Source organism: Diadema setosum, chromosome 20, assembly GCF_964275005.1.
Source record: "Diadema setosum chromosome 20, eeDiaSeto1, whole genome shotgun sequence".
Taxonomy (NCBI): Eukaryota; Metazoa; Echinodermata; class Echinoidea; order Diadematoida; family Diadematidae; genus Diadema; species Diadema setosum.
In genome coordinates, this window is record NC_092704.1 from 24693741 (window position 1) to 24837919 (window position 144179).

The following is a 144179-nucleotide window of genomic DNA, read 5'->3' on the forward strand; positions in this document are numbered from 1 at the left end:
AGCGCAATACAGATCAACGCACTAAAGTTTCGTTTCATTTCGTTTGTCGAGAGTCTTCAGCTTTATTTGTTTTTGTTTTTCTCAAATTATGATTACGTATTGAATGTAATCCATTCCTTAACAGGACAACGAAATTTAAGACAGGTTAGATATAATATAGGCCCTGATTTATGAAGAGTTATAATTGATTATATAGTTGATTTCTATGGTAAGTCTATGGCAGCCTGTATGGCAAGGATATTTATAATCGATTATATCTTTTAATAAAAATTGATCTATAATTATTGCGGGGATGACTATATTTGTGAAGCAGTTACTGTGTATTGTATAGTAGAATAATCAGAAATTGACACAATGACAGTCCTAAGAATCATTTTGTAATATTTTGATATATGTTTGAAATGTCACGCAGCAAGCAACAACTAAATGTTGAATTGTAATCAAGGATGGATGATGGAATCGAAATAAAATATTGTTTGAAACAAAAAATAAAACGTGGCCCGATTATGGCCGTGGCCGGATTATCATAATCATCATTTTTTTTTTTCTGGTGCAGTAAGCCTATCTCTTCAAGAAACGACACGGGTTTTGTTATTCTATTCTTGATAGATGAGGAGATACAACAGTTCATGCTCACTTTTTTTTTCTCACGTTTTGGTTTCATTTGGCGGATATAACTGAAGTGCAAAAAATAAACATACAAACAAAACAAAGCGAAATGAAGAAAATGGCTTGTACACTGTATGATCGTTCGTGATGACATCAGGTAATTGTCCCGAGAAATACAAAAATAGAGGTCAACATATGAAAAACGTGAAAAGAGAAATAGATTTAAATCGTTAAGGCACGTGAGAGATCTAAAATTTCAACCATCGTGCTTCCATTTCATATTTCATAAATATTCACATAATGTTCAGGCGTGTTTTCTGTGATTATGTGTGCTGTTATTATTATTTTTTTCACCTGGCGTGTTTCCCATGGGAGAGCGGAAACGCCCCTACTGAGAAAACCCTCCATCGAAGTATTTCGTAGAGCTAATATTTCGAATTTACGAGACGCCTATAAGCACTTCCTTATTGCTTGTCTTAAATATTAAGAAAAGTTGTGTTTTTTTCCTAATTCATAAGGAGCGATCAGATATATTATCACAGAGAACGTAAACACAGATTTCATAAGTTTCGACACTTTCGCGGGATGGACGTCACTGTTTTTTGGGAATTAGGCGAACAAGATTTCCTGTTATAAAGCAATAGAGCTAATGCAGGTAAGAGATTATCTTGATTATTCATATTCCATTAGTTTTGTAAATCAGAAACCAGGGTAATTCTTTACGTTGTTTTATTTCTCTTTTCTTTCTCTTGTCGTTCAATAATCAGTGAAATAACCATTTCATTACACCTTGTGACACTTTTAACGAGACTGTATACATCAATTACCAGTATCGGACAACCCAAGTTGTCAAATTTTGATGCTAATAAGGAAGCATAATCAATATTACACAAATTGGGGAAAAATATGTAAATTTTGACGCTTTAGCTTTTTACCTCATTTCGGCACTTTTGAAATATTGCTAATTATCTTTCTGTCGATTAAAGGACCCGATGATTAATTTATTTGTTCTTTCAGACCTCCAACGATCCATGCTTCAGATTCTGAAAAAAAAAAGTGATTAATAAAGGCTCTTAGTGAGAGCAATGGGGCTTTCTTAAAAAAAAAAAAATCACTCTTGCAAATAATGTCACACATTCCCATATCAACTGCGTCTGTGGAAAGACACATCTACTATAAGTATCAACTGCTGAAATAAAGTCTTTTTTGTATGCTAATAACCCGCCATTTACAAGGTCATAATGAATACTATAGCCTTAGGTTTTCCCGGCCAATTTCGTAAAAATGTCATTTACTTTTATTTTATGTGCATTCAAATTCGTACCCTTGAAGCGGTGCAAGTGACTTTGGTTAAACGATTTCACTTCTCGTGCTTTCAAATTCGTTTTTAGGCACCCAAATTAGTGGTCCCAAGTTCAAATTCGGATGTGAGCCTTCACTTTCGTGTCTGGGCATGGATTTCCAAGTTTGTGCATTCAAATTAGTGCGATTGGCCCGATAAGCACTTAAAAGCACTTTCGATTCTTTTAAAGCGAGCGATTTTCACAACTGAGCATTCAATTTCGTAATGCACGTATACTTCTAAACAGGCGAGAGGGATCATGTCGAGCTAGTAATCAAATGTGACTTTTACGTTTTATGTTACACTTCATCATCATGATCAGCATCTTGTTTATTTGAACATCCAGATTGTTTTCTTTTGCTGAAAGTGTTATGTAAACTTCAATATAAAATCCTTGATTTGTCATGTCATCTCATGGGTGTTTTTATTTCTTATTTACATCTTTATTTTAATCAAGAACATCACATTGTGTTTACGATCTTCATGAGACGTCTTTATCATAATTATGACCATCATGCATACAGCTTTCTGATCTTCATCTTATATGCATTATCATGTGTAATCTATACGTGTAGACATTTTCAACATTCAATTTAAAACGCAGTACATAATGTACTTTTTAATGGACGTTGTACAAGTTTTATTTAAATGCTCCTTTTATGAACTTCTTTGCCCATACCCGAACTTGAATACTCCTAAAGAGCTGGCGACATGTGGAGATGAAGCTGAATAATCATTGCCGAAATATATTTATGCGCATCCAATGAATTAGATTGGTTGCCAAATTAGTCAATTTGAACGAACAAAAACGATTTTGAATGACTGCCTGAGCAAATTAGACGAAAATGAATGTTTGTAATATAAAATTGTATGACAAAACAATGAAATTGGTCGGGAAAACCGATATTTTCCTCTTCATGACCTCACTCTCATTCAGACTGTTAGTGGTCTGGAGAAATTTTGTGGTTACATTATTTTTTGTTTTTTAATTCTGGTGTGTTTTAAATGGGCTTGTAATAAGGGCTCCTTTACTTTTAAATACACAGACATCTTTCTGGGGGGTTCGGAGACTGCATGTCATCAAGTGTCAGTGTTAAAGAAACTATGCATTTTTTGACAGTCATAGACCGATGAATTTCAGTTCAGTTCAATTTATTTCATATTTCCGCTTTCTCAAAGAAATTATGAAATAATTGACAGTAATACAAGTAAGAATACAAAATGTATATAACCATGCCTTTTGATTGAAGAAAAAAAAACCAGAACATACTAAACACAATGTTGATGGTCATATCATGATAAAGGTGTCACTAGGAAATACACAAAATATGATGGGGCCTACATAAAACTAGCTTATAAAACTGTTGTATAGGTCCCAAAATTCATAGGCGTGGAATTATTACGGATAACGGATAGGCATATGTTTATCTTGACAAACTAAAATTATTTCAGTACAAAAATAAATATAAAGAATGAACTAGTAGACCGCATTGCTTCGACCAGTCTGTACAGATTTCGTCGTGTTTGAAAAAAAAGAAAAAGAACGCTATGTCATGTCGTTATTCAGAAATCAGTGCATATAAAACAGAGTAATATTGATTTTAAAAGATGTATAAGAAAACCATAAATTATAAAGTAATAATGACACATTATGTGTATAATACAAGGTGGGATCACTCAATACTCATATGGAAGGCAAAGATCGATTGCCAAATTGCTTTGTTCTACTACGACAAGGCACGTGTATAGAATGCATACTGTGTATTATACTATTGTCTTTCTAAGAACTCGTTTGTTGTTGCACACCATCGATGGGGACATGAGAGAAATTCGTATAACAATTATTATTGGCAGCTATTCATCCAGCGTACGCACGCTACAGCACATGACATGGCACAACAGTGGTGCTTCTCAGAATTTGAGTCTGAAAAATAAAATATGATTAACATTTTGAAGTGTTTATCATTTGAATTCAAAAGATTACCTATCGAATAGACTACCGTCATCACTTGACACTCATACAGTTACGATTATCCGGCCTCCTTTTATACGGAAATCTCTATTATCCGGACGCGTTCACGCATTGAAGGACTTTTCTTTTTTCATCCAAAAAATTGAGAAAAAACAGTGACTTTCATGGATCTATTTCACTAATTTCATAAGATGTGCATGATAGGTTTCTCAATATCTAATGAGGTAAAACATGTATGATTTTCACATAAAGATAAACTTTATTTTTGTGAAGAAGGGACTACAATTTTGCGCACGCTAGCATAGATTACACCACCGTTGCGGGGTACGCTACCTGCCTAGCTGCCAGTGCACTGGGACGGCAGCTTGGACGGCAGCTATATACATTAACATTGCGTCTCCCATATCCGGCCAATTCGCTTATCCGGATGAGCGCCGGTCCCGACATGGCCGGATAATCGAGGTCGAACTGTATTTGCTTTTAGTCTCTCCAAGTGGAAAATGCTTTCATTTTAATTTTGGCGTCATCCTTTAATGGCGATGTCAAATCAAAAGCTCGGTTTATAAGAATTTAGCAATGCCATCCTTCACACTTGTTAATTATTGTCAATTTATCAATTTTTGATGATGTAAAAAGCGAATCCTACACTTGTACCTAATCTTGAAACTGTCATTGTTTATCCGAGCAAAGCGTAATTGATTTCGATATAACTTGTTTAAGTAGGGAGGCGAGAACGTGGTGGTGCTTGTGGGAACGTCGCAGTGCTGTGAGCGGGCATTCTGCGCTACGGTAACATCTCAATGTTTTTTCTTCCTTCTCGGATTTTAGCGCCCTGGTGAGATCGGAAGTGACGCGATATCAGTTTGAACATGAGATGCATCGCGCTGTTGTCGATCGGCCTGTACTACTTGGTACAGTGCCTTCTGGCCGAGACGTGGGCATGTAACCGGTGCCCCGTCTGCAAGAGGACCGAGTCTTTGTCAGCGGAAGCTCTACCACAGATGCAAGAGGACCAGCTCAATAAAGTATCCCATTTTCAATTATTATTTTCTCTTTTTATAAGGATGGTAGAGCTAAATCTCCTTCATGAATGTGATATAACAGGGGCGGATTCAGGAATTCCGTGAAGGGAGCGCAAAGCAGTTTATTTACCACTTTCAGGTTAAAAAAAAAAAAAAAAAAAAACCCCGAAGAAACATACAAACAAAACCAAAAAGGCTTAAGCGCAATACAAAGCGCCTGACAAGGACGGTTTCTTTAAAAAAAAAAATATATAAAAAATTAAAGGGGATGCATTCGCCCCTTTTATTTTTCTTCTTTTTATGCCTTATATGTTAAAAAAAAAAAAATAAATAAAGGGGGAGCGCCCGGTTCGCCCCTCCTGGATTCGCCACTGTATAATCATCATATAGGCCTATAAAACTATGTGAGGCGATATAATCCAATGTACATCAGAATCTCACCCGGCCTATGAATGGCAGATTACATGACTTCATGAAGACAAAGAGTGCGGGAATAATAATTGTAATAATTAAAGATTCATTGTGTATTACAATACAGACACGAATCCTCTCCGGGGTCATACCACGAGCTCGACACCCATGAGTCATACAGCCCGTGAGTTAGACATTGAAAAAAAGGCCCACTTTTGAGTCACACAGCCCATGAGTCATACAGCCCATGAGCTAGACACCAACTAATAGAGGCCCATTAATTAGACACCAAGTAGAACAAACCCATGAGAAAGACTGGTGACACTATAGGCAAATAAGGCCCAGGAGTTCGACACTAGGCAAATAAGGCCCACGAGCTCGACACTAAGTAAATCAAGCGCCGTTATGTAATATCGAGCTCTTGTTGTTGTTGTGGGGTTTTTTTTGCCTTATGTCGAGGACCTTGTTCGCCTAAATTGTGGAGCTAATGGGCCTTATTTATATGTGTCTAGCTCGTGGGCCGTATGGACTAGTGAGCTGAGTAAAGCGTGGGCTGCATGACTCGTGGACTGTATGACTCGTGGGTGTTGAGCTGTTGTGCCATGCCCCCTTCTCTCCACACCTCCCATCTCAACCAACCCTCTCCCGACCCTTCCACACTCCTTTATCTTTCTTTCACTGTCTTTTGTTTTCTATTTCCCACCACGATTCTGATCTATAGACACGTATGCTGTTTACAAAATTAGAGTAAAGTGTAACAAAATGAAGGCTGGTAAAGAAATGAAGGTACATGCCTCTTTAGCTATCCTATGCCCCGTGGATGTTTTTTTTTTTTTGTCGAAAAATTAAACAAAGATTACGACTTATATTCCCCCCTCCCAAAAAAAAAAAAAGAGAAATGCACATGCTACGACTTCATGAGGTACTGTTTAACAAATAAAAATGATTTATCGGTAGAGTTAACGGATTTCTACGTCACACTCCGAGAATATAACATCGAAGCTGCTTTTTGCTTTGTAAGTGTGAAAACACTCTAAAGGCATATAATACAGGAGCACGTTTCAGATAATTATAAACAGGAAGCAAGATGTACTTCTCTCTCCCCTCCCATCATGTCACCTCCCTCTCTCTCCTTTATCAAAGCCTCTCTCCACAACTCTCTCATAGGCCTTTCCCCACTTCTTCCCTCCACCTCTCTACCCCCTACCCCTGCCCACCCCTTTCTCTACTCCCTACCCCTACCCACCCCTTTTCCTATCCCTACCCCACACAACCCTTTCCCTACCCCACTTACCCCTTTCTCTACTTCCTACCCCTATACCCACCCCTTTTCCTATCCCTACCCCACCCAACCCTTTCCCTACCCCACTTACCACTTTCTCTACTCCCTACCCCTACCCACCCCATTCCCCATCCCTACCCCACCCAACCCTTTCCCTACCCCACTTACCCCTTTCTCTACTTCCTACCCCTACCCACCCCTTTTCCTATCCCTACCCCACCCAACCCTTTCCCTACCCCACTTACCACTTTCTCTACTCCCTACCCCTACCCACCCCTTTTCCTATCCCTACCCCACCCAACCCTTTCCCTACCCCACTTACCACTTTCTCTACTCCCTACCCCTACCCACCCCTTTTCCTATCCCTACCCCCACCCACCCACCCTTTTCTCTACTCGATCCCTACCCCACCCACCCCTTTCCCTACCCTACCCAGCACCCCTTTCTCTACCCCTGCCCTTACCCACCCCTTTCCCTACCCACCCCGTTCCCTACCCCACCCCTACCCACTCCTTTCCCCATATCCACCACCGCTATCATAATATATACCCACCCCTTTCCCCGTACCCCCTACCCCTACCCATCCCTTTCCCCACCCCTACTCCTACCCCTCCCTTCTCTATACCCTCTGCCCCTACCCAACCTTCTTTCCCTACCCCTACACCTACCCAACCCTTTCCCTACCCCTCTATTCCTTCCTCTCTAAGCATTCAAACAACAACTGATAACGTACCTTGTCTATACTTTTCGTGACCAAATTATTTGTCCTTTTACGATATGTGACAAGGGGAAACTTATATTCCCTGGATGCCTCTAATAAAAACGTTGTATCAGCAATAGATCTCCTGCATCTCACATAACCATGTCAACCTTGATTCAAAGTTGAGTCAAAGAAACCTTTTTTTTTTTTTCATTTCAGTGACAAACTCTCCGCAGTACAGAAAATCCGCAAATCAAATCACTGCATCAAAGACGCTAATGTGACGTCATTAGGTTGCACATAACTCGCTACATTTCAATATCTCTGCTTGCTTCATCATGGGAGTTCATTCCATGCACAAGAAAAGATACACCAACCCATGATTTAATAATGGTGGCTTGTATAACAAGCGGCTCGTAAACACGTAACTATACATTTTTCTCTTCCAATGAAATCAGTATCGTTGTGAACAATAGTGAAGCTGTATTACGAAATATTGGATGTGCGCCAATATCACATGGCGCATTATTATTGATAAAAAAAAGAGAAGAAAAGAAGAAAGCATATTTTCATCCCTTCTTCCTCAACCTCCCAAAGTTTATGAAACCAAAGAAAAAGGAAGAACATACAAAAGAAAGAAGAAATAATCCGTCAAAATCGAAGCCTGCTTCAGAAACGTGCGGGTTTGTTATAACGTGTTATATATATAGCGTCCTTTGACACAATGTACATACGGTGTACATTGCCGAGAAATTCGTTAAAGGCGAGATGAATAATATGTATCGATAAGGGCAGAATGATTCTGCCCTTGCCACAAAGATTTTTTTTTTTATTGAAGATGACAACAATAACGCGTTGCATATTTCTCTGCTATAACTCTTTCGTGTTATAGGGAGAACCTTGTCATTAAATCATCTTGGATGAGAATGATTCCAGTTGAAAAAAAAGAAAGAAAGAAAAAAGAATGAAGGGGCTTGCAAAAGAGAACTGCGACAAAATATAACAACGATACCTTCGCTTCTGTGTGTATAAGAAAGTTTTATTGTGCTTCTTCTTCGTCTTCTTCTTCTTCTTCTTCTTCTTCTTCTTCTTCTTCTTCTTCTTCTTCTTCGTCTTCTTACAAGTATGTACGCCCCTACTGCACAATATTAGTGAGCTTTAGATCCACAATTAATCTTATTGGACGCGTCTATCGAGTAGGTAAAAATATTGCTCTACACATGCGCGAGACAGCTGTTCTTAGTTGTTGTTGTTTTGGTTTTTTTTTTTTACTAACTCGGAGCCACGTCATAAATATTAGCGTTGCAGATCAATAAAGCTCGCTATTACCAGCCATTCGCACGAAGAGAACGTCACTCCAAGACGAAGGTCACCTTGTCGACTAGTCTCAAGGGGAGGAGATGTGACCATAGAGAAATATTCCTTAAAAAATGGGGGGGGGGGGTATCTGTATGACAATTCGAAAAATATGCCTCTAACGTGGAATGAGTGCGTCCTACCGGATGATGTTGTAGTTGTTGTTATTGTTTTCTGCAATGTGTCCCTTCTCATCTCATGAATTTGTATTCGGATCTAGCTTAACTTAGTTAAGCCTAATGATGTACATGAACATCACACAAGGCTAATAGACAGTAGAAGTCTGCATGTGCCAAGATTTTGCTCTAATTGTCACAAGTGTATAGCCCAATCGTATCTTCTCTACTTGAATGGAACAAGCTAGATCATACAATCACATCAGCTTCTTCCACATATCCATAAGAGATTATTTAAGCAAAGTTGTTATTTTGTAAGTATCACACCAAATTCATTCTGTGCTAGCTAATCATTCCTGCACAATAGCGATTTTATTGATATAAATCAGCATTCTGGTGAACTCTTATTGTGGCGTAATCAACACGTGAATAGAAATTGTATTCTTTACGTTACTTTGCAAGGTACAGTATTAATACATCTATGTTTTCTTCTGTATACATTTTTCTTTATATTCATCAATACTATTCATATTTCATATCACACAAATCTTGATTATGCATAATACAATCATAGTAATCTTGTATTTATATTCCGATAAGTGACCTAAGTAATAATCAAGATTATATTGTTTAACTGTATAGGAAAAAGAGAAATACACACACACACACACACACACACACACACACACACAAACAAACAAACAAACAAAGCTTGTGAATTTTATGAATAAAAGACGATACTCTAGAATACTCTAGAAGATGATAAAGGACACCTCAAGATCAGTCAAGGACTCTATGAATGAAAATCTCGATATCATGACGTCAAACAAAAAAGACTATAACAAAGACAAGAACAAAAACAAGGACGGTTCACATGACACATAATATGCCCTATAATAGTTTTCAGAGCGTTACACCTTCTCCAATTTGTCCATCACAGGTCCGGGAAAAATCATCCACACTAGGCAGACTGCGATCCTCTCCCGATCTTCTCGTTAGTCCGAAGTACCAGTCCCCGGTGGTCAACTTTACTTCCGGTCAGCGACAGTACATCCTAAAACATTTCGGCGAATTCTTCTGCTCAACCTCTTCATCGTCAGTGTCGACTCCACGGTCGAGACTGTCTAGGAGTGTGAGGCGGAAAGTTCGAGTTTGTCCGGCGTATGAAAACCTGCAGGCACTCAATCTCGCGCTCAGCTCAGATGGGGTCCTTGTCCAAATTGCCCAGGTTTGCGGGGGTTTTTTTTCTGTATATAATGGTTTCGCTTCTTATAATAATAACAAAACTTATAGAAAGATTGTTTCCATTCAGACGTAGTATAATTACCAGCATTTGATATCCCTGTCCTTTGTAATTGACTCTCAAATCCAAATCCACCATATAAGGTTTCAATCTTTTCTTCTTCTTTTTCTTTGAGCTTTGGTATGAGTTTGCAGTCCACCTTGGAGACTTTTTATTTCCCGGAACGAGTGTTGATCGTGTAAAGAAGGTTTTTTAATGTGCATGTAGAGTGAGTATTTGTCCTAAAACGACTTTGCTGCCAATATAGAATGAGTAGGTTTCTTTGGGAATCAATACTAGTCGGAGAAAGAAAATGTGATCAATGTGGATTTCAAATCAAATGAGTCGAATTCTCCCAACAAAGTATGAGAAAGAATCCGACAGTCTGATTTGATAACATGGTAACGTGATGACGTGTTAGCAGAGCTTTCAGATGATTAGCTGATAGGAATATCATCGTAAGGCATCATGCCATAATCACATGTTGATGAAAGTGACATTCATGTTGCATTTCCCTTGAAGAGCAAGATCCTAATTCTCAGTCAGATTTGAGTTATGTCATACCCGACGTGCCCAGTTTTCCTATTACGAATCACCACTACTTCCACTTTCAAGGAGATGTTCATCAAAACCTGTGAAACAATAAGCAGTACAGGTTAGGATAAAGCTGAAACCTATCTTTAGTCGTATTTACGCGGCGTAACATAAGACTGTGTAATGTTAAGTATATCATACGAAGTCAATTATTTTCAGTTTAAACTTGTAACTGATTGGTCAGTTTGAAGAATATAAAATGACGGATGTAAGATTGAAGCTATAGTCGACTGCTGTATAGGGTGTTTTATGAGGGACCTGTATTTTCTGGTTTGTTTATCTGAACTCACAGATATAAACTATGACAGGAATAGATAATTAATAACAATATGAAATGAAATGAAATGAAATTTATTCATATTCCACATAGTGGACATTATATGATAAAATATACAGGGTATAACACATAGTGGATATAATATCAATACTATACAGAGTATATAACATGTATATACAAAATATCGTGATATTCTGGGATAAAATCACACCATGTACAAATGTGGAGGGGACTACTTAGAAGCACTGCTTGTTAAATGTAGTCCCCCTACAGATTATAGACAAAATAGTATCAAACATAAGGCTGAGTGGAATAACAAAAACACCATATATACACTATTTACAAGGGCACAATTATGAACCGTACTATGGATATACAATAAGTCATGTATATGTTACAAAGCACAGGTTTATGTATAAAGTGTTTACAGTGTACATTATATACCATTAGAATAATGAATGAAACAGAAGATAACCTTCCGAGTATACTTAATGAAAGTACTTCTAGAAAACATTGATTGAAGTATACATACGTTTTATTACCATAAAACTGTTTATCAATACTTATCAAGAAACAAAGTTTTGAGCTTATACTTAAAGCTATTCAAGCTCTGAGCTTGTTTTAGTGAACGATCAAAGGAATTCCAAAGCTTAGGACCAGTAAACATGAAATTTCTGTTACCAAAACTAGTTCTATTTGTAGGAAGATGATAATCATTCGCATTCCTTGTTGAGTAGTTATGTATAACATTATTTTTTCGAAACATTTCCTTAAATACAGCAGGGGTAGCGTTAATTTCTACATTGTACATAAAACAACCCAGCTGAAGACGATATAAATCAGTAATCTTAAGAATACGGTTTTCTTTAAACAAGACATCAGTGTGTGATCTATAAGCGGTATTGCATATCAAACGCATCGCTCTTTTCTGCAAGAGAAGTACCCTGTCCATTTTTGTTTGTATTGCATTTCCCCATGCCATTACGCCATAATTAAGGTAAGGAAGAATAAGAGTTGAATATAACATAAGAAGCACTGACTTGGGGAGAATCCATTTAACGTGATTAATAATGCCAATATTTCTTGACACTATCTTACAAATATTATCAATATGACAATTCCAAGTTAGCTTATTGTCAATTGTAATACCGAGAAATTTTGTAGTCTTGACTTCTTTAATGACAGAATTATCAAATATCACTTGGTCAGGAAGTTGTTTAACAGAGTTACTAAATAACATGTAATTGGTTTTTTGTTTATTTAAAGATAATTTATTTGCTTTTATCCAATTTGTTACATGTGTAAGTTCTACATTTAAAACTTCTACTAACTTATTAGGATCACTGTGAGTATAGAATATGTTTGAATCATCAGCAAAAAGGATAAAAGAGAGAACACTCGAAGAACATCGAATGTCATTTACATAAATAGAGAATAACAGTGGACCAAGAAGGCTTCCTTGGGGAACTCCACACGTGATTGGTACCGTAGACGAATTATATCCATCAATGGTAACAAATTGCTTTCTTCCAGAAAGATAACTTTCGAACCATTCCAGAGCCTTACCTCTAATACCATAGTGCGCAAGTTTGTATAACAGAATGTCATGATTTATAGTATCGAATGCTTTAGAAAAATCTAAGAACAAACCGATAGTATGACAGGATTTTTCGATTGAAGCTGAAATGGTATTTATTAAACTTAGAATGGCATGAGTTGTGTTATGTTTTTCTCTAAAGCCAAATTGGGAGTCAGATATGATGTTGTGAGATTCAAGGAAGGTAGTAGTCCTTGAATGAACAATTTTCTCTAAGATTTTTGATAACGAAGTTAACAAAGATATTGGGCGATAGTTGCTGATACATAATTTGTCTCCTTTCTTGAATATTGGAGTCACCTTTGCGAGTTTCATTTTAGATGGTACTTGACCAGATTGTAGTGAAAGGTTATATAAAAACAATAAAGGATCTGCTATACAATGTATAATGTCTTTGATAAGGACATTGCCAATGTCATCATAGCCAGGGGCTTTGTTTGCTTTGAGCTGAAGTACAATTTTGATTAATTCTTGCCTGTCAATTGGCTTGAAAAAAATTGAGTAGTCGTTTGGTGAGGAAAGAAATTCGTAAAATGATTTATCACTTGGAGTGATAGTTTGTGCTAATTTTGAACCTATTTTTGAAAAGTATGAGTTAAAAATCTCGGCAATTTCAGACTTGTCTTCAATGATAGTATTATCAACTTGAACTTTAGAAATGAGATTTACAGCCTTCCCTCTATTCAAAACGGTATTTATTACTTTCCAAGTGTTCTTGATATCACATTTGAATTGACTCACTTGGTCCGCAAAATATTTCTTTTTAGCTAATCTGACTGTATTGGTAAGAATATTTTTGTATGAAATATATTTCATTCGAGAGGTTTCGTCACGGTTTTTGATAAAATTAACATATAAAGTACTCTTGCGATTTATTGAGCGTAAGAGTGTTTTGGAAACCCATGGTTGCTTGGGGATTCGTTTGTAATCCTGTGTACGACATTTCCTTAATGGAATGCATGCATCTAGGCAATTATTCAAAAGATAAAGAAAATTATCATATGCTTGGTCAATATTTTCATTTGCGTCATACACAATTGACCAGTCCACAGATTGAAGTTTTTCTTGAACTAGAGCGATATTTTCAGGGGTGAATTTACGACGAAATACATGCCTTTGAATTGTACTTTGTCTCCTTGGTCCAATATCAAAGTGACAAAATATCATAAAATGGTCTGATATATCGCTCACCACTATGCCAGATTTTGGAAAAGGTTTAAGGTTAGCAAAAATGTTATCAATAAGAGTAGCAGAATGACCAGTAATTCTTGTTGGTTTAGAAATAAGAGGCAGAAATGAGGCTTGTAAAATGTTATCAAGGAAGTTATCACAGGCAGCATTACTGCTTGACAAAAGATTTATATTGAAATCACCCATGATGATGCAATCCTTGTTGTGGAATGCACCGTTTCGACAAATATCGTTCATAATATTCATAAAATCATCATAATTAGATTGAGGAGGTCTGTATATAACTCCAAGCAGAATGTTTTTGCCCTTACAGACTGAAATTTCAATAAATAATGATTCTATTACATCATTCATATATTTCAGTTCTTCCTTTATAGCGTAATCATATATTCGGGGAACATATATAGCTACTCCACCACCTGGTCTATTTGATCTGTTGTTAATGACAATATCATAATCAGCAAGAACATTAATTGGACCTGACGCTGGAGTTTCAGCAGACCACGTTTCAGAGAGGCCTATGATAGGTAACATGGGCAAATCAATATTATCAAGAAATAAACGAAGCTTTTCAAAGTTTCGATTAGCACTTCTTATATTCAAATGGAAACAAAATAATTCGTCTCGTTCTAGCATTCGTAGATATTCTCTAAGGGTAGCTTCTGTAAAGTATGGCGATTGAGCAAGTTGACACGCTTCATCGTGGCTGTTAAACTCAATGTTAAGTTCGTCTAGATTGTCGGCTAAGATTCTAGTTGCAGTCCTATCAAACTTGGTGTTTCTAGCAGGTACATTTCGGTCTTTTTGAAATAAAGTAACAAAGTCATCATCTGTTAAGAGATTAAAAGGAAAAATATTGTTATCCAGCATTTAGCGGAAGGATCATAGTGGTAGACAACAAACAGAGGTATAATTCGTATATTTACTGTAGCTTTGACAGGTCCTCTTTCCTGTTGATGACACTGATTGCGCTGATGACACTGATTACAATAAGTAGGACTGTCAAAATTATTCTTTGATTAAAAAAGAATACATGATAAGATGATAACAGATGTTTGCTGTTCGATGTTTATCTCCGACACCCATAACAGTTTCCCGAAGTGAAAATGCACCAGTGGTTCGTACAGGAAATATGTCGTGACGATCGCAGTAGTTTCTTCCTCAACGTGCGGTGCGAGGTGACGACGCGGGAGGTGCGAGCCCTCGTTCTCAACCTCAGCTCCATGACCACCAACACGTCCTGGATTCGACTTAATGTCTGTACGGCTTTCAACGTCATAGATGCAGCGGGATGACGTCATTATAACAGACAAAGTAAAAAAAAAGTGTTTTGAAAAGTTTAAAGAAAACATATCAGGAAAATGCCATCATATCAATTCAATCTAATTCACTTCAAATTTTACTTCATTTTTCTTCAAAAACATACAAATCACTTATAAAATAATGATAACTTTAATGAATTTGATATCCAGTTTTGTGGTAATGTATTGTTGGTGTTTTTCATACCCTGAATTGAAAATGACTGTAGTTCGACTTTAATTACAAGATTATTTAATTTTCAACAAAAAAAAATCAAATGAAATAATTTGGTGCTATCGGATGTATTTTTCGTTTTCATAATGTTGTTCTGAAACATTAATTTGAAATTATGATGTCTTTATTATTCGTGATTTTATCTTTAATTTTTCCCTTCGAAAACAGCTGTAGGCTGAAAGGGCTAGCCATTCCATGCAAGACTAATAAAGACATATAAACAAACATAAAATGCATACCTGAGTAAAACGTAACAAAGTTGGGAATTACAAGTCATGCTATATCAACGAGATTACCCAGGCATGATAATAGAGGAAGAGGTTCCCGGCTCTTTGACGCGAGACCAAGTTCGAAACCTGGTCAGCGCGTATACACTCAATAATAGATAATACAATAAAACATAGGAATACACTTTAAAAAGACAATAAACATGTGGTAAGTTAGACTGCTAGCATAACAACGCTAAAACAAGCATGTCACTATGAATAATCATACATTTACTTTCTGCAAATTGTTCTAAGAGGAAACATTATAAATTGAATAAGTTTGGAGGCAAACTGTTCCAAAGTTGAGGGGCATAACAGAGAAGGCACGCGATTGCCATACAAGATATTAGTGTAGCGCGGGATCCAGGAGTGTATATTTGGAGAGGGGCATCCTTATACTCGACCATGATCTACAGGATGGAATCATTGCTTGGAGGGGAGCACTGCGATAAGTTGGGAAAGAGCCATATCTAATTCTGTCTATTATAATCTACACTATTATGCGCATTTAGAGCATTAATTTTGATGGCTTATTATGATGCAGGTAATATAAAGTCATACTCGGTACTTGTTTAAAGGTACAGAGGAAAAACAAATGTATAAATCCTATAATCCTAATCCTAATCCTGAACCTGATCCTAACCCTAAACCAAATTCTAATCCTTAACCTAACCCTTATCTTAATCTTTACTCTAACTTCATTAGTAATCAGTATTTAGCCGGGGGTAATTGTCGGGGGGGGGGGGGGGGGTGTTAATTGCCCTGATATGGCGCTCATGTTTCCGGGATTTGGTAGCAGATTTGCCTTACTCGCGATGTTTCTATACAATATTCTCCAATGTATAATGAAAACATGATAGGACAACCAAATCTACTAGTAGATGTTACTGGAAAAAAAAAACTCCACCCAAATACTATTTCATGTTATTCAATTTGTAGTGTTTATGAAGGCGTTCTGATGTAAGTGTTTGTAAAGTGTTCTGATGATGTGTTTGTGAAGTGTTTCAGTGTTTATGAAAGGCGCGTATGTGTTTATGTATGTTACAAAAATGTTTAGGAAAGTGCTTGAATCCTTAACACTTCATTTTACAGTGTTCTGTTTTAGTCTTCTTTAAATAGTTTTGTTGCATGTAATTTGATTTTTTAATTGGAAAAACTATAAATGAATTCAGTCAGGCAGCAACATCCAACCTAATAATTTCATTTTCCAGAATTCGTTCACACCATTCCAAGCATTCTGGTCAATCTTAAATCAAAACAAAACTTTTATAAAGAATAGGGAACCATCAATTTCCAAACAAGTGGCACTGGCACGGGTTACATCACAACAAATCAATGACGGGTCAGGGACAACATTGACAGGCCAGGGAGAACATCGAAAATATCGTAGTCTTGTTTTGTCTGACGACGCTTGCATGTCACACATGTTTCTTGGACTCGTCAGCCGAGAGCATTGCTCGTTTTATTCGCTGACAGAGTGCTTTCGATTATTCTTTCTTTTTCTCAACTGTTTTTGGAAAGATGACAAATCCACGTTTTCAGAGTTGATGAAAGCCACTGGCAAAGCATTTCATTATACTAATGCATGTTTATGGTGAGAGCTTATACAAAGCGTGTGCTATTAAAACTGTGTATTCTGCGTTTTGAAAACTATGCATTGATTTTGTGTCTTTTTATTCACCTGTTCCAGTCACGTGACACCGTGTACACGGTTAAAGAACGTGACACTGACTGAAAATATTTTTGCCTCTGTCGTTGCTTTTGTTTGTTTGTTTGTTTGTTGTTGTTTTTGTTTTCATGTCATTTTTTAACAAGTCCGCTTGGCCAGCCAACTATTATTGCTTTCTTTTGTGGTTTGTGTCTAAACTAAACGGAAATTCAAACAGACAAACAGTCTAAGCGTATGAAAAAAAAAATCAGATTGATTTACAGACGTGTTTAGTATAATGGTGTCTGTTAATGAATGACATTGCGCCTGTCTTGCACACTTGTTTTTATACCCCTCAAAATAAGTTCTGTAATAAAGGTTTGATATAGACCTATATTATTTCTCTTATTTCATTCAATTCATTTCATTTCCGACAAAAATATAGAGTACAATATGACATTTGCATATGAAGGGTTTGTTTGCAAAAACCGATAAGTCCATTTTTGCAGATTTTGAAGTATGATCTCTGTCATAAAGTACAAAATAATACATTTTAAATGATGTATTGGTCACTACATATAAAGGCATATTTTTGAAGTTATGGTCAAAAGAAGCAAAAATTTTCTTATTATTCTCTTTATTTTTCATGACCTTCAATCGCAAATATCTCCATTTGGCAAATATGGACTTATCGGTTTTTGCAAACAAACTCTTCATATATACAAACATTTAGAGTACGATATGACCTTTGCATGTTCAAGCAAAATCAATGCAGCTCATGTTTTTTTTTAACACTATCTTATGTTATGTCTTATCTTATTAACTTCATGAAATATGACATCATAAGAAAGCCTGATAAATTATATTTAAAATGACGCCTAGTTTGTTATTACTGGGTGTTCCTGGAATGCAAAACAGCCCTGAGTATGGAAACATATCAAAAGTGTAAAGTCACTATTGTATCATATACCTAATGTAATATTTTTTGCAGCCTTAATGCTTTGGTCGACTTAATCACACAATTATTTTATTATCAAAATTCTATAAGAATTAACGGTTGGTTTTATGCAATGCTTTGATAAACGTTTCAGAACAATTAATTGCAATTGCAAGAAACGTAAAAGATCTATATGTATTTATGTTTGTATTTGCATATAATTGACTGCTTTAAGAACGGTCCTATAGTCCTCATTGTTTTTGACCCAATAATTTTTGAAAACCCTTGCGAAGTACATAATCCTGAAATCATTCAAATGTGAGGACCTTTTTAACATAAATTAGGACAGATAACGTTGTTACAACTAAAACGCTTGGAATATTAAGACATTGCCTGTCATTTTTTTTTTCATCGAATCCTCTTTGATGGACTCGGGCATTTCTTATATTATACCCTACTCGTATATGTAGAAATTTCCATCTTCCGAATCCCAAATTATAAGTGACACACAAATTTATATCTATCAGACATTTGGGTCCGGATATTTGGAACAGTCGTCCGAACAACACGAAGTCTTGCTCAACTATTTATTCTTTACAGTCATATTGCTCCCCACTTAAGTTAAGATAACATATATTTCAGTTTCAGTTTTAGTAGGTTTTATTTCTCCATTTGTATATAAAAGAAAATAAGTATAACAATATCAAACATAATCAACAAGTCATGAAGATACAAACAACAGTTCATATTACAAGCATATTATCATGTGAAATAATACAATACATAAATTTCATTGCAAATCTTTAAATATACAGGTGGGGGAGACCGTTATCAATGAGCAAATCGCTTGACTTGCACAACGGCCTCTGAACATCATGCCTTGTAACAATTTCATTTAACTAAAGGAACTATTCTTGGTTAATGATTGTTAATTTTCAATCTTTTTTTTTTTCTTCATTCAACTGCATTCTGCACCCACACCTGCAACTGCATTGCACTTACCTGATTACTTAATTTCCTCCAAGAGAATTGTGGATAGTCTTTTTATGAGGCCCCATCTGTTTCAAGCTTAATCGCTCACGACGGCCGTATCCTGTATTCAGTTATCTCTGTTATTTACCGAAAACTGATCTCATTGCTTTTTTTTTTTGTATACTAGTATGTATACTGCTGAATGCATTTGCTTATGTTTATCTATTTGTGCAATGTTATATTATCATTTCAAATCACTGCACTTGCTATTCTTTGTTTTTTGTGCTTTTGAAATTCGTATTCAAATAGAATAAAAATCCAGGTATCATATACTGTACTTAATAAGGTTAGCTAGAATTGCTGTGACTTCTAAAGACATTATTCAGTGTGGTTCCTATTGCATAACGCACATCTTGTCAGCCTATATAGTGTAAGTTACAATAGTTCCCGTCGCTTGAATCGGCCCCACTAGTAATACGTAGTACATTAATCAATAACCTGTACGCATGCCCCTGTTGCCACGGCAACTGAGTTATTGTAAGTTTAGTGTAGAGTCTTTTTCTGGGACGAAGAGACCCTGGGCACACGCCACAATCAGCCATTGAGTTAAAGCTCAGGCGCGTGACGTAACAATACAAACGCGTGCTGTCTTGAGACGCGCGCGCAAATGCCATGACGACAAACTTTAGCAGCTGAGGTCCCATGAGTGTCCGCAGCACGCATTATCAGAGCTACTTGAATCTAGCTCGCTCGCCGAGCTTGCATGCTATGACCACACTCAGTCGAACATCAGAACCCAGAAACAGCGGCTGGGAATGAAAGTACGCCTAGCCGCTTTCACGATAATTCCGTTTCTGTAACAAAGCGATCTAAACTAGGACACGGCATCCCTCTCGAATCACGTATAACAAGGTCAGTTAACAATCGACGCGCAAAACAAACGCGTCATCAAAATCCACTTTCGGCACTTTATACTGCAACAAATGAGCGACGATTTTCGTACGGGAGGAGGACAGTAAATGAAGTAAGGAGTAATAAACAGGAGAAAAACCATGGCCAACAAAGTCGAACCAAATAACACGGATCCGATTTCCAGGATGAATGCAATTCGTCAGGAAATGGAAGCACAAAAATTGAAGGAAAGAAGTACGGGTAAGTTGATTACCCCAATGTGACGTTTTGTTCTCATCAGCTCAAGTTACCTGTGATTTTTTTTTTTTTTTTTGATCCTGCTGCTTTAAGGAAACTTCTAATCGGCGTCAAATAGAGTCAGAACTCGGATTATACATGCATTCAGTTCTCTGTGCTTTTACTATGCACAATGTTTCCTTGAGGAATGCTCGTTATATGATGCGCCATATCTTTTTAGGAATAGAATGAGTGCTTTATAAGATTATCTGTTCTTGTTGTTACTAGACCCTATTACTACTACAATTACTATTACTATTACTACTACAATTACTATTACTATTACTATTACTACTATTATTATCATCATCATCAGTATTGTTATACGCCAATACAATTTGCAAGAATGGTTAGAGGCAACACCTACAAAGAGATATCATGACCAGATAATGATATACATGCAAAGGTAACGTTTCCCGGTATAATTCGAAGTATATCGTGAAATGATGCCATATCCCCACATTTTGTTGTTGTTTTATGCACGTGGTCAAATAAGATAGAGAACTACAACTGAACCAAAGCTCGTAGAAAATAATCGAATTCCTATATCAAATCCTGATTTATAGTTAGATACTGCTTTTCCACTTTTGTGGAAGAAATCAAAGACATTGAAAGACGGGCAAATATTAGTTGTTTGTTGGTTAATGTGTTCCTTATTTATGATCGTGACTTATCAACGTCATGACGTATATTATACTCTGAAAGCATTTAATTACTCTCCCTGAACTTATCCTCATTTAATATGTATATAACTCTTCATCATGTAAGATTAAAAGCCCGGTCACAGATCATATCGAGTCAACTATAATGCTCAACGAATTCGAAATTTTTAGGATACGCTCGCATCCATCGCTAATTACTAGAATATAATATCTTATTGTTTGCAATTTGTTTGACGTTCTTTGTATCCATTAGCTCTTCGTAGGGATTCGCGGAGAGACGCTGCAGCGAATTTTTTTTTTTGGACATATTTAAATTAATAATCAAAGAAAATCGGTTCCAGCGTATCTCTGCGAATCCTTGCGAACGTATCTTCAAATTGTTGAATTCGTTGGGTATTCCTTGGTTCTATGCACGCTCTATAGTGGGACGTCCAAGGTTGCCCGTGGGGGGAGGGACGCGAGGGAGGATTGTGATTCAGGAGAGGGAAAGCGAGAGAGATTGTTATTGTCACATTTCAAGGTTATAGATCAGTTTTCTTAGCTGACGTTTATTCAAATATCAAGTAAAATGCAACGAAGACTAGTTAGGGACACACACACACACATGCACACATATCATGTATATAATATATACATATATATATATATATATATATATATATATATATATAATTATATATAATTTATATACGTACATACATGAATGTATACTTTAAAACTCCACCTACCGATACGTCTTTCATATCATTTCTTTTCAAAACACAAAATCTGAGAGTCCAGTAATATCAATGTTCCACTCCTTGATGTAACTGATCATTTGTCATTTCGCGTCATTGATAACAAAATCGCTTTGTCATGTTTTTAACAGCTGAAACAGATTGAAATTTACCAACGTAACGAGAAAATGCGTAAGAAGAAAAAAAAAGGCATGTGTTGCGCACGGTAGTGACAGAAAAAATGTACTGAGTATCCGTATGATACAACTGTGCAGTGCTTGTTCATGTATTTGGTTCCATGTCATTGTTTGTTCCTGCGACAATGGATTGCTCCCATGAAATATCTGCACGTAAACTAAACATAATTTCTACCCACACACGCAACCCTAACTCTAATCCTACTCCTCACATCAAACTAAACCTACAACCGCAGCAAAACCCTATCCCTAACCCTTACCTTATAGTCCTTTCTATGGAGACGATTGGAGCAATATTATTGTGGCAGGAGCGGTTTTATTTACCTCGCATTCATACCAGACCATTCAAAGAACCGAGGGTAAGATGATATGTAGCCTACATTGTTGTAGTCACCACAGACTTTGATTAAACTCTTGCGCAGTTTCCGAATTTACTCTTCACCCTTCATAACTTGGTTGAAATGATTCCTAAAAGTGCTTAAAGTCACGACCTCTGAGTGCTTCGTTTCCGGACATTGGTCTTGACATCGCACTGAGGGAAAAATAAAAGGCATCCGCACGCCGACCGGTTAAAAATGATGTCACAAAGGGCCAGGGACTCAGCGAGATTCAGGGAAGAGAAAAGAAATAGACAGAGGGAGAGAAAGAGAGGAAGAGAGAATGACAGACTGCATAGAGTCAACACATTAAAGAGATTACACATCCGCCAAAAGTCAAACACAACGATATCAGGTGTTAGCTATCGCGATCACGCCATTCCAGGGACAACCGTCTGCTCCGCAATGCGGCCGAGTCCAAGGCTTCATAGTAGCGCGTGTTATCTGCGCCGCAGGCTCGAAGTTGGTTACCCCCATATGCGAGCTCTACACCCCCCCCCCCCACGCATACACACACACACACACACACACACACATACAGAAACACAAAGAAAAATGAGGAAAAATAAGAGAAGAAAGAAGAGCTATTCAAGAACTTAGGCTTATTCTTATTTGTATAGGCCATTATTGCCGCATTTTTTTGTGCATCGCAATTTCAAAGAGGAGTGCAAACTTTCCCTGAAAAAAAAAAATTCAGATTTGACATTGTAATGATTCTAATTCTAATGTAAACTGTTTGAGATACAAAGATGCATTCTATAGTCTTCCTTTCTATGTAGTTGTCTATCGTTGGAGTTAATTCTCGTGAGCATGCTGTAACTGAAATGTTGGCTGCTCACCAACAATCCTTATTTAACAACACCGTTGTTGTCACTTCCGACATATTTCATAACATTGGATGTGACGCTCAGGACAAGCTGGTAGGAAATTTTTCATTTCACTGGAAATGATATTACAGATACGAGACAAACACTCGTCACATCTAATTCTTCGCATTTTTCCTGAATGTTATTAGTATAATTAAGCATAAACATATTTCACGAATGTCCTTTTATTTTTTGGGAGTTAAGTATGTAGTCTTGCGTCACTTTCAATTTCACTGATTTGCTGCTCATGCACGATATATAATATCAGTTGCAGGTAATGAAACAACCACAAGTCTTAGCGATATGCTTGCCAAATAGCGTGTAACCAACAAAAAAAAGAAAAAAGAAAAAGAAATTTTGAATAACTATGTCGCAGCAATTTTGCGAGAGAGTACCCACTGGTGGGAACTGGTGGAGAAAAGACAAAACAAATGTACATGTTTTCACGAACTATCAGACACACACACACACACACATGAGGTAATCTGTGTGAGGACACAAAACACCTACACTCAAACACACACGGTCACACATACACACTAATGAAAATATACTCCACAAGACCATGATGTGATATAGCAACACACACACACACACACACGCACACACACATGAGGTAATCTGTGTCAAGACACGAAACTTCTACACTCAAACACACACGGACACACACAGACTAATAAAATAACTCCACAAGACCATAATGTAATATAGCAATACACACACACATACATACACACACGCACACACACATGAGGTAAACTGTGTGAGGACACAAAACTTCTACACTCAAACACACACGGACACGCACACACTAATGAAATAACTCCACAAGGGGTTATAGCAATATACCCAATTTGCCCCCTCCTCTATCCCTCTTTCTTATTTTGAAGTTGATAGAGATGACAATAATTCGCCACATCACCATTCGTGTTGGTTTATCGTCAGTAGATGTGAAACAATAGTCTGCATGCATGAAATCTGACGCAGGCGTCGCATCAGTTTACTCTTACTTCAAAGCTCCAAATAAACCTTGTGCGAAACTTGGATTCCTTCTGGAAGAAAGTGATGTGGTATACAGACAAATGAAGCTGGAACATATAGAATCATATCAAGTCGTTTTAGTTAATATTTCCTTTCTCTTGCGCTTGATTTGGTTTCAAGCAGGTTAGCAAACGGGCAATTGAACTCGATAGTGAAGCATTAATGTTATCACTTTTAAGCAAAAAAAAAAAAAACAACAACAACAACAATATGACCATAATTTATCAGCTTTCGGCAGTTATACCACTGTCCAATTAACGTCTGATGTGGGAGGGGAAGGGGTGGGAACGGGTGGTGGGCATACACAATCCGCCTTTGGCAGTGAGAGAAGATAATATTTCCCTTCCTTCTTCTTTTTCTCCTCTTCCTCTTCCTCCTCTTCCTTCTTCTTCTTCTTTCCTTCCCGCTTTGGGCTTCTTCTTGATCAACTGAAACAGCAGGGGTGAATTTGTCAAAGATGTTTTTAAAGTTACGCCTTTAGATGGGTATTGAGGTAAAATGTTTACAACGTGAGTGTGAGCCCAGGAAAAGTCAATTTTACATATTCTCGTGATTTTGAAATAACCAGCACTGCGTGTGTGAAGTGAAACAAGGGCTGCAATATTACAACTTTAGAGCATCACCACTGTCCTAAAAGACAAATATATACGCTTGTTTACTTATGTGTTGCTTGAAGGTTTGCATAGTGAAGTACACCGCAAATCTTCCTCCCTTGTTTGCTTTTGTTGTTATTATTATTGTTGTTCTCGGGTCATACTAGGTGTTGATACCATTACCTGGGACAAACATTATTTTCTTTGTCATGTTAATGATGCTGACTTCTCCTGGTTTTCATTTATATAGACAATGATAGAGGGCTGTTATCTTTAACCTCCATTTTTTCCAAGTGAGAATCTCAGTGTCCGGCTGAGTGCGGCGTCTTTCCAGGTTGCTTGCTTTTTGGATGAAATCAGTGTAGGCACTGTCTCGGTCAGTAGGAATGTGGTTGTTCCCTCTAAATTGCTGACACGAATCACTGATTTGCGCGTAAATTTATTGGGCGCGCAGAGCAATTTCACAAATTTCCGAAACGCTGAATTAAGTATACTTTATTGCGTTGTTTCCGTATCAAAGATGTTACGGCGTTCAGAATTAATAAATGTTCAGATTATGTCTACATTCCTCACAGGTTATTTTGATCTAACATCTGAGAACTCGCAAGTAGAGCGCAATTCCGACGACGCAGAAATCGCATCAGTGAACAGGAATATCAGTTCGCTTCTTTTGTCATGATTTTGTTCCATTTTAACGTACAAATTCATGTCAAGGTAAATGGCAATGCAGTATGCTCGGCTAGCGCAGAAACCACTCACTTCTGTCTGGGTGGAATATATCGTGAATCACATAGAGATAAAGTTGCTATCGATGTTCACAGGATTTTTTTTTTTTTTTTGGGGGGGGGGGGGTTGTTTCAAACATGAAATTTGTTTCAAACAGTCAAAGGGCCGTTTTCGAAGCCCCCTCGTGATAGTGTGCTCTCTGATTGGCTGAAGTATACTGAAAAATTCTTATACTTTGTAATAATTATATATTCTTCAAAAGTTCCAGTAATACATGCTTCAATGCATCGGTCATTCATTGCAGTGCAATGAAACATCAAAACGCAGGACCCATCACCTCGCAAGAATAACCGGCTATCAATTTTTGCCTTGTCCACAAATGTAGTGTTGCAGCACAAACCTCATTAAAACCAACTATTTTAACGTTAACGGCAAAACATAAGTAGAATTCAAATCAAGTAGGAAGGTATAACACAAGCAAGAAGATTTGGGCCGTTTGAAGGAACGCTGTCTTATTATGTAACAGCGACAAGTCGCTCAGATCACTGAAAGTTCCAAGTTTATCTGACAGGAACCTTGGAAAACTATCCGCTGTGAATGCGGTTTTTCATAACTATCCATCATGGTTTGCACTATGCGGCGCCTCGCATTTGACGTCAGCCGCTACAAGGCGACGAAATGACATCAGAACAAGACAAAACAAAATGAATGAAATAAACTCACGATATAACATGAATCAGAATCAAATGAACTCGGAGCTGCAGTGTAGAATCTATGTGCTCGGAACAACTCGAGACAAACAGCGTTGCAGGATGTATAGTGACTTTGTAAAACAAACAGACAAACAAACAAAAAACAAACAAACAGAAGACTTGGCTTCCGACACAGCTGGGTGTAAGATTACCCGGGATTCGCATTGTCCCAAGATGACTCAGGTTTTGATACATGGTTACTATATTTGACGGGTGAGCGATTGCGCAGTGCACCATTGTGGAATTCGGGCGTGATTGCCGCCAAATCTAGTCGACGTGACAAAATGAGATATTGCGCCTTGTGCTTGGGAGCCTGTGCGTCTCCGGACAGTGCTCTCACCTTTTGGCAACTCGGGCTCATTCATACTGGCGATCGAGATGAAACACTCCGTGTGAAATGCGCCTAATAAGACGACCTGATCCCACTCGGGCGTAGATAATAGTATAAAGCTACCATTCACACGTGTCTGTGTTCAAGGGTGTAAGAAGCCAAAACAACCTCATATCTCCCAGGTGCGTGCAGAACAGATCACGACAGAAATAGCACAAGTGCCCCACTTTCTCGTATTCTGAAAATCAAATCGCAGCGACGTTAGGTCGCTGTTATTGCCGGACGTATCACTGCTCAGTGTTTGGAATTGTATCGAGAGTGGCGATGTAGAACTCGGTTGGTTGATTGCCAACTGAAAACTTGAAGGATTGTGAATAACGAGTGGATATTTAGTGACATCTTGAGGATAAAGGAGACATGCAAATGACTCGCAAGCCGATGGTGACTTGCTGTCAACATTTATCAACTTGAGATATCTGAAACTAAAGCTGCTTGAAAAAAAGAATAACACATCTAAATCATAAAATGCTGATACTTACAATAATATATTATCTACAAAAATATTTCTTGTTTTGTAACGAGTGCAGTATCATCGAAAAGTTTACTTTTTTTCTATGTGATGATGACCTTTAACAAAAATTGAGAATGGTGTTTATCTTTTTTTTTTTTCATTCAAGCTCGTCATATATATATAATATATAAATTATATATTATATAACGCCTGAAGATATCCTTGTCATTTGATTGGTTGTGTGACATCGGTCATTCGGCCCATTTCACTGTGACGTCATCATCCGTGCAATTGTGGCTTCATTTACTGTGCAATTTTGGATCCACACGTTTTGCTCCATTGCACGCTCGCTGAGAGCCCGACGATCTCAGATTCTCTCTTGTTTCTAAATTACTAAAACATCAAATGACAATTAAGGATCTATATATAAAACAAATAATAAATGTTTTTCATTTGTGCGCCTCGTTGAATGGATCATTTCATCTTTCACCTCATGAAATATTCTGTCCATTGCACTCTTAAACATTCATTATTTGTATACTGTATATGAGATTATATATATATATATATATATATATATATATATATACATACATTTATATATATATAAGAGAGAGAGGGGGGAGAGGGAGATATGTATCAATAGATAGATTATATACATCAATAGATGAATATATTAAAGATTTTATTCCATGGGTTGATTCTAGAACACAAAAATTGAGAGATAGAGATAGGTAATGCACCATTAATGTCCGTTGTATTGTAATGGTTGCACCAATGTTGTCTGGGATCCCCGAAGGAGACGCATGACGCGTTGAAAATCTGGTGCACCAACACGACCAAAATACGTTGGACATTAATAATGCATTACGGCTTAGGCCTACTTTCCATTCATTTGTTGGAGATGAATATAGATGATATTGTATATAAAGTATATCTATGTGTGTATGTGTGTGTGCGCGCGCGGGCATGTGTTTGTTGTGTGTGTGAGTGTGTGTTTGTATGTATGTGTGTGTGTGTGATTGTGTCATGTCGGATGCAAGAGACCACTAGTCGATGATTCCTTTTAAAGGGATGTTATAGTATTGGTGGAGATGAAGATTGGGTTTTTAACTTTTTGCGAGATACCAAGAAACCACTTATGAGAGCATACCATTTTAAGAGGAATTCAAAGTTTGTTTGATGAAAATTTGGTTTTGGAATGGCTAAGATATCCAAAAACAAAGTAAAACAAAGCTATCATAATAAAAGGTATCTAATCACGCTGTTTTGGATATCTCAGCCTTTTCAAAACCAACTTTCATCAAATAGATATTGAATTCCTCTTGGATATGCTCTTTTATATTTCATTAGATGTTTTTCATTATTTCATCAAAAATGTTTTGGATATCTCAGCCTTTTCAAAACCAATTTTCATTAAATAAACATTGAATTCCTCTTGGAATTACATGCTCTTTTATACTTCATTAGATGTTTTTCATTATTTCATCAAACATGTTAGAAAAGGAAAGTTAGGTCTCAACCAAAACTATACGATCCCTTTAACAGTTCAAAACGATCATAACATATTGATGACGTCACTGTCTCCCTGCATCAGTTCCGAGTGATACTAGAGTGGCCCGGATGACTCGTGGCAACAGCCTCATCATCGAATTCCCGGACCAGAACACGAGGCGGAACTCGATCTCGATACCGACCAAGGAATCACTCTTCCTCGCCTCGGGCCGCGAGTTCGTGAAGAAGATCTACCGCAGCGAGAAGGCGCTCAAGGATGAGCAGCAGCGACAGCAGAGTATTAACCTCTTCGTCATCCACCCGTTCAGTAACTTTCGGTAGGTACTGGAATTAGATGCATTTTGTTTCATTTCATTCCATTTAATTCCATTTAATTCCATTTCATTCATTTCAATTCATTTCATTTCATTTCATTTCATTTCATTTCATTTCATTTCACTTCATTTCATTTCATTTCATGTCATGTCATATCACTTCATTTCTTTTTATGTTATGTCATTTTATGTCATGTCATTTCATTTCATTTCATTTCATTCCATTTCATTCCATTTCATTTCATGTCATGTCATTTCATTTCATTTTTATTTTCATTCCCAAACAATACATCTATATAATTGTGTTGGTGTTGTTGTTTTTTGCCATTGCTGGCACCCTTGTCTCTTGTAATTGGTTTATTATTGATAATTTCGATAACCATGGTGATTGTACAGAAGCAAAAAAAAAAAAATAAATAAATAAACGTCTTCTCCTTTACTAGAAAGATGAATGAACTCCAAGATGGTATGCTCGATATTTTGAGGTGAAGAATACTGACGAGCATGTGTACTTTGTGTTTGTACTGCTTTAACTTCATCTAAGGGGGAATCTCGGTAATTCAGAGTGCAAGTTGATCGTCACATCAACTTGTATTGTTTAATGCTTTGCTTAAAGAGAAGGCAAACCCAGAGAGCAATGTGGATAGAGTGAAAGCAGCAATATTAGTAGAACACATCAGTGAAAGTTTGAGGAAAATCGGACAATCGATGCAAAAGTTATGAATTTTTAAAGTTTTGGTGTTGGAACCACTGGACAGCTGGATGAGGAGACTACTAGAGGCTATGACGTATGAGTGGACAACAACGCAAAGAAAATATAAAGGAAATTCAACAAAATTAACCTTTAAAGTATAGCATTATGAAAGAGCACTTGAGTAACCGCTTTCAGAAAGCAGGGGGGAATAATTGCTAAGCTTAGCATATGTCAGTATCAAGTTCATGGAATTTGTCATTTTCATGAAAAATTGACATTTCTGGAATTTTCTTTATATTTTCTTTATATTGTTGTCCACTCATACGTCATAACCTCTAGTAGTCTCCTCATCTAGCGGTCCCAACACCAAAACTTTAAAAATTCATAACTTTTGCATCGATTGTCCGATTTTCTTCAAACTTTCACTGATGTGTTCTACTAATATTGCTGTTTTCACTCAATCCACATTGCTCTTTGGGTTTGCCTTCCCTTTAACGTCTAAATTTCATATCTTCTCCTTCTCACGTAGAATAGATTGTAATACTTTCAAGAGTTATTGCCTCTGAGAAGCTTTGATTTTTAGTCAAAGTCAAAAGTAAGTCAGAGTTTTATCTCCGGAAGCAAATAGAAGCTATTCTGTTGAAAGAATAAATTCGAAATTAAGGATTATTAAGGTGATGTATAGCCCAAGTTTATGGACGTTTTCATGCTCATCGCTTTTCTGTAGATGTCGCCGTAGGCACATCAATTTTTTTCTTTTGTAAAGCTATTGCGGTAGCGACAACTAATCGTCACGACAAACAGATTTCGACAGATCAGACGATGTTTATATTTCCCCAAACTTGTCAAGATATCCTCATGGGCCATATTGACGCGTGTGATGAAAATGGTTTCCCCCGCGTCCATAATGTTTCACAGACCGCGCTCCGGGAGCGAGCCGGCTTGTCCGACATGCCTCGTTACAAAGAAATGTCGTAGAGAATTCCCGACATGTTGCCATGAATATACACAACGGCCCTTCCGCCCTGAGAACTTGCATCACAACATAATTCCAACCCACGAGAGAGGGGGCGATCGCCTATCTCGAAACCCCCATTAGTTCCCGATACTCGTATAGTCGGCTTTCTTTCACGTGGCCGCAAATCGACAACTTTGTGACGTACATATCCAAAGTGGCGGAAAGAAAAACTCTGCTTCAGCGGTGATGCGTGGAACTTTGGTATTGAAGATCTGTAATACACACACACCCCCAAACTCCCGACATACAGTGCCGAAATTAGTTGCTGTGCCAGTAACCTATCGTAAAATTGTCAAGTCAATTTCCGCAGCAAAGCGCGAAGACGTACCAGCCGACTGTCACTTTCTTCTTCAAAAATGACTATCCCATTAATGTATTTTTAGCCTCCAACTTCATTGAAGGAACTATACCAGAAATTGATATATATTTCGAGACCCATTGAAATATTTTATGTATGTTACGTCCCCAGGCTCATACGTCTTTTCCAACAGTGATTTAGAAAACTCAATGGCAACGCTGATATTCATAGTTCATCAGGGTTGAGGAATTTAGCCCATTTCAAATAGATCCCCCAACCCATCACCCCTTCATCGATGAGACTGATTCTATGTATAGGACAAACAAAGAGGGTGGGAGGGAATGGGTTAAGGACGCCAAATAATACAAACAATCAAGTCTGACTGTTTATAGCTGTATTTCATCAAACTCCACTGAGCACACAACATTATTCCGCCGTGCGAGATATTGTATGTCGTTTGGATGCTCTAGCATCCGAATGTATACACCGATATGTCACATTTTGAACAGACCACGAGTTTATCGGGCGAGCACGCATTTCAGTACCTTAAGCTGCAGGAATGCTTTCACGCTGGCTGTCCGTAAAGTCTAAATCTGCAGTAGATTGCGAAACGAAGGAAGACATACATCATTAAATTGATTTCATTTCATCTTCCAAGCTTAAAGTCGCCTCGCTCTTCGGCTCTCCTCATTATCGGGTGTGTGTGTGTGTGTGTGTTTGTCTATGTAGGTGTGTGTGTGTGCGCGTGTGTGTGTGTGTTTGTCTATGTAGGTGCATATGTGTGTGTGTGTGTGTGTGTGTGTGTACGTGTGTGTTTCAGATGTAATTTTCAAAAGAAGGTATTTTTGTGTTCCTCCAAGGACAGACATTAAATCTAGGTCTTTGAATTCGCAGAAATGTATAATTGTATTATCCAAGCTATCGTCCGCGTGTAAGTATACTTTTAATTTGTCTACCTACACTGTCTGTCTTTGCTTATAGAGATATGATTATAATAACGTGCAAAGGAGTTGGCATTTGCAGAGGGATCATACTGTATGCGAAGGTTGATATAAATAAAGAAAGGAAACAAAAATTACAACATCAAGAACAGAGGTGTCAGTAAAATGTGATATTAGATATCATTATAATTATATACTTTCTCACGTTTACTGGGAGTCCAATTGACACTTTTAAGGTACTCTATGCAAATTTGATAAGTCAATAATGACATCTTCTCCGGAGTCCCCAATGAGCTTTATACATACAAAATTTCGCTTGATTTCTTTCCTCTCTATCCCCCTCTCGCCCTCCCCCTCTCTCTCTTTCTCCTTCTATATGTCTCTTTCTCTCCTTCTTTCTCCTAATGGTGATGATGATGATGATAATGATAATAATAATAATAATGATAATAATGATAATGATAATAATAATAATGATAATAATAATGATATAATTGACTTTATATGGCGCTATATGCTGGTGTTTCTAAGCGCACTGGTGCAATTCATACAAGAAGACTAGAAGACACAATAACATTAGGACGATGCAAAACCAAAATAACAGTAACAAAAAGAAGAGGAAAAAAAAATACATGTGATACAGTGATACAATAGTTAATAACTAACCCTTTTTCTCTCTCTCTTCGACTGACCGCAAACCCGCAGGTGGTACTGGGACCTTTTCATGGTCTTTCTACTGCTGGTAACCCTCATACTACTTCCGGTCAACGTGGCCTTCTTCAGCGACGAGATCACCCGCTACTGGGTCATCATCAACTGCGTGTCGGACTCTCTCTTCATGGTCGACATCACGCTCAACTTCTTCACAGGCATCGTCCTCAACGCCGAAGATACGGTGAGGCTCGCCTGCTCCCCTTTCCCTTCCCCAATACGCTCTTACACAGTCATGATTTATACAGACACGCAGGCAAACATGCAGCCGTAATACATTCATGCACAATAAGAATGATAAACGAGTTGCAAAGCGCTTATGACCCCACGCAAGAATGAAATTTCAGCGTCGAGTGAAAAAAAGAAACTGTCCACCAACAAGTATGCATGTGAATGTAGGTAAATGTATGAATATCATGATTGATTGATACTATAAATATAACTGCATGTAGTACATTATATACATGTTATGTAATTGCATATAGACATACAGAGATTGATAAAGCATTTATATTTAACCGTATATTGATATATACATGCATACATACATACATACATACATACATACATAAATATTACATCATAATGAAGGCTGTAATATTATATTCAATTAATTTATTTTTCATTCTCATTTTTCTTCCATCAAAACATAACACAGAATAAATCAGGAATTATATCATAAGCATATTATATACATTTGAATGTGTGAAATATACAAAAGATACATAATAATCATGTCAAATGATATATTCTGAACAACGTATGTTATACATCATAAATATTATGCAAACTGTTGATTTTGAGACCATTTTTTTATAGCTCTTCATTCACGTACACTGTTGGCAATTCCATTTAGATATTGTAATTAGCAAATGAACTCAGTATGTGTACACTTTTCCCATGAGAAATGAGAAAAGATTGGTAAATTTCAATTCCTCTTTTTACCTGAGTGCGTTAAAAATTCGTGTTTCCCGAATCATTGGAAGGCTTTCCCGTAGTTTAAGAGTCCCAGTATGACCGGTTACAGCTCGTTATTCCGAAGGTTCGTTTTTCCGAATTTCATTTTCGGACGAACAAATCTTCGGAATAACGAACCTTCGGAATAACGCCACAAATGTTCGGATTAACGAACCCTTTTTCATTTTCGGATTAACGAACCTCTAGGTATAGGGAATTTGTGTGTTTCGGATTAACGAGCCTTCGGAATATCGAACCTTCGGAATATCGAACCTTCGGAATAACGAACAGCACCCGTATGACCAGGGGGTATAAAAGTTGTGAGATGTATAGTGAGTCATCAGAAATGCTACAGCGGTTCGTATAACACCGTCGGCGTTTAGAAGCTCTGGGCGATTCACCGCAGTCTAAGGAATAAGTCATATTTGTTTCACGAGCAACCATTTGATTTTAACAGACTTAGCATGAATTCTCATGGGTTTTTTTAATCTTTTCTTACGGGGTCGTCAAAATAGTAATTTGCACAATTTTCTTTCAGTCTGCACCAAAGCAGTTTCCTGCAAAATATTTGAAGTTATTATGGAGACCGTATGATAATGTAAAAAAATATAACCCAAGACTGAGTGAGATATACATAAAGAATGAGAGAGAGAGAGAGAGAGAGAGAGAGAGAGAGATTGGCGAATGAATTGTGCCTTACGCATAGTCACAAACACATACAAACATACATACACACGCACATACACACACAAACACAAAACAAACGCACATTTTAACTCATTCACACACGTTGGACGCTTCAACGTTAATTATTCAAAGATGACAACTACCAAGCCCATTATAGAATTACAGAAAGGAAATTTAGCTCAGGTTCTGAAGTTTTTAGTTACAGGATCTCAGAATTTGTCTGAAATTTATTTTAAAAAAAAAATCCCTTTCCTTTTCGTTTCAGGTGATATTAGACAGACAAAAAATCGTTTTCCGCTACCTGCGAGGCTGGTTTTTCCTGGATTTCATTTCGTCGTTTCCATTCGATTACATCTACCTGTTTCTGGAAGGATCCACCGTCGCATCTCAAACGGCTCTCGCCTTCAGAATATTGAGGTAATTGCAGCTGCAACTAATACCATTGTCATTAAACAGACTACGCATGCTTAGTGGTCGCGTAACGGATGTCACTAAACTTCGGAGTGTATACGTGTATCCATAGAGTACGCAGAAGAATGTAAAAAGACATATCAGAGAATTTAAAGGCATATATTGTATATAGGAAATGATCCCGAAGTGATAGTGATAGAAATCGAGTACCACGCAATAAAAATGAAAGGAGCACATACGACTTTTATGCAAAGTAAACTTGATGAATTCGCCGGTATTGTCAATGAATGACCAATGAAAAGTAATAACTTGAAAAAAAAAAAAAGATGCAAATACTGTCGTATGAAGTACAGTCAGCTATGGACTATCCCATAATGCTACTCGTCTGAAATGAACAGATTTGTAGAAAGAGAAACGAAAAACTTAAATTCAGAAATTTCTTCAGGAATGTATAGAAATCATGAGAAACACAATCGTGTGATTACCAGTATACATGATATAGGTAGCAGTGGCTCATAATTATATAGAACAGCAAAGCTTTAACAGTGCACGTAGGTTTTGAGCACCAATGAACATCTAAATTTACCTAGGGAAGTGCTGTTTTCTGACACTTTTTAGGGAGGCAGGCAGTAGGTGCATGAATATTCGTATTGATAATGCATCGATACTCAACGAAGCCCAGTGAAAAATCGTAAAACCTTGCACAGACAAAGACCAATTTAATGGCCAGGTTCTTCTCATTGATCATCTGCTGACTTGCACATGTATGCATTTATTCATAGGTGAGACATCCTGGCAATTATTTCAAGCTATTTGTCGGCTCGTTCGAGAGGATGCATTTATTCATGAACGTCTAGCCCAGTGTTTGAACTCGGGGAGCTGACGCTTGTGTGTGGATGACGAGAGTGGTCTATTGTTCTAGTCGATTTATATTCCTGTCGCATTCACGCCTCCTTAATTCTTTAAAACTTACCGTCAATATAATAGTGACACAACTTTAGTGCCTTGATTTGCATAGAGGCATTTGCGAGCAACCGTACGCCAACCCATGTCCCCTTAACTTTTGTATCTGTGTAACAAAAATGTTTCTTTGAAAACCATGCGAATTGCGCTGGTAATACGCCAATTTGGTAATGCTTTGAAATATATGGTTATGATATATGTTGCCTCAAAGTATGTATATTAACGAGCTATTCTACTGTTGCATTCTTCTGCATAAATACATTTCAATCCTTGGTATCCAGTTTGTATATATGCACTGTTCAAAGTCACCGGGCAAGCCTCTGACAAGTTTTCATGATAATGTAAGTGAATCCGTCTATTGTGGCGCAATAGCTATTGAGAATTTGCCGTGTAAATGCAGATATACTCTTTATTGTTCTTCTCGCTCGTTCTTGTTTTTTTTTTTCACAAATTGTCTTTCTCGTATAGACTGACCAAAGTACTCAGCTTGCTAAGATTACTGCGACTATCACGTCTTCTACGGTACATCCATCGTCTAGAAGAGGTATAGTTGGTAACCGCATGTTTCGTTTACTTATTTATCTGTTTTTTGTTTTGATTTGGACTAATCGTAAAATTTGTCGCCTTTCTTTTCTGTGTACAAAGTCTATGGAATTGGAGTTTTTCTCTGAAAAGTAATAAGACTCTTTTAGACTTGCACAAACGATAGGACATCCATATCTAATGCAGTTCGTAACAATTGCAAAATAGTTTGCCACTGAACGGCAGTTGAATTGAGTGGCGACAAAAAGAAAACACAAAATAACACGATAATGCCTTTTATCAACAGTGTATAGTACGAAAGAAATGTCTTTGTGATAGCAGCGGTGATCCAAAAAGTGTCGCGAAAGAATGAAGTGCATACAGGATTGTTGTTGGATGAGTATTACAAGATAGTGATTTCTTCATACTCCTCCCAGCACAGCGTAAACCATAAAACAGAAACGGAAAAAAAAATATCAAAGCCGAGGAATTCCGTAATTGATTCAACCAGTAATCAATCGATATCGCCGTAACACCACTCAATCATACATCATGCCTCCGCCATTTGGCTTCGAAAAGCATCCACTTGAACACCGCCGTACACTCATGGTATTTGTATTCGTACCGTACAGTACTTGAAAGCTGTACTGTGTTACTAATGCCTGCATCGCTCTGTTTGTTTGTTTGTTTGTTTGTTTTTTCACCGTGGTGATCCGCATGTGGTCATCGTCCGTCGACAGCTGCTGAATGTGGAGTCTGCCGTGATCCGCATCGTTCACCTCGTCCTCGTCATGCTCCTACTCATGCACTGGAATGGCTGCATTCAGTTCCTGGTCCCCTTTTTTCAAAACTTCCCGCCCGACTGCTGGGTTGTCATCAACGGTCTGGAGGTAAGATTTGCATATTCATTAGGCCTTGTATATACAAGCCTATACATACTGGCCAAAATGGGTCGGTCATCCTGCATTCATATTCTTCTTTTTTTCTCTCTCTCTCTCAGAGACACGCGTATTCAAATAAGGAAATATTAACAAATTTTAACCGAAGATCCACGAAAGTTTCGATGCGTTTTGTACGGTAAGTACTCAAGTAAAGCTAGAATTTGTTTACTTTAATCTTAGCATTTTTATCGCCTCTTTTAGAATACTATATACTCAACCCTGCGCGGAGATCAAAAAAAGCAGCTTACGTCTCTGCGATGAAAATTCGCAAAGCAGTGCGTCTTCATTATATAGATGATGACTGACGGGGGGAGGGAACATACCGAATGTTCCAACCGAAGGGTTTGAAATGCTATTGAGGGAGGTTATAAGTCCCGAGACGAAGTCGAGGGACTTATAACCTCCCTCAATAGCATTTCAAACAATAGCATTTCAAACAACAGCATTTCAAACAACAAAAGTCATCATCTGTTATATTATATGGGTTAGTCAAATCACCAGCACAACGCACTCGATCGCTCGCGCAGAGCCAAATCCACTGTGCGCGGGTCCTTTAAATCACACTTTCGTACGCATTACAATAATCGGTCATCTGCTTTTTCACATTGTATGGAAAAGGCAAATTTATCCTATCGATTGCGTGAAAAATATGATCGTTCAATCGTTTGGTATCGCTTGTCATTTGTTACGTGAATACGTTTTCCCATGGGAGAACATTACAAAGATGTTCTGCCCATGGGCGAACATAACCAATGTGCCTCCATCACGTGACTGTGTTTAGCCAATCATAAATCGGTATTTGACTAACCCATTTAATATAAATCATTGTCAAAACAAGGGTAGGCCCTCTAAAGTAAAATATTAATATCAAGGACAATATTGATCCTATAAATAGAAATGGATTTTGTACGGGAAGTCACCCTCATCAGCTAGTGCTGACCATTTCAGATAAAGTTGCCATTTCTATGTGGGTTTTCTTTCTTCTCCCGATGTACATCGTAGTAGGACCTACATGTGGTACGACAAAGAGCTGGAGCATTAGTTATTACAATGTTATTGCAGGTGAAGAATGCATAGCTAATGTCGCGCATGCGTATTTCGGACCACAAGGACACACATATTGCTTAGACTCTAACGGCTGCGCAAATACCGATCCTTCGCGGACGAAAAAGAAAAGGGGAACATTCCTCGCAAACGACAAACATCGGGTTCTCCCAGGCGACAAGTTCAGCACTTTAGTCTCGTCACAAAGGCTTGCTGAAATGATTTGGCGAGCATTCTGTCGTTATCGCTAGTTTGACATTATTTCAGGACCACATATCACGTGATGTGAACGGCTGACAAACGACTCTACGTGCTGTTTTATTTTGCTGCTACAGAAACTTGAGTACAGAATGTCCTCGAGAAAATTCCTTGTGGGGCAAACCATCACTCATAACATAAAGAAAGGCATAATTCACATTTTCAGCGACGCACGGTAAACTTGGGTGCGATGATCCGAGATATAAACGTTTTGTTCTTCATAATCATCAACAAAAGTTTAAACTCTCAAAGTTTCCGCTATAAAATCTGGGGTCAATGACTGTTAAACAGTTGGACAAGCTGTCTATCATTATAAGATTATTATCATTGTTATCATTGTAAGGTTTACGCCTGTAGTCTATAGTATCTTGTGTGACAGTTCGCTTACAAATTTAATAGGTCCCTTTCAAAATTAGCGCTCATTTCGTGGAGGCTGTCAAATCATATTGTTTTAATCAAGTTAAACAAACTCTTGGATTATCTCACTTGAATTCTCAAATCAATCAATGATCAGTCGTTAGTAACTTACCATTTCAGACTGTGTAACCACAGGTCATTATGTGCAGGCTGGCTTACCCTATAGGACTGATCCCTATTACAAAATGCACGTTTTAATATCATGCCATAAATATTGTATTTCGTTTAAAATGGATTTTTTAAATGCAATAAAGTGCAATTAAATCAAGTACCGACGTTGGACCTATAATATAGCCGATAATATTTGAGATCTGAACAGCGATGTCCGTTGAGTGCTTTGATACAAGGGAAGCTGCGATACACCAAAATGAAACTACTGTAATTCTGATTTTGGTCTGCAGAACGCCAGCAAGATGGAGCAGTACTCGTGGTCGTTCTTCAAGGCGATCTGTCACATGCTGAGCATTGGCTTCGGCCGATTCCCGCCGATGAACCTGACGGAGATGTGGATGACGACGTTCAGTATGATGCTCGGCGCCACATTCTATGCGCTGTTCATCGGTACCATGTCAACCCTGCTGCTAGCCGTGGACGCGTCGGGCAGACTGTACAACGAACGGGTAAGCGACTTTGCATGTGCACTCCGATACTTTTACGACATCTGTAACTCTGTGAGCATACTGGTTTTTATCTATGTCTACTAGTATTTAGTCACTGAGGAACCAAACAAAATATGCACTTGGCTTATATCAGAATCAATACCAGAAGAACAGAAGAACGCCGATCATGCATACTAGTATTTTTTTTTCGAGACTTGTTCCAAAGATGCCGCTCAGTTTAAACCAAAAGGTTTACAAAAAGACGCGAATGGAAGACATTACGAGAAAGGAAAGACGTACAAACGTTTTTAAGCAAAATGACTATTACATAATGCAAACAGAATCCTTAAGAAATTCTTAAATATTCTTCTGTAGTTTGTCTGGTGACGAATATTCCTGAAATTGCTGTACAATCACATAATGTAAAGTTTCATTAATAGCAACAATAAGAAAATGGCTGTAGCAGAATTCGAGTAGTAATGTTCATTTTCACATTGCAAAGAGATGACACTTAGATCTCGCTGGATGACGCAAAAGGGGCAGTGTACGCCTCTCTTTGTATTGCTTGCTAAACCTGTCAGCTAAACCAAGTCAAGGAATACCTGAGATTCCGCAGAGTGCCGATGAAAACGCAGCGACGGGTGCTCACTTACTACGAGCATCGCTACCAGAGGAAGTACTTCAACGAAAGGATAATCCTCCAGGAGCAGTCGCATCCAATCAGACGGGTAAGAGCTTTTTCCATGGAGACTGGGCGTTGCGCGCAAGACATTGGAGTTTAAGCGAGCCACTGCCAAATGCTCCACTTTCGGCATTATGATCTACAGCATTCTCACGTATAGCAGTCGAACTCATATAGCAAAATCGTAGATCTTTAGGATTATCAGTTTCGTAATATAGAACCGAGTAAAACATTCAAAGCAGCTTTACGAGGCAGGCTTTCTATTTCGTTACCATATCGATGATGTGGAATCTAATAGCATTCATAATTGAAATAAGGGGGAATCTCCCTATAAAAGACCACTTTTCTTCCCATGCATGGATTTACCTAGCATGACTAACATGAAAAAAAAAAGAATAACAAATGAATGAATAAACGAATAAATGTATAAATAGATAAATAGATAAATTTCCACATCTGATGAGTCATCTACATGTAGATTTCCATAATGGATATCATTTAAAACAGATTACCTGCGAATTCTGCGAATTCTTAGCGGTTGCCAAGGGGCAGTCCGTCTTTCTATTTCGTGACATGACATTTGCTCCTGCGACAGTTGCTCTGGTCTTGTTTTCTTCAAGGACTTGGGTTAGGGCTAGGGTTGTGATGGGACTTTAGTTTAGTTTGATGCGAGGATTAGGATTAGGGCTAGGGTTTCGTCTGTGGGTAGACTTTATGTTTGGCTTATAGCGTGCAGATATTTCATGGGAGCAATATTGTCGCAGGAGCAAGTGTCATGGAACCCTCTGTTCATCTCTCATTATCTTCTTTCCTCCATGGGGGCGCTGTGGCATAGTGGATAAGACTCCCGGACTCCCAATCGGAGGATCCAAGTTCGATTCCCGCCAAGTGTTTACGTCCTTGGACAGGATATTTTTACTCCCATGTCCCTCGACCCAGGTGTATAAATGGGTGCCTGGCGACGCTGGGGTAGTAATAACAATGGCAAGACCCTCTGGTAGAGCAATGGCAACACTGCCCTGGGAGAGGCTACCCTGGATAAAGAAGACCTTATTGTTATCATTTCTCTCACCGTATTTTTCCCTTGTGTGCTCTGCAGGAGATCTTGCAGCACCACTTCACAGCGTTCATCACCAAGGTCAACTTCCTGAAGGAGGCCGACCCCGACTTCGCCTTCGACGTCGTGGAGAAGCTGACCTTCGAGGTGTTCCTCGAGGGCGACATCATCATCAAGGCAGGCAGCTTGGGCGGGGCGATGTACTTCATTGAGCACGGCACGGTGGAGGTGTGGGTCGACGACCGGGTCGTCAACCGACTCAGTGACGGCGACCACTTTGGGGGTACGTGAAGTGGAAGTTCATAATTATCTGAAATGGATCAACTATAGCTGTGATTATCATGAAAACCCTGACATCATTCCAAATTTGTAAATCCATTTTGGTCAGGTCGATGACGTTTACGCGTTTTCTCCCCTCCTCCCTGCGTCATCTTTGGTTGAAAAAAAAGGATAACAAAATTAACCTATTTGTTCCCTTGACAGGGAAAGTAGGCTTATTAGAGAAAGGATGTATAATCATCTGTAAAAAGCAGTGTCACTGTTGCAGCTGCGTAGAAGCAACTTAGCCGTAAGTATATTATACTGGGCGGAAATTATGTTTCCTTCGCCAATTTTATGAATGATCTGGTTCTGGAGTACAGAAGTCATCGATATTAAATTAAGTTTGTGCAACTGTAGGCACACACACAAAAAAATATAAATAAAAAAAACCAACAAAACAACAAAAGCAAGCACAACTACAACAACAGCATGGTTACAGACCTGTGAGTTCTAATGGATGACGAAATGTCATTTTAATTCTTCGACAGTCGATATCAGTATGACTTTAAATGAGTATCAATGCTATCGAGTGTATATATATCGTTGTTTTATGGCGATCATGCGTCAATTTGATTCTTTGACAGTCGACGTCAGTCTAATTGGAAATGATTATCAAATTCTATCGATTACAGAGATATCGTTGCTGATTGACGAGCGGCGAGTTGCTTCCATTGTCGCTGCCACAACGTGTGACGTGTTCTGCCTCAGCAGGGAGGACTTCTCCAAAGGTATTTTAAGTAAACATCTTTATTCACCAGACTGACTTAGCACCACGATTTGCCATTACTTGTGTCCCATTAAGTGTATATTGCCCATCCGCCGAAGAGTAAATGTAGTCAATGCATGATAGACATATTGCGGCCGGCTCGAGCGACACCGCAGTAAATATGTCATACACAAACCGATCCTCGTCGGGATCGGTTCGGTCTATGTAGCGCACAAATTATATTATTTTCTTTTCATTCATCATTCGTTTATTTTATTTAATCACGGTACTGAACTTTAGCCACGGCTGTTTTTCAGCTAGTCCGTGTTTCCGTCCATTCTTCGCGGAGCTACACATACGTTGACTACAAAATGATAGTCACACTGCTAGAACAATTTAAAACGTCCCTCACAGGTTTAGTAGATAGTTTTTTTTTGTTTTTGTTTTTGTTTTTGTTTTTTTAATAATGAAAGCAAGAGATTATTCGGCAGATTATCAAGCAGAGGGTAAAACTCATAGCTTAATACAGTATTTCTAGTTTTGTTTAGTTTAGCGTTCATAATGCTCATTACGAACTTTAATAAGTAGGTCATAATTATTTCGTCAAAGTGATATCGCTGTGAGGATTTTGTGATCTCGATCTTACTAGATGAATTGAAATCGCTGTTGTTTCCTTTTTGTCTTTGTGTGGCTTTGTGCGGTGGCTGTGAACCAGTTCTCAAGGCGTATCCAGAGATGGGAGCTAGAATGGCGGAAATCGCTCAGGAGCGCCTCAACACAATCGATGAGAACGAGTAAGCGGTTCCAATGCAAGTCATTATGATTCTCTATCTTCCTTTTGCATGTTTTTACGTTCCTGGTATTTTGAGAAAAATACAGTGTAGTGCATGTCTATCTATCTATCTATCTATCTATCTATCTATCTATCTATCTATATCTATCTATCTATCTATCTATCTATCTATCTATCTATCTATCTATCTATCTATCTATCTATCTATCTACTTATTTGATTTATCAATCTATCTATCTATCTATCTATATGTCTATATATCTATATATCTATATATGTATATATCTACATATCTATCCGTCTGTGTGACTTTCAGTATACGTCATATATTGAGCAAGTCTAATTTTTCTTTCGCAAATATAGACACTTCCCAACAATTGTGAGTGGTTAAATTCGCACTAGTCTACGAGTAAGGCAGTGGAAGCATATATGTACACGCGCACGTCACATTTATTCTTGCCAGGATCAGAATCAATATTTTCATGTGTTTTAAAATTCGTGAAGAGCACCCGACTCGCGAAATGCGGGGGAAAAACGGCGAATATATGGCGAATACAGTATCTATTTATCTCTCTATCTGCTTACCTGTCTGTCTACATAAAGTGTATTCTCTTCGTATGAACTTCTAAAGTATTCTCAGTTCTCTGAAGGCCTGTTAAACTATTTCGTGGAAAATTTTAGTTTATTTGTACAGTAATTGTACCTCACGGACTTGCTGAAAACGGCCTAGCAGCCGAAAACAGCCTAAAAGCCGAAGAATTTTTTTTAATCTACCCCACCCCCCCCCCCAAAAAAAAATACATAATCATATATATATATATATATATATATATATATATATATATATATATATATATATATATTATATATATATATATATATATATATATATATATATATATATATATATTTATATATATATATATATATATATATATATATATATATATATATATATATATATATATATATATATATAGATATACTGCAAGAGATGGTTCCTTTCCTGATGAAGGCCTGATGACAGGCCGAAAACTCGACTGATAAAAAGGGAGCTCAAGAGCAACGACCGCCTCAAGTCTTAATTTCTTTCACTATACATGTATATATTTATACACACACCCGAACGCAAGTATTTTCTGATGTCGTGTCTTTCCCTGTGCAACAGGTATGCGGTTATTCCGTTCACCCGTCTCTTCCAAAGCACCCTACATAAAATTTGATGACTTGGATCCATTCTATCTGGCATTAATTAGTTGTTGCTATGTCGGAGATACCTATACGGTATAATGTTCATGAAACTCGATTGGTTAGCTTAATAAATCAGTCTACAGTCACGCACTTAAGAGTAGAATATACTCAGCATTTTGTCTCATTGCCATGGAATGTATGGGATACATTTTGAAATGTACGTCAGTGGTAGGACTCGTTAAATTCCAATCACTTATTTCTGTCGATGGAATCTTATTCACAATTGTGAAAAGCAAAATTATTTTTCATATGAGACATATATTTTGAAGTCTATAGCCTCAAAGATTTGCCAATCCAAAACGAGAACATTGTAAGTGTTCGGGTGTTAGTGTGGATCTGCTTATGAGGATAATTAAAAGCACACCAGTTGCAATTAGCAGCCACAATTCAGGGGCAGAGCCAGGAATTCTGTAAAGGGGAGGTGCCTTTACAAAATTACACGTCCCAGCTTTTTTCTTTTTTATTTCTTTTGTTTTAACAAAATACTAAAGGGGTAAGGGGGGCATGCGCCCGGTGCACCCCCACCTGGATCCGCCACTGCACTTATATGCATGGTAACTACCCACGTAATGATATTTATGATCATTAATGTGCTGTACATTTACAGTTGTGATATACATGTATGTACTGAACTAGGTGTTACAAAAAAAAATTTCCCACTTTTGATCCTTAATAATTAAAAAACAACAACAACTATTTATCAGATAACACTGGCATTGATATGAGCAATAACTGAATAGTGCATAATTTTGTTGGAGGTACACGTAATTCATAAATGATAGCATAAATCAGTTTGATTAAATTCAAGATTCATTTTAAAGTTAGGTTTAAGATTTTGCTGTTTTCAACCCTCTGAACAAAACTTAAATTTTCCACAGGGGTCAATTGGTGTGTATAAGAATGTGTGTTTAATACCCTGACAATGGTCCTGAACAATGGCCAGGATTGGAAAGCTCTATTACACATTCATGAGAAATTCCACTATCACAGCTAGTCTTTATTCATCCTGAAATGTGGTGTTTATGCAAGCACATGAAAACATATGCTTATGGGTTGTTGTTGTTTTTTTTCAAGTGCATGCATTTTACCCTTTACCATGAATTCAGACTAGCAGTGTCCAGGGCAATCCATCATGAATTATTTATAAAGCATTGATGTGCCTTGGAGCAAGAGTCCAGAAGCCTAGTCAGCACAGCTCTGACAAAGATGGTATGCGCAGTATTCGTGTCCATTGTTCAGGGCCATTGTCAGCACACACTCACATACACATCATTGGTTCTTGTGTAAAGTTCAATTTTGTATAGAGGGTTCAAATTTGACCATAATCTAGAACTTAACTTAAAAATTAATCATGGATTTAACACAATTGATTCATGCTCTCATATTCAAATCACCTCAAACTACAAGTAAATTGTACACTATTCAGCTATTACTCATATCAATGACAATGTTATCTGATGTATAGTTTTCGAACTACAATATATTAAGGATCAAAAGTGGGAAATTTTTAATTTAAACACCTAGTACATGTACTATAATATATTTACAATTATGATAAGACTGTAGTGCACTTTACAAAATTTTTCATACGCCTCTCACATGCAGGGAATCGACAGGGCAACCAAACAGCAATGCCAACAACCGCACCGAGCCAGACAACAAGAGTAACAAAAAGGACAACAAGCAGAAAATCAACGACTGGCTGAAAGAAAATTTCGCCCAGCAAATCTGAGGGAGATTCAAACTTTTTGTACGACAACTCTTCTCCTGCAGCAGAAATCTAATATTTGGAGAAATTATATTTCCTACCGACATATGGCTGTGATATTGATTGGCTGCTCGATCACGCCATACGCTTGACAGAGATTCCGCCCATCAGAAAACAATGTGTCACGCTAATCAGAACACTCTCCATCCAAGTACTAGAAATCATGGAGTCATAGACCCATCGCAGTACTTTTGATAAAGTTTATTCCGTGCCATACAAATCTACTATATCACCAAAGCGAAATGTATGACAGAACAAGGAGATATCGTAATTCCAAAAGTATTTCATCTCTTACTGTTCACAGCATATTCTCATGTCAAAAAAAAGGGGGGGGGGGAGAAAGCTTGCAGAAAGATATGAAAAATGAAATGCCAACAACCGACTGACACTCCTAGATTTTATTCAACTGTTGCAGTCAAACAAAGGACTATGTGTGTGTTAGCTTCTTAGGTATGTTGCAAAAAACAGTAAGCTGTAATAAATTATGACTTCAAGTAAATGTGACAAAGTGTGTTTTTTGTCTCTGTACATGAGAAAGTTGTGTATTACATTCAAGATTGACATTGGCACCATGAGACAACTTTCATAACGGGCAAACAGCAAGCAATGATCAATTGTGCGTCAGATGGATGTATGTCTACGAGATGTGACAGACAGATGAACATGAAAAACTATTCCATCTTAGGGTGGATGAGAATCGTCATCTATCCAATATGTGCAGATTCCACTCGACAAAATACTCATTACTGGGAGGGCGTGAGGAGCTGACGTATTGATAATGTTCCCGTCAATGTCGCTTTTCTGGTCTGGCTCTGGCAATGCTCATTGGCAATTCCACAGCAGTTTTTTTTTTTTCAGCTGCAGTGCTCTCCAAAGCCATATTGTTTGTTGTATGAGAGTATGACAAGCATTTGAACCACAGTTGAGCTTTATAATATACACACTACTACTGACAGAATTCAATTATCTTGCAGCAATCTGCATTTTGTAGTCGAATAGTGACTGGGAGTAAACAGCCAGGAGATGTTTTGCTTTTTGCCAATTACAGTAAATAAAGGTAGATAGCTTGTACACAAAAACCAGAATATTCTGTTAAGAATCTAACAGGGTAATTCAATTTGCCTAAATTGATACCATAAGACTTGCTTGGTTTCCAGTGTGCAGTGCACATCTGCCAATTTACTTTGAAGTCACAGAGGACTTACTGTTGGACAAAAATGCAATAGAATAACTCCATAATTATTCACTTTAAAACATCTTTTGTTGCTAATGAGATAAGTATTGCTTTAAATGGGTCAAGAAGAACTGCATGAGACTTCTGAACATGAGCATACAAGTTAACTTGTACGTTCCAGTAATGATGACTAGTGGTTTAGAACACACAAGCACTTTGGGAGATTTGATAAATCAAGTCAAGATTATTACAGCACAACATAAGTTTGTAATTATTATTTACAATTCAGGGAAGCTCCTATCAGCATCGCTGTATCTGTCATCATCACACATTTCTCTCTGGAAAGAGACGACTCTTTTAGACTTGCAGAGAGGATAGGACATCCATATCTAATGCAGTTTGTAACATATGCAAAATAAGTTTGCCACTGTGCTGCATTAAAATTCACTCTTCAATATACAATATCATTTACAGTGCCCAACCCACACTTCAAAACTCTTCTGTAGTGTATAAAACATGCTCTATACAGCACCTGGCAGGGGTGACTGACAGAAATTGCCACTGCGCATCATTGCTCTGGGCATCAAGCTTTATTGATCAGACAATTGAGATCTAGGCTGGTAGCTGCTTAACCTTATGTCTGCGAAGACAATGTTTGCCTGTGTTGGCACAACCAGAATTGAAGACTACAGGTAACAAGGACTTAAAGGTAGCAAGAGTCAATCACATGATTTCCTCTCAAGCTATACTGGTAACAACGTTTTTAAGCAAAGTTCTCCAAAAGATGAAGTTCAGCTTTCGACAATGTGGGTGGGGCACTCCATGCTTTTGGGGCAAAATCTTGCTATATGGTTATTTCTTCTGTGATGCCTGTGTTGCAGCCTGGACACACTTAGCCATGGTCTGGGATGCCCGGCTGATGGCGTCTGTCATGTAGAAGTCTTGTAGGGCAGTCTGTCGGACTTGGAGGGGAGCGTCGGACAGCTTGGCACTGACCGTCTGTGGATGGTGACACAAAGTGCAGCGTGAAATAAATATGCTTGACCATGCCCTCCTTTTCAACACCTAAACAATGTATACTTGCACTAATAGTTGGATACATCATGTTCACATGCCTTGAATCAGAGATGAAGTTAACCCGTTGAGGACGAGCTCAGAGTAAACTCGGGCAAGTGTCTATGGGAAATGCGTGTTGTAGCAATATCAGCCCATTCTCAACGGGTAAAATGAGATTATTTCAAAACAAATGCAACATGAACAAGACAAAAACCTGGAACTCTTCACAGTAGATAAATCCTGCTTGTATGTGATAAAACATAGTGATATAACAATCATGGCTTAAGTGGCTAGCCTAAAAATTAAATCATTTTGTGCAGTTGACTCCCATTATAATGAAGTCCTCAGGGCCAGCAGTTTCCTTTTGCTATATTGAAATTTTGTTATAATCAACCAAATAAAGTGTATAAAGATGTGTGGATGATAAATTTGTGCCTAAATTTTTATTTCGCTATAAAGGGAATTTCTTAATTATCATGTTCTCTATAACAGAATCATCGCACAAATAAACTTGTGTGAAATTATTTGTCTTTATACAAAGTGCATGAGTTGGAAGACTGATATAAAAAATAGAGAAAAAGAAACCATTAAATGGCCCAGGGGAATTCATTTCATTTGACATAAAATTTATTACAAAATGAATTAAAGAAGGAAAACAAAACATGAAATGGCCCTGGTAACTTATTTGAATAAACCAAGAACGGCTAAGCGATATGTAAGTATATACTGCTGCTGTACCTTGCCAAGCACTTGGGACTGCTCAAAGAAATTGGCCTCCTCCACATCACCGTAGCGTGTCAGGTTTGGTGAGACCTCACTAAGCCTGTCCCTCACTTCCTGGATGTCATCGTATGGAAGCTGCTGACCGGCAACCTGTAAGTAAGGAAAGAAAGATGTTTGGTGTTTGATATCAATTGGTTTATGGACGGAACTTCGATATGATCAGAAGAATACACATTTTTCTAGAACAACTTTGGAAACATACACACTTCCCCCTCCTCATACAGTGCACTGCCAATGTCATGAATACGGCTGTAATGAAATTTCATTAAAGGTAGGGGATACCTTTTACAGAACTCCCAAAATGCAGCAAAACATTAAATATGAACCTCAGGGGACTTGTTTAGGCCACTGCTTAGAAATTTGGAAGTCAACAGTTATCTACAATTTGAATAATGCACAAAACTCAACTACTCACTAGTTCTGTGTGTCAGCCACACTTAAGCCTTTTTGTTGCAGTCTTCTGTATTTTTTATCTATAAACACAAATCTAAAAGTATAAGAGCTGATGTAATAACATAAAGAGTGTGTGGCAAGAATGTATATAGAAATGTTTGATGAAGTTTTGATGAACTTTATTCACAAAATATACATGATGGACACACATGCAGTGCATGGGTCTGCAAAGGTAGCCTAGTAATGTACTGGAATTTACGGTGAACCCCGAAAAAAATTAAATTCAAAATCTAACGGTCAATAAAAATGTACTAAATGTTACCTTCCACTTTCAATACTTTATGGGAGTTTCTAAAATGATACTCTCTTCAACATACCACTGTGTTTACACAACTCTTCATTTAAGGCATGCAAATGGGATTCCCTATCTTTAAAACAAAGTAAAAATTTGATCCCACAATCATGATCCACATTTCTTTAAATACTTGATTTGTTCAGCTGTACGAAAAAATAGACAAAAGAACACTGCTGTTCCTCAAGACTTTGTTGTAACGAGAGTGGCCTGTACCACTCTTCACCATACACAGACAAGAAAAATGCTTGTCAGCCTGCAACACACAATTTCTGTATTATATCTATCTCTTTTGTGGTCCTCCTTTGTTTGTTTGTTTGTTTGTTTTTTCTACATCTCTCTCTCTCTCTCTTTCTCAACACTCTTTCATTCCTGAAGACATCTTAACTGCTGAAATGTGTAAATACACTTGATCTTACATTAGAACATCAGTCAAAGAGCATGTTATTCTTCTGAAACGTAACTGGATATCCACAATACCAGTTATGGTGACATGGGATCATCAAATTGTCATTGTCATTGCATAGTCCACATTAAAGTTGGTGCAAAGAGCAATGCCAAAGTGTGTACTTACATGAAAAGAACATGCAAACAAACAAACAAAAATAGTCTCTTTGCGCTAGTTATGGCCTGAACTGACCACCTACTCACCTCAGACAGAGCCCTGAGTATCTTCCAGTCTTCACGGGCAAAGCCTGGAGGACTGACCGCTAACCTGTGGGTCAGGGAAGGAGAAAATACTTGTTTAGTTTGCATTCAATTCTTTAACAATCACATTGCTCTATTCCATTATGTAGTTTGCCACTGGGAAAATCACATGTCAAATCTTCATAAATTTCACATCCCCCTCAAAATCTTATAAATTTTGCTGACAGTGTTAATTTGAGGAGATGAGAGAAGTGCTAAATTAGAAGGAACACCATAATGTCTGTCACTCAAAACAGTCATGATCGACTACATAATTAAATATCTACTGAAGAGTGCATTTTTGTTGGACATTCAAAATTTCAAGATCACTGGAATGTCCATCAAATCTTCTCACTTTGTTAACCTTTCATTACAATTGCAAAGGCGACATTAATTAATTTGCTTGTAGTGATGGGCGATTCACAAAGCACATGTTCCCTTTGATCACGACTTTTTATAGAAGCTCCAGACTTTTCTTGCTCTTACTATGGCGCAATTCTACATTGCTCTGTCATTCACAAATCAGGTTGGAAGTTTTTCTCCAACACTTACTATGAGGTTGCTTAATAGCTCAAAAACAAATTGAAAACATCCATTCATTCATTTATTCATTCATTTTTTCATTCATTCATCCATCCATCCATCCATCACTCAATCATCCATTCATTCATTCATTCATCCATCATTCAATCATCCATTCATTCATTCATTCATCCATCCATCCATCATTCAATCATCCATTCATTCATTCATTCATTTATTCATCCATCATTCATTCATTCATTCATTTATTCATCCATCATTCATTCATTCATTCGTTCGTTCTGTCATTCATTCATTCATCCATCCATCCATCATCCATCCATCATCCATCCATCCATCCATCCATCCATTCATCCTTCGTTCGTTCGTTCGTTTGTTCGTTCGTTCGTTCGTTCATTCATTCATTCATTCAATTTGCCTTATTTTCACAAGGTGGCTCCATCAGTTAGTTGAACACTAATGTTCATGGAGGCCCTTGCATGAACAATATACAGCTATTATAACATGTTCCAAATGTCAAGTGTTCATATATACTGGGTGATTTCAAGTTCGGTGCTAGTGCTAGTGCTAGTGCTAGCCGCCAAATAACAGCCCTAAATCGACCTCCAACACCGACAGTCAGATTAATGAGGCGATACCGATCAAAATTAACGATCACCAGCACTAGGTGTTGGATCACAGCACCGCGAGCTCCGCGGGAATTCTCGCTATCGCAAATGACGTAAAAAGTACCCGGATGTTGATTTAAGCGTCATTTACGGTGCATTACGGGATAGTCCGGTAGCAAAGTCACTTCCGTTCATACGCGCATGATACGCGACTAATGCTATTTACACACACAACCGACTGTATTCTACGTGTACTTCCTGTTTTCTCGACTTGAATTACAGCTTTGATATGATTTGAAATTTCTCCATTCTAAAGAAATTGCTGTTAATACGACTATTGGTTGTTGCTGCGAAGCTGCTATGTGTTGTTCGCACAACAATAAATGAAAAAAATCTGCAGAAATAGGACCCTTACTGGCATGCGAGACGTGACGTGGCCGCATGGGTGAAGTTTGCGGGTGACTCCACAGCGCAGTACGTGCATGCGCGACTTACTAGTAGTGGTAGTAGGCCTAGTGCCTACGTACTTTGGTACTTACTTGGAAGAAGTTGCTTCGGAGACAGGATAAGTTCGAGATCACGGTTCGTTCGCGATTGTGTTTGCGACATTTCGACAGAGAACAAATAAAAAAAAAAGATGGGCATTCCATGACAATATCCAGGTGGGTGAATATTTTCCAGCATATTTTCAGCGTATGCAGAGATGACTGATCTGTGATGTGCACATCGCATGATCAAGCAGTACGCTGTACCGGTATGTGTTAGCTTATGCGTGCAGTGGTGTATGCTAATGCAAGGCCGGCCGCCGGCCTAGGGCAATGCATGCGGGGACTACAGTGTACAGCCGCCTATATGCTGTACTAGTATCCGTGGTCGGCGCGGCGCTATAGGTAAGGTACACGTACGCGCACGCTAGCGCTGTGCAAGTTATGCCCCGCGCCGGAAGTGCCCTTGCTACGAAGTGCACTAAATCTTGACGAAAAAGCCACATCCGGGTACTTTTTACATCATTGGCGATGGCGAGAATTGCGCGACGAAAAAAGTGATGGCGCATAGTTAAAGTCAAATACAAAAAGATATAGCCAAAACTGCTTAGTTTTAGACACGTAACGAGGAAGACTGATTAAAATGCCACAAATTTCATCCCTTCTTTAAAACACAATTATCTTTATTTTGCTCCCAGGCTCAGATTTCTATGGCCATGTCTGTAGTGTTCGTGTTCTTTACGTGGGCAACCACTGCATTAGCATAGACTTTGCACGTAAAACGTGCATCTCTTATGGAAGTGAATACGGGTCTCGCACGGCAACGCTAACACCAGCACCGAACTTGAAATGAAGAAAATGATAATCCCTAGGGGCTAGTGTTAGTCAATAGGGAAAAAGCACGTAAATCGCTAACACAGACAGCGGAGCTCGGTTCAGCAGACGACATTCAACACCGAGCCCACCCAGCACCAGCAACCAGAAATACGTCATAATTTTGAGGTCAACTCCCAACACCGACGTGATTTCAAGTTCGGTTTTATCGCCGGTGCTAGTGCTGGGATAGCACTAGCACTAGCACTAGCACCGAACTTGAAATCACCCAGCGAGTCTGCATATCAGTACCCTAATACAGTTCTGGGAGCTAAAATGTGTTGACTGTGTTTCTAACCTGGTCTGCTGTGCCCTGCCTTCTGTGTTGATGTAAGTAGCAGTCTTCTCTGTGTAGGCTGCACCTGGAAGGACCACATCAGCCATGGTGGCTCCCGCATCGCCATGGTGACCTGATAAGCACAAGGAGACAGGTTAATGGTATTTCTGAATAGAATATGAATTCTAGGCTCTTGCACAAGTCAATATACACAGTGACATGATAGAATTGTTTTTACATCATCACAATTTCTGATTATTAACTAAAAGGAAAAGGAAATGAAAACATACAAATTGTATTACCTAGAATTGAACAGACAAGTTCACAAAACAAACATCCAGATTAAGTAACAAACAAGAAACTGGTAGGTCATTGTCATCTATTTTGACAAGTGCTACATTCCGAAATGAAGAAAGAGTATGCTAGAACTTGAAGCTTCTACAACATGTCTGTGATCTTGGGACTCATTAATATTCCATCAAAGTAACAAAAGTAAATTCATAAATGGTATTTCTGATCCTAGGTCTGGGTGAATGGTATAACATCATCTTAAAATTTTAGAGGAGTTCATCTGTGATTTAGAGTGCTGTCACCTTTCCCTTTAAGCTGGCATTTGCAATTGGCATTCTGGCTACACAAACCTAGTCCCATCCATATCATTTGGTGTCTGTATAATGCTAACAACAAGAGGTACGCAAAGGACACATTTATGTAAACTGACCTTGGTAGACAACAAAGCAGTCCTTGGGAAGGTCGGCCCTTGTGATTGTTCCCTCGTCAGCTCCAAGTAGGAACAGGACCTTGGGCTTGTTCTCACGGATGTAGTCCACACCGGGCCTGTAGCCCAGGTCCAGAGCAGCTACTTGGCTGGCAACCTAGCAAACAATGTAGCAGTCATGCAGTGGTTTACACAGAAAAGTGCCTTATGTGATCAATTTTTGTGTGCCAATTTGAGTATGATTGATCACATCTTCAAAACATCTCAGTTTCGATCAGATTTTGCTCAAACTTTCACTGTCCTGTCCCTCTCATCTTTCTACTTCTATTCACACAAACTAATTCTCAAGGTGGATTTCTTCTTAATGCATGAAGATAAGTCAAGCACAGTACTTGCATCAATTTCAACTGGCAGAATATGAGAACTTTCTGATTTTTATAATAATCATTAATCCTAATATCTTTCACATAATGGAGGATGTGTTTCCAAAGTCTTAGAAAATATACAATACTCTTAGCCTGACAATACAGTTAGGCCCATGGTGATGAATAAAGCAAATCCTAGCTCACTTTGTTTCTTGTTTTGATAATACTTCATCTCATTTTGAAAGGTACATTGCCATCTAAAATTTCATTCAAACATACAGCTACATAAAAGACTGCACAAGGCTTCAGATTACAGAGTCCAAAATAGAAAGTTAAAGGGATGGTATAGTTTTGGTTCAGATGGGGATTTAGCTTTCAACTTTTGCATAATAATCAAAAACCACTTACCAGTATATCAAAGAGCATACAATTCTACTAGGAATCAAGTTTATATGATGAAAATTGGTTTTGAAATGGCTGAGATATCCAATTACAAATTAAAACAAAGTTGTCCTAATAAAAGCTGGTTTCACCTCTTAATGTAGGAGATATTTATATGTTTGTATAGTTGTAAAGTAAATTATCAGTACATGTATGTATGAGTATAAGCGCATATTACATATATTTTTCTTCCCTTCATGTGGGTCATAGTCATTGCCCATAGTGGATCCACCAGCAAGAAAGAGCAAAGTGATCTCACCCTGTGCAATACATTGAGGACCTTCCAGCTCTCGGGGGCACCGCTGCTGACCCTGGCGCTGTGAGCGAGGGAAGACACGGCGGCGTGGATGGCCGCTCCGTCCTCTCGCTGGAGGGCACCGCTCCCGACCACGATCATGGGGTTCTTGGCCGCCTTGAGGGTCTTGGAGAAGGGGTGGGAGCCATTGGCCAGCTGCTCCAGCACTGCCACAGATTCTCCCACGTGCTGTGCAGGAATGATGGGTGGAAAAGATTGAGAAAAGGAGGGGACCAACTGATTAAGATGTAAACTGATGATGATGATGATTATGATGATGAAGATGATGATGATAATGATATTAATAAGAATGATAATACTAACAGTCACAATACCACCACTTCTATTAATATTAACCTATTGAGGATGGGCTAATTTTGCTACAACACGCATTTCCCATGACTTCTGCTGGAATATACTCAGGACTCGTCCTTAACGGGTTAATGGTAAGACTAAGCATCATTATATATTAACAATTATGATGGGTATGATTATAATACTGGAGGTAAACAAACAAACACGAACGTGCATGGCAAAAAGAATGTAGGTCACAGTGACAGTGATATACAAAGAGTTACAGATAACATGAGAACAGAAATCAGTAGAATCTACTATTCAAAGAAATATTTATACACCAATTTACCAAAGACACTGTATTGAATCAAAGGGCCTTGATTGTCAAGATAAAACTTTCCTAGGAGATGAGAACCACAATGTTCTTACCTGGTAGTCATATGTGAGGTCCACCTTGGGGCCCACCATCGCCACCTGGAGGTCGTTGTGTATCCAGCTCTTGCGGATACGGGCGTTGAAGAGCGGGGCCTCGTACCGAGGGTTGGTTCCGACCAATAGGACGAGGTCTGCCTCTTCCACTCCAGCGATGCTGGTGTTCAGCAGGTAGTTGGAGCGCAGGTCAGTTCTGGATTGGGGGCAATTCACATAGAGATACCAAGAATTCAAATACAGATACCAGCATTCAATGTAGTCTAGCCATTTAAAGTACCTCCATATGACAAGTTCTCTTGAAACTAGTATCTATCATCACAATGTCTGAAATTTTAAATAATTTATCTTGATTCGTAACTACAAGCTCACAGGAATATGGTACTTTTGATCTAGCTGCCTTTTCCCTCAGAAAGAGCAAGTATTTTGCTAGTTAAAAATCACACATCAGTCATGTGGAGGTTGAGAAAGCATTTCACTCACGCAATGGCAATTCTTGATTATTAGTACACTACAAAGTTGCAAATCATTTCATCGTCGAGTTACACATTACTTTCATCATCAAGTTGTACATCATATTTATGATATGTAGCTACTGTCTGCTTCCAAGAGAAAGCATTGTGATCATTGCAGTGTTTTTAACTGACCCTGCTGCATCCATAGGGAAAGTTTCTTCTGTGCAAAGACCCTCAGACCCAAGTCTGTTGAGTAGATCCTTGAGGGCAACTAGTGCCTGCAGAGGAAGAACAATAAAAGGTCATATGAATGCTGCTTGCATCATAGTATTTGATATCCTTTTTCACACATCTTAACCTTTGGTATGCATTCATATTTCTTACATTCAAATTAGATGTATGTTTAACAAGTACGTCCCTGTATTTTCTCAGCTAAAAATATAGGCCTACTGTTAACAGGTTTTATTGATAACTTTTAAGGTTACTCAATTTAAAAGCAACAAATCTGATTAAGCGGTAGCTGGGTCTACTTTTCTCTCCTTAAAAGGCGACTTTTGCAGAATTGACACATACTCCACTGTGCGAAATCTTCATTATTTATACAATCAGCACATCACACTGTATCCTTTCACAGATCAATTTCATTGCTACCAAACATTGCAATCATTTTCTATGGGAATACAAAAATTTACTTACAAAATTCATCCCCTATCGAAAACACGTGCCAAGCTACTCTGTCACAGTTCATGTCAGTACAACATTTGAATGGATTCTTTACTTTGGCCCTGGAGGCTTTTATACATTTACTTTCACCACCACTACATACGTTTTAAGGTCAATCAAATTTATAACACTGCCACAGCATATCCAAGAGCCACTTAACTGTTGGACAAAGGGCACTGCCACATAAGAATATTTTAAAACTAGAAATGTCGCTACGGCGACTGGTGTATGCCTCCGCCATAATACATGGTTCTCCTAATAGGTCTATAGTACAATGTCTTGACAATGTGTGAGGACAGTTTCACACAATTGGCAAAATATTAAAATGACAGGTTTGCCACAAATGTGCTGAATGTTCACTTTCCTATAACTAGGTTCAATTGGATGAATGATTAAAACACCAAGAGTGCAGGTATTTGGGGGAACTGATGATTTTCACTTGACATTTGACCCTTTTACAAGTTTATGCATTGAGTAATTTTCAAGGTATTGAGAAAAAGTATAATTTCAGTATCAAATGGTAAAATAGTATTATCGAAACCTGGCCTTTGACCTTTGACCCCACAGTTCCAAAGAGAATCACTGTTAGGTAGAACATGCATAAATATGTAAGTTTCATGACAATACCTTGAGTTATTTTTGAGATATGGAGGAAAAAGTGCAATTTAGCACTTTCACTTGACCTTAGACCTTTTGACCTTTGACCTTTTGGCAAGAAACTTCCCACAGAATATATATTGGGTTATACATGCATACATCAAGTTTTAAAAAAATCCTTCAGGCACTGCATAAATATAAGGAAAGTAGTTATATTTTGAGGAGTTGACCTTGACCTTTGACCCCTGACCTTTGACCCATGACCCCCAACTTCCCTAGATAATCACTGCCCATCGGTACAAGCATATATACTAATTTCCATGAAGATACCTTGAACCATTTGCGAGATATGGAGAAAAACATGAAATTTCAATTTTTTTTTCCACAAAATAACCTGTGACCTTTGACCTTTGACCCTGTGACCCTAAAATCCACACAAAGTATCATCCCCCAAGGATATACCCTCATACCAAGTTTGATGCAAAACCACCACACGGTTCTTGAGATATCGACAAAAACAAAACGGGACGGACGGACGTACGGACGTACAGACGTACGGACGTACGGATGTACGGACGGACGGACGACCCGAAAACATAATGCCTCCGGCCACTTCGTTGGCGGAGGCATAAAAAGGATAATTCTAGCTTTCATCATATATAATTGTTTATTTTTTCTTCTACGGGTCCTTTTGTCCTTACCTCAGCATCCACCTGGCCACCAGCAATGGCTGCAACCTGACTCCCATCAACTCCAGTGAGCTGGAAGAAAATAAATATGAATAGGTATCTTTCATAATTCCAAACATATATGCGAACAATTAGTCTCATGACATCTTTGCACCACAGCCATAGTATAGTTTTGGTTGAGACCTAATTTCAGGTTTCTAACATTTTTTGTTGAGATAATGAGAAACCTCTCATTAAATGTGAAAGAGCAGTTAATTCCAAGAGGAATTCAATGTTTATTTGATGAAAATTGGTTTTGAAATGGCTAAGATATCCAAATCAAAGCAATCCTAACAAAAGGGGAACCACATTTTATTAGGATCACTTTGTTTTGCTTTGTTTTTTGATATCTCAGCCATTTCAAAACAGATTTTCATCAAATACACTTTGAATTCCTCTTAGACTTGGAGACTTCTTAGCATTTCATGAAGTGGTTTCTGAATATCTTGCAAAAAGTTAAAAGCTGAATTCTCACCTAAACCAAAGCTATACCAGCCCTTTAATATCAGGAAGATTTCAAAGAGCAGTAAAAGAAATACTTGTGTGCTATATGCAACTCAATGGGCAAAAATAATACCCAAATCGGGGAGGCTTTCATACATACAACGCTCTTGTCAGGACATTATCACGACGAGATGTTCAAGGTTTTTGGGAGCCCCCTTGCAGACTCAGGGAGGTTTTGGGAGCTTTGGCATTGCACAGGTCCTTCAACCCAGGGTGAAGAGTCTTACCTCGGACGCCACCCTGGTGAGTGCTTCCTCCCAGTCAGTGGGGGTGAGGTTGCCCTCCTCGTTCTTCACCATGGGAACGGTCAATCTCTGCCGCTTGAGGCCGTCATAGGCAAACCTGCTCTTGTCCGACAACCACTCCTCGTTGATGTCCTGGAGATGGCGCACAGTGGAATACAATGGAGGGTTTTTTTTTAATGCATACACCACATATTTAGCGAGTCTAAATTTTCGTGAATCAGGGCCCCATTTCATAAAAGATGTTAGGATGGCAACTCTTGCTGGAATGGCAACTTCCAACAGCAACAGCCAATCACAAAGCTGGACTTTTGTCGTTGTCATGACAATTGCCGTTCCAGCAAGAGTTGCTATCATATCAACTTTTTATGAAACGGGGCCTAGATGTCCCGATGATTTCACGAGTGGAGTACAGTACCGAGCAGAGAAATGTATATGTGCACGTCACATTCATATCAGGATTAGAGTCAATATTTTCGTGTCTTTAAATTCAGGAATAGCATCTGACTCGCGAAATTTGCGAAAATGAAAACCTCGCGAAATATTTGCCGTATCCAGTACTCACAACACACACACACACACACACACACACACACACTCTCTTTGTCATTATTATAGACACACAGATACACCTGCTTGTAAAGACAGCAGAAGGGAAGCAGAAGAGGTTTCCTTGTGTAGGTGGCCTTTCTAGACAGGTTCATGAACATGGACTGTGCTCTTCAGAGAAAGCAAATTTTGGTGGTCTTAATGGGCAGCTGGTCCTTATAGGCAAGTGGTTACAGAAGCAGGCTTGACTGTATATCATATCATTTTACAGATATTTATTGGTTCATGAAAACATATAATGTACCTTCATCTTACTTCAGTTTAGCTTTATAATTGTGAGGTGATAACATCATCAGCTCATTTGCATATATTCATATCAACTGTTTCAGGATATGTTTTGCGAAATTAGCTCATCTTTAAAATTTCGTAACTTCCTTATCTTTATTCCCATTTTGACACTATTTTCATTTTTTGTGCTTGTTAATTGTATTTCATTGATATCAACCTATTTCTGGTCAAGAATTCTCCATTGATTTTAATGGTCTTTTGAGAAGGTGGTCCTGATGGGATTATGAATGAGCTGAGAAGAAATAAACTGAAGTAAAACTGAACCAACTCACCTCATTCATCCGTGGCAGAATCCTCATGACCTCTCCTGACCTGGTGCTGACCACGATGTTGCTTCCCACAGCGTCCATCACATCCACGGAGTCGATCTTGCGCGTCTCCCACGGACGAGCGGTAAAGGCGTACGGCTTTGACGTCAGCGCTCCCACAGGACATAGATCTGAGGCATGAGACATGTGAAACCTCATCTTTCAGTTACATGTCTATGCTTCTGTTTAATTTTGTCTTCTATTCAATTCACACTATCTATATCAAGTAGCCATTCAGTAGTTTCTGCAGGTAATTTATGAGACTACAGCTCCAACTCAATTATGCTCATCACACTGTACATTTTCAACTGTCATATCACAAACTCACAAAATACAGCAAAACCTGTCCACAGTGGCCACCTAGGGGAGACAAAAAAAAAAAAAAAGGTGCCCACTATTGACAGGTGGCCACCATAGACAGGGTCTTTAACAAGGTTCTTCTTTTGAAGGTTTTTTTAGGGGGTGGCTGTGTATGATAGGTGGCTGCTATAAACAGGTTCTGCATTCAGTGCCACTAGACATAATAAACACAACACAAAGTGGATGGCAGTATTTTCTACAGAAGATATAAACTGCATCAGCATCATCATATTGAAATTTCAAAACATACACATCTAACCACATTAATGTCTTCACCAAAATATATTATGTCTGCACAACATTCTTACTTCTATATTTGAAAGTGTTTGGAAGAGGACACACAGGTGGGCACATTAAAAAAAAAAACCAGAAATGAACATTCGGATCAGGTATCTTACCAATGACATTTCCTGATAGCTCGGAGGCAAACATCTTTTCAATGTATGTTCCAACCTATTGAAAAAGACAATACATGGCAAAGTACAATATTAACAAAACACTGCAAGAATTTTTGATTTGATGCACAGATGTTAGAAATAACTATCTTTTCTTCTGAAAAGGGATAATAGTAATACCTATTTATCACCCCATAACTGTGGTTCATCCACTTGTGAAATTGGCTAACAAGTCCAAATTTGTAAGGTATTATCATCACAAAATGTATGGCATGAACAGCACTCAAGCAGTATCTAGCTATCTTCTTTTTTCATTATGTTGCTATAAACATGATTTCAACATTTGAAGAGTTTAATTACAAAAGAAGTGCCATTTCCAAACATTTTATAATAAGTCTATCGTCAGATAGAGGAAAATAAAACCTTTCCAGTTATACCTCACTTCTTACATAACAAGGACTATTCTTGAAGTTACGATGAAAGGTATCCCATATATTCTTATTATTTTCTATGTCTTATAGCAGCTTTGATTTCAAGTATCTCAAATTAGCAAGAATGGAGTTAAATCGTTTTGCAAATACACTCTTCCATATGTTTCAATGATTTTGACTTCTCACAATCAGTACCTGCATATCGCCTCCTCTTCCTGTGGTTCCAAGATCATCCACACCAGCAACCTCACTGGCAAATCTTTAGGGACAAAAAATGACATGAACAAGTAAGAAATCATTGTTGCTGACGAACTCCACAAGTACAAGTCTGTTACAAAAGTGGACATGATGGAGCCATAATCAGGATGATAATAACACGAATGAGTAAAAGAATCATTATACTGATGCTGAAAACAAACTCTATACGAAAGTCTGTTACAAAAGTCGAGTACTACCCAAGAATAAGACCATGACGGAGCAATAATCACATGACATGTAAGGAACCAATCGTGTTAAGCAGCCAACAGATGAGAGTGTTATGTGTATGCTACTTTACAAGAGCTTCATGTTATCGAAACTTGCTTGGGGATTGTTAGAGGATATACCAGGGTATGAGTGTGTGGAGCATGTGTCCTAAATCAAATTCACCAATCCAGACTCGGTAAGAACTGTATTTGCTGTAACAACAATTGTATCGAGTTGGAAGGGACGACAGAAAAACAGATTTCAAATATCCCTAGCTGCAAAATATTTAGTTTCTCAGAGCTTTCTCAGGGAAGATGGCAGAAAGCCCCCAATCATGCAAGCATATAATGGTACTGAAAATATAATGGTAATGAAAATATTGCTTGGTAATTGCACACATCTACTTCATTCAAACATAACATAATACTAATTTATCAATTTCATGATAGCAGATGATGGTATGAAAAAAACTGGAGTGGCCTGAAAATACAGAGATATTGCTCTGTGACATCTTACCAAGTTTTGCAGAAGCGCAAACATTTCTTACCTGATGCAGCGAGTGCAATGAATACACCTTGTCATGATGGTCTTGATTAGGGGGCCCACATTCTTGTCCTCCACGGCCCGCTTTCCTGAGAACTGGTTGTCTACAAACCGACTTCTGTCGCTACCAAATGCCAGGGACTGGTCCTGTTGGCAATACACAGAAAATTTTGATACAACTTTTCTTATGCCTACTTATATGCAGGCAAGCTGATGAACATGCTAATTGTCTTGACACGAACTGTATGCCACAGCATGCTGATTACAATATGCACATTTTACTATCACTTGGTGTAAGTTTCAGAACAGTTAAAAAATTTTCATTTGAACTCTCAATCTGCACCATATTATATACACCATTTCAGAAATACTTTCTCAACTTTCCATGAAGTCCTTGATAATCAACTGTGAGCATAATGTATTGACATATTTGGAGCAGAGGTCTTCAATGATTATCTCTTTCAGTAAGTGTAAAATGAGAACTTCGTACAAAAATGAGTGCGCAATACAGACTATGCATAAAACCTTCAAGCGACACATAAAGACTATGCATAGGATCTATGTTTGATCACCTGTAGTCAATTTTACGTGATTTTAGTTTTCTTTTGAACTGTCTTGCTTTGCCTCCAGTTTCATAAGTCTGCTGCAGTTTTTTCATCAGTTGTCTTTGAAAATGTGTATGCACATGTACCCCACTACACTTGTACTTTTGCTTTCCCAAGTGTCTTTGGTCCTTTTGAATTTTCATGCTGCGTTAACATGATTACGTTTAGCCGCAAAGTTCGGGGTGCGCCTAAGGAATTCCACACATACGGTCATGTAATTTTTTTTTTTTTTTTTAAAGGGGATGGCTAGTAACTGATCAGTGGGAATCAGTGGGAATGCTGGAGGATGATTGTTCCAATCCTTGTGGGATTTATTTAAGAGTACATTATACGTATATCTATTGTTGTGTGAAAATTATTTGCTTCAGAATGGTCTCATATTCAAGTAATGTGCAGTTTAATGTTTCCAGGTTAGTGTGCCTGGTCAGTGACGGGGCATTAATTTGCACATTACTTGAATATGAGACCATTCTGAAGCAAATAAATTTCACACAACAGTAGATATATAATGTACTCTTAAATGAATCCCACAAGGATTGGAACAATCATCCCTCAGCATTCCCACTGATTCTCACTGATTGGTTACTAGCCATCCCCTTTAAATGTTGAAGTATTTTCCCTGTACCATTTCTATGTGTATGTTTTATGTACTGTTCTCACATTCCTCATATACGTTTTATCAGATGTGGAAATAAAATCAAATGCAATGTAATGAAATGAAATGAAATTTTAATAGCAAAGTTTCCTCAAAGATAAGTAATGAGGAGAGTGTACCTGAAGATCACATTCCCCTCCCTGGTCACAGATGGGGCAGTCCAGGGGGTGGTTGACCAGGAGAAACTCCATGACTCCTTCCCGCGCCTTCCTTGTCATCTCAGAATTGGTCTTGATTCGCCATCCCTTCATGACAGGCATTGCACATGCTGCAACAGGCTGCACATACACAGGAACAAATGAGAGGCACCTTTAACCAATCAATTATAACCAAACTGTGAGATTTAGAGTTTATGGCATCTTCACTCATCTCTAAGATTACTGGCAACTTCATTTTGCATGAAACCTGGAGAAGAGGCTAAGTACACACTTCATGATTATTATATCTCCTTTATTGTGTTTGTTCTGTCTTCACTTCTGAATTTATCAAGGAACAGCTGGATACTGACTTAACTGGTATTCAGGTAACCTCCCGCCTGTAAAGTGTCTATGTGCTTTTTTCTGCTTTTCACTACAAATTACATGAATTCACTTGCAGCAATAAACACCTTCTGTTTCTGAACATTTTTTTTTTTTTGCACTGTGTTTTTTTCTTTGCCAAGAAGATGGTTCTATATTCATACAGTGTATAACATGGGTGCATCTGAGCCGACAGAATGGAGTGTTTCTGATGTATAAAACTTTGCGCTATAGACCGATTCAAGCAACTGTTCATGGAAGTGCGCCCTCTTAAGGCGACGCCATAACTGGGGGCCAAACAGGCCGGGTCGGCAAGCGCCCTGCATGCGTGGCAAGGGTGCCGGCGGCAGCCAATTCTTTTACCACCCGGCGCCAGCCGGCCAGCTAGCTATCTCTGGCGCTGGCAGCGATCGACGCAACTGGCTTTGTGACAACTAGAGCCTACATTTTTTTTTTCGCTAGCTAATTAAAAATAAATAAAATTAAACAACTTTTACCGACTATGAGCGAATGGGTAGAGGACATACGGCTGTAGCCAAAACTTGAATTTCAAGGTAAATATCGGTACGATCCGTGAATGTTTGTGGACTCTATTTCTTTAGCGATGACTTGGGTACTCGCGTGTAAGCCCCGTATATTTACATTTGTGTAAGAGAATAAAAACCGCTGGGGAGAATTATTGCTAGGCACAGGCAGACATCTTGCTAATAAGCCTATACTGTTGACGAGTTAACTGATATAATTAAATACAAATAATGAATAAGAATCTTGAGCTAGATATGGGGCAATAAATTGCAAGCTATTAGTTAACTTAACCTTTTTAGGGCAGGCTTTTTTGCCTTTACTCGGGAGTGTCGGGCCAGCAGGGTAGAATCTGTCTAACGTTAGATCTTGTCTAGAAATCTAGGCAAGAGTCCAGACTAGATCTAGATCTAGATCTAGACCTATTGACTTCTAGAACCCTACATCCTATATCATTTTGTGTTGTCGATAACTTCAGGCAAGCCTAACTAAGTAAACCAGACGGAATATAAATCTAGGCGTTTCTAGGCCGTATATGCCTAAACTTAAGTTACGACTACGTCACCTGATGTCTACAACCAAAACGTCTACTGTTCTAGGTCGAAGTAACCTTGCATAACATCACGCTAACGCCTAATTAATATTATAATCTACAAAAGTGGTTTGCCACCATCCATGGTTTAGAATTTATAAGTATCACTTTATCAAAAGTCAAATTCAGAGTTCCGGGTCAAAATTGAATACTGAATAGGCCTATGGTCAACACATCAGTGCTGAACATTGAAGAAGTGAAAACAATATAAGAATTTAACGCATCTTGAAACATTTATTTAGCCGTAGTGTAGGCTGTAAAATGTTTGTCATAATAATAAAGTCTATCCAGGAAGTGTATTCTAACTTTGGCAAGTAGGACACCAAGGAAAAATAAAAAAAATAAACTAACTATGCGCGATGGGTACGCTAGGCTGCTGAGCTGCAAGTGCAACTCACTGGGTAGCTAGCTCGCTGGAAGCCCCCGTTGGCCCCCAGTTATGGCGACCGTTATAGCGCCGCTAGCGGCGGTAGGTGAATAGGTCCTCGAAATTGAATCGGTCTATAGCCTGATATTGCTTAGCAAAGATGATTATTACTAGCATGCACAATTACATGTATCACAACACATCATCACCTCTACGTTCCACACCAGATTGCATCATTGTGTTATCTTTTCTCCCAAAGAGATCGACTGAAAAGTATGGACGAAATACAGTACATAAACCTGTTTCAGGGATCAACTTCATGGTGTGCATCACAAACCTTATCTCATGCAACTGCTTGGTGAGCGTCAACTTACCTTGGCAGATTTCTCGACTTCCACCAGGCACATCCGGCAGTTTCCAGCCACAGATAGCCTCTCATGGTAACAGAACCTTGGAATCTCTACGCCTACTTCTGCACAAGCCTGTATTGGAAGATGGAGATTTGTGTCAAATTGTAATAGGGAAAAAGACAAACATGCAATTCATCAATGGGAGTGGAAAAGTTGCATTTTTTATTTGTGTCTAAATTTTGTCTATGATGATTATGTGTGATTTGGGAAGTGTGAAAACGCGACACGGGGAGTCAATGGGAAGCCAAAGAAGTGTGAGAAGAATGGATCCCGATCCTTTTCCGTACTTCCCTCCACTCACAGCCCGTGCGAAGCTTGTGGAATTATATCCGAGTTGTCTGCAGATGACCTTGGCAGATACAAGAGAAGTGCCAAGAACAAAACCAGAACTTATACATCCTCTGACGAAGGCTTTTGACACCGTCAGCCGTGAGGGCCTATTGGCTATCTGGAAATAGCTTTAGAACCCACAAAGGAAAAGTATTCACATACCCTTCCTTGACATTAATCCCATTACTGATGCTAATATAAAAATGGCATCAAAAGTGTCAGCTAACATTCTGCTTTTGGGAACATAAGAATGAAATTGTACAATGTATGACACATTAGATACACAAGAGATGAAATGGAGTGTAAGCCTCAATGAGAAGCCATGTTGTATACAAACCTGAAGAACTGTTGTTCCGGGCTCCACAAAGACGCTCTGATCATCAACAAACACTTCTATCTTCTCTGCCGCCGGAGACGTCGAGGAGATCAGGCGGGAACTCTGGGGCAGCAAAAGTTGCCGCGTTGCCGACCAGGCCTTCAGAGCTGGTGCTCGCAACATGATGGCTGAATTTTGGAAGAAAATACATGTAAGCAATGATTAGGACCTATATGCACTAATGCAGTTGGTTTCTTGTTTAATAAGCATTATTCTCTGAACTATTGATTAGCAACAAACAAACAATGTGTGTATGATGACTGATGATGCAAACTGGGGCAAAAGTTCCATAAAATGTACCTCTGATAAAATTGAAAAAGAAAAAAGAAAAAGAGAAGCAATATGTACAAACAGGCCCTAATATGATTAAATTTAGGTGGCTTCAGGATTAGGGTTAGGGTAGCAATGCTCTGTGTCCTACCAAGGGTAATGCAGACTTCAGCACTACGGTTTGCACTCCCACCGTTCACGAGCGATGACGTCATGTCTCGCTCAGCGCACTGCACGCACCATGCCGTTGATCCCTACCATAGCAGACGACAGCAAGCTAGTATCAGTTGATGATCGGCTTGCTATCGCTTTCAACTATGAAAGGTTTTCCCTCATTGGTCGGCTTGCTCTCCCACAACGCCTTCCGAAAATGACATCATCACTTTCTTCCATTCATAAGCTTTACGTTGATACCAAGTACACCTCCGATTTTCCGTATAATTTCGCCCTTTATTATGGAATTTTCCGACAATCTGTGCCAGGAATATGTCATCAAAGGAGTAGTTTTGGTCATTCATGCAATTTTTTTTTCATCCTCATGGTATTTTTTGATGGATTCTAGAGCGATTTATCTGTGTTTTGATACTACTTTTACCGTGTGTGAGTATGTGCAATGTATGTGCGAAGACGTTTGAAGTGCATAGATCAATGTTGATAATGTTAGATTTCCGTAGCGAGCGACCTATCCGATACCAGCGGAGCGCTGCGAGGCTGTTTGGGTACATACAAACGGGTTACGAGAGCGGGATAGCGTGCAGTGACTACACGCGCTGTGCATGCTAGCGATGCAGCAAGCGAGACACAGTGCTCACAATACACATGGCCAATGCAGTCGCGGCTCAGCCAATCAGCAATGAGGTAAGACCTGGCAAGCGCATTGCGGAGCGGAGAGAGCCTGAGAGAGAAGAGGCCTAGATATTTTTAGCTCTCTCATTGCTGCGATCACACAGCCGATTCGATATTCTGTACGCTATTGGGAGTTGAGTGGTGGAGCGGCAGTCATTCTCAGTGAGTTTGGGGCGACATGAATTATGCATATCGGGGATCTGCGCTTGCGCTGTGTTGACTGAGGCGCTGCTTAAACTGTGTACATGGCCTATGGCAGCCAAACCGTAGTGTTCACAGTACTCCTGGGCCCCATTTCATAAAAGATCTTAGGAGAGCAATTCTTGCTGGCAACGTCCAATAGCAACAGCCAATCAGGAAGCTGGATTCTCCTCGTTTCCGTGACATTTGCCATTCCAGCAAGAGTTACCATTGTATCAACTTTTTATGACATGGGGCCCTAAAGTTATAAACTGTGACTAGCCCGAACGCTTCGCATTGGGGCTGCATAAAATAGGATTTGGGGTCTTGTACGGGACAGTATCGTCCCTAAATTCCGATTTAAATATCAAAAATTGCTCTAATTTGAATATATACAGATGTAGAGTCTATTCCAATTATTGGCAACAGGTGTCATGGAACATTTGCTTCAACCAATAAACTTAGTTCTTTTCTGTCCAAATGGATGATTTTAAATGATTCGGTCAAGAGGAATCTGTGAGAACGGCAACTGCTCGCAAGACAGATTAGAACAGAAGCCTGTGTGTGCATGCGCTCGTTGGTACATGTACATTGTAGCAGTGTGGCCTCTTGACAAGGCACTCTCATTGCGCGACATCGTGTGGTACTCGGTCACTCTGTGCTGGGCGCGTTTCACTTGAACCCTTTGAACCCACACTACACAGTGAAAGAGCATGTCCAAAGGCTAAAAACGTGTCTGTTTCTGTTCCTGTTTCTGTTCTGGTTCCGTCGGTATACTCAGAATTAACTGTACTCCACCAACATTCTAACTAGTATGGTTGTTTATGTGCAGGGCAGTGTTTCACATTTGAAGTCTCTGTTTGAAGACTGTATTGGATGTAGACGTGACTGTTTCCTTGTCAAGTAGGTTCAAGTCCACTGCTGTCCTGTGGAAGAATGAGTAAAATTTACTTGTGTACATCTTTCTTGGTCAGTGTTCTTTGGATTCTTCTGCTGTTCCCTCTGGTTGTTCTTCCCCCTCTGACCTCTGTCATTAACTCTCCTCTCTAATTCATTGCATCTAAGTCATTGCAACTTCTTATGAATATTCATTTTTCCAATGCACAATTTGACCGAAATATCGGTCTGTATCTGTCCGTCGGGGAATGTTCCGCGGAGACTACGTCTGGCTTCACGGATCCCCTCCGTATACAGACCGAAGTCAATGATGCCAGCTATTGTGTGGATCAGGTGCCAGTGGTCGCGCACAGATGAAATGTCACGATAAACCCAATTTCATACAGCTCTGATCAGCTCATACAGATCGCAAAAACCTGCATCCATATCGCAGCATCAGACGTTCCGCTAGGTAGCCATTTTCAGTTTTCGCCTGAAACTGATCACCGCTGATCTCGTATGTAAGACGTGCTCTGATTGGCCAACTGCGCATCCCCCATCAGCTGATCGATATGAATATGTAAAATATGTAAATGAGCAACTCTGATTGCGCAATGGATGATCGAGACCTCGTGTCCCAGGTCCTGAAAACTGTCACAGGAGAGTTGAGACGTCGTGTCAATGTAGTCATTCCCGCAGACACCTACTACCACAGTATGGCAAACCACCATCTGCCACATCGCGACAACTTTCATAGATTCTACGACTACAGATCAGGGCTGAGGCGGATTGGACATGAACAGAAATGGCATGTTCAAATTGCACAAATACCGTAGGGAAGAGATACAAATTATCTGCTAAAATCAATCACAACAGTTTCAATTCTATAGATGCCCTTAATTCTGTGGGCATAGTTGTCAGCCCAGACAAAGTAGGAGAAACGTTATGCGTCTCATGCAGATCTATGCTTTCAAGTTTATCAAGATCCAGTGAAACAGACGTTCAAACTACACGAAAAATAAAAGAATCAGCGTGTGCAGAAGTATACCTGGGGCGCAAATTCAAGAGATTGCGAACGCCAAATTTGAAGCAACCTGCAAAACGTTGGAAAACAATATGTACACCTGTCAAGACGCGACGAATCTCGCCTCAAAAGAGTAAGGCGATAACAAGTACGGTAAGTATTCTACTGACATTGACTACCTGTACGTGTACGTGTAAATGTCGGCATCAGATAATAAAGAAAAGATGAGAAAACTATTCATATTAAATTAGAAACATTGTATGTCATTCATCAATGATATGAAATCACAATTGGTCAGTATCATTTGACGATGTTGAATGAATTAAAGATCAGTCAGTTCTTGTATAGGGGACATGCTCCGCGGAGACTGCGTCTGGCTTCATGGAATGCGCTAACGGAGGACTGAGCCGTAAAAATAAGATAAATAGATAAATAAACGAAATAAAATAAACAAATAAAAAAAACTCCTCCGGACAGTTTTTTTTTCCTGTCTATTGATAATGCAGAATACATTTGATTTACAGTCAACCTTGAACCTATCCTAAGGTTCAATAAATGCATATTTTCGCATCATGATTGTAATATGAAAGTAAATTGATCCTAACAAATTGCCCTTTTTAATATTCTAACATAATAATATTTGTATTCATGTAATTAATCACTGGGTTATTTACTAAATTTTCATATGTATTAAGTATATCCAAGACTTAGGTAATGCAGTATTAGTTTTGTGTCTAATTCAATTCTTCTCAAAATGTAGTCCAAAGGATTTCTTCAAACAGCAGCCGCTCATCTATTAAAGGGTAACTACAAACGGGCTATCGCAATCATGTGTCGGAGAAGTATCTCTTTCACCACGCATATGGTTACAGCCATATCAAAGAAAGTAAAGAAAGAGGCAATACGTTTGGACAAGAAAGGGACATTCAAGCCAGGATCATCAGGAGCAACCAAGCTTGACAGCTACAAGCAACTGAACTGGAAAAGTGTTCTAAAAGACATCAGACAAACATGTCCAATACTCATGCGTCTCTTGCAATCATCGCTCCCGTACGGAAGACTGCAGACACATCTGCAACACATACGGATGATTAATGTCATATCAGTGCTCATGTTCCTTAGAAATCCATCTCAAAACAAGGTCCTCCAGGAACTAACTGGCATGATACTGTGGTTTGCCGGATGCAGACGTGAGGTGGGTTGTATAATTTGAAGAGTGAAAAGGACAATATTGATTTTTCAGCCACTTTGGTGTTGAGAATATGAGAACTACAATTACTATACTCTAACAAGCATGTGTGCACGTACTACAGATAGGTGGATTAGCTTCAGATTTTACATGCTAAAACGTGCTGTATATACGACACGCGATGATTTGAATATTTGTAAAATTCAGCAGAGAGATGATGATGATGATGATGATGATGAGGAGGAGGAGAGATGGGGAAGGGGGTTAGAGCTATTTATGAACAGGAATGTTCGACATTCCGAAGGATGTGATTCTGAAAGTGAAATGTGTTTTATAAAGACGGAATAAAGATTGGTACAGGGAACAGACTTATGGCGCTTGATTCGCCGAGTTACGCTGAATATATCGAACGTAAGATCAATCACAGCTCTTTAATACGAGACAGGTCCAATGTTCATTATTCTGGAGGTTCATAAATTCGAAAATTTAACAGGGTTCGTTAATCCGGAAAGGCGTCGCGTATTAAGGATTCCTGGGAAAACGAACCTTATTCAATTAATTTCGGATTAGGCCAAGTAAAAAAAGAAAGCAGTTTCTCGTCCTCGCGCGCATCGATTTTGGCCGCCGCATTGATTTTTTTTACTATTTACTATTTTCAAAATGGCGCTGAAAATACCAAGAAATTCATAATTCTCGTCCCAGCCCGCTCCCTGCCCGCATCGATTTTCAGTTGCCGAATCGACTTTTTCGATATATACTATTTTTTCGGCCGCCGAAAAAAGAAATTGACAATAATATTCACCTGCCAATGGTGATGTCTCATTTCTAATTACGCCTTGCGTCCTCTACTTAGCTGTAGTACAGCTGTAGCTTCTGTAGTGCATAATAGTTAACGCATGCATTTCACACTGCTCCACAAAGCAGTCGAACTGTAGTTGGATGGGCGGGCCTGGGCTGTGATGTACAGCGCACTCGGTACGTCGTGAACGCGATAGCGGCAACATTTTTGCGAACAATCGCTGATATTCCACGCGTATTTCGCGCATTGTTCGTATTTTTCCCCGTTTCTCATATTTTAAGCGGATGAATTGTACTGTATAAATGCTTGTGAGGATTGTATGGAGTTTGTATACATTTTCCTGTCATTGTGACTATGTGCATGTGCGTGCAGTGTCGGAAGGTACGGTAATGCAGTGGCCGTGCCGCACCGTTTATTGGCAAAGTGTGCGTGTCTGTAGCTGTGTAGAGGCCCGTACACTCTGCTCTGTAACGTTGCATCTGATGGCGATGTATTGTTATATTTTGAAGATAAAATGAATGCGCTTTTCCAGCAAATGTAGAATTATTAAATGGGTGTATCTACAAAATAAATAACTTTTCCACGGATTCTGGTTTGTCTCGTATTTCTGCGGGATACTTTTCTTTACGATGTAAATTCACGGACACGGCCGTGAGTCGTATCATCTGTAGTGTGGTATACAATCATTCATCATCCAAATGATGAGTGATTATCAAATGTCTTTTTAGAACATGAAGAAACATCTTTAAATGTTTAATGCTATAATGCCATATCAGTATCATTTTAACATCCATCTGCAATTGTACAAGCCAGTTTCCAGTTGAATGTGCTACAATTGTACTGTGAAGAAATGCAGATACATACCAGCTGTGTGGACACAAACAGTCACAAACACCAATGATAGATAAAGCAGTGTTTTGAATATCATGGAATTTATTTCAGTCGTACATTTGTTGAAAGATATGTTTTATACCTGTTTCAATTAATAGCACAATACATCAGAATTGCACGTACACTGGTATCAGAAATGCCATTACAACACTAAATACCAGTTTTAAGATGGTCATTTTCCCTTGACATCTGTAGTGGAAAGAAAAAGCAAATGTATTTCTGCATGCATGAAGTTTCAATTCAAGTATGGTACATATATATACTGTATTTGTTTGAAAATGCACAGAGTGCAGGCAAGACATACACTTGGGACCTGGTCTCTCATAACACAGCTACCAGAGTGATATTTCATTTCATAAATTGGATATAGAAAATAGTAAAGCCCTCTCTCGTTACCTTCCTCAGAATTACCGGACGAGAAACACATATTACTTTCGTTTTGACAATCCTCGAAAAAATAGTAAGATATCAAATAGTAAAGGACCTCCCTCATCGCCTTGTTTAAAAAAACCTGGACGAGAAACTACTTTCTTTTTTTACTTGGCCTTAAGCAACCTTATATTAACTTTGATTTTGTTTTTCGGATAAATTATCAGACTTGGGAATAACGAGCCACAAACTTTGTGAACAATGCGACAGGTACACACACCATCTCAATAGGTGTTGATAGGCGGATTATACGAAGATAAGTTTATTATAGCTTGAACTTTGAGACTTACTCCGACTGCCACTGACGGTTAAAGGGCGTTTCCTGAATTTCATTCAGTGCCAAAGCAAGAATTAGACGCAATCGAGAAGGGTGAGGTACCTCACCCAATTTTTCATAGAGACAGTGGTTAAGAATATCCACACAGCGTCAATGGCAAAATATAAAAAGAGTCCTCCAGACAAACGGATCTTTCTGTCTAATGCACAATGTGCCACGCAAAGCTGGTTTCAAAAAAATAAAGGAAGGGGGATGGGCCTGGGGTGTGAAAATTTACTCATAGAAAAATGTCTTTTCAAGACCATGGGATCAGTCTGGAAATGAGTATCAAGTGCACAACGCCAGGATTGCCCAGTAAAGTTAGCTCGACAACCACATGTAGTAGGCCCTAAACTAAATTTTAAATTTACACAGGACAGACAGCTTGAGCAATCTACACTGGCACTGCACTGCAGCTAAAATTATCCAATTCATATAATTTAAATTGTAAAGGTAAAATAGACTTCTACACTTTAATTGGCCCCTTTAATTCTGACTCAAGTCACTGTGTTGAGAGCTGGGTGCATTTACGGATTTAGAGCTCTAACCCGTTATGGCGTTAAAGTCTATCATAGTCTATGACCAATATGATTACTGTGCGCAGTGTAACCGGCAGGGTTCGGTTCGTCCACGTGCAAATGGTATGAACGTTCACACAGGGGGTCGGGCTAACTCGGCCCACGGGACATCTCGTCCCACCCGTCGAGGGTGGGCCGAGTTGTCCCACTCGTTGGTATCGATAGTGATCGTGAGCGCTCGTCTGTCTTTGAGTTTATTTCGTCTTTATGACGTCTTTTCTAACCGTAATTTTCATGGAATTGTGCTCAGTGGTTTCTGTAAAGAATATTTGCCAACTTTTGGGGGATACAACGACGTAAAAATGAAATTTCAGACGTTTTTATCGCGGTTCGCGATCCCCATAGGTTCACGTTCATTTCGCGCGGTGGGCTAACTCGGCCCAGCTAAGTTTTAGCTGTTGTTTTGTCAGTAAATCTCCGTAAAAATATCAATTTTATCATGTATGAAGGTGTATTCAGGGTTCCTTCAACTAATTTCATCTTCGAGGGAATTTAATTTTGCACATGTTTGGTGAAATGTTGGATATTTGTTCGCATGATTTCATCTTTGCCGTATCCGCACCGCACCGGGCTCGCCACCAGCAGCTCGCTCACGCATCACTGTGGCAGAGCTGAGCAGCGCCATGCCCGTGCCCATTCTCGGCGAGGCACGGGGCGGCGCGGGGCACCCGCGCGAACGGCACAGAGGGAGCAGCCAGCCACTCCGTACCCGTATCCCCAGTAGAGAAGAAATCAAATTATGTAGCAGATCATTCGATGTGAACTACATGAAGGTCATTATATGCATTTGATTTTAACTGTTAAATGTTTTGTTGTTGCTGTTGTTGTTGCTGATTTTATGTATAGATCTGCGTTCTACTCAAAAGTTATTTCTGTCCAATTTATGTTACCTTTTTTCTTAATAAAAACAAACAAGCAAAAGTCAAGGGGTGAGTCTGTTTATGGGCATTACCGTGGAAATTAATAAATTGTTTGATATCCAGTGGTTAGTTATTTGACCTGTAGATATGGATGGTTTGGTTGAATGGTTGATATCATGAAACCGGTAATGAAATGTAGTGCTAGCTAGATTGGCCTTGTTTATGATTGTAGGGCCTACCTTTTGTGTGTACTTTCAAAAATAAAAAGGAATTGTTTTTGTTTTGATGACATTGCCATTTTTGCCATGGGTTATACCCTAATTCAAGAGAAAAATCCTCTGCCACCTGTACCTGCACGATAATGGCCAACCGTCAAGTTCTTTTTCTTTTTTTGTAATTTCCTTTTTATATGTACTGTATATACAGTGTAAATCTCTCTCTCTCCCTCTACTGTATCTATGTTATGTATACTGTGATGATCTATTGAACCAAACTTGGACTTTGACATATCTTAATCTTTTCCATGCCTTATCCCTATTATATGTGTTAATCTTTTACATTTTTATTTATTTGTACAAAACAAGGCTGATTATAAAATTCTCAAATCCTTGCTTGTCCTGCACTCATACTGTTGAATTCATGCACATTTTTTTTTTTTTTTTTTTTAAACAAGCAGCAAAGATGAATAGCTTCTCAAATGGTCTTCCTTCTCAAGCACGGTACTCAAAGTGTTACATAATTTGCAGTCATGCAGGGTCACAAAAGAAACATTACAACATGCACTGGTAGGCATCCGTAAGGTCACGCATATAAGCTCTCATCTTCCTTCACAAAAGAATCTGTTGTTTTGTGGCCATTGCATCCTTTCGACTGTTGCCCTGCCTGCCCTTGATTACAATGTACCAGTACTGCTCTTTCCAAGACTGCAAGATCACAGCAAATGTTGAATAATATTAATGTGAGCATGTAAAGTATGTTTTGTTTTGTTTTGTCATTTTAACATCTATTACTTTATTATTTCCTCTCTATTTTTTTTTTTCTTGAATAACAGAACATTCTCATTTGACTTGAAATAATACTTTCATTTTTAATTATCACATTACCAAGTATCATCTGTGTACAAAGCTTTCTTTCCACAACTGAATTGTAAAGTTCTGCATTTTTTTATGATTCTTCGTCTGGCTCTATAGATCGCCTACTGACAATATTTCCGCTTCCTTTCCCGTCTCTCTTTCACTCTTCCATCAACCCATTCTTTTCTTATGCGTGATCAATGTGTTTGTCAAGTGTCAAATGAGATTTGATTTAAAACACTGCATACTTCATGTGAATTGCACACCAGTATTTTTTTTTCCAAATTCATATCTACATAGAACAACTAGTGTGTGCATATCTACACTGATGTTCAATGTAGACAAATTTGATATCTTTAATAAAAAAAAGAAAGTCTCAAGTAGCGCTGTACTATGGATTAAAAAACATATGTGACAAAAACATTATTTTTTTTTTAGAGTCATCACACTTCATCATCAGTGAATAGTGTGCATTTATAAAATGTGAATTCAATTCCACCACATTTTATAGTGTGTTATAACGGTAATACAACATTTGTTCCTGTGACCTTGTAACAATTGCTCTGGTGTATCATTTTCTCCAAGGACTTGGGATCAAGGTTAGGATTGTGATAGGAGTAGGGTTAGACTTAGAGTAATGCTCCTTCGTAGAATTATTGTTTGGTTTAGCATGCAGAATTTCAAGTGAACAATTGTTGCAGGAGCAAATGTCATGGAACCATTACGACACTGACTTCAGTCCTACTTCAGTTAAGAGGTCTACTTCAGTCGATAGTTTGCTTTCTTCTAGATTTTCACCTCTTGACCTACCTGTAAAACATACATGTAGTTTACCAGATAGTTGCCAATTGATGAACTCTGCCCCAGGTGAGGTGCATAGCAGGAAATGAGATTATTGTACATATGTCAATCCAGATACACTTCATGAAATCTTGCATTATTGTAACACTCATTTCGGTGTCCAACATTATGCTCAGTCACTCCGCAAAACCAGACAATGTCCTCTCAAAACTGAATATTCACTATAGCTGTAGGGGCTGAAGAAAGCAGATCTGTTCTCGGTCAGTTCCTGTGGTACACTCTTTCTTAATTCTACCCACTTACTTTTTCCAGGGTAGTTAATTTACATATTAAAATCATAAGATAGACAAATCAACCAAAAACGAAAGGAGGAAAGTAGTTTCACCCGAGGACCGAAGGAACCGATGGAAAATAAAGGTAGGGCCTACAGGTGATCACAAGGTGAAGTTGAACATGAATGGAAACAGATCAAAAGAGTTTGAGGACGTAGGTGTGGAGGTGAGTGGAGAGAATTAGGTTGTGTGGAAAACTAAATGTGGATAATTCATTAGGGGTATGTCTGAAAAGTAAACTACAAATATGGAAAGCTACACAAAACAACAACAACAAACCAAAGCTACACAAAAAAAAAATAGTTTCTGGTCACATTAATGCTCTGACATAATTGTTAGGTGTTTTGTTGATCTTTTTTGTATTTATTGGTTTTCCACTGATTGCAATACAGTATAAGACAAATAACCATAAATCAAAATGATTACAAATAGTCAAAATAAGAATTACAGTAAAGATTAAAAAAAAAAGAGCAGCTTACAAGATTGAGGCATGGCCATGGAGACTTTGCAAAACATATAAGGGACTGAAAGGATATCCAAAGCACACCAGAGACAGCCCCACAAACCAACAGGAACTTACTCCATAGCTACACAGTGTAGAAGCCAGATCCCATTTATTATGAAGTTGGAGGTACCGGGTACACATCAGTGTTTTGTTGATTTTTGCTCTATGAATTTGCACATGGATAGCTATGTAAACATTAGTCCTGCATGCTTCAAGTCATAAACATAATTTACATAAACTTAACATATCTAAATTAACTACTAGGACCAATATCCAACATGTCAGAAGGATGCATATCACCTTCCATGTACCCGAAACAATTTACGCAAAAAACAATAAAACAAAACAAAACAAAAAATCCATTGTGTATTATGTTCACCATGGGCCTAGTTATTGGAATGAACTTCCCAATATGCTGCACCGCACCACCTTCTTTCAGACATACTCTTACAGTCTTAGGCTGCGTTCACATAGGAGTATACTATTCGGGTATACGGTGTTCGTTTTCGAGGGCACACAAATATAGCTTGAATCGAACGACAGGATTTCCCAACACCGGTTCACATAGGAGGGCACTGTTCGAAAATGCCGAATAGCATAGAATAGTATAGTGGGAATCGTGCTTGTTCGATTTTCGAACAGCGTATACCATTATGAAATGATGACGATTTTGGTCTCAATTTGCCCTTTAGCAAAAATAAGCATGTAGACTGACATTCTGATGCAGTTTAGAAATTTTTAATAAGATTGCTGGGATGGTTGTGTACGAGGAAGAAATCCGGATGGTGCAGGTGATGGTGTACTGGGTCGACTTGACGGCGCATAGCGCATAGCGAATAGCGAATAGCGTATACCGAATACTTCTATGTGAACGCAGCCTAAGGCTGCGTTCACATAGAAGTATTCGGTATTCGCTATTCGCTATTCGGGCACCGAGTACACCATCACCCGCACCGTCAACTCACCATCCCATGCAGTGAGGATTTCTTCCTCCTACATCCCAGCAAATCTTATTAACAATTTCTAAACTGCATCAGAATGTCAGTCTACATGCTTATTTTTGCTAAAGGGCAAATCCAGACCAAAAGTGTCATTATTTCATAAACAAGAGACGGTATACGCTGCAAGAAAATTGAACAAGCTCGATTCCCACTTTGCTATACTTTTCGCAGCTATTCGGTACTTTCGAATAGTGCCCTCCTATGTGAACCGGTGTGAGGAAATCCTATCGTTCGATTCAAGCTATTCGCGTGCCCTCGAAAAACGAGCCCGAATACCCGAATAGTATACTTCTATGTGAACGCAGCCTTAAAGCAACAACTTATTAGCAGCTACGGCACGCAAGTGCATGCCGGGTACCTGGTAGTAAACTTGTTGCTTTTTTTCCTTGTCTATTCTTCTACTCCGGAGGGATCCTAACCAGGAATGCAGGTATTGATCAGCCTGCCTGTTACATTCCACAAGTCCTTCATTATTGTACCCGATTTCAGAATTCTTGTACGTGGCAGCTTGCCGGTTACCATGGTCACACAGTCTGGTTCTCAAAGGAGCCCTATTGGAATGTGACTCCTGATGAGCTTATTCTCCATGTATAAGTTGCAGCTGAACAAACTTGCTGGTATGTATAGGCCCCATCATATTTCTAGTACCATAGCCCAATTCTAAACTCACCTTGGACTTCATGCTGAGACAGACTACTGTACATTTTTATTTTGTCTGTACTATTTTTATGAGAAATATGAAAATACATGTAAATTGAAATTGAAATTGAGAGTAACAGGAATGGAAGAGACCAACTACAATGTAAAAACCCAACTCACTATGACTACAAATGAAAATAAACTGGACGAAGGTGTCAACAAGCTGAGGTGAGAACTTATTTCTTCTTTTTCTATGTCACTGTCGAACATCCCAATGTAGTGGCCGACTGGACAAGGGAAGTTAAGTTAGGACTACCGAACTTAATATGGAATGTTAAACAAAAGAGTAGGTGTGGTGTGAAAGGGATGAACACATGAATGGGAAAGGAATGAGGGCGATAAAAAGAAACAGCATACAGGTCAATGAGAATGTGTGTCAACCTATGAACCTATACAATTACAAACTGAACAAAATATAATGATCTGAGATTGAAAAGAATGAAATAGCCAAGAAGCTCAACAAATTCAAGTTTGCTGTCTTACCGTGGGCCTACATAATAGCAGGCCATCATAATACAATTTCAGGCGCAGGTAAGAAAAAATGTGAAATATTAGCAAATGTTAAGCTTTGTCAAAAGTTATAGGTGTTACAAAAACAAAACAAAAAATCCCACTTTTGATCTTAATACAATGTAGTTCCAAAACTAGTACTACATTACAATCTCAGAGCTTACCTGGTCATATTTTCCCCTACCAGGCCCTACTACTACTTGCAGTATCCATCCTGCACAAGTCTGCATGCAATTCAATACCACAGAGTTTACTGGTCTATCCTGCCAGAGAAGTAATACCTGGTACTTGGGCGTAAAAGAAAGAAAGAACATACATATACTAATGTAAAATTAATTTCAGGGCCAATAGTATTCATTGTTAGTAGCAAGGTGCAGTCTATATGACAATTCAATGATAAAGTGATAAGTTAGGTTGCTACATAGATGTACTTTGATCACAATGTAATTTACTATTGCTTTATCTGCTGCTTTCGTTACAAGGTTATATATTCCATTCATTTCAGCTGGTATAACAGTATTTCTTCAAATTCATGAAATTCTTCCGTCGAGATGTTTTTTAATGCAAGTGATTGACAAATTGCCCTACATCGATGTAATAATTATCTCTATAAATCATCATATTTACATAAACATTTATATCGATGTACGTGTAGGGCAATTTTTCAATCATTAGCAGTAACAACAGTATTTCTGTTTTTATAGTACATTGAATAAATATCACTTTGAAAACAGACTTCACCATAGTACTAGTAAATCATTTCAGACACAAAAAAGTGACATTTTCACATATTAAAACTCGTATTATTTCACAAATGTTACATATTCGTAAATTAAGGAGCAGTGTCCCAACATAGCGAATAGTGTCATCCGAGTCACGTGATAATTGCCAATAATACAGCATGCATCCAAATCGTTATTTTATGTGTGTGTGTGTTTTTTTTTTTTTTTTTTTAATTCAGTATCATTAATAATAATAATAACGCTGATGCTGGGGGATAGACAGAAAAACAGCAAAATGACAACTGCAAACTGCATGAGGTTGGAATACATATTATTGAGTCATCCTGGAAAAAAAATATCAGAAAAAATAAAAGACCAAAAAAAAAAAAAAAATCAGAAAAAAAAAAGAGTCAAGTAACCCCCTATATGCCCAGCCTTTAGCAGAAACCCTTGCCCTTTCACCTTGGCATTGGCTGGCGGTATAGCACACCAGCTCAGCCCAATTCACGCGACGTTGCAGCAAAACACAGTTGAGTTGAAACAAGTTGCTCCCTCTCTAGCTCTCAGCTCAAAGTTCAAGACAATGGATAGGAAAATGCCAACTGACTACTGCATAGAATTTAGTACTCACGCGAGAAAATTGGGAAGTGCAGCAAATGACGCCTTTTCCTCCAATTTCAACCACCGCCCGTATCCGTAGCGACGTTTACGGAGTGGCTGGCTGCTCCCTCTGTGCAGTTCGCGCGGGTGCCCCGCGCCGCCCCGTGCCTCGCCGAGAGTGGGCATGGGCATGGCGCTGCTCAGCTCTGCCACAGTGATGCGTGAGCGAGCTGCTGGTGGCGAGACCGGTGCGGTGCGGATACGGCAAAGATGAAATCATGCGAACAAAATATCCAACATTTCACCAAACATGTGCAATATTAAATTCCCTCGAAGATGAAATTAGTTGATGGAACCCTGAATACACCTTCATACATGATAAAATTGATATTTTTACAGAGATTTACTGACAAAACAACAGCTAAAACTTAGCTGGGCCGAGTTAGCCCACCGCGCGAAATGAACGTGAACCTATGGGGATCGCGAACCGCGATAAAAACGTCTGAAATTTCATTTTTACGTCGTTGTATCCCCCAAAAGTTGGGAAATATTCTTTACAGAAACCACTGAGCACAATTCCATAAAAGTTACGGTTAAAAAAGACGTCACAAAGACAAAATAACCTCAAACACAGACAAGCGCTCACGATCACTATCGATACCAACGGGTGGGACAACTCGGCCCACCCTCGACGGGTGGGACGAGTTGTCCCGTGGGCCGAGTTAGCCCGGATCCTCACACAGACAGTGCAGTGAAGGATGCGAACATCAACAGCATCACTGCATGTAATAATTCTCTTTTTAAATCTGTATTTAGCCTCTCAAAGCCACAATTTTTATCCCTCAACTACGAGACAAATCTGCAAAACTAATATGAGCATTTCAACAGTCCGAGAGAATACAGTTTTTTAGTGTAAACATTACCTTTTGGCGTTGGCTTCGCCTTCAGGACACTTCTTCTGGCTTCTCCAGTTCAGCGTTACATGCGTCGCGTATTATACACAATACACACACAAAATCTAGGATTACGGAATACCGGTGAATGGCTATGGTATCTTCTAATCCGTAAATACCATTCGACCAAGGAGGTATGAGAGAGTTCTCTCAATACCTCCTTGATTCGACTAGTGCCGTATACTATAAGCACTGCATTTATAACAGGCAGGACCGGGAATTTTAGTGGGAGAACTAGACCCCTAGTAGGAGTAGATGATAATGACAACATTCATAAAATAACTGAACACTCCTACTTCCGCAGAAGACAATGAAGAAAAGGTTGCCATACTGGTAATATTGCTTGTCTGACAGCAGAAAAGAGCATGTTGTTGTTGTTGTTGTTTTATAGAAAGAAAGAAAATAAAGACATGATATTCTCCCCACTTAGACAGTCGGATATACAATCGGATATTATCATGACGTAAAGGTCACTGATTTTTCAGTAATAAAAATGATCGATCAAAAGCTAATGATGATAGTAATAAGCATGATGATACATTGTAATAACAACATTGATTGTTATTATCATTATCGCTATGATTATATTACAATCATCATTATTGTTTTTATTATTTTCTATCATATAAAATCATCATCACCACCATCATCATCATCATCGTCATCATCGTCATCATCGTCATCATCATTGTTATGATACCATTACTGCAACTCACTATAAAATGACGTTTTCGTCTTCTAGAATTTGTGCAGTGACCAATATAAATGAATGAATGAATGAATATTGACACCTGATCTAGGACCTATATCACACGTTCAGAAAATTACCGAAAAGATACTAACCATGTCTGCATTAGGTCCATGCCAATCACCGTATAATACAATATAAGACATCTAGCTGTCTATATGAGAAGTTTCAGGGTGAAGGACACAAGCGTTAATAAAGCTTTTCAGAATTAATGCGGAGCTGGGTGAAATGTAGTGTCGTTGTGTTTTCATGTACAGTTATATGCAACAACATTCCTTTGTGAATTCTGGCCGATACGGGTGAAAAGTACAATTCCACATACTCTATTCTGATTAACCTAAACGTAAGGGAAAATGAATGCTAGAAGTTTATCAGATCGCAAATGAAGTAAAATAAAAATATGATATTCATGTTTCGCATTATTTTAGGGACGTTAATACGTAAATAGAAAGAGGCGATGCCACACAATCACCTCACAACTCTCAAATTGGTAAATTTGTATCCCCCTCAAAAAACAAGACAAAAACAAAACAACACATAAAGATGATGCATATAGATAGTGATCCATATCCTATAGCAACTTAAAACTATTTCATTTCCTTGAGTTGAGACTTCATAATTCGACGCATGTACTTATATTTTCTTGTAAATTCAATAAGCATATAATTAAGATGTATATCTTAATTATGCTTATTGAATTTACAAGAAAATATAAGTATAGTGAAGATTTATTTGTGTAAGGATCAACCAGAGGTTCGTTTAGCTATCGATCACCTCTGTAGGTCAATTTGACCATGTGGTTACAATATTATTATCACTGATATATTTACAATATTTACAACATACTTGTATATCAATATATTTTGAATTGAATTGAATTGAATCGAATATGGGAAAATTAAAATTCCATGACTTTCTTACGTTGGGTCTAATTCTGACATGAAACCTCTAGGTCCTATCATTTTGTTCATCTGCTTTAACCTTTTGTGGGCTTTTTGAGTGCCAATCGGGACAGAAAACGTCATAGCGTTGTATATTGGTTACAGACACTGTCCAACGGAAAGGGTTAACTCTATTTGCTTGAGCGAACTTGAAAATTGTGTGGAATTGCTCATCAAATGCTTTGTTAATTGTCTAGCTTCTTTCAACTTAAAATAGAATATAAAGGGTGCTGTGAAGATATACATGACAGTCATCTTATTCACCATAAAGTCAGCAGCCCCAAGCTCGGAAACCTCGAATGATTCCAGAGCTTTCTTCCTTTCTCCCCCCTTCTCCTTCTCCTCCTCCATTTGTTTTTGTACTACACGTGCTCTTTTCTTGTGAGAATTATTCTTGTTTGTACTTTGGCATAATCAGCAAGGAAATAAAATGGCAGGAAAATCATAATAAAGTTCAGCGAATTCGTGCGTCTATCACCTGACGAAATGATTGATTTACAGGTGAACAGCAATGGGAATTGTCATGCAGAGTACACTGTAAAAACTCGGTGTTATATTTAATACCATGGGTGTTAAATCTAACACCGATTAATCTTCAATAGAGGACCACACCCACAGGTGTAGAAAATGTATTGTGACGGTGTTAAAAAGTGTTCACCTGGCACTTCGTGGTGTTAATTTGACACTGTAGCTGGTGATATTTTTGACACTGCGCTAGAGTTAATTCATTAATGACACCGCATGGTGTTGATTTGATATTGGTGGTGTTAATTTAATCAAGTACTTTATCGGAAAATTCTTCATCGTCTTGTTGAAATTCAGAATTAACAAGAAATTCAGTAACTAAGAAACTATCAACAAAAAAAAATATATTTTGAAATGACACCCGGAGGTGTTAAACTAGACCATGAGCACCGGAAATTTAACACTAGCTCGGTGTTTCATATTTAACACCGGACTTTTTGCAGTGTATATGCAATCATTTTTAAATACAGAATTACAACAACCAGATTGAGAATGATGCCTGGACACTGATAATGATAATTCTGTTTATTCATTTTGTTATTATGGTAAATGATCATAACAATCATTATCACTACACTGCAAAAAGTCCGGTGTTAAATAGTGAACACCGAGTTGGTGTTACATTTTCAGTGCTGATTTATGGTGTTAAATTAACACCTCCGGGTGTCATTTCCAAATTTTAAACTGTTTTTTGAAGAGTTTCTTAGTAACTGCACTTCTTGTTGATTTTTTATTTAAACAAGACGATCAAGAATTTTACATTGAAATACTAGATTTTTGAAAAAATGTGAAAATAAATTTACACCAAAGTAACACCAGCTGGTGTGGTCTCTTATTGAAGCTGGACTGGTGTTAAACCACTGATATTAACACCAACAAATATCAAATCAACACCATGTGGTGTCATTTTTTAATTAACACCAGTACAGTGTCAAAATAACACCAGGTACAGTGTCAAATTTACACCACGAAGTGTCAGGTGAACACTTTTCAACACCATCACAGTGCATTTTTAACACCTGTGGGTGTGGTCCTTTATTGAAGTTTGATCGGTGTTAGATTTAACACCCGTGGTGTTAAATCTAACACCGATGTTTTTACAGTGTATTAAGCTTACTGTAACATTTCTCTGCAGTATACGAATGAAATATACAGTAGTCGGCACACGGCGTACAATTAGTGTGCTTCCACATATTTTTATTGCATCCATCATGAATATCAACGAACACAAAATCAATCACAGGAGTCAACTTCTTGTCATGATCAGGCTCATAATCGGTGTTGAAAGTTCGTGATTGAAAGAGAGAGAAGCAACCGAGATGACATTATAAGACAGTGTATATAGTTCCCTTCCACGGAATGGACTAATATTGCCAACATTTTTAGGTCGCATTATATTCCAAATTCATTAAGATGGTGACAGCCATCACCATTCGAGTAGATGAGTTTTAAACAGCCTCCCACGTCCACCATCATCATCTCACCTTGATATTTGATTATAGATATGTAATTACTTAATTAGAAGTAATTGAAAAACCACTTCTAATGCTCTAGAGGTCGTAGCATATGTCTTGCTATGTTATGTCTATATCATACCTTCCAAAGCAAGACTGTGCACTACTTGTATGTTTCCAAGCATGCATGTTACTCATAATAACTAACAAAAGACGCTGCAAGGAACCTTGCGTGTAATCCTTGGTTTCCGGGAAAAGATGCATTCCATATCTTTTGCTTGATCATATAACATTAATATCTACTATAGCAATGATTGACAACTGAGGTCAATCGCACAGGTAGAGTCTTGGTTTGGAATATTTTTGTTTTGTTGTTGGCGCATCCGAGTAAACTGAAGAAAAATGGTAGAAAAATATCATAAAAGATATGGCAGATATACAGAGATAATAGATATTATACAGGGAATCTAGATGTCATTTATTTGGCCATCACATAAAATGGCACAGAGGGTGAATCAACTATAACTCTTCCAGTCCCGTCGCTAACAGGTGTCCGCAAATACATCACATCAAGTGAATAATTATGACTTATATAGACTTTGGTGATCCTGAGGGAGTTATGATCAAACAAAGAGAAATCCACAAACTTTGATCGTTTCTTTTAAATAGAAAAGCTCACATAACACCTTTTACTTGTAAACAGACAATGATTATGATGAGGGTAATTATTCCCCCGCCTTCTTAAAGAGGTAGCCCAAGAGTTAGTGTTCTGTCACGATACTGGAAAAGACAACTATAACCGCGCAGTTATATTATTACAAACAAGCAACAACGTCCGGTTTTCGTCAAACTTTATTGCGGTATTCTAGGAGAACAATTACCCGTATTCTCTCAGAGTCTCAGTCCATGTTTGGGTTACATTCCCCTTCGGTAACTGAAAGTGCTTGCTTGAAATATAGGAACAAAATCTGGCGGCATGAAAATAATGCCCGAAGCAGGCTATATGAGAATGATGAAAGCTAAAACACAGTTAATAAGAAAATTCGTACAACGAAACAAAAATAGAGGTCCCGAAATTATAGGTAACAACATTAAAGATAGAAATGCCAGAGGTAAAAATGTCAGAAATAGCTGTCAGAGGTAACAATGTCAGAGGTAACACGCAATGTCAGTTAATGATGTCAGACGTTAACATTTCTGACATCTTCACACCTGACATTTTTACACCGAACCAACTAATATCACCTATACACCGTTATTTATTCGGCTGAATTGAAATTCGATACAATATAACCAAAGAAAACTGACGGTCTCACGGGCTCTGTTATCATGGGAGTCACCAATTATAATAAAAATATGTACATGTAAAAAGCTGGTATGATGATAGACTCTTTATTGACAAATTTTACTTTCGGATGTGATGCTGGTTGACATGTGGAATCCTGAAGCGTAAATGCTGTCATTATGCCCAACAAGCATTCACAAGTCGAGACCCATTTTTTTTTTTTTCTGCCATGTTTACAGCTTCTGTCATCAGTGTATACGTACTCCTGTTATAACGAACACGGTTACAACGAAATTCCGGTTACAGCAAAGAAAAAGTCAGATCACAACATTATCAGCTCTATATGAGTATGTTCATCGTTCATTTATTTTGTTCGGTTATAACGACATTTCGATAAAGCGAAAGAAAACTGTCGGTCCCGAGGACTTCGTTATAACGGGAGTCCACTGTACTACTCAAACGAGATTGGGATATTGGATCCTTCCATTTGCTTCCGATACCAGTCATCGAAGAGTTCGTTCTGAGCTACAGTAAAATGGTCCTTCCATCTTCCCGCTACACCTGTTAAAGAAGTGAAAAAGTGTTCCAAGAAAATAATTTTCATGTTATTCATGTAGGTTAGTTACTTTTGCTGCGCTGTTTACCTATCCTAGTCACATGATTGTGTTTTACGAGAATAAGATTAAAGGGATGGTACAGTATTGATGGAGATGAGAATATTGGGCTATTAACTTTTTGCGAGATACCAAGAAAGCACTATTGATATAATACAGAGCATACCATTTTAAGAGGAATTCAAAGTTTATTTGATGAAAATTGGGTATGGAAAGACTGAAACATCCAAAAACAAAGTAAAACAAAGCGATCATAATAAAGTGTGTGGGTCCCACACTTTATTAGAATCGCTCTTTTTTTAATATCTCAGCCATTTCAAAACCAATTTTCATCAAATAAACGTTGAATTCCTCAGAGAATTACATGCTCTTTCATATTCCATAAAAGGTTTCTCATTATCTCACCAAAAAATGTTAGAAACCTGAAATTAGGTCTCAACCAAAACTATACGATCCCATTAAACTGAAATGAACGCTGACATTACATGAAAAATTTCTTCGTTTTCACACAATGTGCGAAAGTGTATGTGCGTGGAGGGATTTAGAGCATTATCCTTTTATCGTACAACGGGTAAAGGGCTTGTTGTTTTAAGTGTGACTAAAATTACTGTGATAATTATATTATTCAGACTTTTTTCTTTTTTACTATATTCCCATCCAGTCTTTCTCCCCCTTTTTGCATCAGTTCAATTTCTTTTGACAGTCTGTAGAGGGGCCCACATTCTACAAGCATTGTCTTTTTAGTGGGTCCCTCCTTTTTTCGATGTCTTACGTATTAAGTCGTCTTTATCACTTCAGTCAAGTGTCATTACAACGTATTTCTTATTCCAAGGTTCCTCGATTATATTTTTCTCAATTTACTTTGTCTTGACTATGCAACCTTATTCTCTGTTACCAAAGAAAGTGAAATGTTTATGTTCTTTTCGAAAAATGAAATAAAGGATGAATTGAATTGAATTGAATTGAATTCACTGAAAACTTATCATGGTAAACAATAGTATAATAAAACGAATAAAAACTAAAAAGAGAAAAGCGCACAAGCGTGATGTTGAAAAAATCCTTTCACATACATACATGAGTACATTTCAAAAGCAGTATTGATCCAAGGAGTTAATCATTAATTGTATCGCGTTATTCTTCTGTTGTTACTTGGCCATCTTTTTAGTCACATCGTGCGTGTCGTGGCACATCAGGATTTCATGGGATATAGAGTTTCACTTGAAATTTCCATATTTTTCATCATAAGTCGAAATTACAGTTTGCACTCAAATATATCTTCTCTAACTACATTTAGGTGTGATTTTGAGCGAAATTCATCGAGACATCATTGACAAAAGAAAGTGAAAATTTTTCTACTATGAGACATGGTATTCAAGCTGGAAACAATGCTGTTCTTGGAAACATAATGTATAACACAGTTATTAATTTCACTGCTATATGACGGTTTTTCAATCAGAAAAAAAAACAACCAGTGAATACATTGTGTGATTTTTTTTTTTTAATTTTCAAATGTTCTTCTTTTTACAGAGTATTACGTCACCTTTAGAGATGAACTGAAGTTTCGGCACTTGACAATTTTTGTCCTTTATTTCGCCAACCTTGCGATACGTTTTCTTCATTCGGTCAACTGAACTGTTCTCGACCACTCGCTGTAAAACATCCGCCGATAGATGGCGACCGAGGTGCTGGGCAACCATCTTGACATGTTTGTGTGGATCCTGCATCGCAAGCACGTACATTACATTGCATTATGAGTGAAATAAAGGCAACCGAATCAGATTGAAGCTTTTTAAAATCAGTTGAAAAGATGAATAACTAAGACTCACCCTGCGTGAACTTTGAGATGTCGATCAATCTTTTTTATGGTGTCTAGTATAAATGGCTACTTTACGCTTTTATGTGCTTGTATTGCAATATAACATCCTATTATTCTCGGAGTGACTGCATGGGTTCACAAATATATACAATGCTGCTCAAGAGGGCCAACGTTACGGTCGTACGTGGCAATTATTTGCAGCTAAATATACATGCACTGGCATTCAACCAATGTCAACTACTACCACAACAATAAAACGTTTGGATGTAAAAACGGAAAGACTGTGATACATGTGATATTCCTTAGCACGAAGGACACGCCGGTATACAGTAAAGTTGATATTCTGCAATTCATTGATAGACCTAAACGTCATTTCGCATAATAGTTCAAACATGTGAACAAATTCATTTTTGTTATTCGTATCTAATGCAGAATTGCGCCACCGTAGGTTTATTTCAAATACGAAATTTTTGATATATTCCCCCTTTGTATCTATTTTGATTTCAACAAATTGAAATAAGAAATATGAAATATGTAACAAAATAATTACCTCTTACTGTTTTAAGCAACTTTGGTCCCAACAGAACTACATTATTTTACAATACCATAATTGCAACTGATTGACAAATTGCCCTACCACTGAATTGATCAGTGTTTTAGTAGTAGCCATGATAAAAAAATCATGGGCGTACATACTCGAGCAGGATTCGAACCTACGACCTCCTGATCACCGGACAGGCGTCATCTCCACCAGACCACCGTCATCTCCACCAGACCACCGAGCTTTCGCCCGACAGCAAGTGTTGGTTCTAATCCTTATAGCATGCAGCGGGTACTGCTTTGTTATTCAAATTCATGAAATTCTTCCGTCGAGATGTTTTCATTGCAACTGATTGACATTTTTTTTTTTATCATGGCTACTACTAAAACACTGATCAATTCAGTGCTTATTTACGTCGATGTAGGGCAATTTGTCAATCAGTTGCAATGAAAACATCTCGACGGAAGAATTTCATGAATTTGAATACCATAATTATTTCACTTTGCAGGTGTCACTTCATTAGTTATCTATGACAATACATGCAGTCATGTAGGTCCTGTAGATGTGCCTGGCAAATCATGAGTTTTAAAGAGTGTAACATAGCCACGTATAGTTGTTCTCTCTTACAAGAAGTATCTAAAAAAAAAAAAAAAAAGTAAGGGTATATAGGCCTACAGCGTTTTTAATGGGAATTCTTATTAGCAAGGGATATGATTGGTTATCTTACATTTTAATGTTACAGGATGTACACGAAAAAGGAGTGTTCTACATGCTGAAGAAGTGTCGGACATAATATCTTGTATGCAAAGGTTTAGTGCCCTACATATTACACGGTATTATTATGACTGCATAAATATTTCAAAAGTCTGTGAACGATAAGAATCATAAAAGCGAACCATGTGCAAACTAATGTTTGTATACTTATAACGTTATTGATATGTATAGTAGATCGTATATGATACCATATTTGATTTTGTTGAAGCTGGGGAAATGATAAATGAATGCAGCTCAGCAAATATATATTTAAAATTACATGACGACAACGACTAAACAGTGTACCTCTGTAACCAAAACGTGTGGAGTTGTAACTGCGTGTTAATACGCATCTGTACAAACATACAGTTATATACGTTGCACTAAAACATTATCAAAAATTTGCACTCTACGTTGAATTAATAATTATGTTTGGGGTTTGGGGTGTTTTCATGGTTTTGTTTGCTGCTGGCATTTTCGGTGTCATCTTTTCAGGTTGTGCAACAGATTGAATAACAGACACACTTACAATGGGCGGATTAAATTCTACGTATGAATATTCTTATTCTATCTCTGTTCTTTTTTACGAGTTTATGATGTCCGTGATGAAATGAAACACTTTTATATCATCACGTGTATATCCAGACACTGGCTTATTATTACAAAATGTTTGCTATATAGATGCTAACATTTGAAAATTGTAATGTTTTGGTCTGTTTTAGTGCTGTACCTACATTTTAAAAGTAATGCTTAACATTTGGACACTCACATAATACAGAAGTACTTATAGGACCCTACCTATCATGTATTGGTTCTTCGTTAATTCCTTTGATAATATTTGCAATGTGTCAAGAAATATTATGCCCTGGTGGCACGGTGGATGTCGGTGTGTTGGCATGTGCTTTGGTCAATTATATTGGTATTGTAATAGTGGTAAATGAGTTTTGATTACAGCGCTGACGAGATTCATGACAGAGTGCATGTGTGTGCATCAGTGTGTGTGTGTGTGTGTGTGTGTGTGTGTAAAAGATCTTTAGTGTGTGTGTGTGTGTGTGTGTGTGTAAAAGATACTTTATCTGATATATTTATGTACATAGCGTGTGCTCTGCCAAAAAAAAACAAACAAAAAACACAAATTTCTTATTGGGTGTGTGAGTGTTAAGGCACATTCGGATTGGCTTGATTAGGCTGATCAAAATAGCTTTTTCTGAGAATTATGCAGAATTTCATGTCATTTCTCTTATAAAAAGAGGGTATAATTGGTAAAAAGACCCAATTATATCGTACTGTATGTTTGAAAAATGATTTAGCAGCACAAGAAAGAAGAATACAGCTGCTTTTTTTTTTGGTAGACATATTAATTTTATTGTTATTATGGATTTGATATCGAATGAAACTCAAATAAAGAACATTATAAAACAAAAAAAAAAAGATGTCGAACACAGTGCTTACTTCTATAATACGTTCTTGTATAGGAGTGCTCATAGCCACCATGTATGAAAAGCAAAGGTGACAAGAAGAGTTTTCATCATTACAGTCAGAGAAAGGGGTGACAATAAGCATCATTTCAAGGTGCCTGATTTCACCCTCCAAGAATTGTGCTTGCTCGTGGGCACCTGTTTTGGTGGTTGGGCACCCCGGTCTTTAATATGACAAAAAGTGGCAATCTTTGCTGGTACCAAAAACAGACCGTCTTTTCTTATAGTGATAGAGTATAAACAACTAAGGGTATGGTGCACCTACTCGCAAGATGTCTTCGTAGAACAGAAAGAGCACGCCTTCATCGTCTCGAATTTCCCAGAATTCCCTGATGTGTTCCGGCCACGGACCCCAAGCGGTCTCTGACGCAACAAGAATCAAGTGTCAGTTTTCAAATTTTTGCCAATGACGTTGGGCAATTATATTTTTAGTCTTAAGCAAATAGAGTTTTATGTATGGAAGGCCTCTTTACAATCTTGAACAGAAGACATAATAGATTAACCAAAGTTAGACACACCATGAGACGCAAATACATGATTTGTTGCTTTTTTTTACTGAATTGGCAATTTCCAATAATGATCAAGTCATTAAGGCGCTTTTTTTAAATTTTAGAACTGAACTTTCTTGAAGTTTAGGAATAAAGACTTATTTACAAACTCATGATAAACCATGATATAGCAAATCATAGTTACCTTTATTCGTTATTTCGGATGTTTGTTATTCCGTTTTATAGGTTCTTAATTCCGAAAATGAAATAAGGTTCATTATTCCGAAGGTTCGTTATTAATGAGAGTAATAATAATTGAGCTTCTACGATATCGTCCCTATCTTATACGCTTTACAATAACTCACGTCCATTTTCACACACACTATCACAAAAAACCAAACAAACAAACAAACCATCAAACAAGCAAACAAACAAACATATTGACAAATCATATTCAAACGAAAGTTCGTAATTAATCCGAAAAAGAAAAAAAAAAGGTGCCTGACTCCGCTGATTCGTCGGTACACACCTTTTTTTTCCATTTTAGGATTAACGAATCTTATAGAATAATTCACGAATAACTTTCGTATAAACATACTGTCGAAATAACGAGCCTTCTTCACTTTGGAAATAACGAACATTCGGAACAACAAATCTTACAATGCAACAATGTATTTCATTTTCGATCAACGAACCTTCGGCATCACAAAGTTTACATCACCTGCAGATATCATTTCATCACAGAGTTCTTCCAAGTTCTTAATTATTCTGAACAAAGAGGATCGACGTTGTATGAAATCTGAAACCTATTAGTGCGTTTATACTTTCAGACTCTTCGTCAAGATTCCAATGAAACTCCAAAATGGTGCTCACCTCCTTCAAGAAAGCTCTTTAAGATGCCCTCCCAGGATCGAAGGGTGAAGTGCGGCAGATTCTTGTCGGCAAAATGGAACCACGATCATAGGCGCCGGAAGTGGGGGGGCAGGGGGGGCGGCCGCCCCCCCAATCCAAAAAGTGGGGGGGCAAAACGCATTTTTGCCCCCCCAAAAAGCCCCCCTCCAAAAAAAATGAATAATAAACAAATAAATAAAAATAGATAAAATAAGAAAGATATGTATGTAAATGAATAAACGCGAAAAAACATCGCTACAAACGGCAGTTTTTGGACTGTAAAATGTCAAAATTTCCAAGCTCGCTCGCTCCGCTCGCTCGCATTCAATCGCTATGCCATTCTCCTGATGTTGCTGCCAGTAATTGCCAGCAGTTGCGCCTGGGCCGCCCCCCCCCCTTAATTTCCAAAGCGAAAAAACAAATATAGCTACAAACGGCAGTTTGGGGACTGTAAAATGTCAAAATTAATCGTCAAATTTATTCGTTATGCCATTTTCCTAACGTTGCAGCCAGTAATTGCCAGCAGTTGAGGCCGGTGCGCCTCCCCCTTAATTTCCAAAGCGAAAAACATAGCTACAACGGCAGTTTTTGGACTGTAGAATGTCAAAATTTTCAAGCTCGCTCGCTTCGCTTGCTCGCATTGAATCATTATGCCATTCTCCTAATGTTGCTGCCAGTAATTGCCGGCAGTTGCGCCCGATGCGCCCCCCATTAATTTCCAAAGCGAAAGATATAGCTACAAACGCCAGTTTTGGGACTGTAGAATGTCAAAATTTTCAAGCTCGCTCGCTTCGCTCGCTCGCATTGAATGGTTATGCCATTCTCCTAATGTTGCTGCCAGTAATTGCCAGCAGTTGCGCCCGATGCGCCCCCATTAATTTCTAAAGTGAAAGTTATAGCTACAAACGCCAGTTTTGGGACTGTAGAATGTCAAAATTTTCAAGCTCGCTCGCTTCGCTCGCTCGCATTGAATGGCTATGCCATTCTCCTAATGTTGCCGCCAGTAATTGCCAGCAGTCGCGCCCGATACCCCCCTTAATTTCCTAAGCGAAAGATATAGCAACACACGGCAGTTTTTGGACTGTAAAATGTCAAAATTTTGAAGCTCTCTCGCTCCGCTCGCTCGCATTTTATTGTTATGCAATTCTCCTGATGTTGCTGACAGTATATAAGTTGTGGTTTCACACCGTCATTCCATAATCCATGTAAGGAAAACTTACAATGTTCCTCAATGACTGCGTTGTTGAATGTATCACATTCCGTAATGTATTGTAGTCCCATTATTGCGCACGCACACACGCACAAGCATACACACCGTCAAAATTACTTTTCCACAAGGTGCCCACCCCCAATGTTTCGACCCATCGTACGCCACTTTATATGCATACACACACACACACACACACATCTATATATATATATATATATAGATGTGTGTGTGTGTGTGTGTATATGTGTATATTGTGTAACATATGTATGGTCTATAGTGAGCCCCCTCCAATATTTGCCCCCCCCCAATCCAAAACTGCTTCCGGCGCGCCTCGATGTTACGACGTCTTTAGGATTGCGAGCCAAATAGATCACCTGTTTCGTGATGACATTGTATTGTGAGATCACAAGCACGCACAAAAACGAGGCTTTTTTCATGTTACATTATTCCGCAACAGCAAATGCTGTTTACGATATGCTATATGCTATTGCTTTGGAAGGCTTCACTAAAACTAAGAAGATGATCATTCTATTACATCCACGATGTAACGAGTTTTGACTTCTAAACATAATCATATACGTGACACTAGTGTTTCTGGCGCAGATTTTGTTTGTGTGCGTGTGTGTGTATGTGTGTGTGAAAAAATGTGTTTGTTTGTGTGTGTGTGTGTGCGTGTGCGTGCGTGTGTGTGTGTGTGTGCATGTGTGTGTTAATACTTGATCACAATAATTCTCCGGAGAAATAATATGGGGGAATTACTCGAAATCACCAAATTTGGATTTGGTAAAGGAGATTTCCTCAGCAAACTTATGTGTTTTTTTTTCTTCCTTTGTTTGTTTTTTCGTTTGATCGCCATTATGAAGAAGTGGACCTACTACATAATTACCTTCGCTTTCTTGCTCATGTCCCGCGGGAACCGAGCTAGCCTGAGATGACTCTGGATAACCCTCGGTGAGGGCGCTTCGTTGAGGGTCTCCAGGAATGGCTCAAGCGACTTGTCACCTTCGTCACCCTCGCTTGTTGTCTTCGATGCCGGTCCGTGATCGACCGACATCTCGATGCACCGAGTCCAAGTGCGGTCCACCTTCTCTGGATCGCCGTCATTGAGGATTAGGCCCACGATTTCCATCATCCAGTGGGTTCCTAGTGTCAGCATTCAGCATTGTTATCGAGATGGTTTTAACACTTTTTTTTTTTTTGGGGGGGGGGGGGGGATTACGTGAAACATTGTTCAGTGTCTTTTTGTTTTATCACCCTGCCATGAATAGGAACAAAGATTGGCGTTACTGACGTTTTGTTTCAATATTCTAGCTGTGTGTCGTTGAAATGAACCTCAGCAAATTTGCAATATATTTTGTCTCCATGTTTGTCTTTAAATTTTTGACAAAGGAAGTCCAATATTCAATCATTTTCATACAACAAGAAGTGAACCATCATCCATTGTCAACCATGCATCCCTGATCTCGAAATTTCTAGAATAAAGTTTAAATTGGTTGGCTTTATTGGGTGTAGGCCATCAGCATTAAAGAAAACTATAGATATGCGTTAAACTCAAAAGAAAGAAACACTTAAAGGAATTATCTGTCTCTTCCACATACCGACGAGCTTCATGATTGTATACAGAGCAACAACGCTCTCCGTTGACGATTTAAAATAATTGCAGCCACGGATACTTCACAAACACAAACATGAACACTCACACACACACACACAAACTTGTATGTAGAGCGCAGGTAAAATGCTACATATAGGCCTAAATCATAATCATAATCATAATCATAATCACGCCAGAGAAACAGCACCTGATTTAGGATACGTCACAATCCAGACATCGTCGGAGCGGACTTCGAAGCTGCTCAGCGCTGTGATGCTCGACTCCAGGACCATCTTGGGGAACCAGATGCCTTCGTGGTAGAACTCGCGTGTGGTGTCAGGAGCTTCATCTTTGAGAGCCATCATACTACCACAGGGAAGAAATAAACTTTACTACTGCTGGTATAGCGTTCTTGAAGGGTTACCGTCCGAGCTGAACTCTGTCCCTCTAACTCCTGTAGGAAAACAAACAAATAGGTACCTAATAGAGTCTGTGTGGAAGGGACAGTAGGCCTACTGACCGTTTGCCTGTGCAGGTAACAGTAAATATAATTATAGAGGAACAGCTTATCATTTGGATTAAAAGGCATGTTTCTTTTTCTCTTTTGTTTGGGGGGGGGGGATATTTCGAGTGTGTTCATCAGGAATCTCTTTGAGTCCCGCGGACGCCTTTTTATGTAATATGTTAGTGGGATTTCGGAACGGTGATCACGAAAGTACGAATCAAACCGACAATAGATATACACGTGTATTATGTTGATGTAAATACGTTCCAGGGACAGTACGGTAGTGTTTGCAGCTCCGTTGGCGGTTGTTGATGTGAATAGAATGAATCGTCACGCATGATTCATTCTAATCTAAGATCCATTCTAACACTCTATGTCTCATACAAATTCGAAAAGATGGCTGTGGCCTGTAGTTATCGAATAGTTTTTGTTGTTGCCACCTAAGCCTATAATATAAAATGAATGTTAGATGCACTAGAAAAGTTTACCTTTATGGCGCTAAGCACCACCTTTCCAGTCTCCAGTGTCCCGGTCGAGGCCTCGACGCACCTCCCTGCCCTGTCCAAGACCTGTTGTATTCTGGACTCTTCAAACGTAAAACTAAACATCGCTGCGGGACCCGCTTCGCGTGATTGAGAGCATAAATATGACGAGATACATAGGTATATCGATTGGGGACCGCATGCCTTAAAGGGATTGTGCAGTTTTTGGTTAAGATGGGACTTAAGATTTCCAACTTCTTTTGATGATAATTTTTGAGACAATGAGAAACCTGTTATGAAATATTATGAAAGAGCAAATTCTGAGAGGAATGTAAAGTTTATTTGAAGAAAATTGGTTTTGAAATGGCTAAGATATCCAAAACAAAGCGATCCCAATAAAAGATGAGACCCATATTTTATTCGGATCGCTTTGTTTTACCTTGTTTTATGGATATCTCAGCCATTTCAAGACCGATTTTCATCAAGTAAACTTTGAATTCCTCTTGAAATTGTAAGCCTTTCAACCTTTCATAGGGTGCTTTCTAAGTGTCTCGCAAAGAGTTAAAAGCTGAATCCTCACCTCAGTCCAGAGCTATAGCATCCCTTTAATGTGACACTCCGCAACATGTTCGAGTTCACTGCCGCGAGTTAAACGAAACAGGAAAACAGGAAGATAGGAAGTGGTTAATTTAAAGTGGTGAACTAAAGGTTGTAAGAGAGTCGACGAAATTATTAAGTGTCATGGAAACAGTGAAATTGTTAACAATCACATAACTAACTCAAAAGAGATGATGACGTCATCACCTGAATTCTTACATTAACATTAACACTTCATTCGGATTGCAAAGGGCCTAATTATAATCTGAAGGAATGTTCAAGGGAAAAAAATCATGATAATGAAGTGCTATAACTCTCTGTTTGTTTGTTTGTTTGTTTTGTTGAAAGTTGCCGATTTGATCCGTTTGAATTCCCTGTATCGATTAAAGTCCTTTGGTAGAATGTCACTTTAATCCTCTACCCCCCCCCCCCCCCCCCCCTCCTTTCCCTTAGAAGGCCAAACTCACGACATCATAGGGACAAGCGAGTCATAAGTTTCGTCCCGGGCTTTTGTACATTGCACGCCATGGTACAAAGTCCAGTGATAGAAAAGTAAATACACATCCACATACTCGCGCTTATACGAACATGAAAGGTTTCCCTATTTTTTTTTTTCTTACAGGAAGGGGGGGGGGGGGCAGTCTCTGTGGCGTAACAACTGCCGAACTGAGGAGGGACCGCTAAGGGGGCAATTGCTTTACCACCACTAATAAAAGACCGAATACCACATGGTATAGGTCAATAGCAATCATGTAGTTTCGTGATAGAATTTTTGTTTGACACTGCACACTAAGAAAGATAGAAAATCAGCGAAAATGAGGGTTAGATGTAAAAGGAAGTTTCAATGAATGGTAACGCACTCAAAAGCAAAAAAAGTGGACCTCGGTTATTATCAGGCGGGAGAAGCGGAACGTTTTTGTTTTTGCTGTCGTGTTTTATGGGGGGGGGTCAAAAACGCAACCAAAGTCCTTCATTCTCGACCCTCCCCCCCCCCCCCCCAAAAAAAAAGAAGAAAAAGAAGAAGAAGAAGGAAAAGAAGAAATAATGTGAAATAAAGTCTGATTATTACCCAAGATGGATTGCTCACCGAGGCTTCAGCAATATAAGTAGAAAGTGCATGCACGCTCGGCCTTTGTCATGGCACGAGAACGGACGGTGTTCGGGCACTGTGACAAAGACTATCACGGCGCCACCTAGAGATGACAAAGCCGACAGGGCTATCTTATCCTGCGAGCACCCATTGATATATATCTCTCTCTCTCTACCAAGGGAGCCGGAAGCGGGGGGCACTTGCCCCCCCCCCCCCCCGTGCCCCCTGTAACAATTAATAATTAATCACTGATTTAAAGACCAAAATGAACAATAAAAAATTATAATACACTAACAACATACATTATTGTATCTATACACTAATAGTAACTTCAGAGTAAATTTAGTTTTGTTTTACAAAAGTTCCCTACAGGGGGGGGGGGGGGAATCCCCCTTTCCACCCTCCCCCCCCCCCCCCACCCGCTCGCTCGCTTCGCTCCCGCGCCGAGGATCTCACATCGTCAAATAATGTGCCCCAGTTGAGATTTTGCCCCCCCCCCCAAAAAAAAACAAACAAACAAACAAACAAACAAACAAACAAACAAAAAAAAAACCAAAGAAAAAGAAAAATAGAAGTGTTCCGGCGCGCTTGCTCTCTACTATCTGCATGCTTACCCTATAAAAGAGATCAGTGCTGGTGAGCATCTTTCCCCTCGCAATGCCATGTAGAGTGAGAGAGACCAGCAGTCATGACACATCCGAAATATTCAGTATTTATTATAATCATTTTAATGTACCGCTTGTTGCTAAAGAGCGCATGTTGTAACAATATACTACGCCCAGTGCTTATCATCGGTTCTAAAGAATGCAAGAGGAACTTATAAAGAGAACTAAAATGTACGTAATTCCCTCAATATCACAATTTTTTAATACATTCAAAATTTTCAATGTGCTACTTTCGTTTTGATAAGTTTTTCTCACTGTAGACGGAAATACACATGATAATGATAGTGCGAACTACATGTATATTTCACGGGGAACAATGAAAACTTGCAACGTTTTTCATGGAAAGATGACTACTGCGCGCTGGAAACAGGGGCATGTTTCCCAAAGGGGTGAAACTATTGTACCTTGATCAGGTGAGCATAAAAAACTGAAATGTTCAACCGAAATGGTCAACCGTATTCTTTCATATTCAAAGTAGTATGGTTGCCTTTTTCTTCCGTCTATTAATTTACCTCATCTTCTATCTAAAGTCCGTGGCGTTCTTTCCGTATTCCGTCTTAATTCTAACGTATTGTAAACAATTAAGCTGATGGCAGATTGTCAGAGATAGGAATGTCAGACAAGATTTTCAGGGTGACAACGTCAGGTGTAAAACGTCACAGGTAAAATAAAAAGAGTCAGTGATATCATAACAAGGGCAGAGATAAAGATGCCAGAGGTGATAGACCAGAGGTAGAAATTTCAGACATGAAGAGTTCAGCAGAAATTAAAGAAAAAATATCAGTCAAAAATAAATACTGCAATACCATTAAGTTTTGCTATTTTACCAGCATAATAGATTTTTATTCCCGTTGCTATTAATTGCTATAGAGTAACTGTAGTGTAACCCCTCAATAATAAATCTGACGTACTTTTTGTGCGCTTTTTTCTTTTCTTTGTTTTTGTTTTTCTGCTTTTTACTTCTGACTATCTTATTATATACACCAACCCATCCGTTTCCTGCATCCGTTTCCACCTCTTAATTTGAGGGGGACATTTCATCAAGTGTGTGCTGTTTTGTCAGTGATTTTTACTGTTAGGTTTTCAGTATAGCTTAAAACACTTGCCAGAGACTGGCAGGTTTCTGAACGTTGCCCCGGACTTCTCCCTTTAATTTGGATATTCGACTGTTCTATAAGCCAAAACTCCAGATGAAGTCTGGCGTGATTCCATATACTTTCAAACTAAATTAAGCTGGAATGCTAAACCGAGAATATTCATGGAGAACATTCACCACTCCTATACTTCATGGAGAAAGAGAATTACATTACAACAAAGCCCAAGGAAAAGTAACCAGCATGACTGATGATAATAGACAATAAAATGACCGAAAATTTTTATCTCTATACACCATGAGAGCTATGATCTCCGCATATCTTAGCAAACAAAATAGCGACTGTAAAGCAATTTCTGGTGTTATGCAAAACATGGCAGTCATTGCAAAAAAAAAAAAAAAAAAAAAAGAAAGAAAGAAAAGAAAAAATGAATTACAGATTTTATTCTTATTTATACTTGCAGACGTTCAGACATTTAGCATGCATATATAGGCATTTATTTTCTTAGATGTCATAATTGTTTTTAACCCAAAGCACCTGTGCTGCGCGAGCACTCTCTCCTTTACACCGTGTATTGCGTTCCGATACCACTGTCCATCACATTAATAAGAACCACACGATTGTCTCAGACTCTAACTGGTATCAGTTACGTAGCTTTCGTGTTATATTAAGATTACAAACCAGAGCGGCTATTTACTCAAGAAAGTCGGCGCATTTGCTCGCGGCATGGGTTCATTTATGTAACCACGGGCAGTCCGTCTGTTAGGATGACCTCAAACAAAGCTGACGTGACCTCAGAAGTTAAGTGGCGCCACCTGTAGTTAGTCCGCTTCCAGGTTTCATCCTGTGCCCTTATGTTTCCACGATGTTGTGTTATCATTAGCAGGGGACACCATAGGGAGAATTAAATTTGTTATAATCAGCATAGCGGAAGCAAATCTTGTTGACTGTGAAACAGTTGCAATTATAGGTTGCAACTGTTTTATGTTCCGTCCTTGATTCAGCGCATGCGCATAACCGCAGTTGTGATTTGTTCAACGTTAGACCCGTACCGTAGCTGCACTCTTATTCATTAACTCCTCGTGCTTAGAACATTTCTCTTTCTTATCAAGTTTTACCCATTTTCCCAGAATCAACGCCATAATCTATAGAGCAAATTGAAAGAAGCATAACATGTGCTTTTTCCATTAATTAAAACATAAAACGTATGTGTTTTTTTCTACATAATTTCTGAAGAATTTGCCAACTATAACTTCCCCTCACATTCTGAAGTCGTTATTGCACGCAAGCTCCTAATCGCTAAAAGGCTTGATTTATATTTTCTTTGTCAATTCAGTAAAAAAAAAAGTACATTAATTCTTGTGTACAAGGTAATTGGAGAGTTGTGAGGTCATGACACTCATCTTATCTAATTTACATATAAATAAATAATAGTGCCTGAACAATATCACTCGACGGGAAAATGTGAAATTATAAAAGTCCATTCTTCCTATTTTTTTTTTTGTCCAGTGTTATGGACTCTGTTTCACTATCAATTGTGAAGTCAAACTTGAATAGCTTGATTGATTGATTGGTTGGTTGGTTGATTGGTTGATTGGTTGATTGGTTGATTGATTGAGTGATTGATTGATTGAGTGATTGATTGATTGGTTATTGATTGATCGATTGATTGATTGACTGATTAATTGATTGATTGATTGGTTAACACACTGATCGATTGATTGGTTTGAAGGCATTTCCGTATATTTAGAATATCATAGTGAATGTAAACTAATCTTTTGTTATGTATTGTGATGTAATTTATGTATTTAATTTCTGTAAAATATAATATTTCTGGTGGAAATGAAAAAAAAATGAATGAAAATGAATTAAAGGCCAGTAGGCCCTAATTATACTGTGCAATATTTCATCAAGTACAAAGTTTTGGTTCTCGTGGTGGTAGATGGACTGGTAGGGAGGGGGTAGAATGCCCGCCGAATAGTCAAATAAGCTCAAAGTCGGGCATGAAAACTGTACCTAATTTACATCAGATTGATTATAATGTATCACTAATGTGCAGATTAAGGAGAAGGAGACTTTGCCGAGGAGTTGGGGAGAGACTTATGTATCGATGTCTGAAAGCTATATAGGACAATACTTTCTGCCCGTTCATGAAATTCATATAGTGCCAGCTATTTTTCTCCAACTGTCCATCTCTTTTACAATCGTTAATTCCTCGTCTGTGAGGTGCAGAGGTGTATCAAATAAGAACGAGCAAAAGGAGAAAGGGAAAAAGAGAAGAGGTAAGAAGAAGAATGGAAAAAGAAGAAGATAATGAGAAGAAGATATAAAGAGGAGGAAGAAAATGATGATGACCTGACGGAAGACTAAAGAACGAGGTAAATGGTGAACGGGATAAAGATAAGGATCGACGTGGAGACAAGCAGATGAAGAAGAAGAAGAAGAAGAAAAAAAAAGAAGAATACAGGACCTTAAGTGGTGGAGAGGACAAAGATGAAGATGATGATGATGATGATGATGATGATGATGATGATGATGATGAAGAGGCAGAAAACAACATGTAGTAGAAGTAACAACAAGAGAACAAGAGAGAGAGAGAGAGAGAGAGAGAGAGAGAGAACTAGATGAGGTGCATAGAGGAAAGAAAAGAGGAAGGAGCGAGAAAAATAAGAAACAGTATCAGCAGATGGAGATGATTGATTGCCTATCATTTCATTTATCATAATGCGATCTCCTCTCTCCACGGGTTGTAAGATACTCCCCTCCCCTTCGTCGAGATGCAGAATGCCTGTGTTGTGTTCTTGTCACCTTCCGCCGCTGTCATCGTTAGCTTCCCTACATTCCTACGCCATCTGGATTTCTTGTCACTGACAGCAGGGATCCTAGAGCTCGAAAAGAACCCGTCAGTATTCCATCTTTCTGTTTCTCCTCAGCGGAATTTATCGGCTGCACTTTTCGATGAGTTTCTTGTAACTCCTTCATCTTCGATACTTCGGAAGAAAGCACCCGTACCGTCTCGGCTCATTTCTCGTTCATGGCTTTGAACCATGCAGGGGAGAGCTTGAGTGTAAATTGAACAGAACGATCAGAACTTGATCTCTGCGAGAAATCTGCACTGGGTCCGCTTTCTCGCTGGTGATTTTTTTATTTACCGTGACCGAGAAATGAACACTCTCTGGGATCTGGGGATTTTTTAGTTGAAATGAAGACAGCGGTTAGATGAAATCCTTCAAATTAAAAGCGCGATCAGATACAGACGATACGGAACAAGACATAATCCGGTTGAGCATCGCTGAGCATCGTAGGTAGGTACGCCAAAAACTAAATTTTACAGTCCGAGTCGAGGGAGAGACCGTGTACCTCCGCTCCTGCTCTGGCACGGGCTCACGAAGCGAAGCGGGGCAAGGAGGCGCGGTCAGATACTGGAAGTGTTACCGATGGCGATACCGATACTCGGTGTGTAACTGTATATATATGTTAGAGTGCAGGAGGTGACAAGCCTTTTAATGCCATAATGGCGTGTAAAATAATGAATGTGCAAATGACAAGATATGTGGTGTTGTGATAAAATGCTCATTGCGGTATTGGAGTCATTATGGTTGAGGTACAAGGTGACTATGATCTCCTGGTGAGGTGTGTGGTTGGTTTTTGCTCCTGTGGCAGGTGTGGTGGTGAAATCAAAAGTAACTCTTCGAATCTAATGCGGCAAAGGTAGTGTGAGTGCAAAGTGGCGTGGTGATGATGGTTGTGATACTGATAGCTGATTGATATTGCCAAGTGGCAATGGTAGTTGTGTTGAGGATTTGGCTACGATGTAATGATTAAGGAGTGATAACTCCTTGTAATGATGGTAAGATGATGGTATAAGATGCATTCCTACTCATGATGATTGGTATTGGTATTAAAAAAAAAATCAAAAAATCAAAGCTGCAGATGTGCAAACAGTCATTTATAAATAGTCTTTGTACTGTATGGTGGAAATAATGTTCATGGATCACTAGATGGATTTAATAGGGCAGAACTGATATCATCTACGATAATTACCTTGCCAGTTGGGTAAATAGCTATGAAATGCGTCAGTTCCACTTCAGAATCAAAGACCAACAAATAAGGACAATAGGACCTGATGGAACAAACTTCAGACATTGTTAATTATGAGTTACTCAGTAAACCACTAAAATTATCAATGACCCTGTTGTTAATGTGTTGATCAAGCATTTTTCCTGTCGTATTGCCAGTTAATACCAAATCTCCTGGGACTGTGTAGGCCTATTGTTGAAGCATTGATTGTCAATCATGAAGGGTGAATTTGTGACAATGTATTCTTTAGCACTTTCCAATCACCAAAACTGTAGACCAGACGTTGGGTTTTATAGAAAAATTTGTATGACATTCTGCTCTTTTAGTTTTGATACTGTGGGCACAATGTAATACAAGAGTGGATAGCTGATCATGGTTCATGATGACGGCCCATCATGAGGAGACATGAAAACTTACATCAACTCTGCACACTTGCACTGGTCCGATGGTCCCTGAGCGGTAAAATTTAATGTCGGACTAGTAACTTTTTTAAGAATGGACCTGTAAAACATGGAAAAACTGGGCACCTACTAGTCCAACCTGTCTGTCAGACGAGTAGAAAAAAATGTGTTAGTGTGCAGCCCTGCTTACATGTTCTACGAAAGCAAAAGCAGACTACAAATCCTAAGTATGACATGAACTCGGCTTTCAAATGTTTGTGGATCTGAGTATTTTAGAGTTTGGCTCATCATGAAAGAAAGAAAGTTCAGCTAAAAAAGTAGATTATAAATTATTTTAAGTAGGCTTATATGATATGCATTTGATTTTCATATGTTTGTAAGTCTGAGCATGATAATGTGTTTGGCTTTTTTATATTTTGTAGTGAAAGTAAAAGCAAAATCAGATTACAAATTGTAAGTATGAATGTAACTTTCATATGGGCCTTTGCATTATATTATGTGTTTGGCTTATCATACTGAGAGCAAAACAGAAGTAGAATGCAAATCTTAAAGGGATGGTATAGTGTTGGTGGAGATGAGGATTTGGCTTTTAACTTTTTGCAAGATACCAAGAAACAACTTATGAGATGTGTAATACAGAGTATACCATTCTAAGAGGAATTCAAAGTTTATTAGATGAAAATCGGTTTTGAAATGGCTGAGACATCCAAAAACAAAGTAAAACAAAACGATCTTAATAGAAGGTGGGTCCCACCTTTTATTAGGATTGCCCTGTTTTTGTTGTTATCTTAGCCATTTCAAAACCAATTTTCATCAAATAAACATTAAATCCCTCTTGGAATTAATTGCTCTTTCATTTTTCACAACATGTTTCTCATCATCTCACCAAAAAAATGTTAGAAACCTGAATTAGGTGTCAACCAAAACTATATGATCCCTTTAAGTGTGAATTAAACTTTCATATGTGTGTCGACCTGAGCCCCGAGTGTTATATCTTGTGTTCGACTTGCACTGAAAGCGAAAACCCAATTTTAAGTTTGAATTTGATGTCCATAATATCGTCGGTTGAGAATGATAAGGGCGTTAAGTTGCCACAAAACCCATAGTGTTCAAGACCACTTAACGCCCTTCTCATTCTCAACAGACGAGTGGGCTTTAGCAGATGAGTCCTCACAAACTTGGGAATAGGATCAGGAAAATGAACGATGTCTCAAAAGCAGACCTTGATAGTGTGCTGCAGTGTTCTACGTGGACAGGAATTCACTGTGAACTCGGATAACCTCGACTTCTTTTGGACTCTGGCTACTGGCCTTTCAAAATATTTCCCTTTTCCATTGATGAGCTGCTTTCTCTCCCTCTCTGCCAGAACCAAAGTTCAAGTTGACTCTACGGAGTCTCTGAATAGCACAGTTTGTATAGGGGATTAGCACTGCAGTATTAATTTCTGAGTTTGTATTGTGGATACACTTTGTGGTGGTCAAGTAGGTTCATTCACCTAGGCTTCTGCATATTTTTTGTCTCTTTTCCCCCTATTTTTCCATCGAAATTCTGTTGGAATGTAGCCAAAAATAAATTCAGGATTTTGGTTGTGAAAGCATGGTCATGGGCTTAATTATGTTAGAGGCTTGTAGTACACTAAGTAAATAGCTCGTACGGCATAAATAGTGGTCCTGTTGGTCTAAGAATTATCTTCTCTTGCAATGAAATTAAAAATGAACTCAAAATAGAATGAGAATTCAGATGTTTGTAGAGTAGATTTTCAATTTTCTTTGCCAGTTGGGATTTAAGCTACTTCCCTTTTTTATTTTTATTATTATTATTTTTTTTAACAGAATTAATTCAGTCTTAAGCTGCAAATGCTGTGTATGGGTTTGGATATGGCTTGCCTTGATATGACTTGTGAATGTTCTTTAAATCAAACACAAAGTCATGCCTGTTATGTGAAGGTTAAGACATTGATTTTCTCACCTATGAACTGCACAGGTACAAAAAATATATATTTTTTTTAAATCACACTGCAATTTTAGCCTTTTTTGATGCTCTGAAAGTATCTCATGAATTAAGAGCTGCCGGATCTTCTGCAGGAGACCCACAGACAGCTATGAGGTATCTCTTTTTCACGTCCTGACAAATTTTAGAAGCTTCTCTGAGTTGGGAAATACCTTTGCAGTATGAGGTACATTTAGCACACAGATAACTCCCTGAGTGCTCTTTCAAACCATATGTGAATATTGGCAGTCATGCACAAAGCAATATGCTTCATAGAAATTTGCAAAAGTTCATTCAAATTGAGTACATCTACTGAATAATATTGCTAACTGAATTTCATTTATTGATTTATTCATGTTTCCATTTTCCAACAGAAAATATATCTTTTAAACAGAAATTGAGAGCTAGAGTGTACAATAAATGAAATGTACAAGCTTGTAAACATTTCGAGAAATATGGCTATTTAACGGATGTAGACTAGTATTTGCTCATACCTCTGTGTATTGTCTAGCTCTGAAGAGTCAAGTTTTGTGTGTCACACAACTGAAGACCATGGAGAAAATAAGGCCTGTGGTATTATGTCACATGCTTATTGGAGACAAATTCATGCTGAAGTTAAAGGGATGATACAGTATTGGTGGAGATGAGAATTGGGCTTTTAACTTTTTGCAAGATACCAAGAAAACACTTATTATATGATACAGAGCATACCATTTTAAGAGGAATTCAAAGTTTATTTGATGAAAATTGGGTTTGGAATGACTGAAACATTTAAAAACAAAGTAAAACAAAATGATCGTAATATAGTGTGGGTCCCACACTTTATTAGAATCGCTCTTTTTTGGATATCTCAGACATTTCAAAACCAATTTTCATCAAATAAACATCGAATTCCTCATAGAATTACATGCTCTTTCATATTTCATAAGAGGTTTCTCATTATCTCACCAAAAAATGTTAGAAACCTGAAATTAGGTCTCAACCAAAACTGTACAATCCCTTTAATTACAGGTGTAGTGCAGTAAGAGGTTGATAATTATTGAAGATAATTTGAGTAGTTGAGTGCAATGCGGTGGTGCCATACGTCAGGATATTCCATATTACTTCGACTTGTTACTGACATGTTGAGTTCCCCCTGCCTTATGACAGAGTGAAGTAAAGTGCTCATTATGGTATAGAAATGAAAATACATGTTGAATTCTCTTATTTTCTTTATATCTTATTCCATTCTTTGACATCATGATATTGTAGTCTTCCTATCCGACAGTGAACAGCACATGGATTTAACCAAAATTTGAGAATTCAGAACTTATGAATGGATTGATCAATTTTTCACAGGCTTCACCAAAGTGTCCTTGAAATATTTAATGCATTTGCTGAGTTCACAAATGTAATTGGAGGTAGTTCCCCTTCAACTTCTTAGGCTGATGTCACTGCTTTCACTTTGGAGGACTGTGGTCCTCAGAGACTCTTATGAGAAAGCAGAGCCATGAAAATTACCTCTCATTTTGCCAGAATAAAGAAATTGAGAGACACATGCAATTTTGACATCATAAGTAATTTTCAGATGAACTAGATGGTGATTTTGTGAGGTTCAAAGAGGAGAGCATCTGCTCTAATTGCCCTCTGCTTCAGGTTGATTGATCAATTGATTTTATGTCATTGTGTATATACACAAAATGACTTGCTCTATGACAGGAGGTGCCTCGCTAGGCTATACAGACAGCTTGGCGGGAAACTGTGCCAATTCCAGCTATGTGCCCCTCGGCATCTTCTGTCACTAATGTACAATCTGGTCGGTGATATAAACTACCTGTTCTTTTAGCATGCCATGCATGTATTAGCATGTTGAGTCATCATATTGCAAAGTGTATTTATTGTTGGCACTTCCTACCACCTGTCCGCTTCATCCTCCGTCGCCGCGGTTACCGGCATTACCACTCTAGCATCAGCATCATTCACCAGCATCCTTGGATGCTAAGCCAGAAAAGGGGTCTCTCTTCTTGCTCACTTTCTCTCTGACTGATTATAAAGCAGAAGGGCACTATTACATCAGCATCAGTCACCTGCATCCTTGGATATCAAAGCCAGAAAATGGGACTTCCCCTCCCCCTCTCTCCATCTCCCCCTCTCCTATTTTTCTCTCAGAAGTTATACCTCTTTGAGAACAGAAATACATTATTATATCAGCAGCATTCTCCTGTATCCTTGAACCTTCAGTCAGAGCACATATCTCACCCTCTCTTTCCATCCCAAAGTTATTTTCTCTGTATTTTAGAGGCAGAAAGACATAAGTGTATCTGCATCATCTGCCCTATCTGTGGACCTGTGTTGAAGGAAGGGACTTTTCCTCTTTCTTGAAATCATCTACATATTAACGATTGTTTAGATTAAGCATGTTTTTTAGAAGTTAGTTTCTCCCCTTAAAAGGCAGAAATATTTCTTTTTTTCTTTGATAAAGAAGTATGAAATGAGTCTGTTGTAAATTTTACTGGTGAAGTAAAATAAGACATGGTACTTGGTGTTTTTTTTTTTTGACCTGGTAATAGATTTTGACTTGTCTTGCTGTTCTTGTACTTAAAAAAATTAACTCTATCCTGGACAAAATTCTGTCAAACTCACTGAAACTCAAGAAATGAGAACTCTTCTTTTTGTTGAATTGATTGCATTTTCATCCTTTGGTTTGGTATACTTATATGCAAACGAGATCAATGTGAAGATGCTTTCACATAGTGATAGTGTGATATGTATTTAATACTTATCGATAAACATTACAGTGAAGAAGAGAATGAAGTTGAGAAGATATCAATATCTTGTCATGTAAAACCAAATTTAAGGCCTTCTTGCACACAGGTGTCACCAAAAAATCATTAAGATGCCCCTTTGTGGGACTTTAGAAGAGTTTCAAGAGTGCTATAGCCCTCTGGGATCATCCCATTTCAGCAGAGGCACAGCAGTGGGGACCACCTTGGCAAGCAAAATACATCATAGCTGGGGCGAGCTTTTCTCCGTGTGAGACTGATGCCTTGGAAATTGACCATTTTCTCTCTCGATGACAGCTCTCAACCCGCTTCAGATCCCTCTTTGAGCGGGATGCTGTTGAAAGCCAGGTCCTTGGATGCACTTCGGGCTCACAATTTTCATCACAAGTTACATGTTATTGGAGTTTTTTGGTGAAAGAGGGTTCAAGAGTATGACTGGAGATACAAGGAGAGCAAGCAACAGATACCTGATCTTTGTAGACCTCTGCCTGAAGCAAAAAAGAAAAAAAGAAAAAAGAAAAAAAATGATTTCATTGCATAGAATTACATGTGATCATCTCAGTGATTGCTTGACAAGAGTCACCAGTTTTGCATTTCATGTAAATGTGTTCTGAATTTCCTTTCCTAAATTCTGCCTACTTCAGTTTTTGGATGCATGGATATACTATGAACTTTTGGGTGCATGCAGGAATTTTAATGTCAGGAAAGTCTTAAGCAGGTTAACTGCAAAGATTTGTCAAACAGTAGAGTGGCTGTCTACCTATAAAAGAATTCAAAAAATAAAGGTCATACATGTACGGTATCTTATCATAGATTATGTCACTTTATATCACATCATAATGATTAATGAAGATAATGATGCTAAAATATCAGTGTGTATGAAAGTGGAGAATTTACAAGATTGATGAATTCATTACCATGAGAATGAGGTTGTTGAAAGATCTACATACATCAGCGTACTTTGAACTTACATTGTTTCTCAGTGAGTGAGGAGAGTGTCTCAGGGCTAGTCGTAATCCATAATACCATTTACATTTTATGCATGTCAGGAGTCAGTGGTAATAAAAAGAGTGAAGGAAATCAGGCTTTTAAACAATTGTCTGTGTGAAAAAGTACTCCTTAGGAACATCAATGATTTTGCAGAATATTAGTGGGATTCACACTCCTGCTAATTAGTGGGATACATACCTTGAGATCTCCATCGTTATCCAAATCTCTTAATTTTTGCCTACTCCTAGTGTGGACATCCCAAGAAATCTTGCGATTATTTTGGAATTGTGGCACTAATTTGGAAAATAGCATGGTGGTTCACATCAAGACGAGTGTGTGAACACTTGAGCAAAAAATCTTGAGATTTTTTCATCTCGAATTTTTTTCATCTCATTCAGAGCATACATGGTGAAACAGTGCATGAACAGAAGGGCAAGGGTCACTGTTTCGGTAGATTTCAGGCATGTGTAGTTTGGTCATCAAATTCTTGCAATCAGTAATTAGCGAGATATATCTGTATGTCTGAATGGTCACAAAAAATCTACTGTAAAACGAGGAATGTTCAAGTGCATTTCAATTTCGCAAATTTCGCGAGCGCCAAGATTCGCGAAATTAAAATGCATGCGAAAGTTCTTGTCTACACTGTATGCATTGAATGCCAGTGGCAGTTTGCGAAAATTTCATGCCGCAAAAAAAGGTCGTCGCCTCCATTTCGCGAAAAATTCATGCTGCGAATGTATCATGTTTTACAGTATTTTGTAAGATGAGGTATTTGGATTGCGATAATTATCCCGCAATTTTATTTTGTCTGCGTGAATGAGACAATTCAAAACACAGTATTGAGAACAAACGGATAGAAACAGGGTGTTTGTACTATCATCAGCAAGTTTCCACACCCTCTTTTCATCTCTCAGACAGTGAATTGTCCCAAGTCTTCTGCAGGTCACTTGTCTTGACAGGTGCATCCAAAGATAGTGGGTCTATCTTATGTCAATCAGTAAGCAATCTCTTACCTGAATTGACAGCACCAAGGACAAGATGCTCCTTAATCAAGAAACAATCATTGTCCTCGTAATATGTTCTGCAACAGGAGGAAACTTTAACAACTTGGTAACAATGAGCTGCCTTCTTACAATCTACTGCACATTTCACTGGCCAAATGATATTGGAGTACCCGGTACTTGCACATGTGTAACCAAGGAGGTATCTCCCTTTGAATAATAATGGACATCATATTTTGCCCATGTTTTTATGCCTCCGCCACGAAGTGGTGCCGGAGGCATTATGTTTTCGGGTTGTCCGTCCTTCCGTCCGTCCGTCCGTCCGTCCGTCCTTCCGTCCGTCCGTCCGTCCTTCCGTCCGTCCGTAATGAATTTTGTGGACAAGGTAACTATCAAAACCTGTTGAGGTATCCTAATGAAACTTGGCATGTATGTGTATTAGGGGGTGAAGTTGTGCCTATCAACTTTTGGGTGCACATGCTCAAGGTCAAAGGTCAAAAGGTCAAGGTCAAATACATAAAAATTTCACTATTTCCACCATATCTATTGAATGCCTGAAGATATTTTCTTGAAACTTAGTGTATACATGTATTACCCAATCAAGATTCTCTGGTGAAAGTTTGGGTCATGAGGTCAAAGGTCAAAGGTCAAAAGGTCAGGGTCAAATACATGAAATTTCACTATTTTCGCCATATCTATTGAATGCCTGAAGATATTTTCTTGAAACTTAGTGTATACATGTATTACCCAATCAAGATTCTATGGTGAAAGTTTGGGTCATGAGGTCAAAGGTCAAAGGTCAAAAGGTCAAGTAAAAATATCAAAACTTCTTTTTTTTCTCTGTGCCTTGGAAAATTGTTCAAGGTATCTTCATGGAACATAGTATATACATGTACTGACTGGAAGTGATTATCTAGAGAATGTAGGGTTCATGGGGTCAAAGGTCAGGGGTCAAAGGTCAAGTGCAACACTTCAAAATTTTACTATTTCCCTCATATTTATGCAATGCCAGCAGGGTTATTATTTTTTTTACACTTGGTGTATGCATGTGTAACCTAATAGAAATTCTTTGGAAAGTTTTTTTTTTCTTCTTTTTTTGCCTCAAAGGTCAAAAGGTCAAAGATCAAGTGAAAGTGCTGAACTAACTTTTTCCTCCATATCTCGAAGTGGCTCAAGTTATCTTGAAACTTAGTACATATTATGCATGTTCTACCTGAAAGTGATTATCTTATGAATTTTAGGGTCAAGGGCCAGATGAAAATGGTAACAATTTACTACTCAATTCAGAAATTGCACTTTTTCTCCACATCTGTACCTTGAAAATTACTCAATGCCTAAATGTATGAATGGGTCAAAGTCAAGTTAAAGTCCTTAAATCCCTAGATACATGCTCTCCTATTCATCCAATTAAACCTAGGTCAAGGAAGGTGAACATTCAACACATTTGTGACAAACTTGTCATTTCAATATTTTGCCATTTTTGTGAAAATGTAATCACACATTGTCCACATGTACTATCTAGACCTATTGGAAAATCATGCATTATGGCGGAGGCATACCAGTCGCCAAAGCGACATTTCTAGTTTCTTCTTCTATTTTTGCTTTAGCACCTCCTCACAATCACAAAGCAATCCTCATAAAAGTACCTGTCCAGCTCAGTTAGGGCCACTGGAGTATTACTGCACAGCTTTATGAGGCAGTGGAGTGAGCTTACAAAGTCTGACCAGGTGCATCTTGTTTACTGGCAATTTATGAAGACCATCCATGACATTTTATGGGTACATGATACCACAAGTGAGAGGATGGGACATACCCTTTTTTTTTGGGGGGGGGGGGGAGGGAAGACTTTTATCCATCAAACTCACTGTGAGTTAACAGGGAGAATTCTGCTTGTTATTACCAGTGAGTTTCTCTACCCTCCTTTCAGACCAACAAAATGGTGAGAAAGCTTGATGAAAAAAAGATAAAATTGTGAAAACATGAATCCTTCAAGGGACTGTACATAGTTTTGGTTGAGATAGGATTCAACATTTAACTTTATGCGAGATGATTATGAAACAACTTTATGAAATATTTAAGAGTAATTATAAAGCAACTTGTGCAATATTAAAGAGAATACAATTCTGGAGGAATTAAAAGTTTATTTGATAAACATTGGTTATGAAATGGTTGAGATAGCAAAAAAAAAAAAAAAAAGAAAAAAAACCCACACACACACACACAAAAAGAACCAAAGTAAAACAAAGTGATCTTTGATAATGAAATGTGTGTCCCATCTTTAATTAGGATTGCTATGTTTTGGATATCTCTGCCATTTCAAAACCAATTTTTATCAAATAAAATTTCAATTCCTCTTGGAATTTTATGCTCTTTCATATTTCATAACATGTTTCTCATTACCTCGCCAAAAAAGTTGGGAACCTGAAGCCCCATTCCCACCAAAACTACAGTATATCCTCCCTTTAATGTCTGTTAGCTGTGTGTTTGTGTCACCTCAACATCATCAGCAGTGCAGCAGCATCATGCCCCACCATGCAATGCTTGTGATTTCATTGAAAGAGCACTTAAGAGAGACCCAAGTCTCCTGATGAATCACCATTGAACAAGCAGTGAAGTCACTCTGGGGAAGAGGAGGAGGGTAACTCTTGCTCAAAATTGTAGGGGGTTTTCATCGATTTTCTGTTGGGAGTTTACTCGAAAGGGTTTTTAGACCTCAAAATTCAATTATTGCACATGCAGATCTAGTTAAAGGTGTCTGTTCTAAAAGGGGGCTCTAGTGTGAGTAATGTTTAAGTTTTGCAAAATGATCTTCTTTTTATGTCACAACCTACATTTTTTGCTAGGGGCTTCATTATTATTATTATTATTATTATTATTATTATTATTATTATTATTATTATTATTATTATTATTATTATTATTATTATTATTATTATTATTATTATTATTATTATTATTATTATTATTATTATTATTATTATTATTATTATTATTATTATTATTATTATTATTATTATTATTATTATTATTATTATTATTATTATTATTATTATTATTATTATTATTATTAGTAGTAGTAGTAGTAGTAGTAGTAGTAGTAGTAGTATTAGTATTATTATTATTAGTAGTAGTAGTAGTAGTAGTAGTAGTAGTAGTAGTAGTAGTAGTAGTATTATTAGTAGTAGTAGTAGTAGTAGTAGTAGTAGTAGTAGTAGTAGTATTTTTTTTTTTTACTTTTTTTATTTTTATTATTTTTTTTTTTGGTTGTCTGCCCATCTGTCCATCCAAGATCTCTATTATGTAAGAATAAAACAAGTGCAGTGAATTTGCTGGGTACCTAGCCCATGTAAATATCCTACATGAGGAACAGTTGTATATAGATGTGCTGGTTAGATTTTTGGTTAACTCTTTAAAGGTCAGAGGTTACTGACAATGGTCAAGCTGTATTGTAAAGTTGCTGTAGTGGATGAAGTGCAGTGGAAAATATTATGGTTGTGCAGATATGGTGAATAATAATATGGTAAATAAACATCTATGTTCATATTTCAGATGTATTTATTGCATGATAAAGTTAAGGCATCCCCCTTGACTACAGTCTTCTTGCTTTAGATTTTGGCTTGCTTCTGGTGTCTTGCTAATTTGTAGGCACACATTTTTCTATGAAGAAACAAACAAACAAACAAACAAAAGATGGAGGAGGACATGATAATTATGAACTGAGGATGGGATTATTAACCCTGCCCGAGCTATCAGTTTCCCAATTATATTCATTCTCAATAATGTTTATTAAATGATGGTGTGGAGAGAGTTAAGGGAATAGTATAGTTTTGCAATGGTTGAGATAGGGCCTCAGGTCTCCAACTTTTGTGTGTGAGATGATGAGAAACCTTGTATGAAATATGAAAGAGCATTCAACTCTCAGAGGAATTCAAAGTTTGTTTGATGGAAATCAGTTTGAAGTGGCTAAATCCAAAAACAAAGAGGTCCTAATAAATAAAGGGTAGGTCGGGCCCATCTTTTATTAGGACCACTTTGTTTTATTGTGTTTTTCAATATCTCCAGCCATTTCAAAACTAATTTCCATCAAGTGAATTTTGGAATTCCTCATAGAATTTTATGATCTTTAATATTTCATAAGTGGTTTCTCATTATCTTGCAAAAAGTTAAAATCTGAATCCCCATTTTAACCAAAAACTATACCTACCATCCCTTTAAAGTTGTATGCACAACTTTCTCCATAAAGAAAAAGATGGGGGAAGGACATGAAAAGAAATGAGGATGGGATTATTAACTCTGTCTAAACCACCAGCTTACCAATTGTATGCATTCTCAATGATGTTTATTAAGTGGTGGTGTTGAGAGAGTTAATGCCATCTCAGAAAGGGACCAGAGGGAAAGGAGTGGATGGTGGAGGGCAGGAGAGGTGGAGGTACGTGCTCCAGAAAGAGATGCCCAGCCACGCACGTACCGGAGTAGTGTTTGATTAGGCACAGGTGCAGTGTTGGCTGGTTTCTGCCTGTACGGCATTCCCCTAGTGGGAGCTGCAAATTTGCTGATGTCTGACTCATGATAGTTGCTCTGTGATTATTCTTTCCATCAAAAAAACCTAGCAAAAATGCAACAATAACAAAACAACCTAACCATGATGCAGTCCCAACCTCTTCATCTCCTTCACCCCTTCCCCCAAGAGAAAGAATGGACTGAATACAGTACAACATTCTTCAAAGAGAGAAGAAAAAACCCCCAGAAATATGAAGATCAAGCATAGACAGAAAGGGAACTGAAACCATAGCAGGAAAAATTGAAAAAAAAAAAGAAGTTTACAAAAATATTCTTCTTGAGGAATGGATCAGAATATGCTATGATACTGAAGGAGAAAAGCAGAAAGTGAAAAAGGAGAAATAAAAAGCCTGTATACCATGAATATAAAAAAAAAAAATACAGAGTGAAACACTGAATCACAAAATAAAATAAGGTAGAGAAAGGGAAAAACAGAAAGAAAGTCAATCTTTGCAGAAGAGAAAGTAAATCTTGTAAATGTTTTTTTTCTGACGAACATTGGCAATCAGTCATTCTCCTCAAATATGAAATTTCCATTATAAGGACTTTCACTTATGATGTATGTGGTCTTCAAAGCTAATTAGATGGAAACCATGACGTGTATTTCATGCTTGCCATATTCCGAACTATATACATGCACATGTTGGAGAACTTCATGAATTTTTGAACCAATATCATCAGTGGGACACATGAAGAAACTGCAGTAAAAAGTGTCAGGGATAAGGGAGAAAAATACATTGTTATATTCATCTAGACTGGAGGAAATATGATATCCCACCAACCTGTAATGGTAGACAGGTAGAGGGCTTATACTACCACCTGCTGACATATGTGAAATGTCTTTATAACTGGATAGGATACAGTCACATGGTGCTTTGGGTTTTAGTCTCTAGCTGGCTTATATGAACAAGTGGTCACAAACTCGTTTCCGTTAGAATGGATTGACGAAAGAAAAAAATATAAATACATATTATCATGGTATTCTATAGGAATGTAATAATCAGGTAATGATATAATGTTGTGCTTCTAAATTTAATTGACTGTTGATAAACCCTTGAAATGAGCTTTATACCAACCAGTGCCAGACACGGGATGTAATGACATCATCATTACACCATCCTGTGTAATTATGACTGACACAACTAGCCCTTGAAAATTTGAAAATTGCGGAATCCATCACTAGATTATAATATTATCTGTCTAATTTGAATACAACAACCACTGTTTGATAATTTGGCCTGTAACTCTTTGCATTAGAATTAACTGAAATGTGGGACATTGTTCCCATTTTATGAACAGAGGAATGCTCAACTATTGGGATGCATGTGTCCCTTTAAAATAGCATTGCAATGGCAGGGCTGCCAAAATATAAGGTACAGACTGAAGCATTTATTGTAGAGGTAAACTATCAACTGAGTGAACGAACTTGGGCAGCTGAGGAAATTAATTTCCAGCTCCAACTCAATTCTTTATTAAGGACAACTCACCTTGCCTAAAGCCTTAGCAAGCTTGTAGTTATAAAGGAAGCCATCGAATGCAAACTGTTTGTGCTCTCTTGGCTTGTATATCATTCAAATAGAGGTGAGAATAAGCATTATGAATTCAATCTTTTGGTGTTAGAGAGCATATTAACAATTATATGCACCAAGACCCAGGTGAGTAAAAGCCTGAGGGGTAATATTACAAACTCAATGTGATTGCATTTGTGTGTATAGAACTCTAAACAAGTCTGCATTTGCCATAATAGTAGGCAATTTGTCTGGCCGATGCTTAAATGGTGTGCAATAAAAGGTATTTATTCAGTTGTATCCCTATTTGGGAGGCCTGCTCCCCTATTTTCCCTCGGTAAATTTTCGCTGCGATTGTCAGAAAATGGAGCTGCCTTCCAGCTACTCAGCTGGTTTAGCATGAACCAAAGAAGAAATGATTGTGCTGATAAGAATTGCGTTTATGGTTATTGCCACGCTTTAGAATTCTTGGGCAGTGCATTCAGGATCGTTAAACCATAAAGACATTGAAATAGGCACCTGGAAAAAAAAAAAAAAACCTCTCGTAGTTAGAGCAGAAAAATGAAGTATATTAAATTATTCATTGCATCAATCTTTTGAGATCATAATGTACAATTTTCAAGTATATGGCTAATAGATAGTCATCAAAGTTGAGTTAATCATAGTCATGTGTATGCACGTTACAAACATTTTTGTTTAGAACAGCCGTATGCCAATAAGGGAGATTTGGAGACCGTGTGTCCCTTTTGCAACCCTGAAAATTGGATTTCCTTTATAAACTGGTATTAGAGGTAGATAAATTCAGACCTTTCCTCAGAATAATAAAACTTGAAATTTCTTTATGATGGGAGGGGGGGGGGGGGTGGGAACAATATTGTAGTTTTCCAGTGAATTTATTTGAACTCACCAAAAAAGTTCCAACCCTTATTGTCAGTACAAAAGGGGAGAGCGTATTCTTGAGTGACAGGGGTTTAGTTTCTTTTAATTTTTTATTTTTTTAAAACTCTGAGGTATGTTACCATAAGATTTCATACATGATGTTTTGAAACATTCTTTTTCAACCACGCAAAATTTTGTAAGGTTTACAAAAGGGATCAACCTTTAAAGGCAAAATTCTCCCGAACAAAATCTAACACAAACTGCCCACAGTCTGTGAGTCATGTGGTTCCATCAGCACACCAAGGATAAACAGTGCAAATTGTAGAACAAAAGAGCTGAGGGATCAGCTAAGTTTGCTTTTGAATGTCCAAGCTCATAAAGACGATTTAACTGCAGGGTAAACAAAGTTTCATGGGCAAGAAATTTGGCAAGAATCTGTGAACTGAAGAGAATTTCAAAAAGATCAAGTTAAGGAATAAAGGTCATGATGAAGAGCAGTTTTAACAAGGCACGAAATCCTCAATTTAGCTCTAGTTGCAAAAACTCTGATTCATACACAATATGCAAGTATTGTGGTAGAGACTTTGTGAGAAGGGGTGAGATGGAGTGCAGTACATCAAGGTTTTGTGCGGCATCATGCTGTGTATTTTCATTGAGGAACCTTTGCAGTTTAGGGAGTTTAATTCAGTTTCTCAAACATATCAAAAGTTTGCACCAATCTTGACTAAAGCAGCTTGTACTCGTGATACCATTCCATCGGGTGTGGTTAGAGCTGCCCTGGTTGTTATCCAGTCAGTTGTTGGAATTGTTATTGAGTAAACTTGTTGTTAGACAACTTCATGTAGCAATAAGTAAAAGCCCATACTAGCATGAAGAGCAAGATATGTACAACTGGCGGGACTTCTATTTTTTGTTTTTTTGCTTACATAGAGTATGTGCTATACAAAAGAAGATATGGCTGAAATTCAGTCAACAGTTTACACTTTAAATTCTTTGTGTAATATACCCTTTGAAGATGATACGGTTTTGCAGCGTGCTAGAATTATTAAGTAGTAGGTAGTCATCACTGGAATATATTTTCCTATCCTAGTGCAAGATATTTATGTGGATCTTTAATGGGATAATTCCCCATTATGTATTTCCTCAGAGAGATCATTTAATTTTGCCAGGTCCTTTTGTCCAAGGTATGTAGTTTCCTATCCATTTCTGTCCCCATAAATCATTAAACACTCAGTGGCATTGCAATAATGACCCTCTTCGCAAATCATTGAGGGGGGGGGGGGTGGGAGAGATGAAAAGGAATTAGGCTGAAATCAGCAGAAAATTAGGCCTCTAGAGATATACTGGGCATTGTTATGTCCAATCCTGACACAAGGCAACATGAGCACGATAATATCATAGGTGCTCATAATGAAGTATGTGAAATACTTAAAACGCCAAATATTTCGCGAGGTTTTTATCTTCTCGAGTTTCGCAAGTCAGCTGCTATTCACGAAAATAAAAACACGCGAAAATGTTGACTCCGATGCCGATATGAATTTGACATAATGCGTACACATTTCTCCGTTCAGTACAGGACTCCATAATCGCAATTTAACCACTCGTGAAATTGTCGGGAAGTCCCGATGCACGAAAATTTAGACTCGCAAAATATATGGAGTACAGAGTAGACTTTAAAGGATTATTGCCTTTGCAAAATTGATTTAACTATCTGGTAGTGTAGACCAAACTGACTGTCAATTGCGATGCCAATTTTATGCTTTTCACTGACCAAACTGCATATATATAATTTGAGAAAATTTCCCAAAAGAGTAGGATATAAGCCTTAATGCTATTGGAGAGGGTTGCTGTGATAAAGTCATCAAGTTCAATAATGATAGATTTATGACTGCAGGTGTTTCTTGGGGATTTGTCAAAGGCTGTTTCTCATTTTTTTTTTTTTTTGTTCTGCCTTTACTGTATGGCTACCAACTACTTTGATAGTATAGGACCCAAGGGATGTCTGTCATAACTCATAAAATGTAAACTGAGAACAAATGAAATGACAAAAGATCATTAAAGAAGAACAACAATGAGCGAAGACAGAAAAATGCCGCAGAGAAATCAAACTTGCCGCCAGATTATGGATGCAAATTTTTCTTTGATCCTATCTACTGCCAGACTTTTAGAAATTTAGAGTCGGGAAGAGAATTTTTCTTGCATGTTGATTACGAGTGCATCCTGTATGCCTGTGGCACGGCGGCTGGGATGAAAAGGAATGATCTATTGTGTTGGGAGTGTGATCGAATCTGTGATTGCTAACGCTGGAAGTGGTAATAAGCTGCAGAGTTTAGTGCTGTATGCCAAGAGGCAATGAACTTCTGAACAATCACCCACTGAATGAAACACTTGTACCATTATTGTTATTCTCCTGAATGGTAGATTTCTTGCTGGAAGTATAAAAGAAGATTGTTTGGTGTTGTGGAAAGAGAGCTGTACATTTGAGGGGGGGGGGGGCAGCTAGTCTCTTCACAGACTAACATATGTCGTAGTTTCCAAAAAAGAAAATTTACTAGGGAGGTGTGAGCTCACACCTCCGTGATTACAGCAACGGCACACAGTAAAGAGACCAGTGTACAGTCCATGGCCACGCCATGTATATTCAACCTTACAATACCACTCCGTTTGAATACATCAATTAAGCAAGAAAAGATAAGATTACACCAGTGACCACACATACAAGTGTGTAAGGTGCCCCACCAGGCAATACATGCTAATTTGGTTTGTGTCACTTTTATGCAGTATTATCTTGGGCCGTTATCGGGTAACATGTCACGGACATGGAACAGTAGCTCTGTATCAGACAACCACCATGTTTTCTTGCAGAAAGACAACTTGTTCTCAGTACTATGCAAATATGATCGGTATCATATTGGCGATTACCATCTCAATAAGTCGTGCCCACATCAAATGGACAGATCAGGGGTATTACTGTCAACACTGGAGACCTGTTGATTAAACGATAGCCGCTTGTTTATTTCAATTGGCTGTACAAATGCCATTAAAGGACAAAGCTCTCTATTGTGAAATAACATGGTATCAAGACTACAAAAATCAGAATTTGCAGTATTTTAAAATGGCAGGTTGAGGGGGTAAACCTATCAAAATGTGAACTATTCAATAGCCATACATAGCGTGCACATGGTACAGTTGTAAAGTGAACTTCTGTCTGTGAAGATTGGAAGATGCTTTGTGCATTCAAAGTAAATCATATTTCTAAAGGGCAGATGATTTTCCCATTAAACTATGTCCACTGAAAGAGTGTCAAAATACTCAGCACTGGCTAAAAGCAAAATATTAAAATACAGTAAAAGTAATACCAAAGTGTTCAAAAGTAGATTGTTGCAATTGAAAAGTGTGAAATAGATATGGACCAAAGTTTATGTTAATGTGCTGCTTGGAGACAGTCCGAAAATTCATCATCCATCATGTTGCTTTATTTTGTAAATCAAATGAGTATTTCAGTTACCGCAATATTTCTTCACTGAAAAAAAAAAATGAATGTAATGCTATTTGTTCAATAACAGCTGAGAGCGCTGTCAGTTCTTACATTCGCAGCATCTAGTCTTTAGGATATGACACTAGTGTGTTATTCTCAGTCCCATCCAGTTTCAGTGGTGTCAAGGCAAAAATAGCTCCATACTTTGGGGAAAAAATTAAAGAGAATTTATGTGCAGTATCTTTTCAACATGGCCGTGGACTATTTAGATTTTGATCTCTCTTTTTTTATTTTACTTCTACTTTTTCAAGGCAATCTAAGAATTATTCTAATTGGTTATAACTGAATACATAGGTGACTTAGTTGTGTCAACATTTCTGGGGGAAAAATAATTGTTTTATGAATTTTACATCACGTCAAAGTTTATTTTGCCATGCACATCATTTTGAATGATTCACATAATATACTATAATGAGATAAACTTCAGTCATCATTTCTATTTATTTCAGCAGGAAGCTTTGTTAGATTTCCATTTTGAAGAACTTTGACATGTTTAATTGAATGTAAAGGAAACCATAACAGATTGCCTCTTTGGGAGTTTGAAACATGAGATATGTGTTGTAGTAAATGATGGTAGAGCCTTTTTTCTCACATACACTGTATTAGCCATCCCAAATGAAAAATGTCTTATAAATATAATCAACAGAACTCACTGTTACTGTATATGAAGAGTTTGTTTGCAAAACCGATAAGTCCATTTTTGAAGATTTTGAAGTACGGTCTCTGTCATAAAGTACAAAATAATACCTTTTAAATGATATATTGGTCACTACATATAAAGGTACATTTCTGAAGTTATGGTCAAAAGAAGCAAAAATTTTCTTACTATTCTCTTTATTTTTCTTGACCTTTAATCACAAATATCTCCATTTGGCAAATATGGACTTATCAGTTTTTGCAAACAAACTCTTCATATTCTTCAAATGTCCTTTTCAGATTGCCCTTTTAATACTACAGACCATTATTATTGTGGTGCTGTTCAATTGAGGGGTCGAAAGGGGTTTGGAAATGCAGCAAAAAGGAATTGAATATAAGAGTATACTTTTGCTGTATATACCCTATCATGGTACCTAAAGCCAAATAGGGCCTTATTTGGCCAGCACGTTCCAGTGTTGACAAAATTATCAGAACAAATGTTGTAAACCTCGGCTCTCCTTTTAAGAAGGTATTCATGAAGGAGGATATTGTAAAATAATATGTCCGTGTTTCAGGTGATGACGGCAAGACTGTATCATAATATTTCAGAAGGGGAAGTTCCATTGTTGTATGTCTCTGATAACAGAAATCAGTCATGCTCTTTCGAACTGGATTGTTGTGCTTCCAAAAATACTCCAGGACTTTAACTGCCGAGAAGAAACTGGATAGCAACTGCACACGTTAGCGCGTTATCTTGCCAAAAGTAATTAGCCTTGCTCAATTTACAGGTCAAACATCCCCCAGGAGGGGTGAATGTATGTGCAAAAATTCAGGGGATTTGCAACCGTGGCAATTCAACTGGTGAGAACATAGTAAAATATAGATTCTGATCATCCAACTAGTCATAAAAATTCCTATAATTAGGTGGAAATTTAATGAGCCTTGTAAGCTTAGCTGACATTGTGACTATGTAAATCTTGCATTACACCCTGTTTTTTAGATTTTTTTTTTTCAAAATGGTTATGACACTAAATGTCATGGTTTTCTCATATGAGCTGTAAATCTGTAGCTGAAGGTGACTGAATTTATATTTCAAGCTGTATTTCAGTCATATCATATTGCATGCTGAGTTTCATTTTTTTCTCACTGGGCCATGGTCTTGTGACAGTTGGTACGAGGCAAGTGGGAATAGGTACTTTTTGGCTTCAAGGCCTTGCCCTTGTTGACAAGATTTGATAGGAAAATTAAACTCCGCTTAATGACCATTATGGTGTGTATTTCTTTCCAGTCCTTCTATGCATGCTGTGTTTTATGATCATTGTTATTATAAACTTATCCCTGAGCCTTATCACATCAATCATTAATCAATCCTTTAATGAGACGGTGCAACAGATCAAGGTTCTCCTTTTTCTTTACTTTTGTTTTCTAAAACCAAGAATGTCATTTAAGTTACGGATGGCATCAGATGGTCTAAACTCTGGAGCAATCGTCTAAATATATATTCCAAGTTTTGTAACTGCTAAAGGTATTGTGAAGAGGTCGTGGATTGAGTGGTCTATTTTGGCAGAAAACTGAATTTTGACTTTAGAGGGAGCACTGTGTTCTTGGGGATTATACGTCTCTGGGATCGCAAACTGGAGATTGTGAGTTCCAACCCTGCCTTGGGCATGCTGTTCGTCCTTGGGCAAGATGTTCAATCAACAAAAGCCCTCATTACACCAGGTGTGGTATAGAAAAGTTGACCGAGCAATGCTTGGGTTAATATGGTTTGGCTCTTTGAAACAGCAGAGCTCATTATAAATTGCAGTAGCTACTCTAAGCAATGTTGTCATTGTAAGATTTTTGATCATGACAGTTAATATTGTCATATGTTTCTACTTTAGTTACATGGAGAGGCAATAAGCCCACTTGCTGCTTTAAACTGCTACAATGCTATGGAAAATAAGGCTGTTTCCTTTAAACACAGGGGTCAATCCACTGATAGAGATATGTATCACTGGTCTATCAAACCGGCGAACTAATATTTGCTAGAAGAGGTCAGTGACTCTGGCCACAGACAATTTTATGGCCAATATGATATCTATTCTTTTTAGGGGGAAAAAGTTTTTATTGGTCAAAGTGGCCTGACTGTCCAGTGCACTGCCCACCTGCTGTAAAATTTGGTGATTAGAGACACACTTCACCTGAGGCTTATCCTTATCTCTGATGACCCTGTGGGTTAATGGCGTAGATCATCAGGACATTTGTAAGCCATACTCAATAATCATTGAGTTTCAGTTTCTTTCCACAAACATTCACATCAAGTCAGTGATACATGTAAATGTAGGAACATTTGTGTGTCAGTTTACAAAATTACAACAGGTTTATGCATTGAATATACATGTAGCAGGGACTGAATTATACAACGTCCAAGTAGATCCTTGTAATTTGATTGGAGGATTGTTGGTGACGTGATATTCAATAAGTACTCCAGTCAACGCGCCGTGCAATTTTGGTTCTATTTTTGCGTGCAACTTGGTTCGATTTTTTCGTTCTATTCCACGGTTCGAGAAATTGTACGGTACTGCATGTACTGTACTATGTGTTGCATATTGAGGATCGCATGCAACTAGCGCAGTGTACGTGTGCGGTACATGCATGCGCGTATGTAGGCCTAAGTAGTGTTATAAAATGGGTTCAAGAATGTAGCCAATTGGAAGCGCTGAAATGAGTCACGTGTGAGTGCATTAATTTCTTAGTAAATGCACGGCCTGACCAGGGAGGTGGAAGAGTCTCTCTTCCACCTCCCTGGCCTGACGTACGTCACAATGTTTACACTAGCAGTGCGCACTCAATCAGTTGTTACAAGTGCGTCACGCGCTACTATACGCGCTGTCAATCCTGTAAACAACTTCTAGTTCGGGCCGCGGGCTGCCACAACAGCCGGCGGCCTTTCTTGTGCATAACACGTGGCGTACGTATACTCTACGTACAGTACTTATGTGCGGGATTTCCGAGTGCGACGTGCGTAAATGTTTGGGACGAACATCTTCGGACATCTTGACTTTTTGAGCGAGTGCTACATGTAGCTGACTGGTATTGACCCACAAAGGTACGTGAATAATGCTGTTAGTTTTCGACCCATTTTATAAAACAAATGATGAACAGGATTATTTCGTGGCGTTAGTGAAGGTGCGGCGCACTCTCGAGTATTGACAATGGTTGCAAACATGCACTCGGCTGCGCCTCGTGCATGTCACACCATTGTCAATACTCTCGAGCGCGCCGCACCTTCACTAACACACTCTATCCTGTGCATCATTTGTATACTAGTGTACGAGCGCTAGCTGTGACCTGTATCTACACTGATTGCACAAGCCAGAAAGAGAATCGCAGTGGATCCACATGTAAGTATGGCTATATTTTTCATACATATATAGACTTCTAGGCCTACTTAGACCTACCCAACAATCCTCCAACCAAATAACAAAGATCTTCTTGGACGTTGTATAAAACAAATAGTGTATGGTCTTTACTCGTGCAGTGGAACGAGATTTCGCACTCGGTGAAAGATGAGGCGCACTATTCAACTCGGCTTCGCCTCATTGAATAGAGCGCCTCTATCTTTTCCCCTCGTGCGAAATCTCGTACCACTGCACTCGTGACCATTCACTATTTGTATAATAAAACACAGCTTGTTGAACAAGGTCCCAAAGTATATATAATATGTAGATCTATAAAACCAGAAACATTTGCAGCATGAAATTTTTGCGAAATGGAGCCGACGGCCTTTTTGCAGCATGAAATTTTGGCATTCAGTGCATTGTGTAGACAAAAAAAGTGCATATTTTACATTTACGAATCTTTGCCCGTGACATTTGTGAAAGTTTCATGCATGTGAAAATTTCTAGTTTTGCAGTATTCAAATAAAAGTGATATATTTCAGAAGGTAGAGCTGGAATGGAAAAGAAAATGGAAAGTGGGGGAGGAAAGATCAAATTAGGAGGTGAGAGAGAGTGGTGAAAGTTAGCATTGTGCAGTATAGCAAGGAACACTACAGGGAGGTGAGCAGGAATCATATTTTCATGTGAAGTGAAACCAAGTCTACACCTACCGCTTGTGGAAGATAGAAATGGTGGTCTTTATGCACAGGTGGTATTATTATAAACAGGTGCATTTACATGCCACTTGTTTTAAAGGGAAACAAATGCAGTGATCTCACAGACGAAGGGTGGCCAAGACATGTGTGACTGTGTTTTAATAGATTTGCTGTTTATACCGATATGCGTCAGTTGAGATATTATCCCCGAAGTTCTCGCTGGCAAATTTTCCCCATGAGTGTCTTTATTCTGCATGGAACTAAAGCTAGGAACCATTCAAAGCTCAATTAGTTAAAAGCAATTTTCTGTTCCTGCCAAAGAAAGAGAGACAGTATGAACAATACTTGTATTTTTCTCTGACTCCCCAGGCGAGTTTGACCTGGACATGCTTGAAAACATTTTGAATTGCGAAGCCCAAGGACAAAAGCACAAAACAAAAACACAAAAAAGGTTGATGGAAATTATTCCTTGTTTTATACAGCACCATTTTCAATCTCATGACAACTCTGTTGTAATCAACTCTGGCGATTTCCCCAAGAGAGTCGTATAATTTGTACACATGCGGCAAGGAACTATTTTGAGCTAATACCATTTTTTATATATAAAATCAAATTGGAAGTTAGTTGTAATTTTCTCTGATCCTGGACAAATTTGACCTGGACATGCACAAAAAGTTGTGGAATTGTTAACAGAGGTAAAAAAGGTGAAGACATGATTGTTTGTGAACAAGACCATTTTCAGCCAAGCATGCAAGGGTTATATGTGACCGTGCACCTCAAAACGAACATAAAGTCGCACACACTGATTTTGCGTGAGGACTGGAAATAAGTGAAATGGGTCAACCTAGCCGAACTTGACTTTTTCATATTTTCTGAAAGAGCGGGTCTTCTTTTACATTGTGCTAAAATTCGGTATCATAAAACGGGCAGGAAAGTGTGTTTTTTAGCAGTTTATCTCAAACATTTTTGGTAGAATAGTGTGATAAAGTGTGTCTTTAGAATCCTTTTTTCATTTCTGAAAAACCTTGTCCACACTCTTCACTTTCAACTCTAATAACTTTTGAAAGGATAGTGCTACTGCTTTGAAAGTTGGCATTAATTATGGACAGAATGTGTTAATGAGTCATTTTTAATTTCAGTTTAATCTGATAATCCCTTCATTGTTGTTACTCTGGTGGTTTACTTCCTGTTTTTTTGTCCCATTCATTGCACAGTCAGCACGGTTTGGTAAAGATTAAGCGCTTGAATAGACACTGTACTTCAGAGCCTCTTTTCTCAGTTCACACTTTTCCTGAGTTTGTGCTTTCTTTCCAATATTTAGATAGGTTAAGAGAGTCCATTTGATTTGAGTTATACATCATTTTAAAGCTTAAAGTCTGCTCTTTCAGAATATGCTCTTAACCAAAATTTCATGTGTGGCGACTTTTTGTTTGTTTTGAGGTGCAGGGTCACATATTAAAGAAAGTAATTTCCCTATTGCCATGGCAACCAAGTGTAACTATTGGGCAGCTATAGAATAGAATAGAATTTGTAATGGAAAAATTCTCAGACATGCAAATCAGACAGTTATAAATATTGTCCACTTAAATTTGAATTTCCTTTCTTGTTTTTTTTTTTCCTTGACATTTGCATTTTTGTTGCATAAAACAACCAAATAAAGTATATGAAAAAATGCACTTGTTTTTACAAAGTTTTGTTTTATTTGGTGGCATGTCCGGCTCCTCCTCCCCCCCCCCCCCCCAAAAAAAAAGAAGAAAAAAAAAAAACCACCAAGCAAACAATTTTATTCCCTTAAACTGTTTTGTGATAAATGGGAACCGAAGCCCTGAGCAGCTGATGTAACTTATTTGATCTAGAATGCACTTTATCCTGGAGTATGTGCAGTTTTGCATGTTAAAACTTAAGGAATGTGTACATATCTATGCAGACTGTTGATGGAAATGAAAAATCATTTATAGGTTTATGACATCCATAAAATTTGTCGAGAGATACTTTATTAGTGTGTATCATTCATCATTCAAGAGAGGCAGAATTCTGTTGAGTTGTTTTTGTTGGGGCAATTTAGCATGAGAGGTATTTGCTAATACGTGAAATTTGATAGCTTGAGATCTGTAATTGTTATATTGATTATGATATGAAAGTAGAAAACGAGGTTGAGCATACAGTGATTGTAATCTAGTTTACTATTCATAAACAAGAAATCATGTCATTCATCTTTTATGATGTTTGTGAGTTTGTTGCCCTCTTATGCAAGCTGTTACCTGTATCAGCTTCCTTTTGAGATAACTTCTATTGTCTTTTTTTTTTTTTTTGGGGGGGGGGGGTGCAGAATACACCTGGTTTGTAATGAGAGTTGCAAGTATAAAAAAAAGGAAGAATCAAATGTATTTATGATCTGTTTCTTTGGTAATAGAAGTGGAATTGAATGTCAAAAAAGTGTCTGCAAATGTGCTAGTATCATGTGATTGAGTGTACAACTAGCAGAGAGTCTTAAATTGAACAGAAACTAATACAAGAAAAACCAATGACTGTTTTAGCTCGCAAGGAATGTGTACGTGAAAGTTATTGACATGAACATCAGATTATGTTGGAATGGTATGTGAAAACTGTAAGCAAGGAAGTCTTAAGAGTTCCAGAAGGGAATGAAGATTACCCTGAAGTGAAGGATGCATGGGCACTTTAATACAATGCAAGCTTTTTAATCACAGTGAATACATTAGTAATGAATCATTCAAGATTAACTCTGTCACCATAGTCACAGGTAAGGCGGCTTTAATTCTGGCCCTGAATGAGATTTGTCTGAAGGTGGCATTCAACGTCTTTTTTTTTTGGGGGGGGGGGGGTGGGGGCAAGGGATGATCAGAACATTTTGAAATCGGAAAAAAAGTAAAGGAAAAATTCAAACTTTGTCTGTTTATCAGGGAGAAAAAAGTTGGTGTAAACCTCAAACGGTGTCTCTTTTATCCTTATCAGTGTAACTAGCTGTCACTCAATCAAGAATTTGACATGGTGACAGGATTGGTTGTCGTTTTGTACCCGCACACCTCTCTCAAAACTGACTTTGAAAAGCCAAATCGGTGGGGGTGGCTTGTAAAGTCTTGCCAGTATAAACCCCTCAAATCAATCCCAACCATTGTTGGGTGGGAGAGGGGATTGTTTGGGTGAACTCGCGCAGAACAGTGTTGCCGACGTGCATGCAGCTCTCATGCTGAGGGTGAGGTGATAGGGGAAAAAAATAATCGTGGGTGAGACTCGAGTGTACATAACTGTCTTGTTTGCACCAGCTTGCAGTCATTCTAGCTGCTCGCGCCGCCACGGAATACGCAACTGCAGTCGGTGCGTGGATCATTGTACTTTGGCGTTATTATCTCCTGTGTTGTTGGGCATTGTTGCTATCAAGGAGCATTAGCGATTGTGCCCCATTTTCCGTCTGAGGATCCGTTTGTGTGGACATTGTATTTGTGGTCATCTAGATCATCTTCTCCTGACTGTACATTATAGAGATATTCTTTCAACCTGTCAATACTAGGCTTTTATCATTCTTGTGCTGTGTCTGAGAGGTAAGCTGCTGTGTTAATGATATGTTTAATAATTTATATGTTTCATCCATTACAGTTATAGTGTGCGTGCTCAGAAGTTGCAATTTGATGATTAACTGTAATCTGGCTAGTGGAGACTGACTTTACTGGTTTTTATGAATGCTATGAACTAGCTGACAGTCATGTTTTTAAGCAAGAATAACATGCCATCTGTGAAGGAGTAGTTTATCATTCAAATCTTAATAATGAGGGGATTAAAGATGTCTCTTCACTAGCTGTTTTTCTGTTGTCGAATATCTGGCTTAGGAGAGAGACCACAGTGTGTATAATAGATTAGCCTCAAGATTTGAATGTGAGAAAAAGGAAATCATTATCTAATGTACTGTGTTGTCTGTACATATATTTACCCCATCCATGATGCAAAATAATTCAGTCTTATGTTTTCTTTTTTTGTGTTGCTTATCTCTGAAATCGATAGAATAGTGCACCTTTTTATGATGCATGGCAATAATGAAGATTAATTTGTACCTTTACTTTGGTGTCACTTCAGAAATATTATTTTACTCACTTGAATATCTAACAGTTTTTGCCTCTTGCATTCAGTATCAGTGACTACAAAAAAAAAAAAAAAAACAGTGCAAAATGTAATAAATATGGTATTTTTTTTTGTAAGATGTGAAGGTTCTGATTTTTTAGATGATTATGAAAGAAATATGGTGTTGCAGTCTTATGACAAGAAATAACAATGTGTGGATGCATTCAGTAATTGCAATTTGGATGGGATAGTTGATTATAATGCAAATGAGAATATGCAAGTATCATCCAGTAAGGGAACTAGTATGCAAGTATTATCCTGTAATGAGGAAACTGGATTGGGACTTGCAAAAACAACCGCAATTTGTTCGAAATTCTCTGTTTTCCAATTTGTCACAATGTTGCTTATTGTGATTTCTGTGCACAATCTACACTTATTGCAAAACCTGTGCATACATACTTTTATTCTCAGGAGATTTTTTGAACCAAATCTTGTAGAAGATTGAATGAATGCATGAAAAATTGTGTGCTCACAAAATTCATCTAATGTCATAAATTTTCAGATATCAAGAATGAAGCCAGTAGGGAAAAGTGACGGTATCGTTCTTTGTTTCTCGTTAGAAAAATTATCATTTTGGGGGTCAATAATTTGTTGGTGTGGCACCCAGCACGACCCGGGGTGTGGCTTGCAATAGCTCGGGGCTTTATGAAATACATACCGTCCTGATTGGGATGCAGTCTGTATGCAATCAATCAACTGCCAAGTGTCTGAATATGGGGGCATTCATCACCAAAACCGCCACAAAGTCAAACCAATTTGAAGTCACGCCATCAAACTGTGACCTTGAGCTCGGTACTGATGCGTCCATGCCGTAATATGATCATTTTTTTTTTTTTTTTTTTTGTGGCAGACAGAAGCTCATTGGTATTCATGGCCATAGATACGGAAGCATTTCAATTGACAGAAAAGTTACCCCATCATACAATATGAGAACTTCCTATACAATTTAGTTTGAGATAAAACATCAATTAAAGCTCTAAATATATTCTACTACCCAATCACGGTGATAAGAAATGAAATTACTTACAAACTCTTCCGACCTGCCTTTGTTTTTGCTATGCTTTTATGTGTGATAATATAGGAACATCTAATCAATTTAAAGCAAAAAGCCATTACTTTTTTTGTTGTTGCTTATATACGATTACCAGTTTGTACCAGTCAATGATTATTGTCATACAGTTATGCTATTAAGCTTGAGATGCATGTCTTACTCTTAGGCAGCCATGGCCATACTTGTAATTTCTGTTGATTTGAATATCTGCCAATGACCGAAACAATGCCCTTGGAAATTTTGGGTGCCAGCATGGCGACAGTTGTCCTGGTGTTTTTATGGTTTTATGTGACGTACTCCCTTCCAGATAAGAGAAATGGGTAAACTCAATCTGAATCATCCCATGGCTGGAGATACAGTTGACTGATTTCCTTGTTTGCATTCATGATTGGCCATTCTATTCTGTTTTTTTTTTTTAAAGAGTTACAAAGAATAATGGAGAATTGAATTACATTTGTTTTTCTAGTCCCAGATTATTATTCCCTACTTTGTTTACCTTCATCTTCTATGCGTCCAAGATTATACCGCATTTGAAGGCTGAAATTACTCTCTTGTGCAATGAAACATCCATTGATAACCAGTACAATCCCATCTTTTTTTTTTGTTTTTTAGATTGCCCTAACCTCATTCATTTTTGTTTTGCTTGACTTTTCCCCCTGATCTTCTGTTATCTGTTTTTGTCAAATGCATTGTAGTGTCACTGCACTTCATGAGCTTTACAGAAAAATATGTTACATTAGATTTATAGTCTATGGATTGTTCTTTTCAACTTGACAATAGCAGGACTTTGGCTGTTGTTGTGAGAATGCTGATATTTGAATATGTGGCTTTTTTCTGCTGTAAATGTTAGGTAGGCCCCTACACTATCTTGCTATCATCTGCAGTTTACTTGGAATAATATACATAATCTATTGCATACTATGTGTATGTATACATGTATGTATGCATGCATTTATGCAGTGGATTAAACCTCGCTGCTTGCATGAGATGACCAAAGATAAACCTTCATAATTTTGTTGATGAAATGAGAAAGAGAGAGAGAGAAAGAGAGAGGGATTCAAAGAGCAAGAGGGAAAGAGGAAGGAGAGACACAGACAGAGAAATAAGGAAACAAGAAGAAATAAAGAAGGAGAGGGGAGAGAGAGAGAGAACGAGAATTACCAGTCCTCCAGGGGCTGACTCGTGTGGCCAGTTGCCATAGCAACACTCCCAGCTCCAAGCGATTCAGTCTCCACTGATGCCAACATGACACCTTTGAACTTTCAAGAAGACGCCACGGTTGCCGCCGGATGGCAGAGAATTTTTGATGAAGCCTCTTTTTCTTTCACCTGTACAGGAATTTGAGCTGCAAAATTACATGAAACAGGAGGAAAGTTTTTGATTTTTTTAAAATAATGTTTATGCATCTTTCAACATGGTGATGGGTCAGGTAATTGGTTACGTGACCATATGGATCATCAAAGATGGCAGAAACCTTGTTACACAGTTGCCTTGCTAAATGGGTACTGCTGTGTACAGTTTGTGATTGTAGATAAGAAATGTAGCAATACTGCGATGAATTTATTTCAATATTTTTTAACACGTTTCTTAATGTGTGAGTGTGTGTATGTGAATTGTAAGTATATATGGAGCTTTGTAATTGAGCAGTTAATTGAGCACTGAGCACAACTCATAACCTTGACGAGTGAAATTCCCTAAAGGTTAGTGCTGACAGTGATACTGCATTTTAAATTCACTCAAGCTGTTGCATTGTATGTATGATAGTCTGCTCCATGGGAATACATCAATATCGTTTGCATAGATTACCAATGTTATTCATCGTAATTTGTTTTTGCATTTTAAGAACCTATTCAGTGAGAGTGGGATAGCTGTAAAAGTGTGAAATTGTCCACATTCCTCATTCAAAGTCACTAATGTGTGATGTAGATTTTATCTTTTATGTTTAGTGTTTGTGGGTGTGTCTCTGTGTGTGCATATGTATATAATATGCATGTATGCTGTGTTTGTGTGTGTGAGCATTTTTGCTTGTGCATACATAGATAAAGTAATTAAGAGACGTAGGGTATGGTAGGGTGATATGTTTCTTAGAAATATGGATTTTGTATGATCAATTGAATACTCCTGTACTGCATGCCTTTCTGTTTGTGTTCTTTGCAGGTATCCATTTTGTGTGAATGGGCAGCATCTTGAACAGGAATAAGATAAATCATGGTTGCAAGTCTTTCGATAGATCTTTATTTGCATGCATCTGCTTAGGTTCTCTCTTTGAATACAACAAATTTATGTGATCAAGCAGCATTAATGGGAGGAATACCATATCTTTTTTGCATTATATATATGTATATATTTATATATAGATGTATATATATATATATATAGATATATGTGACCGTGCACCACAAAACGAACAAAAAGTCGCACACACTGATTTTGTGTGGAGACTGAAAATAGGTGAAATGGGTCAACCTAACCCATCTTGACTTTTTCATATTTTCTGAAGGAGTAAGTCTTCTTCTACATTATGTTACTATTTGGGATCATAAAATGGGCAGGAAAGTGTGTTTTTTAGCAGTTTATCTTGAACTCTTTTTGGTAGAATAGTGTGATTAGGTGTGTTTTTAGAGTCCCCTTTTCATTTCTTATAAACCTTGAACACACTCCGCACTTTAAACTCAAATAACTTTTGAAAGGATGATGTTACTGCTTTGAAAGTTGGCATCAATTATGAACAGAATGTGTTGATATGGCACTCTCAGTTTCAGTTTAGTCTGATATTAAAATCCCTTCATTGTTTTTACTCTGGTGATTTACATCCTGTTTTTTGTCCCATTCGTCGCAGAGCATGATGATGATGTGTATAGGTATTGCGGGTTTCACCAAATTTTCCCCAGAGCTCCGCCATGTTCGCGGTGCTGTATTTGCAGAAGTGTAACTTGGCGTGGTTGGAATTTAAGTCTGAGCAAACATGACATTCGGTCTGCATCCACCAATAATCTGCCTTCCCCACCCCACTCGATTCCGGTCCTCAATCATACTGTCATACCCACCTACCCCCTTCTCTCTCTCTCTTCCTTCCGCCACTATATTTCACATCTCAACATTCGTTCCTTTTGCAGCTCTTATTTGCATGTTAAACATTAACAGCTACAATGCAGGTTAGGTGCAGAATATTGGCCTGTGCATGTTTTGAGAGAAACTGGAGCAAAAGATAGTTTTGCATCATCAGTTATCATTGTAGACCATATAAGTCAGGACTTGAGAGAAAAGACTACATATGGAAACAGAAATGAGAAAAGGAAGGAAAAGAAAACAAATTGATGGTCATGTATTTCTATTAGGTTGTTACTAGTATTATTTTAGTGCCTGTTACGTTATAGAAAGATGTCTCTTATATTTCAAGAAATAAATGTGCCCAAAATTTTTCATGTATTTCTAGGTATTATCTTCATTAACATCATAGTACAATTGATTTGAAACAGCTATAAAGAAATTGCTTTGTATTAGAATGGTGTTTTCCCAAAACTATGTTGGCTGTAAAAAAAGAATAAAAAAGACCTTTGCCCACTTCGAATATTTGATGTTTTTGTAAGCTCTTTCTCATCCAGCTCATCTCAGAAACTCCTCTCAACTGATCTTCCCTTTTCTCATATTTGCACATTAATGTGTCAAAACACCACCCCCTTTTGTCCTCCCCTTGCCCTTCTCTTCTCCCCCTTTCTCTGTCATCCCTTCTTCTTCTTTCTGTCATCATCTACTCTTGTATGTTTAGGCTCATTCATACTTTTGGTGAAATGCTGCAGTATCTCGCAATCTGAACACAAATACACCACGAAATAAGGTTGTAATTCAAACTTCGTGCCAAATCTGTATACGAGCTTTGAGTATGAATGGTGACTCAAAGTACTACGTACTGCTCTGAGATATGTGTAATGTGCAACCAGAGATTTGCTTACTGTAAAACAGTAATTTCGCGGCATGAAATTTTCGCTAATGGGAACAGATAGCCTAATTCGCCGCAGCATTAAATTTTTATGAGTTGCCTCTATTCAATGCATATAGTGTAGACAAGATCTTAGGGCATTTTCATTTTGCAAAAATCGGCTCTCGCAAAATTTGTGAAATGAAAATGCATACATGCGAACATTCCTCGTTGTTCGTTACCTCATAGGCCCGAATTCACGAAGGTGGTACAAATGAAACCATGGTTTAAACCATGGACAAAAACCATGGAATGCCAAGTGTCGCATGCGATATTTCGCTACGAAATCAGTCATTTCGTCGATGAAATGATTATTTTGTAAAGAAATGACAACATTTTGTAACTAAATGAACATTTCGTCCACGAAATGATAATTTCGTTAACGAAACAGTCATTTTGTCGACGAAATGACCAATTTCGTAACGAAATATTCTGTTTTACACTTGGCGCTCCATGGTTTTTGTCCTTGGTTTAGACCATGGTTTTGTTTGTACCACCTTCGTGAATTCGGGCCATAGAGGTTTAATTTCTGACCAGCAATACCATAGTATTTCATGAATGACAACATCACCAACTTTGAAAAACTGTGGCATCTGTTGCCATGCTAATTTTGCCAATGAAAACTGTGACAACAAATTGCCATGGTATTTAACCCATTGAAGACTAAAGTCCTGAGTATCCTCAGGCTGGGGTGAATGGGAAATGCGTGTTGTGGAAAAATCAGTCCGTTTTCAATGGGTTAATACCACAGTAAATTCTTATGTGAATGGACCCCTTGTGAACTCTTTCCTACCCAACTCTAGACAACGGTATAAGGCCACTCAACTTGTTTTTCTGCTAGTTTTATAATCTGTTTGCCCCCTGAATGTTCAAAGGCAGTGCTTCCATCCCACCGCCATTGTTTATAATCTGTGTTTGTTCTGCTCTGTCTTGCTGTGTGTGCAAATGGACCCACATTTGTAATGTAGGCCCTACATGTGCTTTAGTTTGAACAACGACCAACATTCAGAATGCCTTGTAGCCTGCGAGCTTATCTTCCAATGTATAGAACTATAATTGGTACACCAAAATGGACAAAGAAACTTTGAATTATGAACAAAAGAATTTAAACTGCATCTTATATCCATGGAAACCTAGTAAAATAATGTGATCTCTGATTTATATTTGAATCAGCCATTGTATGTTACCTCGTGATTCTTTTAGGTTTAATTTTGTTGCATAAGTTGATGCCATGTTGTCAAAACTTTAAACCCTTTGTCTGCATCCCTTTAAAAGTTATTCAATTGAAAAATAACATCTTTTTTCTATTCTTCTTCATCATCATCTTTAAAAGCACAGTCTACTGCAGAAGTACAGTCTGTTTTGTTCTGTCTAGATGGTCAATGTAGTATGCATGGCTCATAAAGACATATGATCCTAAAATCCTGTACAATTCAGTTTTCTTCAATTCACCACAAAGAAGTTTCAACTGAGTTCTGTTTTCTGAGGATAATTGTCTTTGACTGTCATTTGTTTAAGTTGGTTTTCTCAAGAAGAGAAAAGATGTGCAGAAGATGAACAGCTTGTATGTAGAACAACATAACAGCCACAGTGATTGAATGATATAGAATTATATTGCTTGATGAAGATATTGTTTAAAATCTTATGATAAAGATAAAATTGTATCACAATCAGTATGAAGATGTATTCAACTGGAAGTACTGATGTATAGTATGAACCCCCCCCCCAAAAAAAAAGGGGGGGGAGGGGGACTTAAAAAATTCAGAGTTCTGCAAAGCAAAAAAGAAAAAAATCTATGTGTAGTACATGCATGGAAACCAGCTGACTGTGTAGATCATATATGTAACTTGTATATTATCAGTAATATATAGCAATATATTACAAGCTGCTTCTTAGATAAGTGTGTGTACTTACGACCTATTTGGGTACAGTGTTGCCCTTTTAAGTGCAAACCTAGGGTCAGATATCTAGAAGCTTGACCGCAGACACGGACAAAATAGTGAGGCAACAATGTGCACAGTTCCGAGTGAGCTGTAAGGGCTACTCTACTAAAAGAAAATGGAATAAATGAATAGATAAATAAAAACATAGATAAAGAGTAAATAAATGAATAAATGAATAAATAAATAAATAAATAAATGAATGAATGAATAAATAAATAAATAAATAAAGTTAATATGTGTGTGTATGTACAAAATAGGTAATTGTAAAGTGTGGAGGGAACATCAATTTCTTATATTGTGCCATAGAAGCTTATTTATTATAATCATTATTAGATAGAAAATATGCACATTTTTTTTTAATGCACAGTGATTGTGAGTATGATTCTATATATAGCACACCACCATCAATCAATTGCATCATAGGTGACAAGTTTTTAACATAAATTTTACCATTTTTTTATATGTACATGCACTGTGTGCACACATTTAAGGAGTATTACTTTGATGTGCACTGTGTGTACAGATACCTCAAGGAAGCAGAAGTGAAAGATGGTGGAATGTAAGCATTTGTCAGATATTTGCAGCATGATACTGTAAATCTCATCACCAGAGAAAGAGAGAGGGTGAAAGGGGTGTATGTATCTGTGGTTTCCTGATGGCAAGGAGTGCACGATATGCATTTTGATTGTTGCAAAAAGAAAAGATCCAACAGCATGCTTACACTGTTCAAACAATTGCAAACCACACACACGGAACAAGCACATGAATAGACTGTCATACATTAGAAGTGACCTCACAAACTACAGCTTTTGTGTGTGTGTATGTGTGTTCAATACCATGCTCATGTTCATTTCATGAAGTGATTTGGCTCTTTCCAAGAATTTTTTTTTTTGATAATTGTAAGTCAATTCTGAAGACTGATACAGAGTGGTTTCTTTGTCTCCTTAGGTGGAAACATTATTCATCATAAAATACATCTGTCTTCTGTGTCATTGTAGAAATCAGAGTGTTGTCAATGTATATTATGCAATACTGAGCTAACATCCCCTCTCCTCCCCCCCCCCCATCCAGGAAATAAAATGACATTTTTTTTCCTCAGGAGATTGTTTGTGTAGATGAAAACAGAAGAATTTCTTTTTCTTTGTCAAGAAAATCTTCTGCATGTATGAAAAGGATTGCTATTTTTCATAAATTTGTATTAAAAAATGATCCAATTCCACATGAAAGTGAATTCAGATGTACTTGTTGCCTTCAGTAGGAGAATATTGTTTGCATGTAGCTATGTAAAAGATTCACGATGAAAGTGTCTAGCTAATGTCGATTGTGAAGGTGTGTAATTTTTATATAGATGATAATAGATGTGAAATTTTTAGCCGAGCCACATGGAGGTTAGCAATGAACGTGGACAATGTGACCTTCGGCACTGGATATAGCGTGTGTTTGCTGACCTTGGTGTTATCATAAAGCAGGGTTGGGCAGAAAATCAAATACTGAAGAATCATTTATTTGATTTCTGACATGGGGACAATGTGTAGTGACAACCCGCAAGAAGTTACAGTCATTGTTTCCAAACTGATAAATGATAACTTTAGGCCGAGGGGTATTCAGTTATCACTTTACTAGAGGAAAAATGTAATTATGAGTAGATAAGATGTTATCGTAATTTTAAAATAAAAACTACACTTGTCCATGCTGTGATAACAGCAGCTACACAAAACTGGTAATGACTGTGTTTGTCACCAATTATGAGTCTAAATGTAACAGCATTTAACTCTTTATGTGCCACGTTCGCACGTCCGACTCAGTCGATGGCGTACCAACTTCGCATATTCTGCTCAGCAAACAAAGCCGCCAAAACCGATCGATAAATCCGTAATCACTGCTAATCCCGCGGCACAATGAAAGCATTTTTCGTGCTTTTGTTTCTGTCATACACAGCTTGCAGTCTGTGTAGTGATTGACTATCAAGCGGTGTTCCCGACTAGATTTGCTTGTACATTGTAAGTTTCTGTGACGGTTTTATGTGCAGAAGTCATGCCTTTACAGTAATGTAGCAACTGGTCATTCGAAAGAGAAATTTAAAATAGATTCGTCATACAATTTATGTCGAAACAAAGTTTGACATTCCTCTTTAACTTTGCCTACTATTATGCCCATCCTAACAGAAATTTGTAGAGGTTATACAAATTAGAAAAACAGAATTCTTTCTCAAAGCATGACTACCTTCGTGTCTCGGAATAACGTGGCACACAGGGGGTTTCCACCATGGCACATAAAGAGTTAAGAAAAGAAAATTTGGAGAGAATATTTTCTTTGTAATGGGAGACAAATTGAAGAAGCTCACACCTGAACCTTCACCCCTCTGAATAAATATCTTTCTTTCAATATTTTCTTTTTTGAAGACAATTTATGTTTGTGACAGTGTGTATTAAGTTGAGAGAGGAAAACAGTTCTTATGAGTCTAAGGAATATCTGAAAATTTGTTTCATTATGTGATTATTTGTAGTACTAAAGTTTGCATGCACCTACATTATAAATATATTAATTTGTATTTCTTTTTTTAATCTTTCTTTCTTTATTAACCTAGTCTATCTATCTATCTATCTATCTATCCATCTATCCATCCATCTATCTATCTATCTATCTATCTATCTATCTATCTATCTATCTATCTATGTATCTGTCTATCTATCTATCTATCTATATAAGTAGATATTAGACTATGGTATAAATGTGTGATTACTTTCCTGTGTTGAATTCAGTACTCTTCACATACATGCATATATGCAACAAAGAAATTGCATAACATGGCGAAGATTTGATTTAAGAATTCTTGTTGCCATCGCAGTTTGCAAAATTGTCAGATGATAAATATTGCTTGATATGATTTTTTATATCCGATAATGGAGTATGCAATCCTTATCTGTAAACATATACCTAAAATAAAACCCTTTTCTGCACCTCTTGAATGTTCATAAAATCTTAACTTGATTTATTTCTCTCTTGTATGCACAGGAGCTTGTTTGCCGTCACTGTGACGTGGAAAGGAATCAACTCTGGGACTTTATCAGTAATTATCGCACTGCTTTTTGGAAGGCGCACAGCTTTTTGGAAGGCACTGTGAATGGAAAGACGAACAAAAGGGGAAAACAACTCCCCATGGCAAACAAAACCTGAACATTATCAATCACTATCTGTGCTAATCAGTGTGCGGAGGGCTACATACAAGACACTTCGCACTTTGTGAGGGATCAAGCAGGAAAGCATCTGGTCAGACCCAACCTCATAAGTCTATCCCCATCACTCATCAATGTAAACTTGGAGTTTGGACTAAACTTCATACAGATTATGTGGTAAGTCCCCATAGCCCCTTTGGTAGCTGAGCAACTTTTTTTTTTTCTATTCTTGATCAGAGGGAAAGAAAAGAAAAAAATTGCGAATGAAGGAGAATACAATAGTTTGCAGATTTGTTGACCTAAATTTCTCTTTCACATTTGGTCATTCTAGCGAGGTTAATCTTGGGGGATGATTGCATTCTTATATCTTCCTCAATACATCAATCATTTTCAGATAGCTTCTAGGCCTTTGTTGTAAGGCTGTCTCTGCTGTTGTTATTGTTGTGTACCAGACATGGCTGTTCTAATTCTCAATTTCAAAGAGTTCTATGTCACTGAATACAGGGATTGATTCTTTGTCATTTAGCCCAGATAACTTTGGGTCACTCCATTGTGCACGCATGTCCCGCATGCCACCACTCGTTAAGCATTCATCCTCACTGCGAACTTTGCAGACTACAGGTGTGCTCTGAAAATGATTGCCTTCATTTTAGTCATGAGTAGATGATCACACGCCTATTGCAGTCTCATTAGAACATATTCTCATGTTATGATCACAAATTACCACATCAATGACTCAAATGTTTGTTGAATTGTTACATGATGAGCAAACAAGTTCTTGATGTTACATTTGGTATCTCTTCTTCAACCTCGGATTAAGAGGGCATCCCTGCTTTTTGTTAGCATCTTTACCTTGGTTTTTCTTATTATTGCTTTATCTGCATTTATGCCTCATAATGGCTTTGATGTGTCTCAAGGGGAAAATATTCTTACCTTGATAGTTGTAAATATTTTGTCTATTCAAGGCAAACAGTGTGTGTGTGTGGCTGCACACTCTAATTGTTTCTGATAATGACTTAACAAAGGTGGAGCCTCTCGAAATGTAATTTTTCATTGATAAGATTATTGCCTAATCATACCCCAAAGCAAGCAAATCATGACCGCGAAGAGAGGTTTGTACAAATTAAGGTGCCATTCCACACTTTGCAAATGTTGACTTTTTATGTGGTATATGGTATAGATGTTTTATCAATATCAAGAACAAGATAAGAATGTTATAAAAGCTTTATGTAAGATAAGAAAGTTATAAAGTTTTAATGTTTTTTCCATGTTTTTACAAACTAGTGAAATATCTGTATGTCAAGTTGTCCACTTACAAGAGAGTACCTGACTAGTGAATGACTTTATTTATTTATTTATTTTTTTAGGGGGGGGGGGGAGGGGGGAGGGGGGCCTTTGAGTTCAGTGATTTTTAGTTTTACCTCAACTCGAGTACAACTCGAGTGGCAATGAAGGTATCAGGGAAAGTACCCTCACATTTTTTCATTGTCTTTTTCCCCCTGTAATAAATCCCTTCTTAACATATATCTGTTAAAATGATTAATTGAGCCACAAGGGTGATCATCAGATTCCTAACTTCTGTTTACTGTTATGGAATTTTACAAATGTGAGTTGTGATTTGACTTTTTGAAAATATGTATTTCATGTTCACTTTCTCCCATTGATATGTTAAACAATTTCTCATGTAAAGCAATATTATGTCATAGATTTTATTCGCAAATAATTACTGATCATGAGGCGAAATTCTTCCTGGGAAGTCAGCTCACACTTATGTGTTTCATGAGGTCTTCCCAGATTTTGTTTTTAAATCTAAAACAAACCAAAGGTAGGAGTGTGTGTAGCTCAACCTATTAGTAACTGAACCGCTCAAAACCGCCCATCAGATTATTTTCTTAACTGCCCAGAACTGCCCTTATGTTTTTTAAGAATAGTTTTATGCTTTACTTTTTTTGTTTTCATGGTATTACGTAATTTTAAAACGGTCAAAGGTCAACAAAATTATATCAGAATTATTTCTGTCACTCACAAGTCTCTTTGAAAAGTCTTAATAGGCTTTCAAATAAACATAACTTATAATAGAAAATAAACATGCAGTGATCTATTTTGCATAATTTTAAAAGTTGTCGACATGAGAGCTATATTACTGTACCTTCCAGTGAAAATATAGGCCATTATGTACAGAACCTTCAGTTGCTAAAGGGTTAAATGTAGAATAAATCCAGATAAAGAGCTAGGTAAAGTAAATTTTGTCCTAATTGGTAAGAGCTCACTCATTCTTCCTGGTGGTATTTCAAGAAGATGCGTTCAGCGTCCTTTCCGGAAGTCTTTGAGTTATTGACAAAAAGTGAAATGATTGAATGGAGGAGCTACTGTGCCAATTTGTCTCTTTTATTAGTGCTCTTTTAATCCAATCAGAGCGTGATGGGATCATCCATTCATGTGTCCCACTCTCAATAGAGGAAGCTGTCAAGAGAATACAAAAGGGGCGGATTATGGGATAGGGTCTGTGAAGGAGGAT

The 144179-nt window shown here is 38.0% G+C and overlaps 3 protein-coding genes across 4 annotated transcripts; 1 reads left to right on the plus strand and 2 right to left on the minus strand.

Annotated features, from left to right (window-relative positions):
* The first annotated feature begins 19856 nt into the window (after window positions 1-19856).
* LOC140243752 (potassium/sodium hyperpolarization-activated cyclic nucleotide-gated channel 4-like) lies at window positions 19857-46165 on the plus strand. 2 transcript variants are annotated; one of them, XM_072323418.1, is made up of 12 exons: window positions 19857-20259; window positions 28665-28899; window positions 32553-32742; window positions 34468-34619; window positions 36045-36120; window positions 36839-36988; window positions 39160-39378; window positions 39939-40085; window positions 41139-41379; window positions 42050-42145; window positions 42839-42917; window positions 45773-46165. In XM_072323418.1, exons 1-12 carry the CDS (start codon window positions 20160-20162, stop codon window positions 45897-45899), a joined length of 1812 nt encoding a protein of 603 aa, XP_072179519.1. In that variant the 5' UTR covers window positions 19857-20159; the 3' UTR covers window positions 45900-46165. The 2 variants fall into 2 exon arrangements, with proteins under 2 accessions (XP_072179519.1, XP_072179520.1); XM_072323419.1 differs by having other exon boundaries at window positions 42839-42932; window positions 45773-45822.
* Window positions 46122-82230, minus strand: LOC140243751 (NADH-ubiquinone oxidoreductase 75 kDa subunit, mitochondrial-like). Its single transcript, XM_072323416.1, has 18 exons — window positions 82156-82230; window positions 66693-66859; window positions 65990-66097; window positions 63736-63894; window positions 62361-62503; window positions 61544-61607; window positions 60921-60975; window positions 60127-60293; window positions 58943-59092; window positions 58185-58244; window positions 56356-56441; window positions 55709-55904; window positions 54950-55174; window positions 53888-54041; window positions 53188-53299; window positions 50345-50408; window positions 48904-49038; window positions 46122-48108 (listed from the first exon to the last, which is right to left on the minus strand). Exons 2-18 carry the CDS (start codon window positions 66852-66854, stop codon window positions 47962-47964), a joined length of 2187 nt encoding a protein of 728 aa, XP_072179517.1. The 5' UTR covers window positions 66855-66859; window positions 82156-82230; the 3' UTR covers window positions 46122-47961.
* Window positions 82231-94754: 12524 nt separating this feature from the next.
* LOC140243527 (sulfotransferase 2B1-like) lies at window positions 94755-96885 on the minus strand. The gene is made up of 4 exons (XM_072323198.1): window positions 96732-96885; window positions 95816-96072; window positions 95246-95303; window positions 94755-94762 (listed from the first exon to the last, which is right to left on the minus strand). The coding sequence occupies exons 1-4, from the start codon at window positions 96883-96885 to the stop codon at window positions 94755-94757; spliced, it is 477 nt and encodes a 158-aa protein (XP_072179299.1).
* Between the last annotated feature and the right edge of the window lie 47294 nt (window positions 96886-144179).

Excerpts from the sequence above, each read along its gene's own strand:
- LOC140243751 (XM_072323416.1), bottom strand. The coding sequence starts at position 66,854 with ATGTTGCGAGCACCAGCTCTGAAGGCCTGGTCGGCAACGCGGCAACTT. Across the intron at positions 61,608-62,360 it reads CATTGCACTCGCTGCATCAG|ATTTGCCAGTGAGGTTGCTG; the intron begins GTAAGAAATGTT and ends TTGTCCCTAAAG. Across the intron at positions 50,409-53,187 it reads GGCAGGGCACAGCAGACCAG|GTTAGCGGTCAGTCCTCCAG; the intron begins GTTAGAAACACA and ends CCTGACCCACAG.
- LOC140243752 (XM_072323418.1), top strand. The coding sequence starts at position 20,160 with ATGGCCAACAAAGTCGAACCAAATAACACGGATCCGATTTCCAGGATG. Across the intron at positions 40,086-41,138 it reads AGTCGCATCCAATCAGACGG|GAGATCTTGCAGCACCACTT; the intron begins GTAAGAGCTTTT and ends TGTGCTCTGCAG. Across the intron at positions 42,918-45,772 it reads AACACAATCGATGAGAACGA|GGAATCGACAGGGCAACCAA; the intron begins GTAAGCGGTTCC and ends TCTCACATGCAG.
- LOC140243527 (XM_072323198.1), bottom strand. The coding sequence starts at position 96,885 with ATGGCTCTCAAAGATGAAGCTCCTGACACCACACGCGAGTTCTACCAC. Across the intron at positions 96,073-96,731 it reads TGTGACGTATCCTAAATCAG|GAACCCACTGGATGATGGAA; the intron begins GTGCTGTTTCTC and ends TGCTGACACTAG. Across the intron at positions 95,304-95,815 it reads ACATGAGCAAGAAAGCGAAG|GTGATCTATTTGGCTCGCAA; the intron begins GTAATTATGTAG and ends ATCACGAAACAG.